The sequence below is a fragment of the Lacerta agilis genome, chromosome 1, assembly GCF_009819535.1.
Source record: "Lacerta agilis isolate rLacAgi1 chromosome 1, rLacAgi1.pri, whole genome shotgun sequence".
Taxonomy (NCBI): Eukaryota; Metazoa; Chordata; class Lepidosauria; order Squamata; family Lacertidae; genus Lacerta; species Lacerta agilis.
Window position 1 is genome coordinate 47364291 of NC_046312.1, and position 144179 is coordinate 47508469.

General features: G+C 41.3%; 1 protein-coding gene and 1 long non-coding RNA gene across 2 annotated transcripts; one reads left to right on the top strand and one right to left on the bottom strand.

Annotated features, from left to right (window-relative positions):
• Positions 1-4146: 4146 nt before the first annotated feature.
• Positions 4147-90612, bottom strand: FUT8 (fucosyltransferase 8). Its single transcript, XM_033147816.1, has 10 exons — positions 90190-90612; positions 56119-56532; positions 48965-49080; positions 48705-48870; positions 42351-42465; positions 33520-33757; positions 16239-16485; positions 13229-13405; positions 12472-12622; positions 4147-5194 (listed from the first exon to the last, which is right to left on the bottom strand). The coding sequence occupies exons 2-10, from the start codon at positions 56319-56321 to the stop codon at positions 4877-4879; spliced, it is 1731 nt and encodes a 576-aa protein (XP_033003707.1). The 5' UTR covers positions 56322-56532; positions 90190-90612; the 3' UTR covers positions 4147-4876.
• A 14639-nt stretch (positions 90613-105251) lies between these two features.
• On the top strand, positions 105252-108032 carry LOC117060712. Its single transcript, XR_004428022.1, has 3 exons — positions 105252-105378; positions 107466-107555; positions 107988-108032. It is a non-coding gene; the product is annotated as an uncharacterized LOC117060712 (long non-coding RNA).
• Positions 108033-144179: the final 36147 nt, after the last annotated feature.

Genomic DNA, 144179 nt, shown 5'->3' on the forward strand with positions numbered 1-144179 from the left:
GGTAGTAATGAGAATTTATGTAGCCTCTTAGCTCAGATCAAAATAGCAACTACAAACATAGACTTTATCCACCAAGGTGATCAGCGATCATTGACTCTTGCTGCATCCTTTCTAAACATTATGTTGCCACATACACTATACAGAATTGAATAAATTCAAACTCACACAATTCTATATTTCCCTATTTGAGAGAACCTTATAAAACAGATACAAAGTATATAAAACTTATATGTAATTACAAAGTCACAGGGTTTGGCTTTATGATATGAGCCTTCTACCTTGCTGAAGCTAAGCAGGTCTGGATGGTCCATGCCTAGCTGGATATGCACAGCACTTTGGGTTTAATAGAAGAGGAAAAGCAGGATATAAATGTTACAACGGGGGGAGCGGACTAGTTTCCCCAATCTCCTTTATCTGAGTAATTTAACTGTGGAAGCAAAATGAAAGCCCAAGATCACCTTTACGAGTATGTTTTTCATTTAAGATTTTAGTGGTACGCCTGATTACATTTAGAAACATGTATACCTTTTATCACAATTTTTCAAGACGTTTAAATGGAAGAGCTTAATGAAATGGACTATAAGACAGAAGAGAGAAGCTTCTCTGCGTTCCCTACCAGCTAATTATTATTTGAGCAGAATCCATTTTCTGCCAGCTTTTGAGAGAGATGTTGTTTTTCAGTAGAGTGGAGCTAAATAATTCATATATAAAAATGTTGCCACTTTATCCAAGTAGGAGAGTAGCAATAAGGTCCAAAGCATGTATTATGGGGAGCCAAGAAATATTTCTCACTACTATTGAATAACCAAAGACTGTCTTATTTTTCTTCTTGTTGGCCTGGTGAATAGATAATATTTCTTCCTTTTGAGTAGGAAAATGGGTTACATTTGACCGTCTGCCAAGATATGCTAATGGAGAAAGCTATGCAAATAAAATAAAATAAAATAAAATAAAATAAAAATTAAAGTAGAGGAATAGAGCAAAGTGAACATGATGTGACTGGAGGACACCTGAAGTTGAAACTTGTGCATTAAGAGAGACTGCACCAGCTGAAGAAAATAAAGTGTCAACCACTTTTCTTTTTCAGTGACCCCACAATGCTGAAGTGCTGAGATTGCTGGGGAACAATAGCAGAAAGGGTTTTACACTCATGTCCTGCTTGTGAGCTTCCCAAAAGCATCTTGCTGGCCACTGGGGGAAACAGGATGCTAGCCTAGTTAGGCCTCTGATCAAATCCCCCAGAGCGGCTCTTATGAGATACACCATCCTAATGGGAAAGGAGTGACACAGGTTGCAATTGCATACCCATTCACCTAGAAATAAGGCACACTGGACTGTGTGTGGTTTACTTCTCAGCATGCATGCATAGGATTGCCCTGGTTGCCACCAGAACTGATCAAGAGATTTGAGGCCCTTTCACTTGTTGCAGAGATAAAGAGCACAGCAAATGTATGCTGTAATGTCCAAGGGAGATACAGTTTTCCCCACCCCACATTTTGTGATGTAACTGGCTCAGTTCCCTGGAGAGTGTATGTACTACATACCTGTCATATACTTGTGAAGTAGTCATTAAAATAAGCTACTCTCACTAAATTGCAGCACATAGAATAGGCCTAAGACTAAATAGCAAGCATTTCTGAATTCACTTTCTATTTGCTCTTAAAATATTATGTTAGAGTATCTCAGGAGTAGCCTCTATATAACACAGGATATTTGAACTGATGGTCATGTAGCAACTTCTTTGTCTTAGAAGGTAAAAGTAATTAGAAAAGCCTAACAGTTAACTCAGGGGAGAGTGTCAAATCATCCAGATAATATTCAAAATAGACTTCTACCACCATTCAGAAGAAATATTTACACAAACAAACTGATTTTACACTGATACTATATACTATATGTCACACCAAAGGACATCTCATAAATATCCTGACTGATAAGACAGGATATTTCTATAATACTCTTGGCCAAATAGTTTATATTGGAATGAAAACATTAGCTCTGCTTTTCCATTAGCTCTGCTGCTTGCACAGAAATTTCAAGTCTGGCCCAAGCTTTAACCATATGCAACAGTTGTCTTGAGTTATTTGAGTTAAGACGTGGATTCCATTGTGCCATTTCACATTATTAGGAATGAAGTTGAGCAGGTTGCTACACAGTGGCCAACTGCACAAACCAGAACCTGGAACAGAAAAGTAGCAGCTTGTGTAGCTCAGCCTAAAAGAACATAAAATATATATTCAGGTTCTGGACATCATTGTGATTTAAGGGAGAAAAGAACAAGGTTATATAGATGACACTGAACTATTACCAGCACTATAAAATTTTCAAGGTTGGTTCTATGTCAGCTTGAAAAGAAAAGAGGTATGGCTACGGATACACCATGTATCTGTCAACAGATTACTGGCCATTAACAAATAAGTATTTTTATAACAAATATGTTCATTTTAGTAGTCAAGTGTTTCAACTCCCACCATCCCATAGAAAGGAATTGCTTGCTTATGTGCTTAGGTTTTTATATTTCATTAACTGCTAGAAGCTGTTATCAGTTCATTGGAAAAAAATTGTGTCAAGCAGCTCAGTATGACAAAAAATTGTAGCAAGAAACATTTAAAAAACAAGGCTAGTGTGATATAAACACATAACAACCCTTGAGAGAACAAATTCCTGGGCAGGAAAACTGTAGAATCAAAGAATTGAAAGGAACTTGGAGGATCATCTAGTCCAACGTCCTGCAACACAGGAAGTTTCCGTACACCAAGTCAGACCATTGGCCCACCTCATTCAGTATTGTTGGCATAGACTGGTAGCAGCTCACATTGGTTTTATGCAGGAGTCTTACCTACTTGAAGGCACCAAGGATTGAACCTGAGACATTTTGTATGCAAAATGTGTTCTATACCCTAAGCAACAGCCCTTCCTTTGCAGGCTCAGATTAATACTATGTCATATTGTTTTGTGCTATCTCAAACTCAAGTGATCTATTTATCTATTTCAATACATACACACACACACACACACACACACACACACACACGCACAGTTGGAAGAGACCACAAGGGCCATCCAGTCCAACCCCCTGCCAAGCAGGAAACACCATCAAAGCATTCCTGACAGATGGCTGTCAAGCCTCTGCTTAAAGACCTCCGAAGGAGACTCCACCACACTCCTTGGTAGCAAATTCCACTGCCGAACAGCTCTCACTGTCAGGAAGTTCTTCCTAATGTTTAGGTGGAATCTTCTTTCTTGTAGTTTGAATCCATTGCTCTGTGTCCGCTTCTCATATATATGTTGTTTTTCAGTCGTTCAGTCGTGTCTGACTCTTCATGACCCCATGGACCAGAGCACGCCAGGCACCCCTATCCTCCACTGCCTCCCACAGTTTGGCCAAACTCTCTCTCTCTCTCTCTCTCTCTCTCACACACACACACACACACACACACATGTTGTTGTTCAGTCGTTCAGTCGTGTCCGACTCTTCGTGACCCCATGGACCAGAGCACGCCAGGCACGCCTATCCTTCACTGCCTCTCGCAGTTTGGCCAAACTCATGCCAGTCGCTTCGAGAACACTGTCCAACCATCTCATCCTCTGTTGTCCCCTTCTCCTTGTGCCCTCCATCTTTCCCAACATCAGGGTCTTTTCCAGGGAGTCTTCTCTTCTCATGAGGTGGCCAAAGTACTGGAGCCTCAACTTCAGGATCTGCCCTTCCCGTGAGCACTCAGGGCTGACATATATATAAACAATGACACTAGAGTTAATAAACAGCAAAAGCATTTCACAAAAATTTATACCAACAGTAGTTTCACCCATGGCTGATTTTGTGTTGTGGCCATAAAGAAAAATGGGAAAGAAATACTACAGGAGAGGTAAGAGAGAGTGTTTGTGTGCATGTGCACTCACTTAATTTTTTTAAATTTTTATTATTCAGAGGCCAACAGGCTGCAGTCTTGTCACTTGGTCAAGAAATAAATAAACAGTCTTGACTGGCAGTTTCCTGCTGATTGAGAACACCAGAAAAAAATCCGAAATGTTATCAAATTTCATCACAGATAATTTTCCAAATAAAGAGATCAAGGATCTGGAAAGATATACCCTTGTTGGTTCTTCCAAATTTTAAAATCAAATTACTTGTATAACTCCGGCTACTTCTTTTTTGAATTTATTTTTTGTTATCAAAGACAATGTCCAGAAACAGTACCAAAGAATCTGTTCATGGCATTGTTTTACAAAAGTTCCTATCAGACAATTATTTTATTGTTGGATGTACTCTTTATTAATGATGAGATGAACTAATCAATGAAATTGCTAACAAAACTCCTATAAAGAAAGGTCTAGACTGAGTTTTGAATCTGTTGGTTGGAGCATATTCAGTGGTCATAACAACACCATCAGTTAAAGGCAAGTACAACTCTTACCCATCAACAGAACTAGGCATGGCTCTTCTAAAAGGTCACTGGATCTTTCAAAGAGAGGCACCATGTTTTAAATTCTGCACATACAAAATATGCTCATGTCACTCAAATTACACAATGCAGCAGTGTTAAAAGTCTTATTATAGTCTATTAATGGCAAAGAACTGAGCCCAAGGCTCATATATGACTCATGGGAGGGACATGTCCTCAGAGAGACGAACAGTATAAAACAACAGGTTCCCTGTTGAATGTGTATCAGTGTGCATGAGTGCAAGTGCATGTAACAAAAGAAGTCCAAACCATGGCCCATTGAATTGTTCCAAGCTGTATATCCAGTCCGAATGATAAAAGGCTTTCATTTTAACTGTATGTTAAAATGCAAATTCATATCCCACAAAAGCCAACAGTATGGTTGGTTGAAATAGCTTCAAAGTGAGTGTTACTGCGAACTGTCCTGATTGTCTTTATTTGTCAGCCTCTTGATATGTGGGGTACTTGACTGTCTCAATTTTCTCTTTTACTTTGTAGGAGGGGTATAAGCCTGTTTTTCCTAATTTTCTATTGATGCCTTTGGAGTAACCATCCCAGTGGTTTCCAGCAACACCAATTATATCTCCAGGTTCCATAGGAATTTCATCAGCAGTTCGGGGATGATGAGCATAAATGGCAATCTGGTTATGAGCATTTTGTCCCCCAAAATAATAGATATCATCTAAAGAGTGAAAAAAGGCTGATGCATCTGGATGCAATGTCTGCATGATTTCATAGGCAACTCGACAAACCTAGGGAAAGTAGTAACAAAAAGCACTAATTAGCAAACAGCATGGCAGTACATCAGTTAAGTATTCCTTACAGAAGTTTATCTTATCCAACTTTCTTTCTTCTCCAATCTTTCATAAAACATATTACTTCAACATTAAGCAATTAGCAACAGAATGCAACAATGTTAATCCTTGTATAATGTTTTACAGAAGTCTTTTAAAACATTCAATTTAAAGTAATTTTAATTTGCTTACATCTGGAGAATGAGACAAAGGCATTTTGGGTTGTATCCAACGTTAATCATACTCAGACCCTCTGAAATTAGTAGACATGACTAATCTCAATGGGCCTATTCTGAGTATAACTGAATTGGAAGCACCTACTTTGTTGGCTTGAACCTGGGACTTTTTGCACGCAAAGCATGAGTTATACCACTGAGCAACTCACACTACAGCAGTTTATATTATAAGCCCCAAGCCTGACTTACTGAACCTTTAAAAAGTTTCAATTAAATAAAAAACAGTGACTCATCCTCTAAGAAACTTCAGAACCTACTAGAAGCCCAAAGGACATTTACTACATTGGGTCTTCACTGGATCAAATTCAAATTCTTAGTATTACTCTGTGGAACCTCCTTAAAATTGGCCCAAGGCATCTAGACAACCCTCTGACTATGATCTTGCTTGGCAGTGATATCCTTCAGCAACTCCAAAGCTGTCAGGCTTAAGTACAAGCCCTCTTAGAACTGGAGATAGGAATGTCTTGGCATCAGGCCCAAGGCTCTGGATAATTGGAGAATATTAGAATGACTTATAATCTCATGACCTTCAGAGCAATGTGAAACCCTCTTGGTTTTCAGAGTTGCCACTAAATCGATTAAATGGAATATGAATATCAAGTCCAAAGCAGAGTAGCAGAAGGAAAAACGAAATGAAAAATGAATAGTATACAAGTGCCAGAGAACACAGAAAGAAAAATTGGGCCAATCACCAATTTTTTATTTCCTCTGTATGCTACAGAAGGTGGTCAGGAGTGGTGATAAATGTTTTAATAAAAGAGGTAGATGGATAGTAGGTAAACAAAATAAATTCAAATCTAGAGTGATCAAACATGTATCCCTTTTAATAAACTTGAACCACAGCCATTTATCAAAATCTCAGATTTACACATTCCCTCATCATCTATTCCTAACAAAAACAGTAATAACTGTTAATATTTTATAATACTTTAGTGCATATATGAGTTACCAAACACTATTTCTGACTGCTTCACTCTGAAGCCACAGTTCTGTGTCCACAACAATTACCAAATATGCTACCACTAAGGCTGAATGCCAGTATCTCTTTTAGGTATAACAGGTGTCTCATTATAATCAAGAGAGGTTTGACACTCTAAAATTAGAAGTGGGTAACTTTCCCCCCCTTAAAAAACAAACACTGCAGCCTTATCTATTACTTAAGCCATTTCTGCTCATTTTTATTTACAAGGCAGAAGCAAACCCATTATCTTTCCTGATATTATTAGGTCTCATTGATATTAAGATGAATGGTATTTAAATTTCTGGTAGCTTTTTAAAACATCTATTTGATAAATTTAAAAAATCTTGTACACAGGAAAAGGACCTTTGAAAGCACAGTTTATTTTCAGATATATTTTAAATGGAAGAACTCATCCTCAAAGTCAAAAAATATGGGCATGATTCACTTGTGAACACAAGGCCCATTGAAAAAAACAGGAATTGCACAAGGAAGCAGGCATGCTTTTCCACACTTCAACTAATTTTTGCATAGTCTGTGACCAATTCTATACAGAATAAATAACATATTCAGTGACAAGGGACACAGACCTAGACACATTAATATAGCTTAAGTTTTGTATTATCCAATCTGGTTGGGAGTAGGGCTGTGCAATAAATTGCCATATTGTTGAATACCGGTATTGAAATAACATTGTGATAAGTTTTTCAACAAGACAATATACTGGTGAACAAAAGGTGGAGACTTAACAGCTTTCCAGGGACAAAACAAAATTAAAAGATACCTTCCAGTAGCACCTTAGAGACCAACTAAGTTTGTTATTGGTATGAGCTTTCGTGTGCATGCACACTTCTTCTGATACACGAAAGCTCATACCAATAACAAACTTAGTTGGTCTCTAAGGTGCTACTGGAAGACTTTTTAAATTTTGTTTCGACTATGGCAGACCAACACGGCAACCTACCTCTATTAGCTTTCTAGGGAGTAGCTCAGCTGCCCAATACAGTACAGTAGAACCCCGGGTTACACACACCCTGGGTTGCGGACAAGAATGCCCGCAACCCGGAAGCGTTTCCAGAGCGCGTGTGGCCTGCGCCCCCCCCAGATGCACAGAACGCTTCTGCGCACTTCGTGCATGCACAGAAGTGCTCAAATCACGCTACTTCCGGTTTTTCGGGTTTTTTAATGCGTTCAGGATACGCACGCCCACGTTACGCACGCCAACCTGGAATGGATTGCGTGCGTAACCCGGGGTTCCACTGTACTTTGCAGATGACTTGTAGCCACATGTCTTCAGCTTTGTTTGCTCTCTCCCTCCTCCCTCCTAACAATAATGAAGATAAGCCCTCACATAAACCAGCAAACTCTTTCAGCTTCACCTGTATCTTTCTACTTAGAGCTCAGCTCTAACAATCTAGGAGAGACCCCCATGCCTAGACAAAGAGGCAAAGTAAACAAAGAACTGGAAAGCACTTATTTCTTCCCTCACCAGTGAAAAAAAGAGGGGGAAGAGTTTTAATTTTTTATTTTCTGGGGTGTTTATGTTGTTGGTTCCCCCTAAATAGCTTTCCTCCATATTAAAAAGGGAGGGTGTTTTTTAATTTAAAGAAGACTATCTTTCTGCTTGCTTGCCCTCCCTTTGATAAAAAGGAAGAGTTTGGTGGGATGAGGGCTTGAAGGTGGGGGCTTCTGTGGGGGGAGAATGGAGGGAAGAAGATTTAGCTGGCTGCCTTATGCTGAAATGGGAGGTTGGGTACTATGAGAGAATGATGGCGAGGGTATTTTTTTGGTAAGCAGTGAAATCAAATGTGTGTCTATTCATAAGCAAGCCCTACTGAATTCAATGGGACTTACTCCCAGAAAGGTAGAAGTAAGGTTAGTTGAACTCATTGGGGCTTATGCATGCACAGATTCCACATAGACCTCTGAGTGGGGAAGCAGATGCAACTTGACTAGTAATCACTTAAACCACTCATAAATCAGTTGAAAATATGTTAAATATAATATATGGAAGCTTATTTAATATTTTTTATTAAATGTACTACATTTTAAGGCAGGGAGCCTAATCAAAGTCCTCGGCTGCTGCAGGGAAGCTCAGTGCACCACCACCATGGGGAGGTACGGCTGGATGGACCTTCTGCTGCTGTGGGGAGGCATGACAAAGCCTCTGCCCCCACAGGGAGGCCCAACAAAGCCCCCCACCACCGCAGATTGATATTGTGATGCTGAAAACCAGATATCGCCCAGCCCAAGTTGGGAGGCACTGTCATACTCTAGGAAGAATGGCTGACTTGTCCATAATTTGACCTTCTACACCTCTAACCCAATCACAAAGTATCTGGGAATGAATTATTAGATAACAGTCTGAAACTCTAATGACTGGGGAAAGGGCTGTAGCCACACTCTAAGTTTCCTGAGTCACATGTTATGCTGCTGCTAAAGTGACATGTGGAAAACAGCCTTAAGACTCACATATATGCAGATTTCTATGATGTTCAACTATATTTTTTGCATGCAATTACAGAATGGTATTGCTGGCTGACTTTCTCGACCACTACAACTTTCATTGATGATTCCAATTCTACGATTCTATAACATACTATTCTCTTTTTAATCAAGTTTATTTCAAATCCATAAACATTAAAAAGCCTTGCCGCATTAGCAAATCTGGTCAATCATGAACTGAAGAAACAATACAATTGGTACTAAAGTAAGCAACAAAACCGAAATTGGAATGGTTTAATTATTAACAAAATTGAGTGTTCGCCCAGCTATGAATAAATGTAGGTGTTTCTTCACCAATATAGAGTCACTACAGTTCACAACAACTGGTGCCACCTCATATTTGATTATCTGTTCTCATACTAAGTTGCTATTTGAGTTGAAAAGCAAGGCAACACTGAGGTGGAAAGTAGAAGTATCAAGTATAATCTTCATTTGTTTATTTCACTTCTGGAAATTCCTTGATCATAAGGAAATTTATATATATATCTCCTATTATATTATGAAGCACAGTGTTAAGTGAGGTTCAAGATTTTTAGACACATGTTCTAAACTGGTAAAATTGTTGCACTTCACCAAATGCTGGTCTGCTATCCCCACCTATCCCCACACCACTGGCATTTGCAGACCTCAGCTTATGTATGGAAAAACTTTGCAGCAATAAAGGCAACTGGAGATAGTTTTTAAAAACCACCTATTTCTACTTTCCAAAATCTAATATTTTAATTTAAATTACATCCCAACTTCTGACCTCCAAGGTAGTACATAATACAAGACAATGAAAAATATAAAAAGTTAAAGCATTTAAGAGGATTTCTGAATACCGTAAGAATTGATCAGATACTTTTTTCTCTTAATGGAAATGTTATAAAATATACAAATGAAAGATATGAATGGTAAAGTAACAGTACTTTATAGTTCCAAACCTGAAGAAATGAATACTGTAGCAAAGATGATTTATGTGCAACAGAATACTTACTGAGTTCATGATTAAAAGGCTAACCATGAAATGTTCACAGTGAAGGAAGCATTTCTTACATTTTTGCCTTGAATGAAGTTAAGAAATGGTTTGTCAAAATGTCAGTCTTTAAAAACAATTTAATGCTTTGTAGTGCATATTGTTTACTTCTTGATTATAAAAAGTACAACTCTTCAGCATATACTTGAACAGCATACCTGAAAAGGTTTGTAATCTTTTATAATCCTATAATCTCTTCCATCATGCTTAACCATCAAGGCAAATTCTCTGCAGAAAAGGGCAATTTAAAAACCATCAATGCAGGTAGCTAATCCACATTGTGCCAGGTACTGCAGTAGATGGGAAACACCATAAAACTACTAAGGAAGTTTAAAATATACATTGCATTGCTGTCATGGGAATTAATCCTCTGATACTAAAATGGTGAAAAAGAATATTCTGTTGCATGGAAAAAATCAAATAGTCTGCAGTCCACCTTCTGATAGAAAGGGAAACTGTCATTTTTGAAGAGAGTAAAAACCTAACATGGGGCGGCCACAGGAAAGAGGCTGAAGGGAGGATATAGAATTGGCAACGGAGTGAGGAAGAATCTGAAAGAAAGTAAAAGGGAAACAAAGCTTAAGGAAAGAATATAAATCTATATAGATCTAATAAATAAATAAATAAAAAGTGGCCCTGGAAACAAGGAACTAAGGAAATGGGAAAAGCTGGGGAATAAAACTCAAAAAGCGCTTAAGATAGCAAGGACCGCTATGAAAATATTTTTATTGGCAATAATGCTCCTGTTGATGGAGCAATCCTAATTAAAGAAACTCTCAAATTTGGGTCAATAATATTATACAAATAATACTAATACCGGTAGTGATAGGCCATTATTATTTATCATTATTTTTCTCTTCTCTTTTCTTCATTTTGTTCTTTAATTTTATTTCATCTCTTTCTCTTCCCCCCTTGTTATATGTGCAAATAAAAAAATAATTAAAATATAAACTCTTAAATATTGAAGGGAGACTTTGTAAACTGTTTTAAAACAATCTATCGTTGGTATTTAACAGCTCAAGATAAGAGCACAATACTTGGTTTGATGTTCACTCTTCAAGGTAGACTTCTTAGAAGAATACAGGAAAAGAACTGCTAGATTGATTCATTTAGGCTAGTTAGTGGTCTCCATTAGTGACATTAAGATGTCACTAGCAAGTTCTCAAACACTATGTGACTGAGAGAGACATCTCCTAATGGCTATATACCTCTGAAGACAGATGATCCACAAATAATAATCAACAGTATCCTCTTCATGAATGTGATTAACCCTTTAAGGTTATTTAGCAGCCATCACCACATCTGGCAATTACAGGTGGGTAGCCGTGTTGGTCTGCCATAGTTGAAACAAAATAGGAAATTCTTTCCAGTAGCACCTTAGAGACCAACTGAGTTTGTTCTTGGTATGAGCTTTCGTGTGCATGCACACTTCTTCAGATACACTGCAATGTAGTCTTGCAGTTAGTAACCAAGTTGTTTGAAAAAAGTACCGTATTTTCCGGTGTATAAGACGACTGGGAGTATAAGACGACTCCCAACTTTTCTAGTTAAAATATATAGTTTGAGATATACTCGACCACAGATTCTCCACCTGGCATATAAAACGACCCCCGACTTTTGAGAAGATTTTCCTGGATTAAAAAGTAGTCTTATACGCCAGAATATACAGTATTCCCTTTTGTTTGTCCTAAACCAATAGAAAATCAATTGCAGAGAGATCCACTGAGTTCCAATGTTCTGACATAATGCTTTTTTCTACCAACTTTTCACATTGTTTATCATTAAAATTTCTTTTGATGTATGTCCCATATGGGTCTCTACAGCCACAGCAGATGCTGCAACCTTTCAACAATTTGATTTCACCCCCCCCCCAAAAAAACACTCCTCCGTTGTCTCTCAAGGCAGACAGATGCCAACTAATCTCTCTACCATTGCTCCCCATGTTCATCTTTTTCAAAGGGGCAGAGTTTTAACTTCCAATCACTTCTTTTAAACTTGCTATATTTTCATGAGACATACCATGGATTGGATCCAGAGTCATTATGCAAAATAGTTCCACTAATGTAACACATTTACAGGAAGAGGGGGGAAATTATTTTTTGCTGACTCTTCCTCCAGTTCTCGCAAGCTGCTCTGGAAGGGTGGGGACTTTCCAGAACATTGTGGGAGGCGACTTGGGGATCAGGTAAATTTGCTTCCTCTTCCTCCTTCTGTATGTCAAAGGGCATGTCTGAATGCAGCTCATTATTTCTGAGATGTAACAAGCAGAGCTACACGTTGCTGTTGTTTCCTTTTTTTTAAATAGTAGTTTTGCTCGTTTTTAGGGATGTTAGTTTTGCATTGATTTTCTGCATGTTATGGAAGAGAATAATTTTTAAAGGAATTATTAATGCTTGTATATTTCAAGTATTTCATAGTACTACTATTGGTTATAGGAAACCACTGATACTATAGCCATTCAGGTTTATATTGTGCTACTGGAGTACTTATATACAGAACTTTATAATGTGCACCACCTTACCTGTGAAGAAAATGTGCAGACAAGGAAGTCTGCCTGAGACAAAAAGTGTATATCCAGAATAACACCCCGTAGAGAGTTTTCTGTGTACCGATTATGGAGACCCGCTGACCACGAAATGGAGTTGTCACTAATAAACTCATAATTTGGATACCTGCAGGGGGGAAATGCATCACAAATATCAGCATTCAGTTTTGGAGGTTGCATCCAAAGTAGTACATCCCATCAGTGCAAGGATTTTTGCTTGTGCAATGGAACTTCTGCCTCCCCTCAAGTACCTTCTAAATCTGTTCTAGGGGTGGGTGCAGGGGAGGGGGAGGGAGAGCCTTGCTGCACAAGTGGAAATTCTTGCACTGACAGGACTTGTTAACTGGATACCACACTTTTAAATTAAACAGGTTTTTTCACCTCTTAGCAGTTTGCTATGCCTTCATAGCTTGTAGCCCTAATGGGAAATTAAATTTTCCAGGATTTTTATCCACTTTTCGTAAACAGAAACCCATGACTCATGTGTGTCATAATGGACCTGCAAATTCAAGAACAAATTGGAAGCTTTCAGCTTTATCTCATAAGAATTAATATTAGTGGAGCCTTCTTCTACCATACCAGTTTTGGAAGTATGTATATAAAGCTCAGAAGTTATAGTTATTTGCAAACAGTTTCAAAGAGAGGTATTCATATAGACATCAAAAGTAAATATGCTGTTTGTTTAAATAGCCACACTTCATGTAAAATCACTTATGTACAAAGATGGTCTTACTTGGATTTTGCCTCTTGCAATAATGAAGGATCATCTGTAGCCAAATAGACTCGTTTTTTGTCAATATGCATTCTGCGGGAGAGAAGCTGGAAACGTTCTTCAACATGTACCATATATTCTTCAATGGGATGAAATGCTGCTTCAGTTCCCACTTTGTCTGTTCTTCGCACATGAATACTGCAATGAAAAGCAAACACACATTTCTCTTGATCAGGATTTGTTTGTTTTTTGTTTGTTTGTCCTTTACTTTCATTAGAACGGACTGTAAAATAAATTGGCATTAGAGTATGTATTATTTTCGGAATAAATTTGTCAAAAACCACAGAGGAAGGGCTTGGATTAGTTACATGGCTGAGGGTGGGTGGAGAGAAGTAAAGATTACTATTCAGTCCTTGAAAACCAAATAAGATGGTTGGAGGCCAAATGCCAATATATTTTACACATGTCACAGTAGAATCACAGCATTATGATTTTGCAAATACCTTCAAGGTACTAATGCTCCACACGGTCAGCATGGCCTCCTTTTACACATAAAACTAGTAGGTTTAAATATAGTCACCAGCTCACAGAATTTAACCTTGTGTGAAAAGACATTGCATGTATCGTAAATGTGTATTTGTCAGGAGGGTTCTTAAGGGATTTTTATCACTTCTCTACAGTTTCATCCATACTAAAACATGCCTGCTGAACTAAAACACTGGAGTAAAATTAATTTTCTCCAGGGTTTCCAGAAAGGAAGCTGTATTTTATTGGGGTAGTACTAAAGTTACTTATTGCTGCTGATTTGATTGTGATTCTGTGGTTTCAATGGCGGCTTTAAATCTGCCCTATCTTGTTTTAACTAGCTCAGTCATGTCGAAAGTCTGTTTAAGGGGCCTAATTTGGCTTGCCGGTCAGTTTAATCTGGCCCCTGTGGTAAAATCCTTAAAAAACCCTCAACAACTCCAACTCTTAAAAAAACCTCAACACTTTTGGTTGGCTCTTTGGTTAGCACCCACGGCCCTTCACTTTATCAAACCTGGCCCTCTTTGAAAAAAGTTTGGACACCACTGAACTAGCTGATGCTGTCATCCACCTCAAGATTGAAGGGTGGGATATACCGGTAAAAACAAACAAGAAGAAACGTTTACTGAAAGGTCCCCTATTAAACTTCAATTTTCTTTAACATCTTGTTCATTTCCCCACAAAACTGATGAATGAATGATAGGAATAGATTCAAACTAGAAGTGTCTTATTTTTAGTATATTAATAAGTTATTTTCAAATATATAACCTTTCAGCTCAAGCACAGCTTTACCTGCCCTGCCCAAAATGTCAGGGGTAGGGTAGATGACCATGACTTGGCAAAAACAGTCAAATCAGGAGGACTGGTGGGCCTAATTAGGCCTGCAGGCCAGAAGATCTCCACCACTGTTATAAATGGTGAGGAAAAAAAGTTCTCTCTCTTAGGAAGTTCTTTAAAAGGATTAGACAAACTCATGAAGGACAGGACTATCAATGGGCAAACAGAGCACCCACATTCAGAGGCAGTTTATCTAGGTTCTGATGACCAACACAGGAGGGCTGCTGCCTTCATGCATTAAAATAATAAAGTAGCAAAATAGGTTTAGGACAGCATCCTTTATTCTCAATGCATTTTGAGTTATGACTTTCCAAGAAGTGTTTCACAGCCTTCTGTGTGAAAAAGAATGCTAAAGAAGGTGAAATGTTCTTGTTTACTCAGAAGTCCTACTAATTTCGATATAGGAGTAAGCATGAATAGGGTAAGGTTACCAGATGTCCCTATTTCCCGGGGACAGTCCCCGGATTTACAAATCAGTCCCCATACAAAATCCATTGAAGTTGAAAAGTGTCCCTGGATTCATTGAAAAAAATCTGGTAACCTTAGAATAAGGATATGGCTAGAGATGTAAAATTTCTGGAAATTTTGAAACTTGGAAAACCCCCCGGTTTTTTCCGGGGTTTTTCGGGGGGAAACTGAAATTTTGGGGGAAATTGAAAAAAATGCTACATTAGCACTTCTTTTTTCTTTTCCAGATTGAAAGTCATTCTGTTACTTTAGATACATAAAATATAACTATGGACAATTTTAATGGGCATAAAATTATCCCAACTAGCATATTAAAAATATAGTGTATCCAAACAATTATTACAAACAGAATTTACTTTTAAAATAATATTTATTTGTATTTGTAACAAATGGAGCAACAATCTCCTGAATTGTTTACTAGTTTATGTGGAACAGAAAAAACTCCACAAAACAATTTTTAAAAATCCAGAAGTAACAATTATATTTCCTCTCCACAGTATTTTTTAAAAAAACATTCTCATTAAAAGAACTGAAGAAGGAAGTGGGACTAAGTATCAATGAATGGGCATGAAATTTAATCAGAATCATTTTCTGAGCTGTAATTAAGTATATACTTTCAGGCCCTTTTTGTTGCTCTATATTTTCTTTCAGTGCTTTAAGGCCTAGTGAAGCATAGCTGTCAACTTTTTCCCTTTTTTAAGGGAAATTCCCTTATTCCGAATAGGATTCCTCGCAAGAAAAGGGAAAAGTTGAAAGCTATGTAGTGAAGAGGAACAGAACCAATGCATACCACACGCATGCAAAAACAAAACTGAAACCTTTTTCTTTTCTGGTGACAACACCACCTCCTAAAGGAAGAAATGTACCGTATCTTGTTCTTGCATTGGAGAGTTCAGTTTGTAACCTAGGACTTGCTTGTCCTCACAGAAATTAGAATAATCTGATACCATACACATTTTTTTTAGAAATGATTTATAAAATATTTGAACCCCTTATCTTAAAATGTTTTATTCATCATGTTAAAATAAAAATTCCATAATCTATTTTTTAGTCTTTCAATTTTTCGGAAAAAAACAAAAAAGGCTTCAGGGAAAAAACTGTTTTTTTCTGAATTTTTCCGGGGGGGGGGGGGGGGTTCCGGGCCTTCACATCTCTAGATATGGCTAAGATTGTAGTCGTAGCACATAATAAAATACCTTACCCAATAACTGGATGTTTAAAGCCAAGTTTCCTTGTAGCTTCTTCTATTTCCTTTTCTAACCAAGGCTGTGGACGGATCAGGTATTTGACAAACTGTGAGACCCACCATACGGCAGGATCCCCATGGACACGAATCAACCTGTCAGCCAAGTCTTCTGGGATAGCCAATGGCAAATATGGAGGCCGTGGATGTAGACTGTCAACTATGGGTAGCTCTATTACTTGAACCTCTTTATCATTTGCCTCACCTATAAAAGATACAGTATGAGTTAATACTTCAAAAACAGATACATAGCTTTCCATACAACAAAATAGGAGATCGTTTATACCTAACATACAATGTTTTCTTGTTTAATAAATCACCAGATTAAGAATCAAAGAAATAAAAAAGTATGTAAGAATATATACGCACAAAAATAAGGTGACAGAAAAGCACTACCAATATTATTTTGCAGAACAAAATCAGACTCATCCCTGGTAGAAGTTCATTGTAGTTTAGACAACTTTCATAAGCCTGTCAGAAGTGCCAAAGAAATAGCAGGTTCCATAAGTCAATTTACAGTATCTGAACAAGTCTGAGGTTTATGACCACATGGAATGTTGGTATGGGCATACTAAAATGAAGATGACAAAACAGAAGATTTCCAAGTGACTTGCCTGACCACACTATCAAATATTACTGAAGAAAGGCTGGAACACAAAATTTAGAACTTATTGTTGCCCTCAGAGTTCCCATCTGAAAACCCACTCCCAAGCACCCATTCTAATTAATATCTTGCAATATTTCAGAGTTCTGGCAAATGATTCAGCAGCAACATCAGATATATTTTAGAACACAATAAATATTCTGGTTGCAAACTAAATGACCAGTTCATCTGTGCCCATTGTTCAAGAACTTATGTAAAATGTTGTATATATCTGGCAATGGTGGTTAGCAGATTCATTTAAAGCTTGCTGATCAACATGATAATATCTAATGGGAGCTGGGATACAGATAAACCCCACAAGTCTAAAACTTAGAACTTTTAATAGATAGCATTATATATGGTGCATGTTTAGCCTGGATAAGAGGAGACTGAAAGGAGATATAATAGCCATCTTTAAATATCTAAAGGGTGTCACATGGAAAGCTTGCTTTCTCCTACTCTGGAGGGTAGGACCAAAATCAATGGCTTCAAACTACAAGAAAGGAGATCCCAACTAAAAATTGGGGGGGGGGATTCTGATTGTAAGAGCTGTTCAACAGCAGAACAAACTCCCTCCTTCATTGGACTGTCCTTCATTGGAGGTTTTTAAGCAGAGGTTGGACGACCATCTGTCATGGAAGCTTTAGTTGGGATTTCTGCACTGCAAGAACTAGATGACCCTTTGAATCCTTTCCAACTCTACAATTTTATGATTCTGTTATGTGTCAAAGTTTTCTCCCCCTAAAACATACCCCCAGCAGTTTTCTTCTCTGCAAGAGTTACTTTGGGTCCACAAAAGAGAAGCAAGTGGGAGGTAAGTGGAGACAAAGCACAGGCAGGAAAGGTTTGGGCATTTCTCCAGCTCACCCCAATATGTTTTGAACTCCCCCCCCCAACACACACTTTATAGACATTTTGATGGTGGATCTGATTCCGACACATGTATATTTGGTAGTTTGTAGACACAATTTAAAACTGAATATTGCACCTAACACACACACAAACACACAATTAAATTTAATGAAGAATAATTAGATTTGGAATTCTCACATGAAAAGAAGAATGGAAATAATTACATGAGAGAAGTGACGCTAATAGTAGTGTGCAAGAAGAAATTTTAAAGAATGAACTGAACATTCCCTAACCACAAAATTCAATGCATTAACACTCCATTTGATTGATTATTCTCTCTCTCTCTCACTCACTCTCTCTCTCTGTGTGTAAAAAATCTAATTCTAAAAGATCAGTTATTTCAGTAGATTAAGGTTATTTAACTCTGGTCTCAACAACTGATTTCCAAGGAAGGTTCTCTTAAAGTAAAATAAAACTGGTAATTCAAAAAAAAAAATGTTACCACTCTCTGAATGTAAGATAAACTTGCTTATTCTGCAAAAAAAAAAAAAACCAAAAAAGCCCACCATGGATGAAGGCTATATCTACCCAATTAAGGTTTCCTCTCAAGCCTTCTTTTGATGTAATCAAAACAAAAACCTTCCACATTTTGCATACAGTAGGATAACTGCTACACACTGCAATCCTCCAAAGGGTTTCTGAATCACTGTAAAGTCAGAGCACTCCTCGGTCTTCATCTGTCTCTTTGGACTTTGGTCTGAAGTATGGAAATAATTGGCTTCATGGGTCCTTAAGTGCTATTTAGGGACTTAACGTCGAGGCAGCCAAACAATATTGATTCAATTTCTCACAGTATGAGAACTTCATGGATGCGCAAGTGTCTTGAGGACAAAAACACAAGACATACCAGCAGCAGAGGACGCTTGACAGCAGGCAGAGCTGGGGACATCATGCCATATTTTCAGCAACAGTATAAAGCTAAGTTTGGTGTACAAGCAGAGATGTATGAACATGCCTCAATCCATTCCAACGTTCATTCACACTTTGATCTGGTATTTTCCATTCCATGGCAATTGGTTTATTTTGCACAAGTCTTTCTTCTGTTTTGTCATCCTCTGGTGTAGAAATATACATATTTTTTCATATATATCATAGCACACAGGAAACACGCAACTCTCAGCAGTCAAAATATATTTACAAATCAATTACTTTCCCTGTGTGTTATCTTTCAAAGTTAGTGACTTTCCAGAGGGGGTAGCCCTCCTTTGTAGCAAAATCAGTTATTCTTGTGGCTAAAGAGCCACAAAAATAATGGATTTTGCCAGAAAGGAGGCAAAGTTAATGAACTGGCTAATGACAAATCACCAGGCCACCTATGGCTGCAATTCTATCCAAGTATATTAAGAAGGAAGTACCATTCAGTTCAATGGGGCTTACTCCCAGGTAAGTGGAGTTAGAGTTGCAGTCTCTTTTGTACATACAAGTTCTATTTATTGCAACATTTTATTTCATAAATTTGTATTTTATACAGAAAGCAGTCCTATACAGTGGAACCTTGGTTTTCAAACGCCTTGGTACTCAAACAACTTGGAACCCAAACACTGCAAACCTGGAACTAAGTGTTCCAGTTTGCGAACTTTTTCCAGAAGCCGTGCTCCATTTTTGAGTGTTACACTTCCAATTTGAGTATCACACTTCCATTTTGAGTGTTACACTGAAGTCTGTCTGTTTTTGCCATTTCTTTTGCGTTTTTGTGGCTCTTGTTTTTGTGACTGTGTGGAACCCAGTTTAGCTACTGATGGTTTGATTGTGTGACTGCAGTACATTATTTATTGCTTTCATTTTATTGATCAATGGTCTTGTTAGATAGTAAAATTCATGTTAAATTGCTGCTTTAGGGGTTGTTTTTTAAAGTCAGGAAAGGATTACTCCATTTTGCATTACTTTCTATGAGAAAGTGTGCCTGGGAACGTTTTGGTTTTGGAACAGACTTCCGGAACGGATTAAGTTTGAGAACCAAGATACCACTGTATGGGTAAGCAGAAGCATAATGCTCGAGCTAATTCACGTTTGGCAGCTTTCAATCCTTTTTAGTGCCAATGTATTCTTGCCATGTGAAAAAGAACAACAATGAATTATGTGTTCCATTAGTTTGGATGCTATTAAATGAAAAAATAAAATAAAACAAATGTTTAAAGGGCAGGTGGGTGGTCAAAATGAGCAGTCAAATCTTGGTGGTTCCACTCACTTTGACAAAGAGGCTTGGACTTTTAACTGAGGAACACAGATAAAGTCTACAGGTAACAAAAAAGGTAACTTCTTTCCATATGAAAACAATAATGAACAATGCATTCCACTGGTTTTTAAAATTCACAGTAGGAAGCAGATTAATGCTGCAATCCTAACCCCAAAGAAACAAGTCCAACTGAGTTCTGATTAGACATGGTTAGGATTTCAGCCTTAGTGCATATACCAGTAGGTAGTATCTAGGAACAAACAACTTACACAATTAAATACTTCAGAAAAAAGAAAAACAATGAGGCACCCATTGGGACAGTGGCTATTATGCATCAGTGGGCATCTAAATGTACATGACAAATCAATATGCATACACATAATGTGTGCATATTTTTTTTAAAAAAATATTTTTGTTGTAGACAACTAAGGTTAAAAGCACCCCTAAGAAGAATCCATACCATGATGGGCATCAGCTGGGGGGGGGGGGGAGAAGGAAATCCATTTGAAAGGCTGTTTTCAACTGATCTGTCCAACATCCTTATGGATGCTGAAGGCCAGAGCTGCTTCACTGTTACTCTATATCAGGGGTAGGCAACCTAAGGCCCATGGGCCAGATGCAGCCCAATCGCCTTCTCAATCTGGCCGGCAGACGGTCCGGGAATCAGCATGTTTTTATATGAGTAGAATGTGTCCTTTTATTTAAAATGCATCTATGGGTTATTTGTGGGGCCTGCCTGGTGTTTTTACATTAGTAGAATGTGTGCTTTTATTTAAAATGTACTGTATCTCTGGGTTATTTGTGGGGCATAGGAATTTGTTCATTTCCCCCCCCCAAAATATAGTCCGGCCCACCACATAGTCTGAGGGACGGTGGACCGGCCCACAGCTGAAAAAGGTTGCTGACCCCTGCTCTATATGGAGATGAAGTACAATATACTTAACTAGGAGCCCCAAAGAGCTGCATGTGAAACTTCTGCTAGCACCAAAATAATAACTGACTACTACACAAAGGAAACACATAAAATTACCACATCCTAAAAAATGCCAATATAAAAGTACTCATTTGAAGGGGTGATTTACTGCCTGACAACTATTACTAAGATTTCTTAGCAGACACTGTAAATGATTATCTGAAAAATAGCATACTCCCAGAATCATTTATTCTTGGGCAGATAATGAAAAATGAAAATGAAAAAACACTGGCCTTCAGAAATAACACATATTCATTATACCACATTAACATGAAAAGGAAAATTAAATCTTAAAAAGAAGATGCTAGAAATAATTTATCATACTTTGTAAATATCAAAATAATTGATATAATACAGAGATGCAATGGTCTAATGAGACACATTCCCAATTGGATGTTGTGAAAGAAACAATTTAACTTTAGTATATTTCTCACCATGCCTACTGTTGGAAATAATTAAGATAGAAACAGAAAACTCAAAAAGTATTTGCAAATAATTGCTCCACAACATTAAGCAGGGTGGAATGGAAGAGAAATAATTATATCAAGACAGAAAATTGGTTAAAACAGCTACAACTTTATTGGTTACAACTTACATAGTTTGACATGGCATAGGGCAAGGATCACTGACAGCCAATCTGCTTACTGACAAAAACACCAATTCACTTGCTGGGGAAAACATAAATGGGTGGAATGCAAGTCCAGGTCTGCAATAGGGCATATGATGCCATCACTAAGAACATGGATGTGGTAGGCATGCTAGTCCCTCTGAGACGGCTCTTGAACTGACACCCAATATCCCATAAGGTAGTACCTTAATAATAAAATCATCATCATCATCATCAACATCAACATCAACATGGAGTATAAAGCTTGCTAAATTATAAGACAACATAACCAAATAACCAAGAAAGACACTGCTATAGGACAGGCAAAAATTCTGCAGCACCAACTGTATTGGTTGTCAGGAATGCTTTGATGGTGTTTCCTGCTTGGCAGGGGGTTGGACTGGATGGCCCTTGTGGTCTCTTCCAACTCCATGATTCTATGATTCTAACTGTGTGAATGCAGAGTGAAATTCCTTCCCAGCCCTATCAACTCCAAGACAAGATGAGAGAAAACATGGGAACCACACTGCAAAGGCATGGGCTAGACCTCAATCTATAGCCCAGCAGTAGACCAAAGTAAAATCCATTCATTCTGAAATACATTAGATGTACTTGCTTGCTCTAAAAATAAAATAAATAAAACCCTAGCTCCAGTGCAACACTTTGTCAGTGCAAAATGGCTCAAGGGGACAGTGTTATTGAAAAAAAGAAGGACAGCTGAGTGGCAGCTGCCCTTCTTTTTTTCAATAACACTGTCCCCCTGAGCCATTTTGCACTGACAAAGTTGTTTTTCAAACAACTGCAAAATGGTTCTAGGTATGTGGGTATGGGTTGATGCGGGAGAATAGAGATGTACTGCTTGGCACAAGTGATGCCACTGAGAATGGCAAATAGACAGCTGCAGCAGCCACACACCCACACCCACACACACACACACACACACACATTTTTAGAACCAGTGTTCATCTTCCTCCAGGGAGGACAAATTAGTTTTCCTAAATGCAGACTTAACCAGAAGCTACAGTGGGATAGCAAAAGTGTATGCACATACACTATGGACAACAAGGAATCCACAATGTTCTCCCACTTTGAAAAGTGTTAAATGTGAAATTCCTCACATTTTTTAAACTTCTTTGGACTAGGAGCTAAATAGCATCTGCTATCACAGAAATGAATTCCAGAATGAAGTTATCCAGGTAATTGATCTTATTTGTCCATCACACTAAACCACAACTTCTATCAACCTCAGCCAACCTATCCATCAGTCAGGGGATGATGGGAGTTGAGAACAAGTGAGATGCTCCTCTTTTCCTCTTTGACTCTTATAAGTATTCTGGTTTAATTAAACTGCAGCTTGCCATTAAATCCAAATTTGGTTTGAGATCCTGATTAGTAAACTGACATTAAGCTACAGCAGGGGTGGCCAACTTCTAAGAGACTGTGATCTACTCACAGAATTAAAAACTGGCAGTGATCTACCCCCTTTTTGGGGGGTTCATGCAAAAGTTGTTGAGCTTCTTTGGGGAAGAGGAAAGCGACATTGAGCTTTTCTTTTTAGGAGGGAAAGCCCTATTTTTGGTGGTTCAGGTCATTTTAGGGGTGCAGGACAAAGATGTTGAGCTTTTTTTAGGGGGCCCAAAGTATTTTTAGCTTCTTTGGGGGCAGCCACTGATCTACCGGTGATCTACCACAGACGTCCAGTGATCTACTGGTAGATCACGATCTACCTGTTGGACATGCCTGAGCTACAGTATTTAAACTTCCAAATCAAACTAACCTAACATTAACACCTGGGCTGGCAGAGCGCTACAGGAAGCCAGGAAAATTTAGAACTGCCCAGTGAATGCAATTACAATTTGTGTGCAAAGCACATACCACTTCAGCACCTGTCCTTATATACACATAAAGTTTTTCTTGCTCAGGGGCACATTCCATGACATTTAATAGCCTACACACAGTGGGAGAAAATCCTCAGAACTTGGAATGTGTGTGGTGGTGGTGGTGGTGGTGGTGGTTGTGTTAAGACACGGCTGATGCTCGACTGGTAAGAAGAGCTTGTTTCCATTTAGAGTGAAGAGGGATATTCAGAGAGTGGAGAACTCATATTTCCCAAGTGCCTCTCTGGGGTGAAAATGTGGTTGGCTCTCATTATAGTGATAAATCTAGATAGATTTCTTTCTTTCTGAAGCTCAAATTCAGCAATTTGTGCTATGATGATATCAGACACAGACATTTCATGTAGCTTTCCCCTAATAAGGTCCCTGTTAAGAATGTCATATTAGATATTTCTGGCCTCACTATCCTTATTATGACATTGACAACTTCATGTGACTTGTCAGGAAAGGTGTCTCCATGTTCTAGAATTATCCTTCATATTATAAATATTGGTGAATACCCTGTGGAGAGTAGCAGTGGAGTCTGCACAGAGTATTTGGGAGAAAGAGGAGAAATAAATTTGTTTGGTCAGGGTCTGGGGTTCATTTACTTTTCATACTGACAGTCACTTTTACATCACCTAACAAAGTGTAAGTACACAAATCTTTTAGAACTGTCCAATTTCCCCCTCTGCCTGTTTTGGGCCTGGCTGCCCATTAAATAAAGTGCAGCTGGAGGCCTTGAGCTAGGAGCCTTCTCTCAGCTCATGCTGCAGTGCAAGGACCTATGAGCTGGTGGCGAAACTATTACACAGGGTTGGCTTTGGGCTTGGCAGTAGCTGAAGCCCCACATAGTCCTGATAAAACATGCATGCAATTGCATTCAGGTAAACAAACAAACAAACAAACAAACAAACAAAATTTAGGATATTTTAAGAAATCTGGATTTTAAGAAATCCTTTGAGGGTTCAGATAATCAGGTTGGGAGTACATGCTTCTGCAGTAAAAAAATTTTTTTAAAAAAGTTACATGCATCCTGAGCAGTAGCTGAAAAATACAATCTAGTCAATTATCCACTGAATTAATATCCATTAATTGTCATGGAACAAGTTTTAGTTTTTCCATGGAACAATTAGACCACTATTATTGAGCACTAATGGAAAAGTGTTTCATTCCTCTTCAAACTTAATTGTAATTATCACATCTTACTATTGCTGTAAATTCTCTTTGGAATATTTTAACAAGAACATTAATGCACTTCCTACTGCTAGGAGTATGAAGCTTAAATCTTCTTTCTTAATGCTATTCAGTCATGATGTATACTTCTTCTCATGAATTTTTAGTATATACAAGCCTATTGGAGATTTAATCAAATCGTGACTGTATGCTTACAGGTTCACAGCACAATCCTATATATGTTGACTCAGAAGCAAGCTTCATAATGGTTACTGGAGCTTGCTCCCAGGAAATCTGTGTATAGGATTATGATTTAAAGTGTTCCAATGCTGATTTTCTGATTGATCTTTAAAACAATGGCAGCATTGCAAGTGTGTGCTGCTGTCTATCTGCACAAGATCTTTATACATACTATACCTGATTTATACTTTATGTAGGACAGTGAGAACTCTTCTACTGCTTGCCACACTTACATAAGAAGAACAGGAATTGCAGACACAACCTTCATGCTAAGAATTATCACTGCAGAGCACAGAACTTCAGTCAAATTATGAGATGCTTCCCTCTTGTTAACCTATTCAATTGGAGAGTCCCATTATGTGAATAGCATGATTCACATAATGAAAAGCTGGGGGGGGGGGGAGAATCATAGAATCATAGAGTTGGAAGAGACCACAAGGGCCATCCAGTCCAACCCCCTGCCAAGCAGGAAACACCATCAAAGCATTCCTGACAGATGGCTGTCAAGCCTCTGCTTAAAGACCTCCAAAGAAGGAGACTCCACCACACTCCTTGGTAGCAAATTCCACTGCCGAACAGCTCTCACTGTCAGGAAGTTCTTCCTAATGTTTAGGTGGAATCTTCTTTCTTGTAGTTTGAATCCATTGCCCCATGTCCGCTTTTCTGGAGCAGCAGAAAACAACCTTTCACCCTCCTCTATATGACATCCTTTGATATATTTGAACATGGCTATCATATCACCCCTTAACCTTCTCTTCTCCAGGCTAAACATACCTAGCTCCCTAAGCCGTTCCTCATAAGGCATCGTTTCCAGGCCTTTGACCATTTTGGTTGCCCTCTTCTGGACACGTTCCAGCTTGTCAGTATCCATCTTGAACTGTGGTGCCCAGAACTGGACACAGTATTCCAGGTGAGGTCTGACCAGAAAGCATAGGAGCTCCAAAACCAACACTGCAAGTCCCCCCTTCTCCATTGCTATTAGAATGTCAAAAGAAAATAATCCAAAGTGTACCACTGTATCAACACACATAAGGGGAAGATCCATGGGCAACTTTGACAGATGAGTCAATCACCTGATGCCATTCATACTATGTCAGGTGCTTCAAAGTTCAAACTGCAGCTTGAACTCAAGCCAGGAATACAAAGAATGAATTTCTTTTTATTGTCAAAAAACAGGCAGCATTTCTGTTATATCTGCTTTTAGCACTATGGGACCACAGAGCTAAGATCTGAGAAAAGTCTGTGCCTGCTGCCTTTTAAAGAGGAGACAGAGCCTTCTCTCCAATTTTAGAACTAATCACATAGCATTAAGATTAGAGATAATCAATTATTTGCCCCTGATCATAATGCTTAGATTGGCGATAACAGATCTGATATCATGTCACAAGAGAACTGAGGGCTGTAAGATGTGGATTGTCCAAAATGACCTAGCAGGACACATTAAGAGGCTTGGTGGGCCCAATTAGACTTGTTGGCTATATTCCCTACAATTGATCTACATGAAACACTTCAAGAGCTTTGATATTCATGAAGTGTTTCCTGTAATTATTATCAATGTAAAGAGTACTTGACATCTAGTACCAGATACAGTTAAGTCTACCTGACATTTCATGTCCAAAAAGTTCAGTCCAACACATAATGACATCAGTGAAAAGATCAGAGATAAAGCCGTAAGTCATTTTGGTTTGTTTCTAGCATACAGGTTGGGAAAATTGGAGGGTTGTGGGTGATCACAGCATGTATTACTTCACATTGTAGGTTAACAGGCATTCCATATTAGAATAAGACCTTTATTTCTGTGACAAGAGCTTGGAAGGTCAACATTCTGAAATTAGCTTTTAAATTAGCTTTTCAAATCACCTAGATCATGTGACTTAATATATCTTGTACATCACTATTCAAAATTAGCTGACCCTATAGACAACTGGAACCTTTACCCCTTTTACTTGAATGGGTAAGTTCAAAATCCCTGAACTTTCTTGCTGCATTTCATCATAAACCTTTACAGCATATTTTTTTAAATAAGATGTGCCATGCCCATCTGGACCCCACCACAGTTAGGGGTGAAGATGCATTAATTTGTATAGGAATATTCTTATATTTTTCTGTTTTCTGCTCCATGGGGCTGATAACATCTGTTCCTCCTTCATGTCTCATTCTATTAGCAGACAGTCAAGATTTTACTCTATACATTCCCTTTTATTTACAATATTTTAACCACTATTTATAAAAAGATTCCTGTGTGATGTGAACAAAACTCATTTGCACAACCCAAGCAACATTTAAAACCAGCAAATGTAAGACAAAAGGAAAATCTGAAATCTGAAAAACTAAAGCAGAAGAGGGCAAAATTCCCAAAATCTCTGAATTGAGCTAATATCCAGTAATGTATTTGAATTCAGATGCAGAGGAACAGAATGTGGGAAGAGTCTGCTGGGAGGTAAGCTGCAGGTATAAGGAGGGTTCAGCACCTCCATCTATACAATCCTTTTACTCTAGCAATCAGATTCTAACCTACCAGTTTGATTATTTCAAATAATTTACAATATATCCTGTTCTTCCTCCCCAAGGATATCAGTGCAGCATGCCACACAAATTGAAAAACAAAGTACCACCAAACTCACAGCACACTACAATAGCTTAGAGACCTTAAAGACTTAGAATTGTTGATGGACTCCCATATAAATATACTTGTCTTTCTGGCTGTTTTATCACTTAAAGTTGATCAACAGACTCATCTAACCATAACTGTTGTCTTTTCAACTCTCTAGAAATACCCAGCTTGAACTTCATAGGAAAAATCCCAAGATTCTTTGCCAGAAGAATACAAAGTGGGGTGGGGGTGCTACCTCATTAAATGCTGAAGGATTACTGTCAAATACCCTATTAGAATTCATGCTATTTCCCTTAATACTAGAAGTGATTTAATTAGCCTCTGAAATACACACAATGACTAGTGTACATAAATAGAAAAGACATCAACAATGGCACTTAAAAATAAAAATCCTCTTAATACACAGATAAACCGCTTAATTATTTTCACACTAGGTAACTATATGAATTGTTTCATCCATTCCAGGCTTTGAAGATATTTAAATAATTACTAATCAAAATTAATTAAAAATTTCCAACAGGGACAGTTCAGTTCATTAGTATGAAGATAAATGCACTACACTCTGCTTGATAGGAACAAACAATTTAGTAACTGCTATTTAATGTCACTGACTGCAAGTTATCACAATGAAAGAGCACTGCATAAGGAATATAAATACTAAAACGTATTTTAAAGGAGTTCTGAATTTTTCTACTTTGCATACTTAGTAGAAGGACCACTTAATACCATATCATCAATGGCAGTGATTGAAGCCTGGCACAGACTCAGGGGAGCTGGGTGTCCTTACCCATGCGACCGCCAGCACCGTTAACAATCTCAGCCAATTGCATAGTGCTCTGGGACGTTCCACCAAAACTTAAATTCAAATTGGCCAATTGTGGTTAGTCTAGGGGGAATGGGTTTGGAGGAAGACCTGGGGGAGCCTGCTGTACTGTGAGTGGGCAATATACTCTGCAACAGACCATGGGAAAAGTTTTGTCCGGAGGCCCAGACATGGACTAACAGGCCATAAAACTTCCCAAATGGCAGCCTAGCAGGTCTTCCCCATTTGATCTGCATCATGGGGGGATCCTTTAACCCAGGATCGACCATAATGGGCAATCAGTAAGCAATCAGGTTAGGCTGATTCAGGATACATATCAAGTGCCTATTGCCAAAAGCCTTCTTACATCTTGTAATCAATAAGGTTGTGGCCATTTTAATCCCAAACTGTTACCAACTGTTGGTAATTGCACATTGTTGGCCCCCAGTGAAGCCGGGCTCACTGCCTCTGAACTCACAATGCACTTGTCTACATAGAAACAGCAAAAGGAAAACTAATGGAATGTGCATTGGCATAGAACGTTATAGCTATTTATTATGTGCACAAATTAAGTTGAAAAGTTTTATTACTTCAAAGAAACAGGAAGAAAGAAGTTAATATATTTGAATATGAACACTTTGCTTTCAGAGAGCAGCAAAACGCAATCCCACCCACCCCCACATTTTGAGGTTTTCCTTGCAGAATAGATTTTGGGCGACAAGAGCTGACGGGAGGAAAATATCTCCCACTCAATTCAATGGAGATGAAAAACACACTTTAAAAATGCCCCCTGCACTGCCGGGCACATTGTAGAATAAGAGATTGGGGGTGACCCTAACGTTACACCTAAACTCAATCACATCAACTCCAGACAGGAAATTTCAAATGACAGTGCACACAGCAGAAGACTATCACTTTCTGGATTCAAGTTGGGTATACTTGAAGCTCTGGTGGTGGAAGCTTTGGCATTTCCCACAAAAGTCTTGCCTCAGAACACAGAGGAACTTGAGCACACTGAAAACATTTCTCATACTAAAACGTTTCAAGGTACCCTGCTTCAGAACTCCAAACACAAGTACTCAACATAACTGGGGCATCTTCCTGTCACCATTAATTCATGCTAGACTTTCTTAGTTGTGCAAAGTAAGATCTTCAACTATGTGTCCTTATAAGGTTAGGTTACTGCAGTGTTTTTCAACCTTTTTGGGGCAAAGGCACACTTGTTTCATGGAAAAAATCACGAGGCACACCACCATTAGAAAATGTTAAAAAATTTAACTCTGTGCCTATATTGACTATATATATAGTAATTCTCTTGAATAGGAATCAAATAAACACAAATCTACCTCACATAGGAGGCAGCATGTTGGGAGCACATGCCCTGCTTTCAAGCTTATTTCCATTGGGCTACTGTGAGAACAGGATGCAGGAGGGGGGCAGACCTTTGGTCTGATCCAGCAGCCCAGTTTTCTTATGGAATTAAACAAGAGGAAATGAAAGAGTCGAATATTTGCTACGAAAGAATGCCAATGAGTTTTATGCTGGCCACACACAGCACTGATGCTGAGAGATCTTTATCAGCCCTAAGTGCTGCGTGTCATACCTTGCATAGCTTCAACAAGGTCTCCAGTTATAGCAGCAATTCACCAAAATCAGAGCTAGGAGGACAGCCATAAATAGATAAGTAGAAAAGAAAGCTGAGTTTGGCAGGCTCTTCAAATACATATTGCCCTGCCCCAAGCCATCATTTTAATAGACGACAAATAGGAAGGCAACAACGGGTTAATAGTGCTTGGAGGGGCATGTTTTGCCCTTTATCTGCCGCCTTTCTTCTACTCTGGGACCCCGGCAGCTCTCCTTGGGGTCCCTCAGCAATCCCCACCCCCCCCCCGCATTTGACGGTCTACTTCGGGCAGGAGCAGCGCAGCGAGCGAGATGTTGGGGGGGGGGGTGTCCGCAGCCCCGGGAGAGACAGGCCTTCTCCCTGCGCTCAGGTTGCAACAGGCCGCTGGCTCTTGGGGGATCTTGTTCCCTTATTGCACGGGCTGCGAGGCGCTTCGCCATGGCTGGCGGGAAGCCCCTCCGCCCAGCTGCTCCTGGCGCTGGAAGCTCTTCTATGCATCCCTGTCGGGCCGGGCAGCGCTGCACAGAATCCTCAGGGCGAGAAGCCCGTTCAGGAGGGCGCGCATCAAGGAGCGCTGCCTGTTCCCACCGGGCCCCCGTCCTCCCCACAGCCACGCCGGTGTAGAGGCAGCGAGGTGATCCCCCGGGAGAACCCGCCGGCTGCCTCCTCCCCCGCGCCCCCTCCTCCTCCTCCTCCTCTCAGGCGGGCGCTTGGCGAGGCTGACCTCAGGTGCTTGCGCGGGAGAGGGGACGGAGGGCTGGCTCCTCCCGCCGCCCGGGTCCAGCCAAAGGCCAATGAAGAGGCACCGAAAGTAGGACCGGGTAGCCCCTCGCGCCCCCGCCTCCTCCCCCTCGCCTGTCCTGCCGGACCCTGGCCGCAGCTGCAGCCCCCTCCTCCCTTTTGTGTGTCTTTGCACACTGTGTCCCTGCGCAGCCCGAAGCGGGGAGGGGGGTGAAGAAGAAAGAGTCTCCCGGCGGGCGGGCGCGCTGGCCGGCGAGGCAGAGAGAAGCCATTCGGCCCTCTGGACGGACGGGCGCGCTGCTGGCCGGAGGAGGGCGATGCCCCAGAGAGGCTAAATGGCGCCCCGACGGAACCCGCTCGCCGTGGAAATTTGACATAAAAAAAAAAAATCTTTCGAATTTTTTCAATTTTTCCCACGGAACACCAGGCAACATCTCGCGGCACACTAGTGTGCCGCGGAACAGTGGTTGAAAAACACTGGGTTACTGTTAGGCCATTTTTGGTGCAAAAAATAAAATGTTGCTCAGGTTGCATCACAGGGATTGAAGAATACAAAACTGAACTACGGTAACTGCTAAGTTCTACTCTTGTCAGAGGGAGAACACCTAAGCTTCTCTGTCCCTGATGTTTTTGGTGCCAACACAAGCTCAAGCCACCATTTGCTCTCCATTAGCCCTGGTGAGAACAGAAGCCTCTTTCCAACAGGCACTAACCCAAATCACTAACAAGCAAATCACAAACAAGAGCGAAATGTTATCAGTCTGAAATTATGAATTCAATACAAGTTGCATGTTGATCACTCACTCCAAATCATCTTTAAAATGAATCTCATTCTCTCTCTCTCTCTCTCTCTCTCTCACACACACACACACACACACACGTGTTTATAACCTTACATGTACTGATGTTTCGCAGTTGGAGGATCCTGCAGTCTAATTCAGAGAGTCGGATCGAACCTGAAACCAAACCTGGAAACCGGTTCAGAGAGCGTTGTTTCAGAGAAGCAGCTAAATCCAACTCAAAAGTATCTCAGATTCCTTGACTCATATTGAACTTCTCGAAACAAACCAGTAAATGGCTCAAAGTAAGTAGTTCCTTATCAAGTACTCAAGTAGTGTAAAAAGGTGTTTCTGAGAGACTTCCTGCAACTTTGGGCCAAATTACACGCAATGTTCAGGCTCATCCACACTTCCTTTTGTGCCGTGTGTCTAGGCAAAAGGTTCCAAGTCTGTCTGATTTATTTATTTTTTGTCCCAGCACTTTCCCCAGGAAACCCCACATTTTACCACTGAATTGGAGCAAACAGCAAATGACTTTTTCCTCAGATTGCTATTTGTACCAATTCAGTAGTAAAATGCAGGTTTCCCCAGGTTTCCCAATTTGATTTAAGCCTCCACTCTGGCTACTGGTCAAAACAAAAACAAAAAGACTCCCTTCAATTATGGATGGAACTATGTAGCTAATATCACTTTGAAGTGTGGCCCTAAATAAGAAAGAAGGAACAAGTCAGGATTCTAGGACTGCAACATTTGTTAAGGAGAAACGAAAAGCTACAAGTCATCTACCGGGTAACTAAAACATAGATCAAATTGGAACTCTTATATACGCCAGATAAAGTATTCAGTGTAACTGATTTTCAGCCAAACACCTGGTAGTTCAGATGATAACCCAGAGCTACTTTTTGAACAAAAATTCCAAGAGGAGGAGAAATTTCATCACAGCTTTTTATCAACAAGATCAATCTCTGCAGAAGTAAAACTATAAAGTATGGAGAAAGCACAATAAAATCAGATCCAAACAAAGATCAGACAACCAAGATGTTTATGCCTGGTATATCTAATATGCTTATAAATATTTACTATGCCATACCAGGCTGAGATTCCTACCCATACCTCTTAAACTGTTTATATATAAACAGCTCTCAGCAATGTATTTCTTTGGTGCAATAAGTGACCCTTGTTTTGATACAAATGAATACAGAAAGGCTCTCGCCATTGCCTTTTGGATTCCAGCCAACATGCCTAATATAGCTATTCAGTTAGAAAGAGAATAAGGGTTGAAGGCTAGCCTAGATACTGTTGATAACATGACTGGCTACCAGCCAAAGTTATTTTTATTTTTATTTTTAAAAACCCAATGACACAACATTCACTGATGGTACACATCTTCTTTTCAAATGATGTGACCAAAACAAGGGATATCTCTTATATGCTCATCTGTGAGCTTCCCAAGTTTATCTGATGAACCTGAGTTAGAGCATTGGACTTCAGTCTTATCTTACCAGGGTTAGCTTCATGAAACAGTACCTTAGATCATTAAAAAAAATCTCTCCATTCTCTACCCTTTTGACCAGTAGATTATCTGAATTGCTATGAGAAGAATGATACTACCCAGAGTAGAAGGTCAAATGCTAAATAAGCAGACTTTTGCTTGTTAAATGGAACATCCCCCTTCCTCTCCTCCTCTGTGCCCTCCAAATCTGACTGAAGGGACTCCTCAAACCTCTGAAACAGATTTGGGGTGTGTAGGGAGAAGAAAAGAAGATTTGTTTCGCAGGCAGAGAAGTCCATTCACACACTGTTGAATACAACTTTCTGTGTCTGAGCAATTGATAAAAACATTGGAACAGCCAATTAAGCCTGGGGCGGCGATCTGAAGAAATTCTTGAACCACCTGATAATATTCATTTTTCTTCCCTCCATTGTTTTTCTTTATTTCCTAACATAAATTATCTTTCCTCTACAATGGAAAGGCAGACTGGGTCCCAAATGATAATTGGGACTGAAATGTTATCAGATTTCTCTTAACATGCCCCTTATGCAAGAAAGAAAAATAGCTGCAATGAAATGGGACTTACCTGACCAGTGCCCAGTAGTACTTCCTGATCTGTCTGTGCATGTCTCACTCACTGGCCTAAAAACAGTCTCCCAGCCTCCAGTAGCATATCGCCAGTTCTGAGACTCCAAAATTAGTGTCCTTTGAGTACCATATGCAATCATGAAGCAGTAGACTACATGATGAAGTTGGCAACCATAACCACAGCCTTTGTTGATATTACAAACTAGTTTCTTGGCTTTGCTACAATCCTTAGGGTTCTACAAATGAGAAAGTAGACATGAAGACATTATAGACACAAAAGAAATATTTTTTTCAGAGCCAATGAGAACTATCATAAATTATATAGCAATTATCATAATTCATATGCAGATACAGGAATAGACTTCTGCTCTGTCAAAATTTTATGCACATTCTTCACTAAGCTAATATAAAATAAAATGAATTTATGATTTTAAATTACTGTTTTATTTCTGAATTCATCAGAATTATAACTTTTGGTCTCAATGCTCACGTGCCACCAGTATTGCTTTCACAGTGGAATGTTCTCCATTGCAGATGGCTACTTTCCAAATTTCTTAGCTTGCTTCAGTGAACATGCATAACCACCCACCCATCCTACTGCAATTCTGCCTGTATTGTTAACACTAAACAAATGTTAATTGTTTGTATGTTAATTTTTGTATATCAAGGACAAAGAAACAGATGTATGAATAAAAAGACAAGTCCAGGAGAACAAAGAGCTTTGTGGCTTAAAGACTAACACATTTATTGTGGCATAAGCTTGAAATTTGTTAGTCCTTAAGGAGTCTCAAGAATCTGTTCAACAGATACAGACCTGGATAATACCCTCTCTGGAGACTATTACAATGGAAAGTCCAGGAGAGTAGTAAAACATACATGCACATACTAACATTCTCTCTCACACATGCACAAATGCAGATGCGCACATGTGCATGCGCTCACACACACACACACACACACACAGGCACATCACAGTTTTCAAAAGGGATTTTAAGAATCTGTTGTATATTGGAGGGGATTGCTTGAGTTTGTGGTACAACATGAAGTGAGAATTGGTTTAATCAAAGATGAAGTTTGATCAAGGAGACCGATGCTCAAAATCCCAATCCAACAATGCTGAGATCAAAGTTCTCTGAAAAGAACTTTTGACTTAAACTTGACAGTGCAAAACTCCTGAACTGAGGTCATTTTGTTATCTCTCCCTTCCCCCATTATTTTAGTGCTGTTATTTATGGAAACATAGATCTTCTCAGCAGCCACTGGTGCCATTATTTTACCCAGAATGCTTGGAAACTGCATCATTTGAAAGCATCGGGGAGTGGGGAGTTAAGTGACCACCAGCGAAAATGAGGGGAAGTACCACTCTTGCCACAAGTTATGTGCTCCCTGAAATTTTGAAGACACCCCCCCTGCAATTGCCCAAATCCACCATTTGTGAATGGGTTGGCATTACCATGCAAATATAAGGCTCACTGCTTGACCTTGAGCACATTACCATCTTTCAGCCTAACCTAGTCTAAAACACTGCTATGAGAATAAAATTGAATAACAGTTTTCTGGGGAAGGGCAATAGAAAAGTTTTGCTTAAACTTCAGCTAAAAGTTTTGCAGCTTTTTTTGCAAAGGGAAAAGCCCTGGGTTTTGGGGGGTTGTTTTTTTTTTGAGGATCAGCTAAAGGTTTTGCAGCTTTTTTTGCAAAGGGGGAAAAGCAAAGCTCCTTTTGCAAAGGGGGAAAAGCAAAGAGGAAAAGCCCCATTTTTATGGGGTTTAACTCACATTTCTGAAAAATCTTAAGGAAAGAGAGCCCTTTCTACAGTTTCCAGACAGATAATCTAATCAGCCAGTCACATGTCCTGGGAAACAAACAACATCCTTCTGCAGCACATTCAACAAAGGAGGGCGGGGCTGAAAGGGAGCCGGGACTCTTATCTCTCTCCCGATCTCTTGCTGATCAGCTGCTGAGCGGGGTCCTTTCAACACTCCCTTTTCTCTTTGTAAAATAAAAAGCATAATCTGCTTTTGGCCCCTGGGCAATTCAGCTCCAGGGACCACCATTTGCTCCATAGGATGCACAGGTATTTCCCCTTACTTTTTAGGAGGAAAAAAGTGTGTCTTATGGAGCGAAAAATAGTAATAGTTCTGTCTGGTTTGGTTTCCCAATGCAAGTGAACTGGAGTACAATATTTGGATTACTAGATCACTCCAAAGCAAATCAGGACCAGATTTAGATCAGGCTTTGAATGGGGGGGGGGGCACTGCAAAGCCCAGCTCCCTATGCCTTCATAAGGCTTGACTACCAGGTGCTGAGCTATGTCCAGAAGTCATATCCCAGGAAATAGTGTTCACTACTGACCTTGATGTTACCCTGTAGGTGGTCTTGTAGTTCAGTGAAGTATGAGGTTGGTGTTGGTCATCAACACTATGGGCTCTGCCAGTAATTAGCATGTATTCAATAGCTATGTTTTAGCTGCTGCTGCTTGTCTATGGTTTGCATCCAAACTGAGTTCCACTTTGACAATAGGACTTCCACTTCCTGTCCTCCTCCCTGCAGCCTCCCACATATTTTAGAGGGTGGGGGACCCTCCACAGCAATTCTGGGGAAGCACGTGGTGCTGTAGGGGGAGAGGAGAGGAAGAAGTCCCATTATCCAAGCAGATCTCCATTTGTGCGATGCTGGATTCAACTTTTTTATTATTATTTCTAAAATTTTATTCTATTTCTTACTGATTTTAAATGTCACTAGCTGCCCTGAGTGGTGAATAAATGAGATATGATTACTGTATAATAAAATTAAATACCAACTGCATCACTTCAAAGTTAACTTCTTTTTCAGGTTAACTTCTTTTTTCAGGTATCAGATATCTAACACTACTCATTGAAATGCTAAGTTTATACAGAATGCTTTCTCCCCCTTTAAACAATTTAAGAGAAATGCATGTTTTTGAATGATCATGTATTACAACAGCAACAGGAAAGCTCTGGCCTACAGACCTAATTAAGCCTGGCAAAGATGCCAATTTTGTTCACAAGGCTGTTTCCCTCAATGCATGTCTACCTGTTCCACACCTGACATCAGATGTGATATGAGGTGGGGGGCGCAGGTGAAGACACAGCTGCCAATGCACAATCAGGAGCATTAAAAAACATTCCAAACTGTGCATTTGCAAGGCAGGCTTGCTGTCAGCGCTGATGAGCTGATCAGCAGATCAGCAGTGAGAGAAAGCCTGTTGGGATCAGCTTCGCTACCAAGTTCCCCATGGTTACTTCAAGCCTTGGCTTTTCTTTTGCTGCATAATTTGCTGTGCTACAAAGGAAAACTGGGTTGCCTTTTGTCATAGTAACATCAGGTGACTGACAGCTGGGCAGGCTCTGGCCAGCTGCTGAAGTAGTACACCAGGATTGGGGGAACCCATGATCCAGCTCACTGACTGTATCTAGTTTTCAACGTGTTTTAAGGTATTCTAATAAAAAAAACCTCAAGTAAAGCTTTTAGATTATATGAAAGCAGTTCAAGTAAGCAGACTTGAACATTTTTCTAATATTTTCTAATCAAAATTTTCTGCTCAAATGCTACTTTTCAGATCTTTATACAACACAGAAATTAACATGTATAGGTTCAATTTTATTTACTGAATACAAATGAAACAAACACACTCTGATAACCATTTGTTTAAGGCACTGGAAACTTTACAAATTCAAAATTCTGCAGAGAATGTACATTACGGTACTTCAGTTTTGCAGGAACTCAGCTTAATGAAGAGAAAAAGAAGACTTTTAAATTGTATCTGACACTGCTCGTGCCATACAAACAATATAAGTGAACCAGGGGTGGCATCTGCTAATGGAAGGGAAGAGGAGGAAATTCCATGCCTCCCTGTACTCTGTTCAAGAAGGTCCCCTGACTCTCTGGAGCTGATTTTCAGGGGCACTGGAGAGAGACAGCAGAAGGAAATGGCAAAAAAAAAAAATCCTCTTCCATTACCTGATGCCTCAGATGGAGCACTTGCATTGTTTGATTGCTTTGGTCCGAGCCCTTCCATGTGCACAAGGATACCAAATGGATTCTATCCATAATGAATTGATATTGAAGTAAAATTGAGCAACTGGAATGGTCACAATCTTAGCAAAATATGAAATCAAGTTGTAATTAACTTTTATGCCAGCTCAGGCTGGCAATATATTTAACCAAAAAACAAGTCAGGAAAACAAGCCTCTGAAGACAGCAAGTCAGACCCAACCAGCAGTGGCAACAGACAGAATCGCTCTGGTGAGTGGGATTGTTATTGATTAATTTTTTATATTGTCCTTCATTCATAGATCTCAGGGCGGTTCACAGGAATGACCCCACACCCTGGAGAGGAAGCAGTAGACTTTCTTGGATACCACCACCAGGAGATGTCACCCCTAACAGAGGAATGTCCTTTAGCCCAATCCAGAAACAAGAATTCACAGTATGATTTCCATTTTTTTTTCAAGCGATCATCCCTAGAAAGCACTGCTCTATTAAAACTGGAATGTTAGCATTTTTCAATTGCTTTTATCTTATCTAAGTACTTTAAGGAAAATGTATTACATGAGTTGTCTAGTGTCTTTTGAAAACTAATGCACTTCAATTTTTTACATGGTCACAATTCAATAGAACTGACTGCTTTGATTAGAATCATGAGGCAGAATTTTAGAGATAAAATTTAAATTACCACAGATGTGGCAAAACCAAGTTCAAATTGCTTGCATATTATACAGCTTAACTGTCTGCTGATTTGTAAACATTTCTATCAAGATGCAAACTGAAATGGTACTACAACTTCCAACAAACTGCCTTAAGAAATATGCAAAATATTCCCAAGAATGTGATAAAGTTCTCTTTTTTCAATTGTTTACTTTAAATTTTAAAATGAGGTGCCAAATGTACAACATGTTAATATAAAGCAGCTACAAGTCTATTAAAGCATACATTTACTAATGATTTATGGACAATTATTTGGCAAATTTAACTTATATGCAGAATTCATCATGCGAAAGGCAGGACTGGATGCATCCCAAACCGGAATTAAGATTGCCGGAAGAAATATCAACAACCTCAGATATGCTGATGACACAACCTTGATGGCAGAAAGTGAGGAGGAATTAAAGAACCTTTTAATGAGGGTGAAAGAGGAGAGCACAAAATATGGTCTGATGCTCAACATCAAAAAAACTAAGATCACGGCCACTGGTCCCATCACCTCCTGGCAAATAGAAGGGGAAGAAATGGAGGCAGTGAGAGATTTTACTTTTTGGGTTCCATGATTACTGCAGATGGTGACAGCAGTCACGAAATTAAAAGATGCCTGCTTCTTGGGAGAAAAGCGATGACAAACCTAGAGAGCATCTTAAAAAGCAGAGACATCACCTTGCCGACAAAGGTCCGTATAGTTAAAGCCATGGTTTTCCCAGTAGTGATGTATGGAAGTGAAAGCTGGACCATGCTTTTGAATTATGGTGCTGGAGGAGACTCTTGAGAGTCCCATGGACTGCAAGAAGATCAAACCTATCCATTCTTACGGAAATCAGCCCTGAGTGCTCACTGGAAGGACTGATCCTGAAGCTGAGGCTCCAATACTTTGGCCACCTCATGAGAAGAGAAGACTCCCTGGAAAAGACCCTGATGTTGGGAAAGATTGAAGGCACAAGGAGAAGGGGACGACAGAGGTTGAGATGGTTGGACAGTGTTCTCGAAGCTACCAACATGAGTCTGACCAAACTGCAGGAGGCAGTGGAAGACAGGAGTGCCTGGCGTGCTCTGGTCCATGGGGTCACAAAGATTTGGACATGACTAAACGACTAAACAACAACAATTTGGCAAATTCTTAGCATTACTGATTTTTTATGACTTAAGCATTAACAACAGACAGTCTCTCACGTTGACAAGTCCTGTGTAAAGACCTCCACACCCCAGCCTACCTCACTGGACCCACAGCTTCTCAGTCCTCTGGACCGTGGCTGCTCCCACTTTAGTCCTAAAGCAAGTTTCCTAAAAATGCAATTACTCAGAAGATCCATTAAGTTCACTCTGAGGTTAGTGGATATAAGTTTGCCACTTTAGCTATATCATTCCAGAATTGTTTAAATATGCACATGTAAAGATCAGCCTCATTTGGAAAGTCATGCTCCCCCAGGAGATCATTTTGCCCATTGTTTTAGTCTTGAACAGGGGTCAGCAAACTTTTTCAGCAGGGGGCCGGTCCACTGTCCCTCAGACCTTGTGGAGGGACAGACTATATTTTGAAAAAAAAAATTAAAAATGAACAAATTCCTATGCGCCACAGATAACCCAGAGATGCATTTTAAATAAAAGGACACATTCTACTCATGTAAAAACACACTGATTCCCAGACCGTCTGCGGACCAGATTTAGAAGGCGATTGGGCCGGATCTGGCCCCTGGGCCTTAGTTTGCCTATCCATGGTCTTGAACCTAAAAGCCTTCCTTAAAACGTTCTTCTACATGAAAAAACTAACAATTCCTTGGGGACATATTATTACTCCAAACCAAATTCCAGTGTATCTTGGGGCAGACTCCCCCAGAAAGAATCAATAGACTTCTGGGATTTTCCTCCCCTGGACACTTTATGTGTACAGATGAAAGGTTGTTAAGTGGTTAAATGTAGTGACACCATTTACTACTGTGTTGACAATAGCCTAGCCCAAGGACTATGCCGTGGGTCTACTTCTATGTAAATTCTGCAATAAAAAGTGCAGCTAGGGTTCATTTTACCCCATTTCATTGGAAGAACACTCTAACCAATAAGATTTTGTTGTCTTTGTTGCAACAGACAAATACTGTTACCCTTCTGGAAACTGTGGGTACAGTTTTTCATTAAACACACTATGGATGAGAAGACCCATCAGAAACTGCAGTAAGTTGTTTCTAGTTATATTAAATCAATACAAAAGGCACTATACATATGCCACACATCCTTTTTATGAGCACAACCATCTAATCTGCTGAATGTAACATCTTGTTTCTTTTCTGCCATTTATTCTAACTCTTGTTTTCTTATTACTCAGTAAGGCAGAATGGGGAAGATACGGTAGTGCCTTGGAGTTTCTATCTACTCCCTGAAATAAGGCAGTGCAAAATTTACACAATGCAAAAGAATGTGAAAGCATTCTGATCCCACAAAAATGTCAGTATTTACCATATATACTTGAGTATAAGCCTAGTTTTTCAGCACATTTTTTGTGCTGAAAAAGCTGCCCTCGGCTTATACTCAAGTGAGGCAGGCGGTCCCAGCCTCCTCTGTATAACACAAGGGAACATTGCGCTGTGGGTTAAACCACAGAGTCCTAGGGCTTGCTGATCAGAAGAATGGCGGTTCGAAACCCTGCGACGGGGTGAGCTCCACAGCAGCAAAGGAGGAAGAGGAAGGAGCAGCCTAAAGGGCTGCTTTCGGGCTGCTCGTTCCTCCTCCTCTACCACAGCGGCAAAGGTGAACCGGCTTATACTTGAGTCAATAAGCTTTCCCAGGTTTTTGTAGGGAAATTAGGTGCCTCGGCTTATATTTGGGTCGACTTATACTCGGGTATATACGGTACATTATATTAATACCAATATACTTCAAAAATACCAGTCTGCAGACATGGCTGCCACCTATATGTTCCTATTTTGTTTTCAGGTCATCTTCCTTAAAATTGTACGGTCTTAAAACAATCTCTACCTGCAATAATGTATTATGGCCTATTTAAAAGGGTCTCTAAAACCAAGCACTGATCTAGGAGCTATGAAGGCAGATGGGGTAACATGCTTAACTACCACAATATCCCACTGAAGACTAATAGCTGCTTCCTACATTATTTTCAGAAATGAGTTTTCAATATTGCATAGTAAGTAAAGGATTGTTCAACCTTTCATTTTGCTTTCAAACGCCATTGCATTAATTCAGCAGTAGAGAACCTAAGGTCCTCCAGATGTTGCTGGAGTACAACTCCCATCATACCTGGCCATTGGCTATGATGGCTGGTGCTGGTGGGGATTTGGGAGTCCAACTACATCTAGAAGGCCATGGGTTCTGCACCTCTACATTAATTTGCTTCTCAATATGTGTACCAAGGCACACATACATACACACAAATATACCTCTTTTTAAAATAATTATACATACTTTTTCTGATTAGAACTAATCTCTATGTCAGAAAAAGCACTACATGAAGTGTCTCTAAGGTCGTGTTTGAATGGGCACTTCCTTCTCTCTGGCAGTAGTATCATGATTTTTAAAGATGTCACCAGAAAAGTATTTGCCATGGGACAACCAAGCATAACATCCTGGATACTATGGTCACTATGTCCTTTACCCATAAAGATAGTGGCTGATGGGCCATGGACTTATGGAATTTGCATATGTGATTCAATCCAAAAGAACATACCTTACAAATTTCCCTCAAAGCCTGAGAAAAAAATGTTATCTAGATAAAATACTGAACAGCCAAAGAGATTTTCTTTTTTAAATTAATTTAATAAAACAATGATAAAACCAGAAAGTATATTGATGAAAGCAATTTTTCATAGCTAAGTGACTGAAAATGCACTTCGACAGAAATTGAACACAAACAGCAAATAAATTTGATCTATAAAACTTACCAAATACTCTCTTATTTAATGTCGAAACACTTATTAAATAAACTAATTTCATTATTTTAATCACTGGTTGCTTTAACCCTGATAAATACACATATTTTTCTGGTGCCTTATGTACTCCCAACTGCTCTATATTAGCGTGAATTAACCGTTCTTTCAGTAAATCCTACTTTAATTTCTTTCTATTCAAGGACACTTTCTCCATAATTCTTACCTGAAGATAAGTTATTCTCCTCTGTACCAGCTCTGTCAAATCTTTGGCTTCTTTTTCTCGCCAATCACCTGCTCCATCTATTTGACTGAGGTAGTACAAATCTGTCATTATTGACCTGTTTTTTTAAAAAGGAAACAAACAACCTTAGTGGCTAACTTAACTAATCAGAAGAATCACTGACAAAATGAAGACTAAATGCTGATTATAAGATCTTAAAATAGGAATTTTAAAAAATTGATTTCCCTCCACTTCCAGGGCCAAATATCTGTATGTGCACATGCCATTCACCTTCAATAAATTTAGCAATCTCAAACTGATTTAAGCAAAATATTTGAACAGTTTAGGGATGAGAAAACCAAGCTCACACTGCACAGACAGAATTGGAATTGATTTCCCCATAGCACCAAAAACAATATTCATAATACAACAAATCTTCTGGTGCAGGAAGAGCAACATAATAATCTCTCTTGAAAGCCAAAATGAGTTGCTACCATCAAACATTAAGAAAATATGCATATAGGTTTAATACACAATCTCCCTGCTGTTCAAAGTATTGTGAAAAGTTTTCAGTTTACAGATAGCAGGCAGAGAGGTGGACTAAAAACTGGTACCCTGATCCATTGAGAATATCAAGGAGAGGTGTTGGCAAAAGAGAAGGGTTCATGGTGGAAATTATAGGCAGTTAGGTAATCAGCAGGCTAACTTAATATTGTTGAAAAAGACACAAACCATCAGTACATACTAATAAATTTAGTTCTGAGCAATAACAAACTCAAACCACTCCATTTTGGGGGAGAGGTGACAGACCAAAAACTATGAATGTGTATAATTATACCCAGAGTTCACAGCATAGTTAAAAACTACATATATAGCTTGAATGTCACAGAAGAAATCACACCCTGACTAGTATCCATACATTTGTTTCAAGAACAACCAAAAAAACATTGCAGATGCATACAATCTGTATGACAAATGAACAGTTAGAATGGCTGCTCCACAGTTATGAAAGTTCCTTCTCAGCAGGCTTACAAATTCTGAACACATTTTAGAAGTGCTGAAAGTTCTTACTATTGGGGCTAAGATGGGACTGGGAACCTTTGGCCCTCCAGATGTTGAAGTACAACTCCATTCTGCCCTAGCAAGCAAGGCCAATTGTTAGGGAGTATAGGAAGTGTAGTTCAGCAACACCTAAAAGGCCACATGTTCCTCACACCTGTGCTAGACCTTAGCCAACCAGTAATGCCTGATGTGAACTTCACCTGAGCTAAGCCCAGGACAAACACTCTCAATGGGTTATGGCATGATTCAACTAGGCTTGCATGATAACTCAGCAGGGCAGCTGCCTGGGATTCAATAGATATCTGTGAATTATCAACAGACTAATACAGTGGATGCTCGGGTTGCAAACGCAATCCGTGCGGGAGGCGTGTTTGCAACCCACAGCATCCATAACCCACAGCACCGTGTCTGCGCATGCGCAGGTTGTGATTCAAGCACCGAAACCCGTTCCGGTACTTCCAGGTTCGGTGCGGTGCGCAACCTGAAGCGGCTGTAACCTGAGGTATGACTGTATTGCCAAATTCCAGAATGCAAAGAATACATCCTGAAGGAAAATGGCAGAGGAAGGAAAAACAGAATCAAAGCTTAAAGTGACACACAAAGGTCCTATGGGGATGGCAGCAACAATGCTCTCTAAAATTTCCTGGCCAACAATATCCAGAATTACTCAAGAGGACTCCCACAAATCTTTGCCATATCCTGCAACTGCATTCCCAACATCTCATAGTATATTGTATCAAATCCAAAATAAGAACAGGGCACAATGTTCCCTATCACTCTTTAAGTGGAGGATCAATAATTGCCCAATAAATACAGTTCTAAGGTAAAATCAGCATGTCAAAGGCTCAATAAACCATAAGACCCTGAGTGCAACTGAATAGGCATCCATGGAGTTACATAATCTGCTCAAGCAGCTGCATAATCTTCATTATTGGGTAGTGCTACCTTTAAAACAAGTATTTTTAAAATCACATTAGGTAAACAAATTAGATGCAATTGGTCTGTTCAATTATTAGAAAATCTCTGGTTATTTTAGGACTAAATAGTACCTGCACCCCCAAAATTTGTCTGCTATAATCTTAATGCATGATCCATCTCAGGTTCATCAAGCCTTTTGCATGCAAAGAGAATGGCACTGGGCTTAGGGCTCTGGTTGCCTTAGTAAATGCAGACCTCAGGAGATGGAACGTTCAATGGTAGCACACATACTTTGTATTCAAAAGGTCTCATATTCAATGCCTGGCACCACCAATTAAAAGAATCAGATAGTAAGTCAGGCATCCCCAAACTCGGCCCTCCAGATGTTTTGGGACTACAATTCCCATCATCCCTGACCACTGGTCATGTTAGCTAGGGATGATGGGAGTTGTAGTCCCAAAACATCTGGAGGGCCAAGTTTGGGGGTGCTTGTAGTAAGTGATGGGTAGGAGTGATGGGAATGTACTCTGCCAGAAATACTGGGCAACGACCAGAAGTTAAGATAAAACTGGGATAGATGGACATGGTCTGACATGGTATGAGACAGTTTTCAATGCTCTCAATGTGCCAGGGCATTATTTAGATATGCCCAGGGGGTGTTAAATATGTGTTAGTGTGTAAGTGGAAGTAAGTGGGTATAAATTGCACCTTAGTCTACAAAACTTAGAACAGGTTTGCCATCTAAACATTTGCACTGCAGATAAGCTTTCAGCTGTACTTGCTTTCAATTTATGCTGAATGAAACAAATAAATCTTTAGTAAAAACAGGAATTATTGTGTTTAATATATAACATTAAGGTCATCAACATTGGTAGCAAGTATTTTCACCAACTCAAAAATCCAATCTGCATCTGGAGCCAATCACATACATCTGCAAAACATCATACAAGTATGAGCTTTACAGAAATGACCAGGGTTATAAATAATGATCCACATGCTATTAACTTTAATGCCAGATCTAGATCAGGCAAATTTAATATGTTCTTGTTGTCAAGGTAAGTGTACAGTTACTGAACATTGAGGCAAACAAATTAATCCAGTTAGAACGCAAGACTGGCAAAAAATATATCATTCAGTATTACAGCCGACTTAGATTTGGTTTTATAGCTTATGAGATTTTTGCACCTTGGCAGTTATTCTCATGATGAAATATACACCCAGACAGACCACCTCTTTAGCAGTAAACATATCCAAAGAAATCAATTTAGTATAAGGCAACAAATTATATAGCTTCATTTTGTATAACTTTTAACAGGCCAAAGAGGAAATTCCTTAGTGTAGTCTCATGAGGCCACCAAACTTTTTGTTATGTGGAATTAAGTTCTCAAGTTTGATTGCAAATATCATTTTCTATTATTCTCTCTATGTTCCAAAACAAGTTGTATATATAAAGAGTGCTAAATGAAAATACAGGTGCGCAAGCCACCAATATTAGAGGAAACATACAAAGTTGAGGAACATGTGGTTCCAAAAAAAGTGTATGACCTTCAGAGTCATGGCTGATTAAGACATCTATAATATGCAAGATTCTAAGCAAAACCCATACATTCAAAAAATAAAAGCATCCCTACAGTAACCCCTTCACAACAGCAACAAAACAGGTCTGTTGGACATTGCCTCAGTCGAGGAGCTCACAATGAAAACGTATCTCCCCATTGTCTATGGAGGCACACTGCTTGGAGGGGTGACAATGGTCCTCAATAGACCTTTACTGAACTTTGCAGTAGCCTACAAAATGGTTTGCTAAAACACAATCTTAAAACACCCAATATAGTAAGCCTGTAACTTATGTGGCAGTTACATCCCATGGATCGCACCTAAAGACAAAATCACATATTTGCAAGACTTGCACTGGCAAGGGCAGAAGGTGGAAGAGTATCTATTTTCTCCTCCATTTTGCTTTTAAATTTTTCTACCTCCCATTGCAAAACTATACCAGCTCCAGGGCTGTGAGGTTTTCCTTGCTTGTCAGGGGTATGCTGAGGGAATAAGAGGACTTTAGATCCCAAGGATCCAGTGTCCCCCGTAACAGCCTTCCAATATGCCACTTTTCTTGTCCTACCTGGAAACACCAACAGTGAAGGAGCAATGGCAACAGAGCTTTTCATCACCACACAGGGGTCGGGGGGGGGGGCATCCCTCCCACAGGCTGAGAGAGAAAGTCACAAATGACCAACAATGCCCCAGATGCCCTCTCAAACAGTTTAGAATTGCTCCCTTAATTCAGAGTTTAGCTCTATTTAATCCCATACCTTGGTTCTTAAAATCAGCTAATGGAATGGTTTGGACGCTTCTGATTACAAACATTTGCCCTAGGGCTTACTGGTGAAGGGCGGGTAATAATAAGTAAGGAAGACACTACATGGGGCAATACTTTTAAAAATAGATGCTGAAACAAAGAAGAAACACAATCACAACTTTATGCTCTAGTTTCTCTCTATTTTTTACATTCAGAGTTTCTGCATTCATGGCTGGCAATATGGTGTTTATAGTATGACTTTTGAGGAAAGGGTTTGAGAAAGTTTTGTGTCACACATACAGAAAAACCTGGGTGCTGTCAACAAAAGGTCTGAAACAATCACTTGAATCCTAACAGCAAGCAGTGTCCTGCTTGCAGAGGACACTTAATAATAATAATTAATAATAATATTATTATTTGTACCCCACCCATATGACTGGGTTGCCCTAGCCACTCTGGGCAACTTCCAGCATATATAAAAATGCAATAAAACATTTTTTTAAAAACTTTCCTATACAGGGCTGCCTTCAGGTGTCTCCTAAAGGTTGTATAGTTACTTATCTCATTGATATCTGAGGTGGGCACCGCTATCAAGAAGGCCCTCTGCCTGGTTCTCTGTAACCTCACTTCTCGCAGTGAAGGCCATTGGTGCTGGATCTCAGTGTCTGAGCTGAATGATGGGGGTGGACATGCTCCTTCAGGTATACAGGGCCAAGGCTATATAGGTCTTTAAAGGTCAGCACCAACACTTTGTATTGTGCTCTTCATGGGAGCCAATGTAGGTATTTCAGGACTGATTTTATATGGTCCTGGCGGCTGCTCCCAGTCACCAGTCTTGTTGATTAGCTGTAGTTTCCAAGTCACCATCAAAGGTAGCCCCACACTGAGCACATTGCAGTAGTCCAAGCAAGACATAACTAGGGCATGTACCACTCTGGGAAGACTGAGCAGGCTGGTAGGGTCTCAGCTGGCGTACCAGATGGAGCTGGTACACAGTCACCCTGGACACAGAATTAACCTGCACCTTTATGGACAGCTGTGAATCCAAGATGACTCCCCAGGCTATGCACCTAGTCCTTCAGGGGCACAGTTACTTCATTCAGGACCCGGTATTCCCCCACACCAGCCCACTCTCAGAAACAGTACTTCTGTTTTGTGAGTATTCAACCTCAGTTAGCTGCCATCCATCCTCCAACTGCCTCCAGACAATCACACAGGACACTTGCCTTCTCCTTCCCACTGAAGCTCCCTGTACCTCCCAAAAATCTGATTTCATCGTTCAAGGACCCATCTACATCCCTGGGGTATAATTCACAGCTAGTACCCTTGAGCCAACCTGCTTCTACGATGAAACCAACTGAGTGTCTACAGTCAATTTCCATGTTGCCTGTGAAGGACAATGTTAGCCACTATGGCTGGGCGATATGTGATTTTCAACATCGTGATATATCACCAGCTAAACATTGCAATATAGTGATATATCATGATGTCTAAAACATGAAGGGTGGACATTAAGATTGCCCGTGGAGGGAGAGAAGAACAGCCATGGAAATCCGCAGGTCCAGGGTAGAGATGGGGCAAATGAGAGAAGGAGCAGGCAGCCTTGGAGATCTTGGGGGTGGTGCGGTGGAGATGGGCTTGTGGGCAAAGGAGCAGGCAGCCTTGGAGATCTCACGGATAGGGGTGCAGATGGGCATACCGTCAAAGGAGTAGGGGCAGCCAAGGTGAAAAAGCAGCTGGTCAACTAAGCAAGGAAAGTGGGGCACAAGGAGGTAAAGAAGGTGCCGGGCAGTTAAGTGCCTGACAGCTGCCTGAGGTGAATCATGCAAAGCAGCCAGAACAGAGAGAGAGGGTACATCACAGTTATTGCAAGGCGCAAAGGCCATCAGCAGGAATGAAGAGAAAAAAGGGAGCCAAAAGGGAAGACAGACAGCCAACCAGAGGGAACCAGCTCCAAGGGAGACCAGTCGGTCTGGCACCTCCTGCTCTCTTCAGATTCCTGAGATTTATGGATGAAGGTGGTATACAAATTAAAAATAACAGCACAGCAAATACTCAGCAATAGGTGTTATTAGTACCTTTCATGATTACCCAAGTCAGATACAAGTTCATCAATATGCCTTTGGAGTTCACTTCCTTCTAATATTTTAAGTTTCTTCAATTCGCTCTGGAGAAAAAACCAAAGCTCCTTGGCTCCATTTTCAATCCGCCTCCTCAATATTTCATGATCTTTTCCTAAGCCCACTAAAAAAAAAGGAAAAGGTGTAAAATTATCAACGTTAGTTTTCCTCTAGACAGAAAATGCATCTGTAGAAGAACAAAATTGTCATATACAAACCATCTCCTGTTTGTTGCTTATAATTTTCTATCTGTTCTTTGGCCTTTATTAGCTGTTCTTCTAAAGCATGAACTCTTCCTGCAGCAGGGCCCTGATCAATAGGACCTTCTGGTATCCTATAGCAAAATTGAAAGAATGCATCAAATAAGTTTGATTAGTATTACATGCTTTTTGAAAGGATATCCTTGATAATGGACTAGAAAAAATGTGTAGTTTTGTGTTGTGAGTGGCTTTGTCTTTTGTTATAAACTTAAACAAAAATATAAAAAACTATGTTATACTCAGAATAAACCCACTGAAATTAATGGGTCTAACTTAGTCATGTTTATTAATTTCAGTCAGTCTACTCTGAGTGAAACTTAGTTGAGTAACAATCTCTGTTTCACCTTAGCTTATGAGAATTTGGCTCATGAAGGAAGAGATGGACTATTCTGCTCTCAATCATAGGTGTAGAGATTATTCTGTTGGGAAAGTTGGCTGTTAAATAAATCATGACACAGTATAGTATGTCATGTGTTGTTGTTCATCTGAGGTTGTATTTACCTAATTTTAAGACCTGCTAAGGAACAGGTGATTGCTATTATGTCTTCATATGTGAAACCACCGAATTCAAAGAGGATGCACTTTCTTTTTCCCAGACAAAATAAAATAAAAAATCCTTCCAGTAGCACCTTAGAGACCAACTAAGTTTGTTATTGGTATGAGCTTTCGTGTGCATGCACACTTCTTTTTCCCATGACTGTAGATCCGTTGCCTGGTATAAATTAACCTTATAGTACCATAGTTAACTGCAGTAACTTGGAATTGCCTGGGTACACCAAGCAAAAGAAGAATATTGGTACAGTCTGCTTTAAAGCGAGATACCCCAGACCTTGTTGTTGTTTTTTTTACAAGTTATTCATTTTTTAAAAAAAGAAATACAATACTGTACTGATGTATAATCTTTCCTCAAAAGTAGAGGTGGACATTGTACATTTCACAAGGTACAATTGTACCTTGTGTTGCATTCGCTGCGGGTTGCAAACGGCATGGGTTACGAATGCGCCGAACCCGGAAGTACTGGAGCGGGTTACTTCCAGGTTCGGCGGTTGTTCGCACATGCAGAGAACAGATCCGGAACGGATTCCGTTCGCATCCAGAGGTACCACAGTACTTCCAAAAGTAGGGGGTCAGCAATCTGGATTTCTCCCATACTTGATTTTCAATTAAAAGATATACTAAGTGACCCTAATGGAAGATTTATCTTCCTCAAAGGTCTGTTAACTAACTCTTGGTTGACATTATGCTTTATTTATGTGCCTAATACCCAACAAGAACAATTTCTGGATGAAACATATTACATTACTGCACTCATTTACACAAGGTGAGGTGGTGGTAGTTGGTGACTTAAATCTTGTACTCAATGATTATTTTGATAAAAGCAGAACATCTCACCTGTAACAAAACACATGTAAACAGTCTTTTTTAAAAAAATATCCTACATATTACATAAACATAATTCCTTTGATGCTTTGCACATAGCCAATCCAGAACTAAGAAACTATACACATATGTCAGCAAGATACAAAAATTATGCCAGATTGGATTATTTATTAATCACAGAAGGCCTTGTCTCTCAGGTTCATAACTCAAGAGATTGGTCTTCTTAATATCTCGGACCATACCCCTGTTATCACCAGAATTCAATGGGGAGTGCACAGACATAAAACTTTCTGTCATAAATTAGACCCCTGGATATTATTATTATTATTATTATTATTATTATTATTATTATTATTATTATTATTTACTAGAGAGAAGCAGAGATTATCAACCAGTGTGCCGTGGCACCCTGGGGTGCCTTGAATAATTGTCAAGGCTGCTGCAAGCAAAACTGGCCTCCATCCCTCTTTCCTTCCTTCCTTCCCTCCTCTGATGCCCTCCCAAAGGCTTGCATGGTTGTTTGTTGCAGCAGCTCTGGCTACAAACTCCCCAGGTGAATGGTGCCTCTGGGGCTGAACAGGAGGTGCTGGTTGCCAGGATGCAGCCTCAGAGTAAGCATGCAGGTTGTGAGGGAGCCTAGTCAGCCAGTCCATCAGCCCTTGCTGTTCAGAATGGATGGACAAGTGAGAGGCCGAGCGGGCAGGCAGGCAGGTGCCACACTGGCCTTTCTTGTGCTTGCTGTGTGCAATGCCACCCTGGGAGCTAAGTGACCAATGCTGAAAGGGAGCTTTTCTGCCATGCAGGCCTGACAGCACCCACTGCTGCCACACGTTCACCCTTGGCCATTCTCCATTGGGCCACTAAGGCTGGGGGTATGCTGTTCCCAGGCCCCTGTGGAGCAGTGTAAGAAGGCACCTCTCTTTGGGGAGGGAGGTGCAGCTGCTGTCCGGAGGAGAGAAGAAAGGAAACACTTCACAAGGGAGGGGTGTTTGAAAGGGGTTGAGGGGTTGCTGGCTCTGCAGGCAAGGAGTGACATAGAATCATAGAGTTGGAATAGACCACAAGGGCTATTGGCAGTCTAACCCCCTGCCAAGCAGGAAACACCATCAAAGCATTCCTATAGAATCATAGAGTTGGAAGAGACCACAAGGGCCATCCAGTCCATCTGTGGACTCAAAAAAGGTTGAAAACATCTGCCTTAAAGAGATTCCTGAATTTTTAAAGTTTAATGGTATAGGAGAATGGACAACTTCCATGGTTTGGGACATATTTAAAGCTGGGATCTGTGGCATACTTGTTAAGTGAAAAAAAACAGAATTTTAAAACATAAACAAAAGGCAATTATCAATATAATTCAGAAAATACAAGGTATTATAACTAGACATAACCACACACAAACCGAAGAGTGTACAGAAAACTTTTTTAAAAAAGAGCAGAACCTAGATCTCTAGAAATCCCACAGGTACTTATTCACTTCAGAAGATAAAGCAATATTATTATGAATTCAGCAACAAAAATTCTGCCCTCCTAGTGAAACAAGTACATATAGCAAGTAAAATTATTTAAAATGCAAAAGGTGAAAAAACCTATAGACCAAAATAAATTTTGGAGGAATTTTAAATATATATATACAAAACTCTATGACACTGAACCATTGGACTCCCAAATCTTCACAAAACTCCTAGGAAAAAAATATAATTCCAAGATTTAACCAGACTCAGCAGGAATCATTAGATCAATCTTTTACTCTAGCAGAAATCAAAAATGGGATCAAAAATATGAAGCTCCACAATGCTTCTGGTACCAGCAGATTCATTAGCCTTCTCTTCTGAAATTGTTTATTGACATACAAAATAGAGGCCAAATTCCTTAAACTATTTCATTGATTAATGTGGGTGCTTAATTATTTACAGGCATATTGGCCAGTAGGCTTTCAAATATTTTACCCAACTATGTCTACCATGATCAAGTTGGATTCATAAGGCAAAGATCCACAGCCTTCCCTATTATAGAAGGGTTCTCAATACAATTTTTGGAGTCAATCACATCCAGAACCTACTGTTCTCCTGATGCTGAACACAGTCAAAGCATTTGAATGTATAAACAGGCAATATCTCTACGTTCCTTTGGTATTAGTGCGTCTTGGGTTGATATGCTTGATGCTCAGGAAAACCAGCTCATAGTATTGTTTAAAGATAAACTGAAGGAGGGGAAGAATACTGCTCTGAACTCCTTGGAGAAAGGACAGGATAAAATGCAATAAAATGAAGCCACAAGTGTCAGGGTAGAGTTAGAAAAAGAGACCAGCCTTGACAACAAGCATTAAAATCAAGAGAATACTTATTTTATTTAAAAGCATGGTCTTTTCGATCATATTGTAAAAATATCTAAACGAAACACTAGATATAACATATAATGGGCACAATGCAGAAAGCTAAATGGCAGAGGAAAAAATACTGCTTGTGCATGCTAGTCATGTAAAAGCTATATGCCAAATTAGTGGCATGAAACATTTGCATGCAGAACTTTCTCTATAATTATCCTGATTTTCTAAAATCTTGTACAGATTATATGTGTTATGCAGAACGCTACTCTTGAATTAAAGAGTGTTTCTTCATGTGGAAAAGTATCACTGGGTAGTGGCCAGTACAGAAATGTTAAAGTAATTTGTGTCTTTTGTAAGCACTTGAAGAAAAACTTTATTCCCTCTGCATAGAGATACAAGATTTCCAGAAATTTTAAAGCCATGAAAATACAGTAGTAACCCGGGTTACGTACGCGATCCATTCCGGGTACGCAACGTGGGCGGGTGTATCACGAACGCACAAGGAAAAAAACAAATAAAACCCGGAAGAAGCGTGATTTGGGCGCTTCTGCGCATGCACGAAGTGCGCAGAATGCTTCTGTGCATCCAGGGGTCGCACGCGCTCTGGAAACACTTCCGGGTTGCGAGCGTTCACAACTCGAACGTCCGCAACATGGGGGGTGCGTAACCTGGGGTACCACTGTATATCATTTTTCACTTTTTATGGGGGGGGGGAAACATTTTAGATTTGAATTTCTTATCAAAGCTAAACTAACATTATTGCTTTAGATTCATAAAAGCATCATTTATAACCATATAAAACTAATATTTTACATATTTATAAAATGTACAGAGCTACTTCCTTTTAAGCAGTTCCAAATTAAATCAAATGTTGCCCTAACCCCAAGCAATGAACACCTAGTTTGGCACTCTCATGAAGATAGCAGTACCCTCTGCAGAAATGAATCTTAGATCTGAGTGGTGCATTATGTCTATATACAGAGGAACCGTCATTCTCTAATGCTATATGGCATTGTCTTACATAAAGTATTTGCACCACATATGGAGTGAAGAATAGCTTTCCTTTTTAAAAAAAAAACAACCCACTAATTACAAAACATTTTTCAAATTTCCTTCAGTGATGCTCCAAATTAAAAGCATTATTGGGGGGAAACAGAAACTACAAACACACACACACACACACACACACACACTACATCTCTATTCCTGTCCCCCATCACATGTAAGATATTAAGGCTGAGATACATGTTACATACAGCTCTATGGCTTTTCCGTTATCAGTGGAGGCAGCTGCAGACAAACAGGGAAGGACTTTGAACAGACTAATGGATGGAAAAGATGGCATGGAGTAGCCCCTCCTCCCCTCCCCATTCCTCTGCTCATTTAAGACACCTGCAGCTATTTTCCCCAAGACACTGCCCTTGGGGACAAGAACCATGAACTACAAATCTAGTCCTGCTCTTACTCAGACTCATAGTACTGTAGTTATAAACCATCAGGGCTGACGGGGTGTGTGGCAATATATTTTAAGCAGTGCTATCCCCAAAACCACCTCTTCTGTTGGGAAATTCATGTTTTAAACCCTGCTTTGGGCAGTGAGGTATGTCATATGTGACATCAAGTAACAAAAAATTGTCTCATGGAAACTGAATACTGAATATTGCCAGCTGAGTTTGTGGCTGAACTGAACAGTAGTAAGTGGCAGTGCCTGGATAGCTACCGGTAAATGCAAGAGTTGAGTAGTTTTGACCAACGAGGTGCTCTAATCTCTAAGATGCCTGTGTGAGGGGCAGAGTACCCAGAAGCAGCAGGAAAGCAGCATATAGTAGAATCATAGCCACTTGGAGACTACTGCTGCAACTCCTAGTCATTTCATTTTAAAGGTGATCCAATCCAACTCCTGCATAGCAGGGTCCTGAGGACAGCTGTGCTGCTTTAAAAAAATGCAGTCCCCTCTCCCCAACACTTTTTTTTTAAATCTAAAGCAAGCCACCACTCACTGAAAATTCTAGGGAAAATTTTCTCCTTTCCACAGATACACTCTGAAACTCAGTCCACAGCTGGGTTCAGCTGAAGATGAGCCCTACCCTCAAAACTGAGCTAAAAATATAATATTTAACTAGAAAGTGAGAGAAGTATCAGACTGTTCAGTCTTCTTTTGCAACACAATTCAGCCCCCAGCAGAATACTATCATCTGTGTGCAACCTTCAACTGACAGGAATCATCCTCATTTGAGAAAAGCAATAATGCAACACTTTCATGCCGCAGGGTTGTTTTTCTTGCCAGGACACTAAATGTCTTTGGGGACCCTCAGAAAACCTACCATTCCCTTTTTACTTATAAAACCCAAGTGTCTACACATTTACAAATCCTTACAATAGATCCCATTTCTATGGATATCCATTTTGGAGTGGACATTTGAAGTTCTTCACAACCTGCTGAGTATTTTACAAAACATGAAAAAATCATTGTTTATTGCATGTTGGGCTACCTCACTATATATATTTCAATTCCATTTATTAACATGTTCAGATTCTTTTACAGGTCCTGATGGACCAAGTAGGCAGAGTAAAAAAGTTATTTATTACTACTACCCTTTCTGTTCCATACGTTAGCCAGGTATATGACCATGAGACAATGACTATCAAACATGGCATTTCCCACTTCTAAAGAGCTCAACATTTGTATCTAGCAGGTATGGGGAATAAAACCAGGTGTCTCTTATATCCCAGTCTCTTACCCTCCTGTACTGGCTTAAGGAAAGGGCCTTGGTACTGAAAAATCAGTTTCGCTCAGGATGATTCAGACGCTAAACTGGGGTGGGGGCAAAAACCTGTACTGAGTCTCCAAGCCATGGAAACTTGAAGATAATCTAACAGAACTATTTCTTCAAGTGAAAGGAAGGTAAGCAAGTATGCTGGGGAAAACAGACTGTCTATCATAAATTGTTGATTAGAGGGAGATAAAGCCCCAAGGAGGCCTATGCAGAGCTTATCTGAGGCCCAGGGCAGGAGTCTTGTTAGAATGAAGTTATAAACTCAAGCAAAAAAGCAGCCAGTGCCTGGCAGGCTTAGCCCTCCAAGGCCCAGGACAAGTGCCCCTCCTCTCCACGGGCCTGGCCCTAAATACTGGTGAAAGTTAGAATTATGGATTACAGTTTTTACCTGAGATTACTGGATCTTAAAAGGAACATTAAATTTGCACTATCCCCCAAACTTTCACCATCAGCTTCCACAAATATAGTACAAATAGCCAACTACTATACCACCACACATAGCACCCATATGTCTCCTTCAAACTCAGAAAAGACACATGCCAGGAAAAAAAAGTATTTTGTCCTTTACATTAACACAGATAATATGCAATTTCAGTATACCCGCACTGAGAAAGTTTTTATCAACTTACCTGAGAGACTCTGCCATTCGTCGTAAGTCTTCATTTTGCTGTTTTAACCTTTCAAGTTTTGCTAATATCTTTGATAGTTCACGACTAGAATGGTCTGGGTGTTCATTGTCTCGTACTAAGTGTCCACCTATGTAAAACAGCAAGGTCCCCCAAGCAAAAAGGATGAGCATAATCCAACGCCAGGAGCCAGTCCATGGCCGCATTTTCAGAAGTTCTATCCACTACCAAATAGTTTTTGTTCACAAAGCAAACATTGTAACTCCTCAATCAGTACAAAGATTCCAAGGTTTCTGTGTCTTTGATTCACCACATTGTGCTTCTCACAGCATTTCTCCAACAGTAAAACTTTAAAACAATTATCACTGAAGATGCGCAATCCAAGTTCTAATGTCACAGATGTTTTGGTTTTATAGTCTGTGGGGAAAGAAACAAAATGAAGTTACATTTTGTGATTTAAAGCTAGTAACATATATTGATGTAAAGCTTAAATGAGTTGGTGTTGAATTTCAAGTCAGTTAATAGCATTATAGCATTTCAGCAACTTGCAAAGGAATAACAAGTGTCTCAGCAACTGCGCGTATAGAAATGACAAAAAAAACCTAAAAAGTGGCACATTTGTTTACACAGTGCTGTTTTGAACTTTAGAAAACTGCAACTAAATCATAAGAGACCTTATGCAGCAGATTTGGATTTATTCTTTCTTGCAAGACAATAAACTTGTAAGTGGAATGGATACTACTTATAACACATAATGTATTTTCTTCTCTTTGAGCAAACTTACGAGCAACTTCAGAAGTTTTAGTTCTCTTATACTGGTCTTGATGCCTTGCTTCTGCCATGCTGCTAACAAAAGAAGCCACGCCTTGGCTTTTTGAGGCATTTGAACTGAGGCTAGTGGCTTGCTTCACTCCAAATCATTCATAAACAGAAGCCACAGCTTGTCCTCATTCACATTAAACCATAGTTTATTTTAACAATAAACCAAGTCAATATCATCATCTTATTGCAGAAGAGCCCTTGTAAAAATCAGGGTAGAGCACAAGATAAAGGTGACATCAAATCCAAAGATTTTCTTCCACTTCCACAAGAGCTGTGATTCACAAAGGCGTAATGTCAGATCCACGTAGCGGTTGCTCACGAGTAATGACAAAGTCAGTCTTGTCTACAAACTAATTTATTGTGCCAAGCTATGTAGAAGTGGAGCTATGTAGAAGTGGAGCCTAGTCGCTTGAAGAATCCGGAAGTGCCTTTTTCCGGCTGTGACCCCAACATAGGAATTGCGGCGTCCTGAGATGCCGCTTCCCGGTGTTCCCACCCCTCTGTGCAGCTCAGGCGATGGAAGTGGCATCTCCCCATCAGATCTGCTTTGCCAAGTTTGATTTTGCGAACGGAGGCGGCGGGGAGGAACGAGCAGCATCTCCTCTGCTGCCCCCCGCCTCTCGCTTGACAGGGAGCCTTTGCTCCATAAGACGCACCAACATTTCCCCTTACTTTTCAGGTGGGAAAAAGTGTGTCTTGTGCAGCGAAAAATACGGTACCCACCCCCCTGCAAAAAACAAAACCAAGGATAATCAATTAACAGGGCCTGAAAAAGAAGGACCCTCTAGACGCAGTATCATGCAACTTTGAACCAGTATGCACAATCATTTGCAGGAGTTCTCTGTTAAAAGCCCTGCATTCAAAGGCCTAGCGCTGTGGCATTACAGCAGTAGTCTGTGTTCTAATTCTGATTAACTATCCTTCATTGTTTTTCTGCAGCACTATCCATATATAATTCACATGCAGGACAATAATGGCCTCTATGTTCCATTACATCCTCTGTTGAGAGGCCACTGCATCAGCCAGAATCTTAAAATAGACAATCTGCACTATGTACTTCGCAGCCTCACTCTAGTCATACACCCATACACAATGTTTGATGAGTCTAGATGTGTTAAGAATGTAGTAACTTCCAACTTATTTGTCTACCTTATATTTCACCTTCTGTAGTTTAACTCCCAATATTTTGTGGCATTGTGTGCGTTTTCACTAGCCCCTTACACAGACAATCATGGAATGGCAGCAGCTATTTTTCCTTCTACAGTGGTACCTCGACTTATGAATTACTAGACATACGAATTTTTCGACTTACGAATGGACATCCGTTGGCGATTTTAGATGGGGTTTTCTCGACTTACGAATTTTTCCGAATTTTTCATTTCCAATGCATTCGACCTATGAATGTGCATTCGGAACAGATTAAATTCATAAGTCGAGGTACCACTGTACTTACCATTTTTGGAATGTAAGTCTAAATAAATAAAGGAAGATGGTTAATACTTAGCAAGACGTACTTAGGTCACTAAACTGGCTATAATCCCAGAAAACAGATGTAAGCAACAGATCACACTAAAAAGGAGAAAGCCATTTTTTCTTGATACAATAAAATGTTAATCGACTAAAAACACAGCATTTCAGAATTACAGTTAATCTTTCTTTAGTTCTGAAAGCCCACCACTACTGTTATTATCTCACATTTTTATGCTATCAACTGCCTTGAAATCTACAGATGAAGGACAGATACAAATTTAATTTGATAAATAATAATTATAATAATTAACAACATTAATAATAAGTTTAAAAGTACAGTAAATGAAAGCATTATACTTGTTTTCAGTAACAACTTTGCAAAATTTTAAAAAAGATGTAGCCAGAACTAATCCATGTGTCAAGCAACTACAGCCAAAACATTTGCTGCCTCCAAAGTGGCCATCACAGTGCAATTTTTTATGACTTGGGGCTCAGAACACACACCAAGTAAGTCAAAACTCCTGTGTTTTTTATTTTGAGATCTATTTTCTTACTAAAAGCACAAGTTCTTATTAGGACATAAATATATAGTTGCTTTGGAAAACAGTTGGTGAATGTTCTCTTAGAATTCAAAATTCTATGATAAAAAATTAATATTGTATCCATGATATCCTATTGCAAAATTATTTGTTGCTTTAAAATTGAAGCAAAGCATAAAACTTTCCACTTCCAATTTGTAGTAATTTAAACAAGGAAAAATCTAGAACATAAAATGTATTCATTCCAGCAGTAAGCATTAAGTATCGTGTTACAATTTTATAATTAAAATTTTTAATTTTATAATTAAAAAGATATTACACACACTTGTATAAAATCATAAAAATAGTTGACAGAAAACCCTTACAATAGTGATGACATACTGGACAAAGCAACAATAGCTACTACCTATATCAGTATGTCAAACCAACCTACAATGTCAGATTCAGTTTGCAGTTTTCCTGCTTGGCCACTTGGGGACACTGTGATACCACACATTCAGCTGGGTGCCTCCCCCATCACCACCCATCCTAGCATAAGATGCAGCAACTGAATGATGTCACGTACTTATTTATTCAAAGCTTTCATGCCAGTGTTTTACTTCATCATCCAGCCAAAGCCTGTAACCAGACTCCCTACTCCCTACAAGGCAATTCATTAATTTCTGTAGTTACTATTCCTGAGATGGCAACCTACCCACCCTTTTACTTCTTAGGCACAATACAAGCTAAATAATTTGGGCTCTTAGGAGACCAACTCTTCATACATATCAGCATTATCTCTACAGGCAACCAAGCAAAGCCCTAACATGCTCCTTCAAGGCAGAATTAACAGAGTGGTGTTATCTGCCTCTATACCTTTGTTTTGTAATCCCTTCCACAGAGGTCCGCCCAGACACAAATGGAATATTTTATAAAGTTCTCACGTGTCTCACAACCTGCTCTGAGCTCCTTGGAGGGGGGAGAAAAGTTCTTGTTAATAAATGCAAGGAGGAGTAAAAGCTAATACAGATCAAGCAGTGTGGATTTTCTTGGATTATGCCACTTGGACTAGTCTGAATGTCTGAATGCTTATAGGAGGCAAGGGGGAGAGAAACTACTCCCTGCATGCATATACAACTAAGAAAGCTAGCCTATAACCCTTATCTCAAACTTGCGGGCTTTCTATATGCAAAAAATACTTTCCTCAGAGAGCATGTATACATATGGCTTTATTATTTATTTATTTATTTAATTTAATTTATATATTTCCATTGTATCCCATGGGCTCAGAGGGGTTATGTCAATTTTTCTAATTGCTAACCCCTCTCCACAGCGGCTCACAATCAAGGATTCTCTTTGTCTATGTTCATCTATATAACTGTTAAGAAAGCAATTGATTGCAATATCCAAGGTACTGACAGAAATACTCAAAAATGATCCACTTCATTTGCTTTCATATTATTGTTATTGTTTTTGTTAGTTATTTATTACATTTATATACCACCGTATACCCACAGGTCTCATCTATAATCCTGCGTGCTCCTACTACAGGTGGCGGGGGCAAGAAGAATATGAAAATGCAGCATTTTAACCATTCACTTAAAACTTACAGGTGAAACTCGAAAAATTATAATATTGTGGAAAGGTTCGTTTCTTTCAGTAATTCAACTTAAAAGATGAAACTAATTTATGAGATAGACTCATGACATGCAAAGCGAGATATGTCACGCCTTTATTTGTTATAATTGTGATGATTATGACGTACAGCTGATGAGAACCCCAAATTAACAATTTCAACTTTGGGGTTTTCATCAGCTGTGCGCCATAATCATCACAATTATAACAAGCAAAGGCTTGACATATCTCACTTTGCATCTCATGAGTCTATCTCATATATTAAACTCCAGTAGCTAATGAAAACAATTGCTTACATAAATGGACTGTTCCACGATATTCTAATTTTTCAAGTTTCACCTGTATGTCCATGAAGTTTACTTAATAGCCAGCACCGAACAATTCAAGCCATGCAAAGAACAGAACAATGGCCTGCTAAAGTTTTCTTGTTCTCTCTGAACTAGGCAAACTTTCCAGAGCAACATTTAGTACTGTTGAAATCCAAGACATGGATTCAAGACGCCATGAAAGTAATTACAAAAAAGCCCAAGAAAACCATTTTATCATATTTCCACTACTGAGAAGGCCTTCTGCCTGGTTCCCTATAACCTCACTTCTCACAATGAGGGAACTGCCAGAAGACCCTCGTGATAGACCTCAGTGTCTGGGCTAAAAGATGTGGGTGGAGGTGCTCCTTCAGGTATACAGGGCAGGAGATAGAAATAACAAGAAAAAGGGTACAGCCAAGCATAGCCTAGTACAAATAATATTTACTCTGCAAAAATTTTAGATGACCAGGTGAGCAATATTCTAAACTTCATAAATATAGAAAGTCTTGTCAATCATTACTCATTAGGTTTTTTGTTTTTGTTTTAAAACTTTATTTAGATTTAGATTTAACAATTTCACAACAAATTTAAAAACATTTCGCAGAAACAAATACAAAGGAATAACCACAACCACAAAAGGTTAAAAAAAACCACAAAAAAAGAAAAAAAGGGTAGGACTAAGTGTATACTCGCATAACTTCTTCCAATGCAAAGGAGATACAAACAAAAGAAACAAAAAGCAATAATTAATTCTAGTTACCTATTATTCAACTTATTTATCTTTCCTATATTCCTCCTTTCATTGCTACAGTTCCATACAAATAGTCTATACAGTGACTTCCACCTTCCAGACAGTACTCCACTTCAAACTCATCCTTCCGTCTGTTTTATATCATTTTCCTGTCCTTTATCTTTCTTAATTTTAATTCAATATAAATCCTCTTACTTTCTTTCCCGTCTTCACAAATTTCTTTCACTCTAAACTTAACCAGATTATCAATTTTGGACCTTGTTTTTTAAAATATTCATTCAGACATTCCCACAGTGGTTAAGAGTGGTAGACTCATAATCTGGGGAACCGGGTTCGCGTCTCCACTCCTCCACATGCAGCTGCTGGGTGACCTTGGGCTAGTCACACTTCTCTGAAGTCTCTCAGCCCCACTCACCTCACAGAGTGTTTGTTGTGGGGGAGGAAGGGAAAGGAGAATGTTAGCCGCTTTGAGACTCCTTCAGGTAGTGAAAAGCGGGATATCAATTCCAAACTCCTCTTCTTCTTCTTCTTCTTCTGGATTTACTTCTTATTATATCTGTTAATTTTGCTAATTCTAAATATTCACATACCTTGCAGAGCCATTCTTCTCAGGAGGGTACATGTTTCTCTTTCCAGTATCTTGCCAGCACTATTTTTGCAACGGCCGTGGCGTATAAATAAACTGTGGTTTTATCTTTTGGTATCTCCTCGTTTAAGATCCCTAATAAATATGCCTCTGGGGTCTTACTAATGTTAATCTTAAATATTTTTTTCAATTCTTTGTGCACCATGTTCCAATATTTTACGATTTCTGGGCATACCCACCACATATGATAGAAGGATCCGTCAATCATTAGATTTAATAAGCATTTTGTACAGGTAATAATCACAAGGTTATAATTAATTCTGCTGAAATTAAAACTAAATCAGTGCACTTTAAAATTCTCTCACTTACTTCTTGAAAACAGGAAACTGAAACTATGTGTGGGGCAAGGACCCGGTACTTCTCTTTGATGCAGCTGTGAATTTAACAGCTTAAAAATGTGATAATTTGAGTCAATTCTGTGAACAGCAACAACTAAACCCTTTCCTAGTGGAACCCATATATTGAATCGGCACAAATTTGGTGGAAATTTAATATTTCATGGGTTAAGGGATACATTTTCCAAAAAAACATTACTTAAGCATTTATTTCATGTCCATCTTCTATGCAAATAAGAGTAATCTGCTTTGGACAATTTAAGTTTGCATCAGAAATTTAACTGATGTCCAATAAAATGTCCCAGGGAATGATTTGATTTAACATCTTTATTCTTGTGTCCCGTCATCTAGTTTAGAGAGATTCTTTCAGAGCAATTCACTAACACTTTTTGTTTTAACCACTCAAAATCACTCTGAGATCAGCAAATCTGGCCACCTCATTGCTTACCCCTTACTCTAGACCATTTATGCTAGTTAAAAAGAATTGGCTCTAATACAAGCCCTAGGAAAATCCCACATGTTACGCAGTGTTCAAAATTCCCCATACGCCAAGCACATTCTGCTATTGGTGTGGGTCCAATTGCGACTATACGGTTTCTGGGCGCCAGATTGGCGACTGACATCTCCATCAAGCCAGCTGACTCGCATGCAATGCTCCATCATCACATCATGGAAAGTAAGCACATATAGTTGACTGTGCTGCAGCCTTTCCACATGCCACCCAAATGGAACTCATAAAGCACAGTTTAAAAACCTCTGTCTTAGTCCATAGTTAATACCATTTCTACTTTGTATACTTCTCCTTCTTGCATATTGGGACAAATGAACTGTTGTTAGAGCAAGATACAGTCAAGTAATGTAGTTGAGCTAATAGAATCATAGGATTGTAACATTGGAAGGAACCCTGGGGATCATTTAGCCCAAATCCCTGACAAGTGTCTAGACATTCTGTTGTGGTGACCGTAACCTAGGTTTAAGGAGCCATTTGATGCCTGGCTTATATATTTGAGTTTCTGACACTGGTTACATTCCTCCATTAGAAAAACTGTCTGTTTATTCCTCCTTACACCTTCTTGTTTGTTCTTTACCAACTCATAAAAGGAAGTCTCATCTTATTCCATGACTGCTAAGTTTGCTCAGCAACCTTTGTTGAAAAGTTGTAAGAACTTTTTGAAACTCCAGATAAATATACATGTGCTTGTTCACACCCTCAAAAAAAACAAGCTTAGTGAGACAGAATTTAACTTTGCCCTGTTAATTCTTTCCCAGCAAGACTTGTTCTTCTATATACTCATCAATTTTATCTTTTTATAATGTGTCCCACCAAGTTACCAGGAACAGAGGCTCACATAATTGGCTTTTAAAGGGGGGAGGCGATAAAGAATTGTAAAATAGGAAGGGACCACAAGGGTCATGCAGTCCAAACCCCTGCAATGCAATAATCTTTTTGCCCAACATGGGGATCTGGGACCTTTTAAAAAAATGGTGGCATATTAGCTGCAGTTCTCTGGAAAGGAGACCATTCTCAATGGCATGTTATGCATTTTTGTTAGAAGATCAGCAATTTCACATTTGATTTCTTTAAGAATTGTCAGATGGGCACCATCTGGACTTGGTGATTTGTCATTTTCAATTTGTCAATAAAGTCTAGAACTTACTCCCTAGTTTGTTCTTGGCTTACCACTCATAATTTGTTTGGGAGAAGCAAGTCATGAACTCAGATTTAAACATGACAAGTCAGACTCTGGCATGAGGCATTTGCAGCACAGCAGCAGCAGGAATAAAATAGGAGTGCCACAGGAACGTCTGTGTGTACGAAATTGTCTTAAGTTATTGTTTAATGTTGAATGTTCTCCCCAGGTGCCATCTGGTGATATCTCTATCAAGTTTTAGGTACCAGGAAAATAACTTTCTCTTTACCTGGTATTCTGGCCCTTATGAAGGTGGTACTGTGGCCTCTTTTAGTGGGGCTGGACTTTTTGCCCTGCCTTTTGTTTAGCTGTATTTTTAGCCTCTTAATTTGTATTGTTGTATTTTACTTTTGTTCTCAATGGTTTTAAGTTGAGTCACTTTGGATTACTTTTTATGAAAAGTGACTAACTAATAATGATGGTACCATGATTTGCAACTTGGGCCATTATGTGGGCACACTGTGACCAGTTTTCCATCACCCAAGCCGCAGTGCTGGCTCAAAATAGCTCTGAATCAAGTCTACAATATCAGGTATTTAAAAAATGTCCAGGCCAACACTACTGTGTGTGAAATATTCAGCAAACACTTCTAGCTTCAGCATTTTACTGTATAGGATCTAGTATGCATATCCATGGGAAAATGTGATATATGAACATACATATAAGCTCTATTGAATGGCTCTATTAAAAACAGGCTTCAATGTAAGCACAGCATATCAAACCTATAATACAACTTCTTCTTCTTTTGTAGTTCTTGCCCAATATTCAAATAGCATTTGAAAATCCTTTTAATGAAAAGAAATCAAATTCATTTTCTTATGGAAAAATAGAATTTTAATAACCAATGCTATCAGTGGCTATGAGTCATGATAGCATATATATTTTCTTCAATATCAGCATCAGTATAACACTGATTACCAGTTGTTATGGGGATATACTACTTGCTGGGTTAATGTGCTCTTGTGGGCTTCCCAGTGGCAACTGGTTGGCTGCTGTGGTGACTGAATGTTGGACTGGATGGGCCTTTGGGCTGATCTAATAGTGTTTTTCTTGTTTTCTTCTACTTAACCTTTGACAGTTCTGTACAAATCAGTCAACAAGTGAAGGATGGGTAGCAGCTTTCCCAGGGACAATATGTACCAAAACAGAAACTCAGTCAAGTAAAGTGGTAACCACCATTATTTAAAGGAAATCTGTATTGATTCAAAGTCTATGTTGGAGCTCTGAACAAGACTGCCAAGCTTTCTACTCTAATGCACAAAGGACCCTGGAATATAAGAATCTTAATGCAAGGACACCCCCATAGTGGCAGAGTCCAAGAGTGTTGAAGCAACATATGTGAAGCCTGACTGCCACACTGCAGAGTTCAGTCCTTAGAGCAGCTGCTGTCCACAGCTGGAACAATCTCTCTTCTGCTGAATATAAAGACAATGTGCAAATCTAAATTGTAAAGGTTATCTCTGGGAACCAAGTGACTAGCAAATCTAATAAACAATAACAACAATGCATTCCAGCAGTTCAATACCCAAAAGCCTTTTATATACACTATCACCAGTTGGGTAGAGGGGCCTGCTAATATATACTGCCTTAGATTTTCACCAGGCAGCCAGTGCAACTATACTCAATAGAATTTTAAGAATGGCCCTCATTTTACCTACCAAGGAAGACAACAACCCTAGTTAGGTCCTCTCTCTCCAGGTGTTGGTTTTTGTTTTGTTTGTTCTCACAAAAAAGTACTTCCCCCCCCACTTGTATAATTGGATGATTCTGCAAGTATTCAGTTTGAAATTTCACCCTGTTTGTAGTATTGTATTATGTTCAAGATAATGCTTCATATTAGTTTAATCATTTCAGATACAGTCATACCTCATGTTGCGTCCACTTCAGGTTACGTATTTTCGTGTCGCGTCCTGCGGCAACCTGGAAGTACCGGAACGGGTTACTTCCGGGTTTCACTGCTCGCGGATGCGCAGAAGCGCTAAATCGTGCCGCGTGTGTGCACAGACATGGCGCTTCGGAACGAATCCCATCCGTAACACAAGGTTCCACTGTATTTGACACACTTAACTGTTATCAGGAACAGTTACTTTGCTCTCAACATAATGTTCTCTTTTAGAGGGTCAGTTTATAATTCCCTTTGCAAAACAGAGGCAAAATTGATGAAGACACAGGAAACACAAGTGCTTGTAGGCTTTCCCCACTGAGGTAAATAGCAATCTCTGGGAGAGACTTAGAAATTGTTAACTCCACCTCTCACAATATTGCAGCCATAATCTAATAGGGGTGTGGGATGCAACAGCTACTCTTAGCAAAAAATAGAAACATTAAGGGATCCCTTCACGGATCTCTCATCCATTTTGGCCCACATAGAGGCTGTTGCATAAACTCAGTATCACATCCCCACCACCAGCAAGATCATGCACACTTTGTTTTACAAAGCCAAAGTGTGTACAGCCTTTCAAAGAGCAAATCCCTCCAGGGGAAAGCAAACAATCCAAACCAGCTATATGTTTAGAGCAAAAGCAGGTTGCTTCTTTAATCCAATGCATACATCCTTGTTCACTATCATATAAAGAAGTTGTGACAGAACATAATCCAGAGCAATTTCTACAAACAAAAATTGGCTAATAAATACAACCTATCCCATAAGTTTTATATATTTTTAACTAATCTGTTAAGAGTTTGAGTTTCAGAAGGCAATGCCAACAAAGGATATGTTTACTTGATCAAGTTTATGCTCTACTTAAAACTAGTGTTTAGTAAATTGCTTGGGGGGGGACCCCTGAAAATGGTTCTAATGGATACTATAGTTATTAACTTAGCATTGTTACAGAAAGGCACTTCAGATTTCTTTTAAGAAAATAGCAAACTGCAAAATGAGCTCATGTCAGCAGCCAGAAAGCAGCACAGCACTGCGTGTGCTATTACAGTTCATATAAACTGTGCATATGCTGAATTACACCATCAAGCTTTTTTTAAAAGAAAAAAAAAACCTAGCTGCTGATAAGGCAAAATGAAACAAACAAAAGCTTCTGGTTATAACAAGATGATGGCACTGAGTGCAAAATGAAATTCACTGCATTAGAATTCATCTTTAAAAGCAGTTTACACATTTTTTTCCCCAAGAGTTAAAATCAGTTTGAAACCTTAACTGGACATTAAAGGTACCCCTGACCATTAGGTCCAGTCGCGGATGATTCTGGGGTTGCAGCGCTCATCTCGCTCTATAGGCCAAGGGAGCCGGCGTTTGTCCACAGACAGCTTTCGGGTCATGTGGCCAGCATGACTAAGCCGCTTCTTGTGAACCAGAGCAGCGCACGGAAACACCGTTTACCTTCCCGCCAGTGCGGTCCCTATTTATCTACTTGCACTTGACGTGCTTTTGAACTGCTAGGTGGACAGGAGATGGGACCGAACAATGGGAGCTCACCCCATTGCGGGGATTCAAACTGCCGACCTTCTGATCAGCAAGCCCTAGGCTTAGTGGTTTAGACCACAGCGCCACCCGCATCTCCTAATTGCACATTAAGCATTTTCTTTTCTTTTTTAAGAAGAATTTATTGGCATTTTCATAACACAACACACACCCAAACCCACACCTACAAATATAAAACAAATACAAATACATATATTGCCAGGATTCTTCTTCTTGTTTATATACATTAAAAAAAATTTCTATTTCCGAATCTTGACGGTTGACTTCCCCTGCCTTTTCACCTTCGGTTTTAAATCCATAATCTACTTTCTTAACAACTTTTCTCTGAAAAAAGAATTTAACTTCAATTAAAGATAACACAATTATCTTAATCATCATATTCAATCATAAATCTTAACAAAATATTCTTATAAAATCTAAACTTATTTCTTCTGTCCTTTATCATGCTGCTATTAACATAAAATCTCAATATCTCCTTACTTATTCAAGATAAACTTACAATTAACAACCTTCACCCTCCGATTTCAGGTACCATAACAGACCATTTAAATTTTACATTAAATACTTCACCCCACACCCCCTCTGTCCATTGTCTTTCTCTGTCTTTCGCTGGGACCAATCTTCCAGTTATCTTCTTTTCCCAGATGTCCACAGATCCAGGCAGCATTCACAACAAACTTTGCATCGAGCTTCAGGATACACATCATCTCTTTTCTGGGCTCCTCCGCTTCTTTGTACCATACTTCTTCTTCTTGTAAATATCTTAATTCCTTGTCCCTTGCCCCCGAGCTCCCACCTCGGGGTCTGGATATTGTAAATTTTGCCGTTCCGGGACTGCCACCCCCAAAGAACGCACATTAAGCATTTTCAATTTGTGAACTAAATGTCATACAGATCTCATTCTCCAAGGGAGTTATCATATTACAAAATAAATAGAATGCCATATAAGAATGTCAAAAAGGCAAGTGTAACCAAAGGCCTTGCTTTGCTCAGCCAGGCATGTATGGTCCACTTGAACCTAGCAGCAGCATCCGGCATAATCAGGAAAATAATAATAATAAATAATAATTTTTTATTTATACCCCGCCCTTCCCAGTTCAGAAACCCGGGCTCAGGGCGGCTAACAACAAATTGAAACCACTTAATTGTAATACAACATAAAAGCAGCATAAAATACAGTATAAAAGCATGAACAACAATAAAATTCAAAATTCAAAAAAATAACAAGGCTCCAATAAGGAGCACACTGAATTTGCAGTCAACAAGTGATGATCCCACCCAAACTGACACATTCTTTTTTCCTTCTAATAGTCAGTATTAAAAGAAGCATCAAACAGCAATGGTCTAGTTTTCCTGCCTGCAATTCCTGGTAACAGGTTATTCGTGTTGCCATTGTGAAATAAAATAAAAATCTGTGCTTTCAATATTCAGTCAGATTGTGCTATTTTCATGCACTAAGCAGAAGTCAAAAATTCTGGTCACCCTCCATTTTTGCATACATTTAAAAAAGATTTCTTCAGTTTGTATCAGTTACAATTTAAAACCAAATCATGGATAAGTATTTCATGCTCAAACACTCCAGTCTCTACACATTTATTTCATCCTTCCACTCCTTCCTCCCCTCACATGCTCTGAATATGTCCTAGTTTGTGGTAACCCATAGTTTGCAATCACATCCAGAACTAAACTAGTTGTGCCCATCTTGCCAACCAAGTTAGGCAGAGCACATATTCCCGAGGTGCAAAAAAATAAAATCAGAGTAGATACAAAGAGTGCACATACATACATACATCACTACTTTCCTCTCTAAAGTACTGATAAACATCAAAATTCTGGGTTTTCCTACTGGTTTCCCTGAGTAAAAACAGTCAAAATTTGTGCCAACGACCTGGCGGACATCCACTGATCCCACCCTTCTGAGAGCTTTTACTATGGCCCTGTTTCAAACATTACCTACTGCATACCTGACTGGCAGATTTGCAAGAAGCCCAGTAGAGCACTGCTTGTGCCCTTGCCCCATGAGAACTAAAGAGGATCTCATACATTATCTTTTTCATTGTCCCATTTACTTTAGAGGTGCGATTTTGCAAATCATACCCAACTCAATAAATAATCCTGAAGATCGAGTAAAATTTTTGTTAGTTGATGCTAACCCACGGATTTCCCATGTGGTAGCAGTCTTTGTGATGAAGGCCATGAAAGCCAGGGAAAGATTTCTGGATGACAAAGAAAAGACCCCTTTATCGTCTTCTTAACTCATTCTTGTTGTACTTGTTCTTGTTGAATTTTAACATTGTTGTGTAGATATTTGTGTAAAGGCATGGTCCTCACAATAAACTGATATGTTGTTGTTGTAATGATAAACATCAACTGTAACAAGATTAGGCCTGTGCACCGATTTGTCTAAATTCTGAACCAAATCAGGCCTGTCCAAGCAGATTTATATCCTGTTTGGATTGGGTAAAAGCAGGTAAAATTAGAGTGTGGATCCAGTTTTTCCCAAACAGGTTCATACAGATTTGTATGGATTTATAGCTCAAAGGAATATTTCAGAAAGCCTGACAGTTTCTCTCCAACACCATACAAGGAGAATGCTAGAGTGAGGAGAGGAGTAAGGGGTAGGGGAGCAATTGCTAAGCAGCTTGGGTGGTGTAACTTAGTGGGTTTACACAAAACTTTTGTATTATTAACCAGTCAGCCAAAATTAATGTGCATGTTAGCCAGCATTCTGACTTCAGAATAACTACTACTATTCCAATTGCTAACCACAGTGAATATTATTATTAAATAGTATTTTGATTTTCCCTTCACTCATAGCTACTGCTTGCAATCTGCCCTCAATATGGCAGGATCTTTTTTAAGAAAAGGCAGTGGTGATAAACTGTAAAGACGGCAAACATGAAGATCCCTGGAACTACCCACCTGCAATTGAACATGTTAATCATTTCTATAGGGGCTATGATATCTTCAAATTCCATGTCCCTATGTATATTATTATTTCTATGCTGCTGCTTGCTTATGATAGTCAGATCCTTACACCCGTGCCTCGTATCTCAAACCTATTTTAAAACAAAAACCTCAGAGCTCTGCAATGGGACAAATACACATCCACGGGAAATGATGTGACTGAGCACTCGTAGTGCATTCTTTTTAAAAATATTTTTAGGAAAAAGCAAAATTTTAAGGGGGCTCTGATAAAATCCTAGCGCGATTGATCCAAAATTTTGACAGGGTTAATCTCCTCTATAAGAGCTACCATGTCCCCAAATTTCATGCCCCTATGTCAAAAACAAAGGTATGGTTATTTTCCTTTCACAATACAGGTCAATGAGATTTATGGCAATTTACAAAATTCAGATTCAGAATGGTCCTAGAATGATTAAAACCAGATTGCCCAATCTAGATTCACAAATTGGAGCTGCAAATTGTAACAGGGTGTCCATCCACAGCCCTAAAAAAGATCTGGCTCCTGCTTGCTTTCATTTGAAAATGAAACAAAGTGTCCATGCACACGAAAGCTCGTACAAAGAACAAACTTAGTTGGTCTCTAAGGTGCTACTGGAAGGAATTTTTTGTTTTATTTTGTTTTAATTTATACATGTGTTCATTCATATCCAATGTGATACACATTTATGTGTACTATGGCACTGACACTTGAGTACAAGTAACTACATAAGCCCCTAGACTCTAGCTCTACATGCATGGCTGGCTGATAGTTTTTTTTAGTGTGCTACACAGGACAGGCAAGGATATTGCATTAAGGTTAACATTTAGTAACAGTCCCCCACATCATTGCAGAGAACTCTAGGTGTATTATTAGTTTACACAAAGAAACAATCTCACTGGAAACGATGTGCAATTCAAGACACGCACAATTGAAAGTGGATGCCCTCAAGTTGTTCTACCTCTGCTGACTACTTATTTCCATCAATATGAAGACTTAAAGTTTACCCATGAATAGAGTCAAAAGAGTTCTTCCAGTTCTACTCATGATGAAAATGAAATTTTGATTTGCTTATGCAGAACAATCTTCTTAAGGAGGGGAAGTGGCCAAAAACAACGATCACTTTTTTAAATGCCAGAAATCAGAGACTGATAAACACAATAGTGAATTATAATCATGTTTTCATGCTGAATATCCCCTGCACTTGTGCTCAAATACTGCTGAAGAAGGTCATACCATCTCTAACTTTGCAATTCTTTAACATTGGGGTAGAAAACTGCCAAGCACTCAATAGGTGACTTTTTGCTCCCCATCACTGTACATACTTATATAATGGATTCTAAACGGCAGGATTTGATATTTTCTGTACTGATTACTACACTAGCACTTGATCATTCTAATTTTGCCCTTAGGAAATAATTTTGTAAAATACTTATTCCTGAGGGACACACATACAAAGTCTAATGAAAGGATGAATTAAAAAAAAATGTTGAAATTCGATTTCTCAAGTCATGAAATTCAAATATCTTAAAAAAACTGAGATTGGAGACTTCCAGTTGGGCGCCATAGCGATCAGTCGGGGGAGGGGAACCCGCAACTGCGCTGCGGACCCCAGAGAACACCAGGTATAGCGTCCTGGGGGCATGGTGATCCCGCGGGTGCTTTTTACGCCCCCCCTGCTCCCCGGTAAGCCCTAATAAGGGCTGCCGAGCGCGAGTGGATGAGGAGACGGAGTACTGTGGATCGAATGCAACCCTTGCTGCTGGAAGCTGTGACTGCTGGCTGCGACTGCTGGCTGCACCCAATTCCTTCTTTAAATATGGACTGAATTTGGACTGGATTCCTTGGAATCGTGAGTAAAAAAAGGCAATTGGAACTAATTAGTGAAAGTAAGGGATTTAAAATCACGGAGGTCGGTCCCTTACCGTTGAAGTAGAAGGAACAGTGTAATAATGTATCCAAGGCTGCTGTCAAACTGATGGGGGGGGGAGAAAAACTTCTGCAACTGTTTCCTCAATAAAGGGGGGGGGATAAATTTTGGATTTATTTGGAGTGAATTTTGAATTGGAAAAGGAATTACCCTTTTTTCCAGAGGTCTTGAAAGGTTTAGCAAGGAACAAAGGCAATATGGCTGCTGGTGTCGCAGCATAACGAATCTATTTTGATAATGAATGTCGCAGCATAACGAATCTATTTTAAAATTTAATCATGTATTGTAATTTGGATTTAATTGGAAAAACTCTTAATAAATATTATTTTTTAAAAAAAAGAAAGAAAGTAAATATAATAAGAATGGGAATGATAGTACCGGTTCCAGTGGAAATTCAGGAGGAAAAAGTGGAAGAGATAAATTCAGCCAAAGACTTGTTGTTAAATAGAAAAGGAACGAGCAGTGTGGGATTTAATATAAAAGGACTGTATTGTAAAGATGAAGATATAGATGTTGGGATCTACAAAGGAGAGCACAAGAAAAACTTTATATTGCAAAAGAAGAGAAGAGAGGTCCAACCAGTTTGGCTTGCACATTGATATGATATGATATGATAAGGGAACATGGATCAGTACATTGCAAAAGAAGAGAAAAGAGCGGAAGACAGATTGGACTGGCTTTTGGGCTCGGGAATTTGTGAGGGTTGGAGTGGGTTTAAAAGGATATGTTTTTGTTATTTTTCTCTCTATATTGGTTAAGACGGATGGATCTGGATACTGGCGTAATCGTGAAAATGTTAAGAATTATTAGCTAAAAATTTTGAGACCGGAGGGAGGGAAGGGTGCAGAAATTTAGATGTATAATTTTAGCCTGAGTAGGGGAAAATTGATAAGGCCTTAGGAAAGTTTCAGAAGTATATAGGAGCCGAGGTTTTGTAAAATATAAGGAGTTAAGTTTGATATTATACGATTTTGTGTAAAAGGATAAGGAAAAATATATAACAGGTGTGTAAAATAGACTTGTTTATGAATTTGGAAAACTAGAAAGAGGATAGACAATGAATTCAATAGGGGGGGGGGACTTGAGGAAGTCAATTGATAATGAAATTAAGGAAAGGATGAATGTTTGGCCTATGGAAATGGGCCGGACCTAAGCAGTGTTTTTTAGGGGAGGGAAAAAACAGCAGAAAAGCCCCACAAACATGCTCCTGCTGGTCTACAAAAAAGGCTGAGCCGCTTGGGCGTTCAGCCGGCGGGGAGGGGAAAAAACGCAACTCACACCAACACACAGGGAGGCTCTCACCCGGCTCTTCTTGCACCTCAGCCGCCCTGCAGCCCAGGGTGGGCGTGGGCGGCGAGCGCAACGGGCTCCTGTGCGGCGAGAGGGGCGGCTCTCCCCGCCGCTCCAGCCGCCACTGCCACCTCAGCCACCATGGAGCCCGGGCTGGATGAGTATACCCCAAACTCTGTTTTTTAACATGAAAAGTTGGGGGTGGTCTTATACGCCCAGTCTACCCCAAACTCTGTTTTTTAACATGAAAAGTTGGGGGTCGTCTTATACACCCAGTCGCCTTGTACGCCAGAATATACGGTATCTACAGTGGCACCTCAGCTTAAGTACTTAATTGGTTCCGGAGGTCCGTTCTTAACCTGAAGCGTACTTAGCCTGAAGCAAACTTTCCCATTGAAAGTAATGGAAAGTGGATTGATCCCTTCCAGACAATGAAAAACACCCCCTAAAACAGCAATTTAACAAGAATTTTACTGTCTAAAGAGACAATTGATGCATAAAATGAAGGCAATAATCAATGTACTGTATATCAGAATAATATTTCAACAATGTAAAGTGAACAGCAGTCAATGGTGGCATTAAGAACCACCATCACTGTCATTAACAAATGAGGAGAGACTTTATCCCCTAGTAAGGGAGGCAGGCAAAGGAAATATATGAGCTTCCCCCATTGAGTCCCTTAGATCTAAGGACTATGGTTTGGACCTACACAATTATTTTAATAAAGCCAAAAAAGTGGGGCTTTCTTCTTTTTTTGCTCATTGAGAGCTCTGGGGGCTTTCATATGAGGGAAGAATGAGGGAGAAATCTGGTTCAATTCCCATTTAAAGTCAAACCTATACAACACAAGGATCAAACCACAGCTGCTCTTCAAATTTCACACTTCTGCAAAGGAAGGCACTACTGTCCCAGCAAGATCAGTGGTGAAGGGAGGGTCTTGTGTGGGGCGCCCCCAAATGTTCATCTAGTTGCTGTCACCTCCTCCTCCCGAGTAGTAATAAATGCTTCTGTACTTTCACGGAGGAAAGACTGGGGTGTGGGGTCAGGGAGGGAGATTGCTGCCTCCACGGAGGGAAGACTAGGTGTGGGGTCAGGGAGGGAGAGGCTGGGAGAGGGGCACACGCCGAAGGAGCAGGGTGAGCAAGCACAGGCCCGGCGTGCATTGTGGGGGGAAGCTGTGAGCAAAGCAAGAGCTGCGCACAGCATTTTACCGGCTCTCCCTGCGAACGCTCTACACAGAGCCGAGAAGGAGGGGTCTGCCCCTGCTTCCCGGCTCCATGTAGATCGATCGCAGGGAGAGCCTGACATTGTGCGCAGCTCTCGCTCAAGCAAAGCAAGAGCTGCGCACAGCGTTTTACCGGCTCTCCCTGCGATCACTCCACACTCTACCCCTCCTTCCCGTGTACTGTAGAGCGATTGCAGAGGCCTCCGCAGACCAAGTGGATGGCCGGGCTTTGCCCCAGGCAGCGGTGAGGCCTCCGAGAGCTCAGTGAACTCACTTCCGGGTTAAAGTGGGTCATAACCCAAACATATGTAACATGAAGCATTTGTAACCCGGGGTACCACTGTATCTATCTAAGTGTCAAAAAGAAAAAGAGAATCCAACTTCAGTCTGTGAAGGAAGTATTCCCTGGCTGGTGGTGGGAAAAACTGCAAAGGGGCCAAGAATTAGCTTGATACCAGCTCTCTAAGTCCTCTCCCATCCCTTGGGAAAGGAACTTGTAGCTACCTGATAAGTTATAAGCTTTTCAAAGCTACCATCTATTCAGAATTCCCTATGGAGGCATGTAGAAGAAAAACAGAGTTGTTTACTTCTTGGTGTTCTTCCAGTGTTTCTTTCTGCAGTCACACATATCAAAGCAAGAAATGGAGAAGAATCTTCTGAAAAGCATTAAAGAAGATACAACAGTCTATTATATTGGCCTACAGAGACCAATAGGAGGATTCTCAAACTAGCACTTCAATATAGCTCTCCCTATAACGCATAAACACCAGCAAATTTTGCTAATCTGTTTTTGTTTTTTAAGTTGAGTCCTGAGTGAAGGGCAGCAAGATGCAGTCTTACTCCCAAGTCTACATTATGCTTTCAACAGATCTTGCATCACTGGAAAAGAAATTAGTACAGGGGTGTCCACAGCCAATATTCAGGAAGTCGAAACTTTAATCTACTTTCAAAGCTCTTTCCATAACTAACCATTACCATTTGGGAAATATGTTTTCATCTACTAACACTTCACCCAGTTATCAGCCCAAAGTCATTTTCTAAAGCAGAGCTTTCCAAACTTTTCATGTTGGTGACACACATTTTAAGACATGCATTATTTTGCGACATATTAATTCAGTCTTACTAGCAAACTAACAGCTTTCCAGACCTGGAAGGAGCATGGATGATGTTTGTGAGACACACCTACCCACTGCAGCTGACCTACTAACGTGTCGCAACACACAGTCTGCTTTAAAGAGTACAATTCAGTTTCTCCTGATTGATTGTAAAGTTATGTTGTGACATGTTCTGTGCAATGTTCCATAAATGATATACTGGATCATGGTCCTGATCCTGAATCAGCAATAGCCTACAACAGGATCACCAACAGATATGCACATATGCACCTGAAGAAGAAGCCTCCCCTGGAATCTGCCTCCCCTCACCATGCTACCTGCTGAAATTAAGCTTTGAAAGAAGGGTTGCAGATAGGCAGTATGGCTGGGCGATAACAAGTTTTCAATATTGCGATATATCACCAGCTAAATATAGCGATATATTGTTATATCACAGTATCTTAAATAAGGAAGGAAATACACAGAGGCAAACAAGACAATGCTACTACTTAAGGGTCTAAAACTGATAAATGATGATATTACCAATCACCTCATGGTCAGTTTCAGCAAGCCAAAACGCATCCAAATTAGACTTATGGTTCTACCATATGGTGGTATTCGGGACAATCCAAAGTACGGTGATGGGTCATTTTTAAAGTTCTGTATAGAGAGATGGCATATGTGAATGATAGGAGGATACAAATTCATGTACAGTGGTACCTAGGTTTTCAGACAACTTAGTTCCCTAACAACTAGGAACCCGAATGCTGCAAACCCAGAAGTAGGTGTTTCAGTTTTCAAACTTTGCCCCGGAAGCTGAACGTGCTCCTGAGCTTCCGTTTTTACTGTTGCACAGCAAATTTCAGGCCCCCCAATCGTAATTAAGCCTATTTTCTTCCCGCTTCTGCCCTTGCACCACTCATCTGAGGTCCCCCCCCCCATTGTAATTAAAACCTTCTGTTTCTGGTTGCAGTGTTCTGAGGTGATATTTGGTGCTTTTGTTTTTGCTATTTTTTGCATTTTTGTTTTTGTGGCTTTTGCATTTTTGTGACTGTGGCTTGTATTTCATTTTATGATTGACTGATTTTGTGACTGCAGAAATGGATAAAAGCCCCCCATTGAAACAATGACTATCATCAGTATGGGTAAGAGGAAAAATTTTTATCATCTACAATACTGTCTTATTTATTTTATAGTACAGAAAATTGATTATTGCTTTCATTTTATGGATCAATGGTCTTTTTAGATAGCAAAATTCATGTTAAATTGCTGTTTTAGGTGTTGTTTTTAAAAGTCTGGAACGGATTAATCCGTTTTGCATTACTTTCTATGGGAAAGTGCGTCCTGGTTTTGGAACACTTTGGTTTTGGAATAGACTTCCGGAACGGATTAAATTTGAGAACCAAAGTATCACTGTATCAGAGATTAGGAGAGAAAGACATCCCAATTGCAAAAGAAATTCCTTACTCTCAGATGAGAGAAGCAGGATTTTCTAGATCCACTTCCATCAGAGTTTAGGCCTAGTTTTGGCACAAGAGCTGCTTTGGTCACCCTGCACAATGACCTGTGTTGGGAGAGAGACAGGGAGTATGTGTTCCTGTTAATTGTCCTTGAACTCTCAGTCAACCAGGATAACATTCTGTAGTGGCTGTCTGAGGCTTTTTGGGGGGTGGCACTGCTTTGTGGTGGTTCCAGTCCTACTTGGATGGTCGTTTTCAGAGAGTGATGCTTGGAGAGTGTTGCTCAGTTCCATGGAGCCTTCAATGCAGGGTTTCTCGCGGTTCGATTTTAACCCACATGCTGTTTAATATCTACATGAAACGTTGAGTGGGATCCTCCAGAGTTTGGGGGGGGTACATTGTCAGCAATATGCTGATGACACACAGCTCTACTTCTCCATTACATCTGCAGGTGTGGCAGTTTCTGTGCTGGATCATTGTTTTGCCTCAGTAATGGACTGGATAAAAGCTAACAATCTGAAGCTCAATCCAGATAAGATTGAGGCACTGTTAGTGGGTGGTTCCCTATATCAGATGGCTGGGAGATAGCCTGCTTTTGATGCGGTTACACTCCCTCTAAAGCAGGCATAGGCAAACTCGGCCCTTCAGATGTTTTGAGACTACAACTCCCATCACCAGTCACAAAACATCTGGAGGGCTGAGTTTGCCTAAAGGAACGAAGGCTGCTCTAAAGGAACAGGTTTGCAGCTAAGGGGTACAGTGGTACCTCAGGTTACATACGCTTCAGGTTACATACTCCGCTAACCCAGAAATAACGCTTAAAGTTAAGAACTTTGCTTCAGGATAAGAACAGAAATCATGCTCTGGCGGCACAGCGGCAGCGGGAGGTCCCATTAGCTAAAGTGGTGCTTCAGGTTAAGAACAGTTTCAGGTTAAGAACGGACCTCCGGAACAAATTAAGTACGTAACCAGAGGTACCACTGTACTTCTATATCCTTTGCTGTTGTCTTAAGGCTCAGATGGACTCAGTGGCATGAAGCGCCTTCCATCAGCTTTGGCTGGTGGCCCAGCTGCACCCCTAGCTGGACAGGGATAGCCTAACTACTGTTGTCTATGCTCTGGTAACTTCTAGGGTAGATTACTGCAACATGTTATACATAGGGCTCCCTCTGAAGATGATTTTTGTGTTTTATGTTGCAAACCTTCCTGAGGGTAGAGTTCAGACTGAAATCATGCTTCCATCACCTACAGTCATGTATGACAGCATCAGTCTGATATCCTGCAAAAAGTGTCATGTTAAAATGCTAATCCAGAAGAGCAGAGCTTGAAAAACAGTATCACTACTAAAGATAAATTCAAATCTATGGTGACCTAAAAGCACTTGCTCCCTTGATTGCTTTACATATTTGTTTGGTTTGCACATATGGAGAGCATTTTTTATATTATCATCTTTATAATATACTGACTAGAGGAGACAGCATTTGGTCCACACAATGGTGAATGATTGGAAGTAATAAGAATCTTTTTATTATTATTATTATTTTACAAAAATTTATTGGTTTTCCAGAACAAACATAAACAAATATACCACATCATAAAAAAGAAAAACAAATACAAAGACTAAAGCAAAACAAAAATAAAAGAAAAAAATACATACCTACATACATACCTAACACCTACACTGGAACACACCAATACTTCTTTAATTTAGTTATAATCTTGTTTCAATCTAATTAGGGGGACTTCCCCCGTTCTCTCCTCTGCTTTCAATTCTAATCTACTTTAGTAACTTTCTATCTGTCTTAAATTCCCTCACTTAAATTCTTAATTTCCATAAAATCTTATTTCATTTAACATCAAAATAACAAAATTATTTTACTTCTTCATACAAAACTTTTTACTTCATAATACCAACCTTAACTTCTTATAGTCTTATAACTCTTGTTCAACATCAAAGTATCAAAATACCAAAATAATTTCAAAATATAACTTCTTAATACAAATCTTAACTTCTCATGCCCTTATCTATCTCTTATTACACTAAAACTGCTGCTAGTGTTTCTAAATTACATCTTATATAATATAAAACTATTCTTCTTTTAAAAAACAATCCAAGCATCTCTTCTCTATACCAAATCCAATTTTCTTTTTAACACTCTAACTTCGGGGCACCATGGAAAGCCTTCCTAATTACACATCTTAAATCTTTCACCCCACCCCTCTTCTTACCATTTTTTCTCCCCACCTCGGAATCGCCCACCAGACCTCTCCCCATCCCTTTCCAAAACCAATATCCAGAATGTCAAGAGTAAATCTAATGACCAAAACCTTGTCCAAAAACATCCTTGCCAAGCTCTTCAGGAAATATAATGCGTCACCATCCAGCATCTCCATTTCGAACTTCCATTCAACTTTTAATTGTAATTCCCAAGATTGTCCCTTCATTTCTGGGCTCCCACCCAAAAATCGGATATAATATGTCTGTATTCAACCCTAGGCTTCTCACACCAGCCGGGTTTTCCTTCTTCTTGGAGTTGCGTAGTCTCAGTGTCTTGTTCTTCCAAAATTTCCTCAAGTTCTTTAGCAAGGTTCTCCTCAGGTTCATTAGCAAAGTTCTCAGAAGTCTTAATTCCAAAAAACTTTTCATCAACATCTCGATTCAGCCGTTCTAATTTTCGATTCAAGAGTTCTAGTTTCAAAAGGATTATCCTTTGTCCTTGGGTCATTCCCGGATCTAAAGTCATTTTAAAAGCGAAACCAAAAATGGCAGAAGCAGGCAGGAAATAACAAAGTTCAGTACTTTTCCATCTTTAAGCTCAAATTTCAGCCGCCATTTTTCCCCTGGTCAGAGTGTAAAAATTATATTCCACCAACTTTAAGAAGAAATGCTTTAAAAGTCTCAGTTCTCCCCTACTTGTCAGCAGTACTCCAATAGATACATTGTAACAGCCAATTGCAGCAGCAGCAGCAGCAAGAAACATTGTTACTTCTTGATTCGGCAGGGAGAGGAACGGACTTCCTTTTAACATTCCTTCCCCAAAGCCAGATTAAAAAGATTTAGGGTCCAATTGAACTCCGTACTTATAGCTTACGGGTTTTCCCCCCCCCCTTCAAATCAGGTAAGAACGATGCGTTCCTCGCCAGCGGCAGCCGCCACTTAACTTTCCCGGTTGGGGCATAGTCTCCACAGCCCCACGCCGTTGCCCTTTCACTCCAGCGCCCCTTTTACAAGGGGAACGGGAGAAAGGGTCTGCGCAAAGGGGCCAGCTGGAGAGCCCACACAGCGAGACGCTCTTCCCGCTGCTTAACGGAGCCCGCTGCACGGTAGCGGAGCTCCTAACCCCCGGGAAAGCCAGGGTCGCCTCGCTGCCGAAGCAACCCTCGACCGCTGGCAATGGCGCCCTCGCCGGAAGTCCAAGAATCTTTTTTTTTTAAGTGGGAAGGGAAACTATGAAGGTTCTCCAACACTGCAAGCTACCACATTCAGTGGAGGTCATCAACCAAGCTACCCTTTAAAACTATCTCAGCCAAAAGAAGGGAATGCTCTCTAAAACTTATTTCCCACAACCCCATATTGCCAGTCTCACCCTGAATATGACTGATTTGTTTGAATGATTCTATGACTTGAAAACAGAGGCTTTGTATGTTCTATTGTTACCCAAGAAAATATCAATAAAAACACGTGTTCCTGACCTGAAGCTAGCTAATTCTCTTTCAGGAAAGTAGTTGGGGCAATAGATCACAGACATAAAGCATTAGTGACCAGGTTTCACGTGCCTTCTACCTCTAGGCCAATGTTTTTAACCCTTGAAGAAGGGTTCATCCTTCTACATCCTTGGAGGATGAAAATACAGCCATCTTCCTTCCCACTCCTTGCAGGCTAAAGTAAGGAGTTGTCCATTAGCACTACTGGTTGTGGAACTTGTTCCTTCCCCTACCTGCTCCAGTAAAGAAAGCAAGGTAAGAGTTTGGAACAGTGGCAGTTGGTGCCCACTAGACCTGGGAAGATGTCACAGGGTGTATGGCCAACTTCCAGTTTTCTCCACAACTTGCTCCCTTGCAAATAGCATTTAACTGAAAAGTATTTTACAGCTGTCACAGTTTTCTGTTATGAGAAAGGTTGCATGGCCTCCACCTGTTCTGGCTCTTTCCATATCCTCCTCTTTTAGCAAAGAAACAGTGAACACTCAAACCTTGCTGTTTTATTAATACTTAGCACCCAACAGAGTTTTAGTTGTATGCTCGCTTTCCTGAGTGTCACACAGTTAAGTCACACTTCCTCAGCAGTGAACAGGAACACTGAAAGCCAGTGTGGTGTAGTGGTTAAGAGCAGTAGACTCGTAATCTGGTGAACCGGGTTCACGTCTCCGCTCCTCCACATGCAGCTGCTGGGTGACCTTGGGCTAGTCACACTGCTTTGAAGTCTCTCAGCCCCACTCACCTCACAGTTTTTGTTGTGGGGGAAGAAGGAAAGGAGAATGTTAGCCGCTTTGAGACTCCTTTGGGGAGTGATAAAGTGGGATATCAAATCCAAACTCCTCTTCTGCTTCTCATTCAGTAATTCTCTCTCAATCTTGTTTAAACACACATAGCAAGTAAGGATCTTCATAGTCCTGTCCTAGTGTTATAAAATTTTCAATGCATTTCTGAGATACTCCTGATTAGTTTGAGTTTATTCGAAGGAAAATAAAATCAAAAGGGGGGTTCAAAAGGATCCCCTAGTCTCCCTAGACCAGTCCTATTGAAATTTATTATTTTAAAACTTTTTTTTACTGCTGGAGACATGGGTACTATAGACAGAACTATAAACAGTATTCCAAGTGTGACTGTGCCGTACATTTATATAAGGACATCACAATGCTGACAGTTTTGTTTTCAGTGCATTGCTTAATGATTCCTAGCATTGGATTTGCCCTCATCACAGCTGGCACACACCAAGGGTGGAATTGAAAGTTGTGTTAAGATGATCATTCTGTCAGTGCACAGCCAATGTAGAGGGGGCATGTGGAGTGGGGTGGGGTGGGGAGGGAAATCCTTGATGCGCTTGTGACACTCATTGACCTGGTCCCACTGGCACAACTGTTTAGTTGAATCTGACGCCGAGTTGGTGTTTTCATTCAACTATACATCACAACCCTAAGATTCCTTTCCTGTTCGGTTTCTCATTACTGTATATGTGCAGTTAGGCTTTTTCTTTTCTTTTTTCTTTTTTTGCCTCAGTGTGTATCACTTTAATCTTGCAAACAATGAACACACTGCCCACTTTAATGCCATTCAGCTAGTCTGGAAATACCCCACTTCTTACTGCTTCCATCCGATAACAGTACATTTCTTCCTACCCTACTTCTTTTTCTTTAACCAGTTACGAATCAGTAAGATGAGCCATGACTGTGAAGTTTACTCTGAAGCATTATGTGATAGACTGTCAAAAGCTTTTTGAAAGGCCAAGTATACAATTCCCTACCACTTCGTTCCTATTCACATGCTTGTTGACATTCTAAGAACTCCATAAGGCTAGAGTTCAATTCAGCTATGGTGAATTTCAAAACTGAGAAAGGGGCCATCAAAATAAGGTCAAGAAGATCAATTCAGCAAGCAGGTATAACTGTGTGGACAGCTAGGTTATTTAACACATATCAACTTGTTTAAAATTTTAGATTATTTAGTAACACTGTATTAAATTACTTATTAACAATGTAACAGTCTTACTTATTAACACTGTAACAGTCAAAGAATATCAACAAACCTAATCTGAATATTACTCTAAAGACTTATCATCCATATCACTCTATATTCACTATATCTGTGGTGGGAATGTAGAGAAGTTAAAAAATATTGGGAAATGATTTATAATGAATTGGAAAAAAACGTTTAAAATGACTTTTGTTAAAAAAAAGCTTTTCCACATCAGGATGCAAGAGAGAACTAAACATCATAGCATAAAAAAGTTCTATTCTGTCTAAAATATATTGTCAAGTGATTCACTTCCCCTCTGAAGTAAACATTTCAAAAGGGGTGAAGAAAGTAGCATTTCCCCTTCTGATGCTAAAGGAAATTGATTCAGATGATCTTTCAGCCAACTATGGATGGTCAGAAGAAGAAACAGGAACATGAAGAACAGGAATTGAATAAATTTATTTTATTACATTTTAACCGTCCCCATCCCAAGGGCTCAGGATACATACCACTGCAAGATAAGATGAAGTAATACCAGAATAAGATACTTCCGTACTACTGTACTCACCCTTTGGTGCTATCAGCAAATCCAGTGGCAAAGGAAAAGATAAACCCTTCCTTTGAAGCTGAAACTCATCTTCACTGTCCTATCACAACTACCTTCCTTTATTATTTGGAATAAATTAACTTGATAGGGGAGATAGGAGTTGTAGTCCAACAACAGCTGGGGGCCCAAATTTGAGAAACACTGACTTAGATGCTGATTATAACAATTTAAAACAACGATGGGAAACTTGCAGCCTTTGTTGAATCACCAATTACATCATCCCAAACCACATTAGTTGAAACTGATGGGAGTTAAGTGCCACAGGTTCATAATCCCTGACTGGTTCCACATAACACTAAGGCACCCAAAATTTTGAAAACTAAGTTACAACAGAACTTGGAAGACTGCTTACAATTTTGGTACATTCTTATTTATTTTTAAAACTTATACCCTAATTTTCCCCTCCAAAGGCACTGCTCAAAGCAAAGCAGATCTGCATCTCAAACCCTGCTGAAATGCCTGCCAGCAAAATAAGTTAAGCTGGCAGACATGCAGGTGAGGGGTTTTTCAGCAGTGGTCTCACAATTCTCAAATAGAAGTCCACCTGAATGATATTAGGAAGGCCCTGTCACTGGATCTTTTATCTTCGCTTAATGTAACAAATTATGGTTTGGAATCTGATATTGGTGACTGAACTATGTTGCATTTTTACCACTGAACAGATGTTAGTCAATACTTTAAACAATATACGGCAGGATTATGTTATACTGTATTAAAATGACAAGACACTTTTAAATTATGTTTACTGTATTTTACTGTTGTACAGCTTCTGGGTCATGTGGCGAACCAGAGCAGCGCACGGAAATGCTGTTTACCTTCCCGCCGGAGCGATACCTATTTATCTACCGTACTTGCACTTTGACGCGCTTTCGAACTGGTAGGTTGGCAGGAGCAGGGACCGAGCAACGGGAGGCCACCCTGTCGCGGGGATTGAAACCGCCGACCTTCCGATTGGCAAGCCCTAGGCTCTGTCCATTGTACAGTACTTTGATACATTATCTGAACCACCTTGGGAAGAATTTTATTCTTAAAAAGCAGTATAGAAATGTATTTGCTAAGCCTTTTAATATAGAAATAATAATCCAACAATGAAAATACAAATAAAGGCATTTCCTGAAACTGGACTTTGCTTTCCCCCCTACTGGACCTAAAGGGCTTCTGCCGGTTGTTGTTTTTAAACAACAACAACAGTAATTATATTACTGTTCTCTGCATGGACATTAAAAACCCCTAGAAGTGTTGTTAGTACAGTCAAACTTTTTTTAAAAAAGAATTATTCCTAAATGCTGTTCCTAATTATTACCAACTGTGAAGGGGCTCTAAATATTCAAAGGGGCAACATATTGCATGGCTATTCATTGAGTGCAGACTCTTCTTAGGTGAAACTCATGTGCATAGGCTTTCCCAGAAGTTGTATCTAATTGCACAGCACTCCAGCTCATGTGGAAGAATTCATACATAGGCTTCATCTGTGCAGACATCCATGCATTGGGGTAGGGCCAAAGAGTTATGCATCTTCAGTGGCATGCATCCACTGCCCCTTTTTACACACCTTCATGTTATACGCACATGGAGTGCTACCATATCAGACATATCAATCAATATATGCACACATGAGAGGAATGTTCTCTGTTGAGCAGGCATCCCAGGGCAAAGAGGAGTACAGAACCTAACCTTGTCTTAAAAGGTTAGGTTCTGTACTCCTCTTTGCCCTGGGATGCCTGCTCAACAGAGAGCATTCCTCTTGTGTGTGCATATATTGTGCAGGCAGCATCTTCCACCTGGAAACACATTTGCATCTTCAGTGGCATGCATCCACTGCCCCTTTTACACACCTTCATGTTATACGCACATGGAGTGCTACCATATCAGATATATCAATCAATATATGCACACATGAGAGGAATGCTCTCTGTTGAGGAGGCATCCCAGGGCAAAGAGGAGTACAGAACCTAACCTTTTAAGACAACTGTGCAGGCAGCATCTTCTACCTGGAAACACATTTTAAAGCCATGAGGGAATGTGTTACAAAAACTATTGTTTTAACTATTGTTATCACAGGCAATGGGAGAGGGGAGCTTGGAGAGAAGGTGGCTAGAAAAGTGGTTGAAAGTCAATCTAATCAACCCAGGAACAAGGATCCATAATGTGTCATTTGCTTTCCTTAACAAGAAGTTGTATTTCAGTAATTTCTACTACACTTCTGTAACACTTCCGTTTGGTAAGTGGCTCATTGTCATGCAAAGCTGCATACAGGTTAACAAAATATAAACAAGTCCCTACCTGCAAGTCAATCACAAGAATTACATCATAAGTGAAGAATCATTCTTTTAAAGCAAAAATATGCAATACCACCACTCAGCCTGCTAAAGCTTTTTCCACAGAAGAACCTGACAATGGACAAATTTGTACACAGCACCATGAGAAAATGCCTTGACAAGCCAGCTACAACCCACACTTTACACTATTTAACCCTGTTCCAAGATTTCTACAAAGAGCAAAGTGCAGAACAGTTATCTTAATTACAGGACCTTATCTGAGATACAGATATGATTTTTGAACTTAGGCATGATGAACATAGAAGTCAACTGAAACACATGAAAGCCAGAGCTGCCACCAGTGTAGCAATTATACCACTACTTAACAAGAGATGCTGATGTTACTGAGCACTGCAACAATATCATACAGAGCAAGACAGCAAATCACACAAATCACCAATATTGATCAATACAAAGACATAATTTTGATACCACATTTTTTCAATGTTTGCCCCCAACAGAACAAGAAGCCTATCTATGAGAAAACAACGCAAATGAACTGAGAGGAATTTTGGCTCAGGCCTAAATGTTACCTTCTCCAAGTCTATGCATATTTACTCAAAAGTAAGTCCCACTATATTCACTGGGGCTTACTCCTAAGTAAGTGCATAAAGGACTAATCTTGGGTTTATTTAAAAGCTTTTAATATTTCAAAAATATATAAACAGTTAAGAAGGTTAAGAAGTTACTATACTGTAAGACCAGTCAGCAAGTACTTTGAATTAAGCAGTTTTGTTCCATTGAGTTCAATGACACTAAAAAGCGTGGTTTCACTGGGTTCAAAGGGGCTTATTTCTTAGAAAGTATGTTTAGGATTGCAGTCCAACTCAGCTTAAACCAAAGTACTATAATTTAGTTGGTTATGAACCAGGTTGCAAAAGAAATACAAGAAGAGTACATCTATGCTAAAAACTATTTTTACACAGAAACAGAGTCATAACTTTCAGAACAAAATAATTGATTTAAGATATGTCTGCAAACATATGTTCCAAGCCAACATTTTATGCACTGTTTGTGAGAAACACTATTATATGAACTTCTTGAACATATTTGGATTAATAGGCATTAGAGTACAGCATAATAAAAATAGCTTTCTTTTCCCTTGAAGCATTTAAAGCAATTATAACCATAATAAGAACATACCACAATCAAACAGGAAACAGTCCTGTAAGGTCTGCAGGATTCTAACATAAATTTAAATGTTGTTTTGCTTTAGCACTAGCTCCCCCTCCAGACCAACTTAACACTGTAATTACTTTTTTCATTATGGAATACACAGCTACTAAAGCCAGATTGAAACTGTCTCTCAAAACTTCAAATAATATGCAGCAAGTCTCTAAAAATGACAAGAACTACTTTTTAAATGAAGGTGTCTGTATTGTCCATATTGCCAAGATAGTACTATTTGGAACAGTACTGACACCCATTACAGTTTGTTTTAACAGTAAACATTCCGCTTTCACATGGAAGAAACACTCAGTTTTATTGTACCTATACTAACCTGTTTGTTGGTAGACTTAGATGCAAACATAACCTATTTAGAATAAAATTATATAATCAAGGAATTCTCCACACAATTTATTATTATTGAACTACTGTTATTAAATAGCCTACTTGGCTGCTGAGTAGCATGAAGTAGCCTGCCATATAACCTTTCTGTATTTCCCTTCACTCCTCTGAATAGTATAAGCAAATTAAAACAAAAACTCTAAGAGAATTCTTACCAAAAATTAAGCCTCTGCTTTTATCAACTATTAGTACCTCTTAGTTCTAGCAACTTACATTTCTGAAATAAGCACTGTTTTAACACAACTTAAGCACCCAGCTCAACTTTTTGGACATTCTAAGTAGCTGCACTATATGAAGCATGAAACAAGTCAGTGCAGTTAACTATAACAAAGTTATCAGAAGATACAATCTAAGGTTGCAATCCTATACACTTACCTGGGAATAAATCCCACTGGATTTATTTCTAAGCAGACAGACCTACGATTGTGCTGCAAGTAGGCTTTCCTTCTGCTTTTTATTACAAAAAAAAATGAACATCTGCAGGCAAGTGCGTATCAAATTAGTGCATATCTAAAGGATGCATGATCAACAAGGCAACTCAAAGCAAAATTGCATTAATTAAGAAATGGCATACTGTACCAGGTATCTTTCTACTAAACCCCTTACCAGCAACTGATTTTAAATATCTACCGGTACTTCATAGACTTTAAAGTGTAACTTCCTTACTTTTTAATCCTTTAAAACAGGGCAGTTTTGGGAAACTATGAAGGAAACACTTGAAGGCATAAGTCTGATGAATGGTTTGTTATAGTTCTTTCAGCTTTTAGAATTTTTTAAAAGATGAGGACTGTCCAAATATGTATTAACATGATTGGAAATTTGAGACATTGGTACTGGAAACAATATTGGCATTAACACTAACACTCCTTGTTGAGAAAAAATTTAAATCAACATTGCAAGCTCAAGCCATATGGAAGCAAATAAATTTTGAACCATTAAACTACTTTAAAACGCTATGTTCTGATCGTCAAACACATACCATTATTTTTATTGGTGTCAACAGCCCCACTGAAAGGACTACTCCCAAAAGTTAAACTATCAGTAATCAAATTTAGAATGCATGTAAATATTTGCAGAGTTAAGGTCAAGAACAGGTTACGGAAGCTGTACAATACCATATGCATTTCTGAAATAAGTAGTGATGTGTCCACAGGTTATGAGGATATGAAGAGAGGAAAGATAGAGCAGCAGTTTAGAGGTCTTTATGATCTCCCTGTCTATAGTTTCTCAAGTCTTCTGAATTTTTTGCAATGGGGATCATCCATGAACATTTGGGAAGGATGTAACAGCAACTTTTATTGAAATAGTCTCTAGTTGACATGTTTGAGTCACTCACACAAGACAGCACAAGTTTTAAAAAGTCCAAAGAACTAAATGTGAAAGGTATCCAAGCGCAAACAGCACCAATTACATAAAACACAAAAACATCCTGTTTCAGTAAGCAATTTGACTAAAACAGATACATTAAAAACGATAATGCCAAGGCCACTGAACGGCAGACGGCTAAGCGCCCATGCTTGTTAATGAGGCCCATGAAAGAGCAAGATCTAAGGAAATAAAAGGAGTGTGCACCTTCGCTAGCTACCGGGTGCACTTCCTGACTCTGAAGTAAAGTTAAAAGCCACCACTTCTACACAAGGGGCGGGGGTGCAAGAAAAGCAAGACCACTCCCGCAGTTCTTCTTCAGCGCCCGCTTTCAGCACATCCTACCCCTCCTTTTCCACCCCCGCCTATTCCCCAGATGGCAACCCCACCCCCAGCTCCTTGCACACTGGCTGCTGACTGCTCGTGCTGCATTTTGTACAGCTTGCCGCGTCTCTCGCGGGCGCCTCCGCGCACGATGTTCAGGGCTTTGGATTGTGCACGTCCTTTTTTCTGGGTGTTTTTGTGTGTGTGCATCAGCATTGCTTTTGCTGCTGCTTCTGCCGCTGCCGCCGCCGCCGCCGCCGCTGCCTCTTTCCTAGCACCCACATAGCAACGCTGCTGCCCCAACAAGAGAACCATCTCCTACCTACACCCCCGGCCTGAGACACCCCCGGCCGCCTTCCCAGGGCACGCAGGCAGGCCCGGGCCAGGATGACACCTCCTCCTTCCTCCTTCCCTGAGGATTTTGTCCCGGGCGAGGCGAAGGAACCCCATGAGCCAGGCGGCCTCAGCGGAAGGTTCCCCCCCCTTGTTCGCTGAATGGAGCTTCCCAGTCAGCCACCCCTCGCCCGCCCGCCCGCCACATCCCTCCTCATCAGTAACCGCAGCTGCTGCTGCTGCGCCAGGCCCGCGAGGGAGGATGGGCTGGAGCGGGAGAAGAAGCATCCCTCAAGTTCCCGGAGCGCCCCCACGGCCTCGCCTTACCCGACTCGGTGCCCGTGTTGCCCGGCCGCCCGCCCGCAGGCTGGGTTCCTGGTCACCTCTGCTCCTCAACGCCGGCGCTCCTGAGGTAGCCGGCTGTGAAGAAGAGGCGGAGGGAGACGGCGGTGGAAACGGAGTGGCGGCGGGGGGAAGGGAGTGATGAAAAGACGGAAACAGGAACCCACCGCCGTTTAACGGAGCCTCCAACAGACTGGAGGAGCGCGAGACACTGACAGAGCGCAGGGGGGAGGGGGCGCGAGGGGTAGAAACGGCGCGCGCAAACGCGCTCCCCTCACGCGCGCACCGAAGGCAGGGAGGGAGGGAGGGGAAGAAGTAATCCGAGCTAAGGAACTACGAGCAACGAGGGCGCGCGCGGACTGGGGAGGAGGAGCGCGAGGCATTGGCCCTCGACGCCTCAAAGGGAAACTAGGGAGCCAAGTGGGTGTGGTGTAGACGCGCGTGCTGGGAGGGAGGCAGCCAATGGGAGAGGCGCTCCTGTTAAATCTTCATGCGGGCGGAACGTTAGCTTCACAGCCGGGGAGGAGGCGGCGGCGGCGGCGGCAAAAGGACTGGTAGCACGCATGCGTGATAGGGGGGGGGGTCCTCCGCTGCTCTGTTTTTGCATTCCGGCTTGCTTAGCTTTTGCGCTTGAAGGCAAAGCGGGTCTTGCCGCGCCCGGCGGAGAGCGCGCAGAACGCGCATTGGCCGGATCGGGTAGGAGTGGCGTTCTGGATAGCTAGACGTTGAGAGATCTCCGCCGAATGCGATTATCACTGCCGGGAGCCGGGGAGCGACTTGCCAGTCCGTCGGACTCGGCCCTGTTATACCTGAACGCGAAGTGGAGCCTTTCATTCCTCAGCCCGGCGGAACAGCCGCTCTTCGGCGTCTTCGTATTTTTGAAATGCTTCTCAAGCAGCCCAGAGTCGCAAGCAGGGGCAGATCTACTATGAAACTAATGAAGTTTAAGCTTTAGGGCGCCTAATCCCACAGGGGCCCAAGAAACGACTTTATTCATGTATGTATATGACATTTCCCTAATTTTCACACACACACACACACACACACACACACACAATAACTTGAAAACTATAAGGTATAGGAAATAATTATTCACACCAGTGATTTTGACATGTATCCAGTACAGCAATTTTAATCAAAATCTGAAATGTAGTAGCTATTAAAAAATAATAATAATTAAATTGTGGCAATCTGTCATGGAACAACTCCATTGAAGATCACGGTGGCTACCCAAACCTCAATGCTGGTTGCAAAGGAGCCCCCATAGCTCAAACCCCAGGACTCCCCAAATGTAGGTCCGTCCCTGGTCGCAAGAGGAGAGCTGCAGCGACAACACTGAGATACAGCCAGGTGAAGAAGAATACCCTTGAATAAAGAAACGAAGATGAGGATTTTACCATGCATACTTTTTATTATTAAACAGTCATATTGGGGGGGGGCGAAATCACACTAATACTAGTATACACTACCTTCATTCATATTTTTATCTTAACTTCCTGGAGTTGCTTGTGAAGCAGTTGCTGAACTGGTTCCTGCCTTCAATATGAAGGTGTGCCTGTATGGTGTTTCCTGAGGAGGCTGCTTCTGTATGTGCGCAGCACCATAGGCTCTCTAGATTAGAGGTGGGGAACCAGTGGCTCTTCAGATGTTTGTGGACTACAACTTGAGTCCAACAACATCTGGAGCACCACAGATTCCCCCCATCAGTGATCTAAATCTTGCCCCTGCATGTACCAAGTAGGAGGGGAAAGAATGAGGCCCAATTCGTAATTCTTATGTGATGGGTGGTGATCCACTTCCACAGACCATGATTGCATGACTCTGAAGACATCTTGCCACAAAGGAGCCATGTGAGTAAGGAAAATGACCTTATTACTTCCCCCCCAAACATTCCAAGGCTTAAGCCTTCCTGGTACCAGAATCTTAGATAGTATCTAGCCTGGGACACCTTTCATCAACGTCTCCAATTGCACCAGTTGCTGGAACAGAGAAACCTGGTTACTGTAATCCATACCTTGGTGATCTCCAGGTTGGCCTACTTTATTTCATGTGGGGCTGCCTTTGAAAATGGGTCAATAGCTTAAAATGCTACTGCTGCCTCTTTAATGTATTGTTACAAAAGCCTGGTGCCTGCTCCTCTCTGCCAAGCAGCAGCAAAAGTGCATGAGGCCACAGGGGCGTGCGCACACACATGGTCTGTGTCCCTTTGGAGAATAGAAGACACAGTGGAGACTGTCTCCATGAAAGAAGTCCAGTTGTTATGGCATTGCCCAAAGCATTGCAGGCAATATTCCCTCTTCTGGATCCCAACCTCTCTTTTTCCTCCTCCTGCCCAGACCTCCCTTTTCCTGTCCCTTCAAACACACAGTTAACTCACTCAGAACTGCAAAAAATGCTAAAGATCTCCTTTAATAAATAAATAAAAAACTAGAGGCCTATCTCCTGGGAATTACAGATTTGGATGTTCCGCAAAAAAAATGAAGGGTATCTTTTTATACGCTACGGCAGTAGCAAGAGTTCTCATCGTGGCAAAATGGAAGAGTATTGAAATTCCCCCTATACATGAATGGATCCAAAAGATGACAGAATATGCCGAATTAGATGGTCTATCAGAAAAAATAAAGAATAAACCCAGACAGGAATTTGTTTCAGAATGGGAGGTTTTCAAAGAATATTTGAAATATAATTACAGTAGTTTAAATTCTGTTGCAGCATTTGAGGAATTTCAGTAATAGTTGCAAGTTAGACATAAGAGTTAAGATATATTAAGAAAAAGTTAAATTATGATAGAAGTGTGTATTGGCAATAAGCTACTAACATGAGTTTGGCCAAACTGCGGGAGGCAGTGAAGGATAGGCGTACCTGGCGTGCTCTGGTCAATGGGGTCACGAAGAGTCGGACACGACTGAACGACTGAACAACAACAAAAAATATAAAATTGAAATAAGGAATAGATGGGAGGACAGGTCTATAATGTTAAGACCAATTTATGTTTTACTGTTTGTTAAGAAAATTTTGTGTTTATTGTTGTTCTTGTGTGTAATTTTGTATCTGTGTTTTCCTTTTTTGTTGTATCAATAAAAAAATTAAAAAAAAAAACCACACACAGTTAACACAAAGAAAGACTCTCCAGGCCAAAGAATCAACACCTTTTTGTAATGCTAACAGGTCTGCTCTTCCCCCAGCCAGCCAGGCTGGTTTGCATAAGCCAGCCCAGGAATTCATTTGCAGCTTGCATTCTCCCTTCATACCACAAATAACCAAAATCCTAGCATTTATCAGTTTTACCCACATCTACTTTATAACACCATGAAGTATCAGGTGGCAAGAACCAGACCTGCATCAAAATGACACCCAATTTACAACCCTACTCTTGTGCAGGGCATTTGGAACAAGTTTGAGGGTGGGTGGCAGCCACTAGTGGAGGGTCGCCCAAAATGTCCCGAGAAAATGTGTTCTTGCATATAAGACTACTGTGGTTGTGGACTTCCTGCGACATTGTGGGGTGAGGATGTGAATGGCAGCTTCCAGGAGGCAGCCAGGAAGATTGCATTTGCTGCTTCCCCCAGTTTTAAAACAATTTTTAAAGGGGGAGAAAGGGTTACTTTGTCCACCAGAAATTGCAGTCCATAAAAATTGGATAGACTTCATGAGGTGGGGGGTTTCTCACATCAGAACTTTTTAGTTCAGTTCTAGTGCAAACAGATATCAAACCATCTGCATTAGATACCAGTTTCCAAAGCTAATTCAAAATTCTGAAGAGATGCCTTCTCCCTTATGAGCCCAGTGGGGCTTTCGGAACTGCCAATCTAAGTGCCGCCTTCCCAGGAGTTGAGATTAGTATGTATTAGGAGAAGAGTCTTTTCAGCTGCAGCTTCAGACCTGTGGCATATACTCCTGAATATATTCTCAGGAGTCCTATTTGTGTTCTGCCTCAAATGTTCAGAAACATTTGAGATTTATTTGGGAATGTGTTTTTATGGCTGTTTTGTTTTTGAACTATTTCATTAATGTGCTTTATAATTTTTATATATACACATGCTTCTCTGATTGCTTTATTGTGTATTAACTGTCTTGGGAATACGTTTGTTATAGGGTGTTGTAGAAATGTGGTAAATATGTAAATATGTTGGTGACATGATTGCAGGGCTTTGTATTTGTGGGACTGTTCATGAATGGTTTCGCTACTTCCTGTCTGAAAGTCCTTAGCCACAGTAATGAGCAGCTGTTCACCATCTTCCCCAGACCACCTCTGTCTTCTCTCAGCGATACATCAGCTCCCCGTCTTACATTTAACATGTAGTTTTTGCAATGCTTCTATAATGGCAGTTTTGGGTATGAAGCCCAAGAAGAGGCACCACAAGATCCAAAGCAGGAATTCAAAGTAGATTTCTACTAATAATAATAATTTAATAATTGTATTATTTATACCCTACTCACCTGGCTGGGTTGCCCCAGCCACTCTGGGCAGCTGTGCTTAGACATGGTCATTCAATATGCTGGAGAGAGATTCCAACAGCTACGGCAACATAAATCCCTATTTGGCTTCCTGTATTACATATGCAGTATCAACAAAATATCTGCTGAAGATGTGCTTAAGGCCTGCAAGGATTTGGAAAAATCATTGATGCACAATAGAAACAAATATGTTGATGCTGAATATCTATGCTGTAAACTTACAGCTCAATGACTTCCAAAGTCTATCCCACCACATCTCTTCATACTACAGCAAAAACTCCTAGATAATGTGTCTAATGTTTCTGTTGCTCTAAGGATCCTTCTCACACTTCCATTGTCAGTAGCAAGTGATGAATGCAGGTTCTCAAAGCTCAAACTTATAACGCATATGCTCAACAATGTTGCAAAAGAGACTAATTGGCTTGGCAGCTATATCAATTGAACATGCCCAAGCATCAGCACTTGGCCTGAAGGAACTGGTGAAATGGCACACAAAGTGAGGTTTTGATGTACCTGAAATTGAAACTTTTAAGAGAAGAGACTTAAATTTCAACATAACAAGATTGTTCCAAATGCTCTGTGTGCTAAAATATTTTCTTATGATACTTACTTTTGCAATTTAAAATAATTTTAGCAGTTTCAAGTGTTATGCTGTTCATTTTTTTATGCAACACATCTGTTTTTGAAAATTGAAGTTAGCAACTGGGGGGCAGTGCAAGTAGTTAGCCTTGCCTATGACACAAAATAGCCAGACACCAGCATTGGTTGGACCATAACTTGGATCAAAGTTTGCCCAGAACCCTCACAATGCACCAAACAGTTTTCTTTCTTTCCAAGTGCCCGCAACATATAGGACACATCATATTTCCCACACATTAAGGAGCAGGACTGCAAAAATGCATTAAATACCATTTTAATCACTGAGTATCAATCTACTCTCAAGTCCTGTATCATAGTCTATTGGAGCATGCTCTGGCAGACTGTTCTCCCTCTCTACATAGTTACTAAACAATTAATACCGCAGATGTTTGAACAGGTGATGTCACAATCTCATTTCAGGTATCCATGATGCTGCATATTAATTTGCCCACTGAATTGTTACTCTGCCTCTCCATCATTTTACTTCTGGCTCCCATTTGTTCCGGAGGCAGCTTCTTGGAAATGATTATATTGATTAGTTTCAAGAGTGGTAGCTGTGTTAATTGTACCCCAGCAGCATTTGGGGATCCAAGGTTGAGGATGGCTGCTGTAAGCCCAAGATCTTGGAAAACATTAATTTGTTAAAGACAGATGTAGACATATGTGTCTGGGTGTATAACTCTGCTCTACCTCCACAATTGGAGACAGTAATGCTTCTGAATACTAGTGGCTGGTTGCCTTCTGGGATCCAATTGTGTAAAATAATAGATTTCATACTTCAAATTTTAAAATGTGTGTTAAAATACCACTTTTATAGTAAAACTGTTTTACAGTAAAGAACTTGGTGCAATTATTTGGAATGTGAAGTGAAGCAATATTTATAAAACATCAAAAATGTTTGGAATTTTCCAGTAGTAAGCATCAAAAAGTAAGATACAGTTCTTACAATACTGATATATGATAAAATGAAAATGGGTGATGAGAGTATAACGATCTGTGCGCTTTCATTCAGCATGAATGGAGCACCTGAGTGCTAAAAACACCAGTAAAAATCAATGTGTACCTTCCTCTGTTCTAGAAGCACTTGGTACTTCTAAGGATGTTGCTTCTGAAAGCTGAAGTTCCATTTAGCTATCATGACTAATACTGTGATGGCCTGGGAGTCAGACTCTGATGCTGAACCTGAGGGATCCCAGCCTGCACAGGATTCCCCGCCTCCAGAACCAGCTGAGCCGGGGCCAGGGCTTGAGCCTGAAGGATCCCCACCTGTGCTGGATCCCCAGGTGCAGGCATCAGCAGAGTCTGCTCTGGCTCCTGATGGGAGGGAGGACCCATTGCCTGCAGGTGCTCCACTCCCAGCCTCTTCAGAGGAAGCTGAGGCAGCCCCTGGGTCCAGTAACCCACCAGCCTCTCCTGAGCTGCAGAGGCTCAGGACAGAGAGGCGAAGAGAACTAAGTGCCTACAGGAGGAGTGCTCGCCTCCAGGCCCGGAGGAGAGGCGAGTCTCCGGAGGATCGGGGCCGCCCTAAGCATAGGGCCAGATAAAAGCCAGCCAGACCCAGCCCAAGTTGCGTGAGCAACTTAGTTGCAAGCGTATGCTCAACCTGCAACCTTGTGCCTGAACCTGCCTTGGACCTTGACCTGCTTCCTGCCTTGCTCCCCGCCGGACTGACCTCCTTTGGACCCCTAGACCCAGGACTGGACTTGGACCTCGCTTCACAGACAAACCCTTGGGGCCAGCACAAATACATTGTCTATGAAGAGCATTATTGAATGCCGTCTACACTTCTGGCCATCAGCAAACCTTGTTGCAGTGAATTCCACTAGCTAATTATCCACTGTAGGAAGAGGTAAAGTTGGCAGCATTGCTTTCTGAGGGTGCCTGAATTTGTTTTTCTGAAGTGAAGGCCACGCTTCAGAGTTGATGGTGCAGGTGAGCTGTGCATAAGCAAGCTGATTGCTAGCTTGGCAGAGGCTCCTCTTATGAGCAAGAACATGCACACGTTTAGGAACAGTCTGACCTTTAGCACTTTTACATCGTGAGCTGTACATGTTTCCACTGATATTTGCGAGACCTGCTCCACCACATCATGTTCCTACCAAGTGGAAAGTGAGCCATGCCTCTGCAAAGGAGGTAATACAGGTCAGAGACAAGAGTGTGACGTACTGGACAGCTGTGGCCAGTCCAGGTCAGGTGAGGTGTGCCTCAGCCCTGTGAACGTCATTCCTACATTTTTCCTTTGACATCTGTAAACATGGGAAATCATGGAGTTGGGGAGGAAGAGCACTGCAGGTCATGAAATACCATTGCACTGCAGAAAAGGGGTCAAAAGCAGAAATTACGTCCAGTGCAGAGCTAGCCTGTAATTTCTTAAGATATACTGTACTGCTGTTTGATGTATTTTTACACAAAACTGCTTCCAAAACCAAAACTTAAGCCACATTCACTTTGCACTTCAGCTGAGGTGTATATTTGAGACAACCATTGCACGGATGACAGTTTTAGACGCAGACCACAGCTTCATGCATAAGGGTTGGAGGGGTGGAATTTGTTACAATTTCCTAAGCACTGCCTTTGGGGGGGGGGGTGGAATAAGAGTGGAAGGAAGCAACAAAAATGGACATACTCAGACTTCCATTTATTAAATACAAGGGGCTGTACATCCATATCACAAACATTTAGCAGTCAGCCTAAATCTGTTTCTTGTTGAGAAAAACTTTTCAGACGAGTAATGCTAAGGGTTGTGTATATACCGGTATTCAGTCCCATTGAATGAAACAGCACACGGCAGCTTTTCTTAAACCGGTTTTTAGCTGAAACTAAGGTAAAGGTAAAAGGTAAAGGACCCTTGAATGTTTAAGTCCAAAAGCAACTATGGGGTTGCAGCGCCCATCTTGCTTTCAGGCCAAGAGAGCCACCTTCTGTCCACAGACAGCTTTCCAGGTCATGACGAAACCGCTTCTGGCACAACGGAACACCATGACATAAGCCAAAGCACACGGAAATGCTGAAACTACAGGTAAAGCAATATAAACAAGTTTCTTAAACAGGTTTTTTAGCTGCAACTACAGGTGAGGCCTCTGTCTTCTGTCCTCGAGGCCTCACCTGTAGTTGCAGGTGATCACTGCAGATGGTAACAGCAGCCACGAAATTAAAAGACTCCTGCTTCTTGGGAGGAAAGCAATGACAAACCTAGACAGCATCTTAAAAAGCAGAGACATCACCTTGCCGACAAAGGTCCGTATAGTTAAAGCTATGGTTTTCCCAGTAGTGATGTATGGAAGTGAGAGCTGGACCATAAAGAGGGCTGATCGCCGAAGAATTGATGCTTTTGAATTGTGGTGCTGGAGGAGACTCTTGAGAGTCCCATGGACTGCAAAAAGATCAAACTTATCCATCCTTAAAGAAATCAGCCCTGAGTGCTCAGTGGAAGGACAGATCCTGAAGTTGAGGCTCCAGTACTTTGGCCACCTCATGAGAAGAGAAGACTCCCTAGAAAAGATCCTGATGTTGGGAAAGATGGAGGGCACAAGGAGAAGGGGACGACAGAGGAGGCGATGGTTGGATAGTGTTCTCGAAGTGACTAGCATGAGTTTGGCCAAATTGCAGGAGGCAGAGGAGGATAGGGGTGCCTGGCATGCTCTGGTCCATGGGGTCACGAAGAGTCGGACACGACTGAACAACAACAACAGGTGAGGCAATATAAAACAGGAGGGGGACACCTCTCACCTCTCCTGCTCTATGCCCTTCTTTTGCCTGGTTGGAATGTGTCCTTGAATCCTCTTCCTTACCTGGATGGAGGTGTGTAAACCTCTGTTTTTTGCCTGGCTATAATGTAGCCTATTTACAAAAGGAAGATTCATATCCATTCGCCCACCCACTTTTTGCCCCTGGCCCCTTCTACCACTGGCATGTGGCCCTTGGGGTGAAAAAGTTTTCCTACCCCTGATATAAAACATAAGGACCTAACCACAGTGCAGTAATAACTCCTGTAAGTAAACTTCTTTTACTGTAATTAACTGTGTAAAGCACCCTTGGAACCTCTTGAAACAAATTCGCTCCTTCACTTACTCCAAGAGATGGGAGAGAGATGAGACAGCAGGACTGGGGAACAAGGCAAAAGTCATGACTAGATAGCAACTTCAACTGGAATGCAAACCAAAAGACAGGACCAGAGAACAAGGAATCCAAGGCACCTTAGAGCTCAAGGAGTCCTTGTTGACCAAAGCACCACCTAAACAGGAAGTCCTCATATTCCTTCCTGCCCAGAAGGTATCTATGGTCAGCTCTGCACACAGGGCTTTGCTCGATACCTAGCAACAGAAGGGCTGTAGCACAACTTGGCATAAAATTTGTGTATGCTAATTTAAATATATAGATGCAAATTTAGCCCAACCTTCAGCGGGAGGCAGGGGCAAGCAAACTCAACAACAACAACAACAACAACAACAACAACAACAACAGTTTATTATTATTTATACCCCACCCATCTGGCTGGGTTTCCCCAGCCACTCTGAGCGGCTCCCAACAGAACACCAATAACAATAATAAAAAAGCAACAACATCAAACATTAAAAACTTCCCTAGTTCTTCCGTTTAGGACTTAGTCTGAAATGCATGGTGTTTTACTGCCTCTGCGGCTTTTTTTATATCCTTTGGCTTTGTCATTTATAACATTGTTTAAAATATGGTTTCATTGTTATTTTGATATTATTGTTTTAAAAAAAAATTGAAAGGAGAAAATTTGAATGTGTAAGAATATCTATTTGAGACCATGTATGGATAATGCTGTTTTTCTTTTTTATTGTGCTGTATGGTATATAATGCACGCACCATTTAAAAATGAAAATCAAATTAAAAAGTCATATATGAAAGGCCGAGTCCATCTTTTAAGCAAACAATCACACAATGTAGCTGCTGTATATATTGTGAGAGAAAGTGGGGATTTGGGAGGGGGAAGCAAGTAAGTTATTTAAGTAGCAACATATGCTAGATTTAAAGCTTAGAATCTTGCCTCCTACATTTGTGACAACATATTTGCCTGTGTTTCTGGCATACATATACTGTCTATTTCTGCAGTGTGCCATTACATGTTTTGTGACATTTGGCATGCTGCCTGGCGCATCCCATTATAAGCTCTTAAGTGGTAGCAGAGCGAGTCTTGGGATCAGTCCCAAGAAGGGTAGAGCAAAGCAGGTGTTCAGTATAAATCCCTTATAGGAGTCAAGCAGCATGGGAGCCAAGTGCTCAGCCATACTTCCGCTTGTCCTGTGCCTAGAAAGCACAGGTGCAAGAGGTTTCTGTTTGTCCCATGCTTTCTAGACGTGGGTCAGAGCAGTTTTCCATTTGCCCTGCTGTTTTCCCCAGGAAAACCCACTCTCTATTGCCTGATCAGAGCAAATGTCAGTCAGTGGAAAACCTGATTGATGTTTGCTCTGATTCAGAAGTAAAGAGCAAGTTTTCCCCGGGGGGGGGGGGGGACAGCAGGGCAAACAGAAGTTGCCAAGTTACAGGGAACCAGGCAGAGGGTCTTCTTGGTAGTGGCACCCGCCCTGTGGAACGCCCTCCCACCAGATGTCAAAGAGAAAAACAACTACCAGACTTTTAGAAGACATCTGAAGGCAGCCCTGTTTAGGGAAGCTTTTAATGTTTAATAGACTATTGTATTTTAATACTCTGCTGGAAGCCACCCAGAGTGGCTGGGTATAAATAAATTATTATTATTATTATTATTATTATTATTATTATTATTATTATTATGGACAAGCCCAAACAATGCAGCCTCTTGTCCAGGAAGGAGGTAAGGGGAATGGGTTCTTGGTTCCAATCCTGCTGCGGGGGCTGGGGTCTGAATAATTAGTCCTAAGCTTTTTACTGGAAGTTTTTCACAGGGTATATATGAGCATAAGTACTGTATATCCGAGGGACTAAGCATCACAAATCTTTATACCTTATGGTTTTAAGCATGTGAAAATCAGGACTAGCCAGTTTTCCCAAAGCAGCAGTTACAAGTTAAATTAAATGCTTGGGGGGGGGGGGTTAAGTCTTCAGTTTAGACAAACTTACAAAGCAGCAGCTCCTGCATGCTTTAACTCTTGTTACCATGCAAGAAAGAACCTGTTTCTGTTTAACAACGCTCTCTCCTATTTCAGATCGTCCTGCAAAATCCACATTAAATGTTGTGCCTACAGAAGAAGGAAATAGTCAAGACCTCATACCTAGGATGGATGCCAAGGGGAATCACTTTTATCTATAATATCAGAGTCTTGTTTATATACCTTTTGTGAAAGCCTGTGCATTCAGGACAGAGCTAGTCTTTGTAAACATCTCTTTAACTGGAGGAACAGTTGTCCTGAGTGTTCCGCCCCGATCTTTGTTTTCTTAAGTCAATTTTACTGTGTTTGGGGTCAAATCAGTACAGTACATTCAACCTTTTTGGCAAGTAAGTCACAACTGAAGGTCTGATGTATGATATGATACATGATGATACATGATGTATGATACAGGGCCACCCTAAGCATTCTTCTGGTGCCATCACATGAACAGGGAACATGGATAGAACAGGGATAAACCTTTAGCCCCACTCCCTCCAACCCCTTCATATGTTTACTTTTTGCGGTGGTGATCCATGAGACTCCTCACATTAAGTAGAAGTGCCGGAGGATCAAGGGTCCCACCTGTGTGAGAAGCCTCCCCACAGCAAAATTTGGGGTCTGAGGAGTTGCACAGTTGTGGGGACAGGGCCCCTCCATCTGGGTTTCAAAGCAAGTAGAGACTGTGTGATAATCACTCTGTCACTTGGGGCGGGGAGTGGTGAAGAAAGCCAGCAGAGGAAGCGTTGAAATGCCGTCCTACACAAAACAGAAGCAGGAAGCAGGTGTTGCTTTTAGCCAAGAAGTATTTATTGAATTGTTGAAAGCACACAGTGCAAGTAGATAAATAGATTCCACTCTGGCGGGAAGGTAAACGGTGTTTCAGTGTGCTGTTCTGGTTCACCAGAAGTGGCTTAGTCATGCTGGCCACATGACCCAGAAGCTGTCTGCAGACAAACGCCGGCTCCCTCGGCCTATAGAGTGAGATGAGCGCGCAACCCCAGAGTTGTCCACGACTGGAGCCAATGGTCAGGGGTACCTTTACCTTTACCTTTAGCCCTATGATGCCCATCTTTCTGGAATTCACCATGAATTTACATATGTGTCCAGGTTCTCAGTGTCCTCCAACCTGCCAGTTTGGCCCTGCCTGTTAATTCTGTTCTTCTCGTAAGTAGCAGAAAACAGCAGGTAGTAAGGATGAGTCAGTTCACAGGAGGAGGCTGGTGGAATCATTGGAACTACAAACTTTTTTTAAAAAAATATTAATGCAGGTCAGTATCACTTATAAAGAGAAAATGAACTTGTGCACGTGTACAAATGAGCATCAAAGAGTATCAAAGTTTCTAAAAGTATATCGAAGTACAGAAAAAATAAAAGTATTACAATTCAAAAACCTATTATGATTCTTCTTCAAACAAACACTTAATAAATATATTGTTCATACAAACAAGTTGGTTCAATTTGAACATTTCTGGTTTAATCATTTTCCAAATTATCATATCAAAAGCTGAAAGGAACATGAAATTAATACCTGTCCCTGAAATTCCTGTCTGTTTAATATAGTTCAGAAACAGAGACCCTGTTGGGGGAACCCTGCCATGTACTCCCATATCCAGTCAACAGCTGAAACAAAAAGTTCATTTTCTCTTTACAGGTGATATTGACCTACATTAATATGTGTTTTTTTTTAATCCATTGGAAACTTTACAACATCAGTGTCCATGCATCAAATGTTGCATGCAGCCTTTTAGTAATTTTTTTAAAAAAGAGAAGTAATAAATAAACTCATTACATAAATTTAAATACAGCCCTGTTGCCAGCCATCTTGCTAGATAGAGACCTTACCTACTGCCTCTTGCAACAGAAGGACGAGGATGGCGAGAAGTGTTCCATCTGTAGTTTGAATTAGATATCAGATCCACTTCTGAGCAAGGCAATAGTTTCTGGAATTGACACCCAAAGTCTGACATCTTAACCCTTGCATTTTAGAAGGGTTACACTGCATTAATCCCTGTCACTATTCAGTGAATAGCAATTATTGAATATTATCTTATTCAAACGTTAGACCAGGCTTTGGAAAAGCCATTCTACATGGCTACATTACCAAGCAGCAAAGTAGTACAGAAATTTTATGAAATAAATAAATACATGTACATCTTGTTTCATGGTCATATATGTTGTCAGAAGTCCACATATATTGACTATAAGTTGCATTCCCGCTTCTGGTAACTTCTAGTGTTGTTTCTGGGAATGAATGTCTCACCCCAACACTGTCAGCCTCTGTCTTTTCAGTGCTATCTGACCTAACCCAACAGGCATGTGCATACAGGTGAAACTCGAAAAATTAGGATATTGTGGAAAAGTCCATTTATGTAAGCAATTGTTTTCATTAGCTACTGGAGTTTAATATATCAGATAGACTCATGACATGCAAAGTGAGATATGTCAAGCCTTTGCTTGTTATAATTGTGATGATTATGGCGCACAGTTGATGAAAACCCCAAAGTTGAAATTGTTAATTTGGGGTTCCCATCTGCTGTACGCCATAATCATCACAATTATAACAAATAAAGGCATGACATATCTCGCTTTGCATGTCATGAGTCTATCTCATAAATTAGTTTCATCTTTTAAGTTGAATTACTGAAAGAAATGAACCTTTCCACGATATTCTAATTTTTCGAGTTTCACCTGTATTTTGCAAATTCATACTGAAAGCATCATAATTCACTGAAGTTCCCCATTTTGTGTGTGTGTGTGAGTGAGAGAGAGAGACAGAGAGACAGAGAGAGTTGTATTTCTGTCAAGAGAAGAGTTTTAATAATCTCCACATGTTAAGCAACTACAAACTACCACCTTTCTATTTATATCTCTTATTTTCTTCAGTTTGAGAACAAGGTTTCCGTATGTATTATTATCCTGGCTGAGTCATAAGCCTTGATTAGAGCTGATGAATATGAAGCTAATCAGTTTCTTGGTTCTGGGAGTGACATTTCCAGGCAATAAGGGAGTAGTACAATCAAGCAAACCAACTTAATACATAGACTTGTTGGATGAGTCTGGGATCGTTGCAGCACTATAGTGGCACTTTTCCCACATTGCCCTTGTTAGCATGTAGTACTAACTAAAGTCAATGTAACTGACAACAGGAGGGGAGCCACTTTCCACGTTTGTCTGGTTTTCTGGCTGGACTTTTAAAATTATACTCTAGGCTCATTGTGATTTAAATGAGAAAAGTTGTATTGATTTTCTTAAAACTGTCTGAGAAGAAAAAGAGCATCCCCGTGTCTCATACAGCTTCCTATCAACGATACCTGGAAATGCAGACTGCATTCGGTGAACGTTCTCCATGAAAAGTGCCAATGTTCAATTTGCAGCATGGCACCAAACCTGTTTGAAGATCATTGAAAGGGGAAGGAGAGCGCATGCAAGTTAACGACGTATTTTAAACTTAAATTGCAAGCTTTCAAAGGTTTTAGTGTTTAAATTGAGAATAGAAAGTATTAATAAAATGATGAGCAAGTTTACAGCTAGAAAAAAGAAGAAGAAGCTGAGGCTGCTGAGGAGGCCAGATACTATCTCAGATGTCTGACAGGCCTCTTCCACCTGGCCTAGTAGGGCGGGGCCCTGACTAACTGCAGCTATGAAAGTTGCTGCAGCTGAACACACATTTGAATTGCAGTATTGTTTAGCTGGTTTTGGTTTCGTTATGATTGACCCATTGTCTGAAATGCTTTAAATTGTTGTAAACTGTTTTTAAATTCAGGGTTTTATGGGATATGCCTGGGAAGAGAGGGGCTGGGGAGAGTAGGAGGGCCCAGTCACAATGGTTCAGGGTAGGGGGCGGTGGGACAGGCTGGGTAAGGGGCACACAGAGCAGGCCGTGAGTGACTGTGCCATGTGCTAGACCCTCCTCCAACCTGGGGAACTGTGGTTGTCATATCAGTCAGCCTTCGGGTTTGCAGCTGCTGTTGTTGAATGCCAGGTCTGCTCTGAGTAATACCGTATTGGCCTGAATATAACCCGCACCTGCAAATAAGCCGCACCTTTAAAATTCGGGGGGGGGGGGAGAGAAAACACAATCATCATCATCATTTTATTTGTATGCCGCCTTTCCATAGTTGAAACTATGCTCAAGGCGGCTTACAACATGACAAGACTGACATAATTACAAACACAACAGAAGTCATAAAGAATAAATAAAACACATCAAAAAGTACACATCCAAATGGAAACAATTTCCATGTAAATCGTAAGATCTAAAACTAGAGATACAACAATAATATCAATAACAGCAACAAACTCTCTCACCCCCCCCCCCCATAAAAATACTCCAGTCCAAGAATTTTTTTCAACAGTCTCAGTTTTTGTAGCTGGAGTCAGTCAGCACTCCACTCTCCCGGGCCAGATGGGAAAGGGCCAGCAAGGCAGGGTGCAGGTCTTCTAGGGCTCACAGCCAACACTGTCTCATTTAAAACACCACACATAAAAATTAAAAACAATTTAAAAGAGGAGCCCTCTCTGCTGAGCAGCAGCCGCAGTCCTTGTGAAGCCTGTCAGGCCCTGCCCCAAGCCAGGTGGAAAGAGGCATGGGCAGGGCCCTTCAGGCCTCCAGCAGGCAGCCCTCAGCAGGCAATACCCGAATATAAGTCACTCCCTTAAAATTCTGCAGGCACTCACACCCATAAATGGCAAACGTAGAAGAAAATCCTACGGGTCCTAGAGAGGACCCGCAAGTGGGTTAAACACTTGTTCGTAGCACCGTAAATGCAAATAAAAAATCAATACTGAACTGTAAAATATGGGGAAAGAGACGAATGAAATTAGGATTAATTGCACAACAGTCTCAAGATCTCAAATTGACAATAAAACAATATTTTTGTTCCGTTTTACCGTATGTCTGTTTCAGCAGCGATATCGTAAAAGCCAGTTTTTGTAAGGTCACGAATTTAAGCCGCACTTTAACTTCTCACAGTTAATTTTGACAAAAAGAAGTGCGGCTTATATTCAGGCCAATACGGTAGTTGTTGCCTCCATTGCATCCTCACTTTGCTGACCATAGAATCATAGAATCATAGAGTTGGAAGAGACCACAAGGGCCATCCAGTCCAACCCCCTGCCAAGCAGGAAACACCATCAAAGCATTCCTGACAGACGGCTGTCAAGCCTCTGCTTAAAGACCTCCAAAGAAGGAGACTCCACCACACTCCTTGGCAGCAAATTCCACTGTCGGACAGCTCTTACTGTCAGGAAGTTCTTCCTAATGTTTAGGTGGAATCTTCTTTCTTGTAGTTTGAATCCATTGCCCCGTGTCCGCTTCTCTGGAGCAGCAGAAAACAACCTTTCACCCTCCTCTATATGACATCCTTTGATATATTTGAACATGGCTATCATATCACCCCTTAACCTTCTCTTCTCCAGGCTAAACATACCCAGCTCCCTAAGCCGTTCCTCGTAAGGCTCCCTAAGCCGTTCCTCATAAGGCCAGTCGGAGCTCTTCTGGGTAGTGTGGGGCCTCTTACAGTCCAGTCCAAAGGAGGTGGTAGAACTGATGGTAGCTCGCTGTACACTTTTTTGCAAAGCATTTTGAGGAAATAATCACTTGCCTCCACCGGGATCATGACTCCGCTATGATAGCAGATGAATCTCAAGGGGGTCCAGAGCACCATCTAGTCCTGTTGTGCTGGATGAGTTTCAGTTAGTAAAGCTTGAGGGTGTGAACAAGGCAGTATCCAAATTTAATAAATAAAATATATGAACAAATTAATTCTTCAAGCAATAACAGTAAATGTGAGCCCCCAGTTCCAATCTTTAGCTGGTTTTGATATATACAATTTTTTTGAATGCAAGTGTGCCTGGCATGTTTATGTGGGCTAGCTTTCAAATAAAATGCTTTTATAATGAAGGAATTAAAATGGTTGTGCTATTTTGTTGAAAATGTTTGCTTTTTTCTTTTTGTCTGACCAGACTAAAGTTGCTCATTATTTTCATGCTGAGTCAACAATATATGGCAGTTAAAGGAATTCTGGAGCAGGGCATGGGAGTAATGACAAAATCTTCTTATTTTCTCAGGTGATTCTGTCATATAATAGTGAATTCTGTCCTTCTTGGTATAATGAAGACACCATTGATGATGTGCTCATTTCTATCAATATGACACAAGTAAGCTGAGATCCTGTAATTGTCAGGAATGTGTCTGCTTACAACAAACCCTTTTAACTGTTGATTAAATCTATGATCGTGTAAGCAACTCAGAGATTGAAGAGCTTTTTTATAATAAAAAAAGAGGGAGAGAAAAGCTGTGTAGAAACAAACAAAAAGTGGAAAAACTATTTGTAATGGGTCTCTGGTTGTTTACCCACTTTGTTCAGAATATTTTTTAAAAACTAAACTACTCCCTACACTTTGCAGTGCTTTGTGCACAAATGAGTTTTCAGTTCACTGCTTGCCTTGCTATTTTGAAATCAGTTCAAATCTGAAATACAGGCTTTTGCAAAATGGTAATGGAGTGCAATTTCCATCTGAAACTTGTTTTTTGCATCATTTTAATTTTTGCCATTTGTGTTTTTCCCCCTTGTCTTTTTCAACCAACAGTCAACAAGAGAACACTAAAACACAAACAACTTCTTTTTGCAGAATCCTGGTATGTATCTAAGATAAAAGGCTCTTGCTTGAAGGTTAATTAATTGTGGCCATTAAACGTAAGTGGAAACATTCTAATGAGATAAAAGCAGGCTGCAGCATTGTTTTCCTACCTCACATTGCAGAATTGAAAGGAAATTGCCCAGCTAAATGATCTCATTTTCAACTCTGTTTGTTCTGATAATTTATTGAATATTTTGCCTAGCTACAGGGAAAATGTAGGAAATTATGGGAATCAATAGACATTACAGATGAAATTAAAAGGCCATATCTGGAAGATCATTTCTGGTATACTTGAGGATGGGGACCATGGCACATGGGGGAACCCTTCCATCCCCTGTCATGGTCTAGAGGAAGTTATTCCCTCCTGCCCACCCACCCCCCACCTGCCCATCTTAGCCCTAGAAGGGAAGCGAGCAATGAACTCTTTCCTTTTGGGGCCAATAGGCATCTCAGGAAGCAGGGTTTTCATAAGGGATGTGCTGGGCACAAAAAAGAGTTAACCCCACCCCTTTCTTGCATGCCACTGTCCCAATCCTGATTTGCACCGGCATCTGCCATTTATAGTTGGGGTAGGGGGAAAAGAATACTGAAACTTGGAAAGGATAGGTTCAGCGTCACATGCCATTTGGCACAAGGTCATTCTTGCTTCCCAGCAACTCCAGATACCAGTTACATCATTGCCAGGAAACAATGTTTTACTAATATTTGGAGTGTGTGGTAGGACCACACTGTCCAAGCAGTTTAGCGGTGGCTGGGCAGGCTGCCTGAGGAAAAGACAAGGCCCAGAGAGCAAGAGCAGAGAATACCACTTAATAATGACATCCACAAGAATCTCTGGATATTTTCCAGTAAACCCCCCCCCCCCCCGCAATGTCAATGCTATACTGAGGATTATCACATTGTGGAGTTTCATGTTTCTCTTCTGAAGTACAGAGTGTGCCTACATTACCAGCTATTTTATTTGCATTTGGAAGAAATTGTTGATACATATGTGTAGCTTGTAAGGGCCATTTCAAACTATGTACTACCCCGGGTGTTTTCACCCATGTTTATAGTAGCATTCTGGTAGAATGTGAGGAAGAGACCCCAAATCTGGAGTCAGTATGCTTCTGAATACCAGTTGCTATAAGACGCGGGAGAAAAGAGTGCTGTTGTGCTCAGTTCCTGCTTGCAGGCTTCCCATAGGCATTGGCTGGCCACTATGAGAATAGGATGCTGGAATAAATGGGCCATTGGCTTGATCCAGCAAGCTCTTATGTTCTTATGTGTATAGTAACACAACATGGAGTCATAGCAAATCATTATTCCCCAGCTTGGTGCATGTGCCCAAATTCTTGCGACATGAATATCCACTTAATGTTCATGGCAAGTTCCACTGGATCTCTGCTGTAGAAACTATGGGCCGACCTATAAACTATGAAGCAAATAGCTTCTTCTTATTTTCTCCCTCCTCATGTAGGGATGGACATAGCCACTGAAGTCCATTGCATCTCACTTCTCGGAGATCTGTCCCATCCTGTTTCCAGGCAGATTTTAAAGGGCAAATTCATAAAAATCCATCCACAAACACTAATTATAAAGGTAAATTTTAAACAACTTACAAGGTGATCCAAAGGTTGCACACTTTATCCATTCTGCCCACCCCCCAATAAAAATAATTTCCTTTTAAACCTTCTGAAATGATGTATCCAACCACGGCCAACATGAGTAGCTAGGATACAAGGCCTTTTGCTTGAATGAGCACACCTTGACTGAACATAGAGCAAGTTACCTTGGGAGCAACAGGGCTTGATGACATTCCATCACTCCCAGGAAAACATGGCTGTCCCCAGGAATCCAAATAGCCTGGCCAGGGATCTTTCTTGATCCCTCTTCTGATCACTAAAATGATAAGGATCCCCAAAAAATCAAGTTGATATTTTTGCTTGTCTTCATTTGTATCCTTCCCCTCCATGAACTAAAAAGGTAGCTTATAAATGCTAGCAAGTTTCTTCCACTCTCTGTCCACTTGGACCCAAACAGACAGAAGGGAACGCTTGGCTTCCAGCAAAGATGGGGAAAATTGACTCCTGTGAGGATAATTCCTCTTCACTGAAACTGTTCAAATGTTCTAACTTCTAATTGCTTTCTTGAATGTAAATGGGTTGATTTCTCTACACTTGGGTACTATAAACTTAATGATGATGGACAAGTGAAGCTCATGAAACCACACATTAAACAGCATTCCGTGGTTTTTCCCTTTCCATTTATTTGAACTCAAAAAAGTCAGGCTGTGAATGAGCATGAGGAGTGAGCGTGGGTAGAAGTTGCTTAAACCTTTACCCTCCTGTCATTTTTCTAGCTCAAAACCACCCTCCCAAAGCTGGTTTATCAATCACAGCTGGAAAGAGCCAAGAAAATGACATGGATCCCACATCTTTAATTCACCTTGTTAATTCACCAAGCACCTGCATTCAGGTGCCAGGTTAAAAAAAATTGTCCAAGCATTTAACAGCATTTGATTAACTTTGCACTACCTCCCGCTGTGCTGTGTTTTATGTTATTTTTTAATCATACTGTGTTTATAGGCTTCTATTTTTAGGCTGTTTTATTTTTATGACAATGTTGTTTCAAAGAACAAATTGTATGCTGCCTAGTAGACCACACCATTGGAAAGTGGGGCAAAAATATTTAAAGGCTACAATATTACATGCACACTTACCCAGAAAGGAATGTCGTTGAACTTCTGAGTAGACATGCACAGAATTACACTGGAAATAAATAATGAAATTAATACATGTGTGAACTGACTCCACCAAAAAGTGTTATGTGATGACTTGTTTGCATGTGAATAGATATGAAAGCAACCTGAAGGCTCCATCTTTGGTCTTATATCTGTGATGCCCAGATATATCTGTGACACATGAAAATCATCACTTGACCTGCAGCAATATAGACACCCAGTCAGATGAAGAGGAGCCAGTAGCACAAACTGCAATGCATTTGAGCATCCAGGTCATGCTGTTGAGAGTTAGGACCTGCAGAGATTGCAACCCCTGGGCCAGGTGCCACCAGATGGCTAACGTCCTCACCCCAAGGACCTCACAATCCGCCAAATGTGCCACACTACTGCGAGCTCCAAACAAACCACGAGCTGTAACCAAGGTTTGTCTTGGTTTACAGTTTATGGTTTGTCTGGAAGAAATAAACCATGAGTCTATGGACAGCATGCTAAGACAAACCATGGCGTAGATCACAGAAGTGCAGCAAGAGCTGACCAGAGGAGGAGGAAAGTGGCCATGATCTGTCTGGAAGCCCACATGCTCATACATTTGTACTAAACCAGGGGTCAGCAACCTTTTTCAGTCATGGGCCGGTCCACCGTGGTGGGACGGACTATATTTTGAAAAAAAATAATGAACGAATTCCTATGCCCCACAAATAACCCAGAGATGCATTTTAAATAAAAGGACACATTCAACTCATGTAAAAATACCAGTCAGGCCCCACAAATAACCCAGAGATACATTTTAAATACCGGTAAAAGGACACATTCAACTCATGTAAAAACACGCTGATTCCCAGACCGTCTGTGGGCCAGATTGAGAAGGCGATTGGGCCACATCTGGCCCCTGGGCCTTAGGTTGCATTCCCCTGTACTAAACCATGGTTTGGCTTATTGTTAGGCGTGAACTGAGTCACTGTGTTCAATGGGGTTTTCTCCCATGGAAGTATGCATGTGATTGAAGTCCTTAAGTTGTTGTGATCAATTGATCTTTGCTCACTCTATTGAATCAAATTCTATGTGGAGAAGGATTAGGAAGAAGTTTTTTCAACACTTCCTTCCATGATCAATTACTCAGTAACAAAAGGTTTCCACCCATGCATATTTTCATTCTGAAATGTAACAAGTTGTTTTAACAATCTCTCTCTCTCTCCCGTGTGTGTGTGTGTGTGTGTGTGTGTGTTATGTTAAATATGGTTATTTTCCCAGATAATCAGTTTAAATTCATCATTAATCATCCTCAAGAGTTGGGAATAAATCAATTTCTCTTTTTATTGTATTTTTCATTAATTTTAGATGATCTGTTGTGTGTATGATGTGTGAATAACAACTCTGTAAAAATCTGCTGGTCATTAAAAAAACCCAAATATTAGGGAAATGAATAACCATTCATTGCAGATAAAGTTATAAAATGAAAATTATATTTCCAGCAGATCAGAGCCCAATGTTTGCTCGAAATCCACATTCTATGGTTCAGAATTGCGTTCCAGTAGTATCAAGTCCTCTTTAGTATCCACAGCATTGCCTAATCAAATACAGTAAACTGCATTCACACAAGGGATCTCAAATGAAGATTTACCAACATGAAGCAGAGAAGAAGACAGCTGTGTTTTTATTGTGGTTATAATGATCCAATTTCATGACCACATTATAGCCTAACTTTCTATAAAGGGAACGGAAGAGTCCTTGTGTGGAGTCTGCAATCATTCAAAAAGAACATCCGCTGATTCAAGTGTGGAAGTGAGGATAATGTCAAGGGGGGAGATAAATGATGGGAGCAAACCAGAAATGGCAGGAGAGAGTAACAGTTATGGAGCAGAGTGAAGAGAATGGAACTCAGAGTAATCAACAATGCGTAGGGATTGACATGCTGGTAATGGACAGAGGTATGATTGGGGCAGATGTCCAGGGTCCCATTTTGCAGAATATGCAAGAGCTCTCTTCAGAGCAGAGGGGTTGGCTTGCCACACTGGAAGTAAGCGAAATAATGCACATTGCTATATAATAAGAAGGGAGCATAATAAGACCATGAAGTCCAATGAGAAGTAGTACAGTAGCAGGAGAGCCAGGCAGATTTCAGAGGAAGGAAACCGAAAGTCAATGGTAGGGCTTTAACATGGTAGTAAAGGATGATAAGGAAGCATTTGAATGGCTATATAAATGTAACAATCAATAAAGGAGAAGAAGGACTTGATGAAACTGAACTCAAGGGAGAAATGATTAGGGATATACACTAGGAGTCAAATAAGAGCCCTTCACTGCAGTGTAAACATGGATATTGCTGGTTGCGGCTGTGGTTGCACCCTGCCATCACCTTCGACCAGGAGGCCTTGTTTCATGGTGATGGGGTGCATCTTTCCGATGCTGGCAATGATATCTGGTTAATGACATTTCAGAATGTGTCAGGGATTGGTTGCAGGTGTGAGGGTATTGGCGGTGAGCCATTTGGGCTCGAGTGCGGTTACGCATTGGGTAAGCCTTTGTTTGGATGGAGGGGAGGTTGTAGCCTTCACCTGCGCCTCCTCAGTAAGGGTATCCTGTTAAAGGGATCCGGGGGCTCAGGCCATGTCACAACCCCAACAGTGACCCCTGGGGGGGGGGGCTCCCTATTTAATGTAAGTCATAGAGCTCCCCCTATTGGTGGTTTACTCTATCGTGTTTTTAATATTCTGTTGGGAGCTGCCCAGAGTGGCTGGCGAAACCTAGCCAGATGGGCTGGGTATTAATAATTATTATTATTATTATTATTATTATTTAAACTCCCTGCAGACAGGCGGGAGTCAAGATATAGCCTGGCTTCATCCAATGCCTAAGCCAAACCGCTCACATCCATAAACAATAAAGTTGTAGCCTATCAGAACACATAAACCAAAATAATTGTGTCCATGTAATTTATTGTCCACTAGCTGTACCCGGCCACGTGTTGCTGTGGCTTAGTGTGTGAAAGGTTCTGGACATGGCCTGTCTCGGTGTCAGAGGCAGCTTTTGGGCCTGGCCTGGGTCTCAAGGTGGCATCAGAGTTGGTGGAGGCGGCTTTTGGGCCTGGCTTGGCTTTCGAGACAGGGGCGAAGGCGTCGGAGGCAGATTTTGGGGCCGGGGTGCCTCTTGAGGCGGCGGTGGAGTTGGCGGAGGTGGCTTTTCTGGCTGGGCTTGCTCTTGAGGCATCGGTGGAGGTGGCTTTTTGGGTCAGCCTGGCTCTCGAGGCGGTGTGGGAGTCAGCGGAGGCGGGTTTTGGGGCCAGCCTGGCTCTCAAGGCAGCAGCGGAGTCGGTGGAGGTAGCCTTTGGGGCCGCCCTGGCTCTCGAGGTGGCGGTGGAGTCGACGGAGTTGGCTTTTACACCTGGCCTGGCTCTGGATAAGGTGGTGCAGGCTGGAGGCAGTGGGGGCGTCTACTACAGTGGTTTGTAGGAGGAGGAGGAGTAGGGGGAGGGTGGTGGTGATGTAGGAGGAGGAGGAGGGGGCGGGTGTGGTGTGGTGTGGTGGTGAAATGAGATCACGCCTGCGGTTTTGACATCCACTGGAGGGCGCTATATTGTTTTGCATAAAATCACATTTTTACCAGTGAAAGATGTGCTATCTGTACAATGTAAGTACACACAAACACTCCCATATGGCCATGGAACGTTGTGTCCAAATTTCAACGGAATCGGTCAAGCGGTTACGGAGAAAGGTGATCAGACACAAACATCCACCTTTTACATTTTCATATATAGAGAGAGAGATAGGGGGACTGTGGATCACGGGGCCTTGGCACGGAAGTGCACGACAGGCACACACACATTTCATTTGGTCTGTTTGCGGTAACTAGTTGTTTAATGAAAGGTCACCTTGAATATTTTCCCTTGATAAAGATTCTGTTGTAATATTTTGATCCTTGCAGGTGCCATGTGTTTGTATTTGTGTACACAGGAACACAGAATGCTGTCTGACCATTGGTCCATCTAGTTCAGTGTTGTCTACACTGATGGGCAGCAGCTGCCCAGGCTTATTGAGGTAGGGGACATTCCTAGCTCAGCTGGGGATGCCAGGGATTGAACCTGGGATCCTTACCCAAATGTAGTGTTGGATTGTCCACTTGCTGCACTAATTTGCTGGTGCGGATCAGCACCGGTGTTAGAGAGAAAGGCCCATCTCCACAGCCCGTAGAATACACGGAGTCCTTCTAGACAGGCAGCACCTAGTTATCGGGATCAGCACAAGACATAGCTAGATAGCTGTAGCTATAGTCTTGCTCCAGTTGGGAACCCAGCACCTAATCCTGTCTTTTTTTGGCTACCATGCAGTAGAACATAGGAATGGGCTATAGGCACCTACTTATTTAGCTTGTTCCATACAGATGATAAAAAGTAATTGGCCAGCATTTTTCTGTTGTTTTTAAAAATAATAATACTAACAGAGCTTTTCTTGAGAACAGAATATGAGACAAGCTAAGCTAAACTCAGTCCCTTGACTTCCATTCAACCATGGCACTGTGAATATTTCATATGAACACTGCAAGAATAGATGTGTTCCTCTTTCCTCCCCGGCGCCAGCCCATCTCTTCTTGCTTAACCACTATTTCAGCCAAGCTTGCGCTGATTCTGCTTTCCTGTCCTTCATCCAGCTCCTCCATTAGCCACAATGAGAAAGAACTGCATCCTGAGGTTATTGGCATGCTCTGTTTCTAAGACACACTGTGTGGTTAACTGCAGGAAGATGACTACAGCTGGCACAATGGAGGGGGGGGCAAAAGACTCAGATGAATGTCTATATAAAAACCACAAGCCTAGCATAGAAATCACAAAATGGTTTAAAATTACTGGGTCAGTTTCTTCTAACAGATGCGGAGGACATATATTTAAAGTCTGGCATCCTGATCCTGAACACATTAGAAGGAAAGAAGGTCCAATTTGTTCTATCAGGTCTAAATTCCACAAACACATTGCAACCCAGAAGTCCGTGTGTGCAGCTGGGAGCTATTGCTTAAGCTCAGATGACATGCAGCCCTGCCAAATCTCAACTTGCCTTTCAGACTGTGGCAGAGTGCATGCGGCAGTACTGTGGGTAGAAAAGGGTTAATGATTGTAGGAGGGGCCATAGACCTTCCAGACCACCCGTTGTTTGAAAATATTGTGGTGGTGTACAAAAAAGGAAATGGAAACAAACTACCAAGTTGAAACCGCAAAAATACATCAAATCCATTTGTAAAACTGACAAGTATAACCTGACAAGAATAATATCCAGCAGCAATGTTACCCTGAAAAAGCCGGGCTGAACAAAAGAACTCTGAAGCAGACACACAAAAGAACAATTGTTGGTGTCGTCCTAATTTCCAGGGGAGTGTTTTCCAAATTGTGGTGACATTGCACTAAAAAGCTGTGCCCCAGATATTTGTATGGCCCTCACATGACGGTCTACTTGACGATCTAAGGATTCAAGCAGGATGAGCAAAGAAAAGGTGCTATCTTAGGTAAACAGTCCTGGACTAATTAGGCCTTTATACAACAGCAGTAAAACCTTACAGTTTGCCCAGTAGTAATTGGCAGACAATGCAGATCCCTTAACAGCAGCCTCACTGTTGCTCCTAACAGCAGCCTAGCTTCCGTAAGCACAAACAAGGAGATTAAAACCCAATTTTGCTGCTCATTGGAGGTGGCTGTTGGAGTGCAGAAGATGTAACCTAGGTGTGACAATACCCAGTATCACATCCTTGTACTCTAGGTCCACATTTGTCATTGTCCAACTTGTCCCAAGTACCACCAAACAGATAACTGACAAGAGAGATTTGTGGGTGCCTGGAATGTGCTCTCTCCTTCCAGTAAGGGAGATTGAGGTGTTTCCATCAATGCAGCTGCAGACACGCAGCCAGCTCTTGAGCATTATATTACTTTATCCCAGCTATATCTGCCTTATACCAGGTCAGATGTAGCCCAGTTTTGTCCACTCTGACTAACAACAGCTCTCCAGCATCTTAGGCAGGCATAGGCAAACTCATCCCTCCAGATGTTTTGAGACTACAATTCCCATCATCCCTGACCACTGGTCCTGTTAGCAAGGGATGATGGGAGTTGTAGTCCCAAAACATCTGGAGGGCCAAGTTTGCCTATGCCTGGTCTTAGGCATAGGTCTTTCATATCACCTCCTACCTGAGTCCTTTAACTGATAAGAGGATTATCACTGCATAGCTGCTGGAGGAAGTGCTACCACTACATGTTTCCATACAATCACAGAAGTCGATCTGAAAGGGTACTCTTCCACAACCTTTTTTTTTTTTTACTATGACAGGATGAGTAAAATGGATGTTAAAGTGTAACTAATTCATATAAAGTGATCTTAACTGTATATACTTCAAAAGACCTGCCTTAGAGAACCAAATTTTAGCCAATTGGCCTGTGATAAGAATGAAGGAATGCTAGATTTTCCCCATTACTTGTCTTCACTACTAAAGTCTGCTTACATAGAAATAAATTTCATCAAAGCCAAAGAGGCTTATTTTAAAGTGAAGTTGTTTAGGACTGAGGTTTAAGGTTCATCAGCTCATCTTCTGCTACTTATCTCAAGAACCGCAGCAAATGGTGTCTCTAACCAACCATGGTTAGCCAATATGCCGGGATTGCAATGAATTGCTCTTCAGAAAATTACCTTATTTTCTCGCGATCCGGCTCTGAGATGTAATCACATCAGCCCTTATAAGTAGAAATGCAGTGGGTGGTGGTACACAGAGAGTGTTAAACTTTAAAGCAGAAAATCACAGTGGCAATTTGGGAAGTTTTCGTCCCAGTCAATACAGTCGCACGGCAATGCTGGAAAGTTTGGCGTTGGTGGGACTGCTTTGAATAAACTGTGAAAATGGGTCCTCAGCCGCCCTGATCTATTCAAGCTCCCTCCGTACAGTTTGTGGAAAACAGGAATGTTCAAACCAACATCCTGGCCAAATTCCAGCATGGGTAATTATACTCAACCCACCTACATGGATTGGCAGGAACAGAGAAATGCATTGTCTCGCTGCAACAGTTGGAAGCAAAACGAACCCCGGCAGATTAAATCAGTGCTCCTACAAAGGCTCTTGTTTTAAGCTTCATCTATGAGAAGTGAAAGATTCCACTGATCATGTGGCCATATATATATATTTTAATCTAAAGAGCAGCACAAATGAAAAGATTCTATAGCAGACCTTCACAACAGATTCCTTTAAACTATAGATGTTCTATCAGCTTTGCCGATCAAAAAAAGAAAAGAAAAGAAAAGAAAAGGTAGGTGAGAAACGAAAATCTATTAGGAAAGGTAAACAGCAACACGCCTTCGGAAAAGCAAAATAAAAATAAAGCCACCTTCAAGCAATTCAGAGGTTTTGACAAGCAGGGTTAAACTCCTTGTGGGAGATGCCATAGGCGACTGTGCTTAACTGTCCTGAAAAAATAGAGTCAAGGAGCTGGCAACCAGCACAGACTCTTTGAAAAATAACAGTAACTTTGTCTGACTAGCTTAGCTTAATTATGTTGAAGGCAGCTTGACAAGCAATTTGTGGGGAAAGAACATTATGGATACATCTAAATGAGAAATGTCTTCTACCTGCAATTGCCGGGGATGCTTTCTTCCATTTTCCAGATGACTTACGTTAGTTCGTAAGTAAACAGACGTGATTGTATGTTGAAGGCTCTTTAGCACGGTGCCATAGCAGAGAGGAAAAGGGAATAGAAGGCAGCAGCATTTTTCTACCACTACCTCTCGAGAGTTTTGTTTTTTTCCAGGCTGTGGTTATTTATTGTATTTACCTGGTTTCCTTAACACACACACACACACACACACACACACACACACACAACCCGATACCAGGTATCCAAGTTGTGAGCAAAAATCCCTGCCATAACATGTGCAAACACCATAGGCTGAGAGCCAAAGGGCCACAGAGAGAGCTCTGCACAAAATCACTCAGTGTCTACCCTGGGAGGCAGGTCAGTGGGAGAAGAAATGATTTCTGGAGGTTCCTCTCTTGTTCCTATGTGGCAGCAATGGGGAACCTCAGACCCAGGGATCAAATGTAGCTCTCAAGAACTCTCTACTTGGCCCTCCAGACTCAACCTAGGCCAAGTCCCTCCCCAGACCACCCCCTCACATTCTGCTGGGTGAAATGTGCCCTTTCACTGGGACAATACCCTTTGATTGTGTGGGTGGAAGATGGAGGAAGCTGGGCGTGTATAGAAACCTCTGTTTTTGGTGTATTTGAAATGTAGCCTACTGCAGAAAAGCTAAGAATTGCTTCCATTGCTTCCATTTGCGTTTCCCTCTGTGCCCACTCACCACTGGAATGTGCCCCCCAGAAGGTTGCTTATGAGGTTATGTGGCCCTGGGGCTGAAAAAGCCCCTGCCCCTGGTTTATGTGTTACTTACCATCCGAAAAAGGAGGGGGAAATGGTAAAATTGGGATTAGCCCAAATCCTGGAAATTTTCAGCTGCCATCAACACCCCTATTTTAAAACAGTTGAAAGGAAAGCACAACCAAAATTATAAGCCATGCACTTACAACCATTGCTTTTATTCTGGGGGGACGCAGGGGGATGCATACTCCTAAACATTTTGTGAATCTAACGGGAGAAGAAACTATTTTTTTTAAATAAATAAAAATAGTTTCTTCTCTAGCATGTTCAATCGTCAGTTCCGTTGCTAGCTCCGATGGCAGCCTCATTTCCTGTCACAGTGTTTCCTGAGTCTCAGACGGAATGAGAATACCGCTAAACATTGTTTTAGAAAAATTAAGCATGGATTAAAGTTTTTAACACTGTAACTCCTCAATCCACTCTTAAATACTATGGAGCGCGTAAACTGTGCGACACCAGCGACTTCTCTTTTTCTTAAGATTTGGAAGACATGTTGCAACTAAGCATAAATACTGGGGAAAAGCAACAGTCACATGTTCTCCTGTTTACCTCTCCTTTCATTTCCCAGCCCTTCCTCTGTGGTCTCCTTGAGTCATTATCTAGGTAACAAGGCCACTATTTTTTCTTTTTCTCAAAGCACCAGGTACATGGATGGCACTATGGATGGAATACAATTGGTATTGCTGCACCCGTGGAAAACCAGTATAGCCAGTGCTCAGGGATAATGGGAGTTAGCTGTAGTCCAAACCATCTGGAGTACATCTGACCTAATGAGTTAAATTTCCAAGATAGAAGGTTTAAACTAATCTTTTTCCAACATCAGAAGTATAACAAGATTACTGTTCTAAAAGGAAAATTTTAATAACATGTCTTATGCATATGACAGAGGCTTGAACTTCATGTATAGTTAAGATAAGAGAAGGGGTCATCGTGGTCCTAGCCAGGGTTCTTAAATGACAAATACAAGAAAAAGTTGATAATTAGTTCCTATCTCTGCAATGGCAAGTTGATTTATTCCTCTGACACCTTTTGAACTGATGAGTAAGTGAGAAACAGGCTGACTTGTTCTTTATAGCAAATAGGTCAAATGAAAATCTTAATTTCAGTAATTAAGACTTGCATAGAATAACAGTATCCTCAAATTACACAAAATTTTGAGGAGCTCAAATCATGGGAGGCAGAGGTTCAGAAGACCTCAGTTCGCCTTCCAGCCCTTGTGAGAGTGGATGTCTCACTTGGAGCTGTCTGTGGTGCTGTGAAAAGTAACCTGCCTTGCCTCTTTCTCTGTGGGCCCCTCCACAGGTGCAGAACTGGACAAGTATGTATGCAGAAGTGCTTGTGTGTACCAATTGACTTGCCTGACTCCTATTTCAATTATCCACACTGGGCACTGCTATTCATACACATGCAATAGCTGTCTGTGGTTCTCTGTACTGTATTCCACCCCCAGGGGCACGAGTGGTGCTGTGGTCTAAATCACTGAGCCTCTTGGGCTTGCAGATCAGAAGGTTGGTGGTTTGAATCCCCGTGACGGAGTGAGCTCCTGTTGTTCTGTCTCAGCTTCTGCCAACCTAGCAGTTCGAAAACACGCCAGTGCAAGTAGATAAATGGGTACCACTGCGGTGGGAAGGTAAAGGGCGTTTCTGTGTGCTCCGACACTCGTCATGGTGTTCCATTGCGCCAGAAGCTGTTTAGTCATGCAGGCCACATGAGCCGGAAACCTGTCTGTGGACAAATGCTGGCTCCTTCGGCTTGAAGTGAGATGAGCGCCACACCCCATAGTCTCCTTTGACTGGATTTAACCATCCAGAGGTCCTTTAGCTTTTCTTTTTTAATCCCACCCCCTGCCCCACCCCACCCCCCGCCCACCCAAATTGTATATTTACTGAAGTGATGCTTTTACTGTCTAGGAACATATGCATGTACAAATAACTAAAACATATGCCTTCTCTGTTAAGAAAGCTATAAACAAGCAAGAACAAAAACAATACGAGATCAGGTTCCTTGGCTAAGAGTGCAATCCTATCTCCACTTAACTGGGAGCAAGCACCATTCAACTCAGTGGGGCTTCCTTTTGAGGAGACAGGTATAGAATTGCACTGAAGTACTTTCAAGTTCTTGGTTCAATAGGATATGCTTAAGTATATTAAATCAATGGGACTTCCAGGTGTTCCACTCTAACTGGTTTTTACATATGTTCATGACAACAGATACTTTCTAGCCTGTTCTCATCCGCATCCCACACCTCCTGAAATCTGGGACGAACCAAGCATGGAAATACCCAGGCTTCTTTATGAATTGAGAATGTTTAGCTCATTTGTGATGAATATCCACCAAGAACTCCATCTCTAGATTCCTGGTTGCTTTCAGATGCAATTCAAAATATTTAATATTAAATATTTTAATATTTTATATTTTAATATTAATATTAAAAATATTGCACTCTCAATCCTATGCCTGCTAACTCAGAAGAAAGTCCAACTGATTGAAATGTGGCTTACTCTCAATGGCAAGTGAAGCCTTACTGGGTTAGGCCACTAGTACTTCCTCTTGGGAAGCACTGTGGGAAGTGAATTAAGATACAAAATGAGTCTAAGGGCTTTTGCCTGGCTGCATTTGGGGTTGGCCCCATCTACCTCTGAAACTTTAAGACATGAGGGAATGTGCCCCTCAGGCTGAAAAGGTTTCTCAGCCCTGCCTGTGGTAAAAGCCCTATGGGACCCTCCAGAAGTTCTTTATTTTGCAAGTTCATGATGGTTGTGCTCACAATGACATTGAGGTGATTCTCTGAGAGCCTGCTATCAATACTCATTATGCCTTCAGATGTTTTAGGGTAGACATACTGCTTCTTTTCAAATTAGTGCTTGTGCCATAACATCCTCCTGAAATCCTGTAATATTTTATGTCACAAATGTTCCACCTTTTAAAAAGCAAACAAAAAAACAGGCTATCATTGCCCTATAGTCCTCCAATAACAATAACATTGGGGAAACTAACTACAAAGTTGGAACGAGTTCCAGTATAAATCCACCAGTAACACACCATTATTGCTCCAATGACATGTTGCAGAATATACTTGCCGGGGGGGGGGGGGGAGCTATGACTGGTGGAGCCCTTAGCCCAAATTCAAGCACACAATATATGTCAGAAGAGAGACACAAACACTCTTACCAGAGAACAAACTAGCCTAGGATTGATACTTGCAGTTTTGTAAAGACTAATGTTCTCTCTTTCTTAATTAGACACTTGACCTTTCCAAGTAGACAGTTATGTGGTCACTGTTATTAATTCAAGTAGGAAGCATGCTAGATTTCCTGATACAGTATGCAGCACAGCTTTACAACTGGATTTATGCTGCTGTAGCAATTCTGTTGTGCCAGCAGGACATTATGTCTGTGTGACCTCTTCTAGGGGTGGGGTGGGACCCCACTGATGCACAAATGGGTGACATTTTGAGTAGGATAGAGGAGGAATAGGCTTGCATCCAAGGCCAATGCTCCTCCAGAGTTCCATCATGACCACAGTGCTAATGTCACAATATTGCAATTGTTGTTGCTACTCTGATGCATTTCTATGCAATTGCTGTGGTTCCAACTCTGCATGAGATCACAACTAGAGGTGCTTCCAAACTGCCACTGTTTGGAGGTGAGATTCAGTCACAGCCCAGCAAGTTCAAGCTGTGCAATTAAAGCTGTTTTTTAGCTCTTTTGAAACAAACCGAAAAAATATTTTTGTGATCAGGCGAGCGATGGGAAAATGCACTGGGGTAATATTTGCTTAACACAACACCCTCTAATTTCCCCACTGACAAATCAGGGTGAATCCTCATTAAATAGCCACCATTGCCTAATCTCAATGCAAACAAATGAAGCTAAATGCTCGTTTAAACAGGTTGCCTGGAAGCAATCACTGTTATGCTGGCAGAATGCTGGCATAGTGACAGCTCAGCAGAATGAGACCATGGGGCAGATTCAACTGAACAATGGTGCAGGTGGAACAACTTCCACCCGTGTGAGGGAACTTTCCCCCCTCTTCTCCCTCAGCCATTCCCAAATCTGTCCTGGAGGATTGAGGGAACCCCTATAACAGATTTAGAAGTATTGCAGAAGGAGGAGACAGAGAGAACGTTCCATTGTGCAAGGAGAAATCCTCGCTCTGTGAAACCATTTCCCTTAGCACTGCTTTGATTGCAAACCCCTCATCTCCCCTTATCCCCCTTGCAGCGAGCTGTTCACTACAAGGCAGGTGGCAGTTACAAGGTGTGCTGCAATATTTGTTTTGCACTGCACCAGGGCAGGCTTCCCCAAACTTGGCCCTCCAGATGTTTTTGGCCTACAACTCCCATGATCCCTAGCTAGCAGGACCAGTGGTTAGGGATGATGGAAATTGTAGTCTCAAAACATCAGGAGGGCTGAGTTTGAGGAAGCCTGTATTAGGGAGATGGCCCTGGCTGTAGCAGCTTCCTCTTCCGTAGTCTTAGTGTTGTCCCAGTGGAACTCAGGGCAGAGGAGAAGGATGGGGACCAAAATAGAATTAGCTAGCTCTTGCTGTCACTGGTTATGGCCCCACCTACTACAGTGGTACCTCTGGTTAAGAACTTAATTCGTTCCGGAGGTCTGTTCTTAACCTGAAACTGTTCTTAACCTGAAGCACCACTTTAGCTAATGGGGCCTCCCGCTGCCGCTGCGCCGCCAGAGCACAATTTCTGTTCTTATCCTGAAGCAAAGTTCCTAACCTGAAGCGTTATTTCTGGGTTAGCGGAATCTCCCTGCTTTCTCCCCTACCAATCCAAGTGGGCACCAGTTACCACTGCACTACACCAATCACATATTGCAGCACACCTGTGCCTGGCTTCTGTTTCAAGTTATTTTCAGATATTCAAGATATCCTGAGGAAACTATTATTGCACTGCATGTTCTGGGATGAATTAAGAAACATTGTTCATTCAGGGCTTTAGACCTTCGCTTTTTCTGCTTATCTTTTAATGGGGTGTGATTGAGTTGTGGGTCTGTTTTAATGTATATTGCTTGTGTACTTTAAATTGTTTTATCCTTGTTTTTTATGTTCCTTTTGGAAAGTTGCTTGGAGTTTCACTTTTTTTGAGGGAGGTGGGAACTGACAAATAAATATATGGAAACGCACATATCTTGACACAAGAACAGCCATTGCATCTGTCTGAGAACAATTGAACCCGCAGAGAAAACCAAACTACTTTGCAGTAAGCTCTTACCCGGTGTCATTCAGAAATCTGGATCTTCCTAGCAAGAGGTAAGGAGAATGACATCTGCTATTGTTGCTGCTGCTGAGTTGCAAAATATGTGCTACAAGGCGTAGAGAAACGGTTGTTTGTACGGGTTTATTGTTTTCCTGTCTTTCCAAAATAAATGCACTTGCATCAACTCCACTGAAAGCAGAACGGATGGCATTTAAGTGTTTCTGATATGTTTTAAACCCTGAAACCAATCCATAATACTTTTAAAGGAAAAGATGGTCCCAGAGGTGCAAGTTTGTGAATGTGGTGGTGGGGGGCATTGCCCATGTGATGCCCTGATGTTAAGCGCATGACATCAGGACATTGGGAGGAGCCGGAGGCTGTTTCTTGTCTTTGCTCTAAGTTGGCTTTGTATGGACACCAGGCAGCCATATCAGCTATGGTGGAAACAAACCATTCTGTTAGTTTCACCTCATCTGATCCACTTGGATGGTTGTACTTGCTTTTGTACCAATATTGCAGGCTCTCAGAGTCTCAGTTTCTCTGACAATGACTAGGTTTTCCTTGTCGTCTGTGATTCCTTTGGTTAAGAGGAGTAGACTCGTAATCTGGTGAACCGGGTTCGCGTCTCCGCTCCTCCACATGCAGCTGCTGGGTGACCTTGGGCTAGTCACACTTCTCTGAAGTCTCTCAGCCCCTTCATAAATGAATGTGGGTGTTTTAAAGGGGAAATCAGTGATCTATGCACTTGGATTCCCTTTTGTATCTGATGCATTACACATGCCTTTTGTACTCTGCTACTGAAACTGTAATACCAAGTGATGTGTAAGAAGCACTTCTGTGCAATGATGGCAGACCCTCCAAGAGTCCCTATTTTCCAGGGATGTCCCTGATTTAGGAAAGCAGTCCTGGTTTCTGATTTGATCCCAGAATGTCCCACTTTTCCCTAGGATTTCCCTATTTTCATTGGAGAAATGTTGGAGGGTATGGAGTTATCCAATCCCCGTGCTGCCTGTAGCTGGCCTTCTGTAGCTGGCAATCCTGTGTAGGGATGTTTTTTTTAATGTTTAATGTTTTATTATGTTTTTATATATGTTGGAAACTGCCCAGAGTGGCCGTGGCAACCCAATAAGATGTGTGGGGTATAAAGAGTAAAATTATCATTATGGAATGGGATGTCCCTATTTTCATCAGAGAAATGTTGGAGGATATGTGATAGGAGCTGCTCTGCAAGCCATGAAACTGATTTCGTTTGGAAGTAAGTTGTGTGCTGTAGGTTAGAAATGGAGAATGGAACTTCCCCCACCTCACCAAAGGAAAGATGTTGGGAGTGGGGAAATAGTCTGGATGCACCATAATAATCTGATCCTTGCATCTGTTAGCAGTTCCAGTCCTGATTACATGTGGCGTGTTGTTGCAAACACAGTCCTATCCATTGTTTCAAGCATCTCTCCCCCCGCCTCTCCCTCCCCCCCCATAGTAAAGAATGAAGAGTAGACAAAACGCCTGTAGTTCTACAGTGGTGCAGTGAGCCAAAGGCTTTCAACAGGTAAAATGCTTATTGTATCTCTGAGTGCTTTCAGGTACTGCCCAGTACACACACACCGAAAGAGAGAAGGCCAGCTAGCAAGGGATGGATTTTTTCCCAAGGTATCACATTAGCCGTTATGTTAACACTTGTGCCAAATCCTATTCTGCCAAGGCACAGGTGGGGTGGGTGGGCAGATGCGCATACTGGTGCTCTGTTAACACAACCCGATCTCATTCTCTCTATTTTTCCCCACCTTCTGCACCTACATTGTGTTTTACGACAACAGCAGAAGCTCACGTGCTGGTACAGTTCTTGTTTTGGCACTTGGTCCTCTTCTGGTTCAGTAATTCATACCTTGTTCCTTCTAAGTGTCAAAACGAGTGCCAAACACAGATGTTGCTGTCATCATTCATATTGCAAAACAAACAGGTACCCGGGTATTCAAGGTAACAAGATATTTAATATGTATTATTTAATATTACCTTGTCTGGCCAGTTTCCTCGCCTGCATAGAATATCATCTCTTCTCAGAGGTCTCTCTGAGTAAGACCTGTAGTAGCATTTTTTACTGCCAAATATGCGCAATTTGGCACCCCCACCAGCAGCAGGAGAGGAGGACGAGCCAGGACGACTTCACAGCAGGTGAAACTTTCTCCATCTTCCTGTTCTGCTTTTGCTTCCAATCTCTCTGAATAGAGAAGAGAGGTGCTGGACCATAGATAGGGAACCCCTCAACCCACCCACCACTGATTTATAGCAGCTGGCTTTGTTGCCAGACTTCTGGGTTGGGTGGGGAGATGGAGAGAAAAAATCACAGCTGATGTAAATAGCTTCTGGGCTGCAGGAGTATCAGTGCTGAGCTGTTCTGTTTATCTGCTAGTTAATGGGTGGGAGTCTTGCTTTCTTTGTTTGCGTGCTGCTAATGTCTTTTATTACAGTTATAGGTAACTGGATGAAAAAAATAAAAAAAAATAAAAGAATTCCTTCCAGTAGCACCTTAGAGACCAACTAAGTTTGTTATTGGCATGAGCTTTCGTGTGCATGCACACTTCTTCGGATGTGTAACTGGTGTTTTGATTTTGCTTCCCCAATATGTTGTATAGAATATTAATGTACTACATGATCCAATATTTTTTCTGTTGTAAGAGAGACAGACAGACAGACAGACAGACAGACAGACAGACAGACAGACAGACAGACAGACACCCTTGGCTGACAAGCAACTAATAAGCTTAATAAATAAATAAATAAATTGTGACACACACACACACAAAGCTAAAGCAGCCAATTATTACCTATACATAAGCTACCTGTTTTGGAGCTTGACAACTCTGTTTCCCTGTTTCAGCAGCCTCAACTTCAGGTTTGCTCAACCTTAGGGTGCCTGTGTGTCATACTTTACAGATGACAGCCCTCTATTTGGAGGGCTGCCTGGTCCATAGCCAGTTTAAGGATAATGAGCCATTGTAAGAAAGTGGAACAGGGTCTTTGAAGTTGCCCATCTTCAGCTAGTACCTGGCAATAGACTCAGCAGGTATGCAGTTCACCTGTTCCCCACTATGATAAGATGCCTTGTGTTTCTGTTTAAATGATACATAGTAATTAATTCTAAAATGGCTTCTATGCATTACTTTGTGTTTTTTTATATTGTAAACCACATGTGATCCTCAAATGAAGGGCAGTATATAAATTTAATAATAAATAAATAAAATGAAGTGTTATGCAAATGTGCCCTCTCTCTTTTTGGCACTGCTTTTCCTCATTTTGTAGCAATAACTAAGTGGCTCCCCAAAGTGGGGTACAGTATGTGGTCAGCAAGCTGCTGGGTGAGTCACCAGTTGCTGAAGCAACACCAGTGGCTGAATCAGGTATCTGCTGTGCCCCAACCAAAGGCCCACTGCCAGTCCCTGGTGTCTCCTGATGCTTCTCCTCCATGTGTTGGCTCCCTGTCCTCTCTGAGCAAACAAGCAAGCAATGAGAGATGAGCAAAGTAGGTAAAGGTGAAGGTAAAAAGCAACAACTCCTGGACAGTTAAGTCCAGTCAAAGGCGACTATGGGGTGTGGCGCTCATCTCACTTTTCAGGCCGTGGGAGGCGTCGTTTGTCCACAGACAGCTTTCCAGGTCATGTGACCAGCATGACTAAACCACTTCTGGTGCAATGGAACACCATGATGGAAACCAGAGTGCACAGAAACGCCGTTTACCTTCCCGCCGCAGCAGAAACTGTATGCCGGCTCCCTTGGCCACTAAAGCAAGATGAGCGCCACAACCCCAGAGTCGTCTGCAACTGGACCTAACGGTCAGGGGTCCCTTTACCTTTAGCTTTAAGGCTGGAATCAACATGGTGCCCAGGCCTGAACCCAACTCTGTGTAGGCCAGCAGTAGAGCTCCTTTTCATGGGGAAGTCTCATTAGGTATTCTGAATGATCAGTGAACGATTCTAAAAGCGACAGGTGTGTGCACTTTCCTTCTTCTCCCACAATGTATGCTTTGCATATATGCATTTATCTGCAACCTGAAACAAAACAACACATTTAGCCATTGAATACTGCTGGTGGCAGGGGCGGGGAGGAAAACACCAGAGGCATGCTGGATGCAGTAACCAAGAAGTGTGGGTGGGTAGGAGTGTTTGCATAACCGTTTCCAAACAGGAACAGTGAGAATTTGGAGTTTAATCAACAGCCACAGACCTCACATGGCCCGTGCTGTTTGTCATAAAGTTACCTTCACCAAAAAGAGGTGAAGATAATTATTGCATTATCTCTGTGTATCTCATTTTCTGTACACATGGGGAGGATGTAGGTTATAACGTGTGAAAGCATGAAATCAAAACAAATTGGTTAGATTTCAGTTACCTCTGTTAGATCAAGGAAGGCACACCTGGGCAGTCATTGGCTACAAATGAACATCAAAACGAACCATGGCATATTGTGATTAGAACAAGCATAGCATAGCCTTCCCCTCTCTTCTTGTTTTCACTTCTGCCTCAGTTTAGAGGAAGAGTTAAGAAGCTTTCGCTTTTGATCTCAATTCACCATAGTTAAGATTAAACAGTGATTAGTGAAAGCAACCCACCTTGAAGTTGGCTTGTCTTAAACAATCCATAGTTGAGATTAACCATAGCTAATTGGGTTCAGACAACATAGCAAGCCACAGTTAATCATAAATTGCAGCACAAGATTTGAAACTCCTCCTCTTGGCCATACTTCAGGTGGAAGGGAGAGTGTACCAGCCCAACTGCAAGTTTGGCTCATCCCTGTCTCAATAAACCATGGTTTATCATGTCCAAATGTTGCCATTGTATAGTGCAGGGGTGAGGAACCTGTGGCTTACCAGATGTTGCTGGATCTAATTGGGATTGGTGGGAAATAGAATTCAACCATATTGGAGGACCACACAGTTTGCATACAGTTAGTCTTTTCTGATCATCAGTATTTTTAAAAATCATGTTCAACAATGTAAATGCATCCCTGCCAGTATAGTGGCAGTACAGACAACTCTCAACTTACACAGGGGTTACATTCTGGGGATAGTGCATAATGCCAACATTGTGTACAGTTGGAAGATGGTTCAACAGTGGATAGGACTGCCCAAGTCATTCTTCTCGGAAGCCCCATTCATTCATTCATTCATTCATTTATTATTTTTAAATTGCCAAGCTGAATATGTGCAAGTTAGATGCCTGTAAGTTGCGAGTTACCTGCACTTACAATTTTAATTTATTATTTGCTTTATGTAATATGTAGAGTAAATGAATTAAAAGAATTCACTACAGTGAGATGTGATCAGAGTGTCTAGCATAGATCACAAAACCCTTACCAAAAAGGGTTAAACAAATTCATGGAGGAGAGGTTTCTTCATAAATATTAGCCAGTGTACAGAAACCAAATCTGTGACTCTCTCTTTCTGTTCATTTAGAGTACCCAGGACATTCATTTTGCTAATGGAGACCAGGCTGATGCTACAGTTTATTTGCAGAATTAAGCAGGCTAGAGCAGACAATGATAATTAAATGACAAACAGGCTCAGATTACTCTAGCTCTTCAGAAACACAGCAGCAAACAGGAGATATGCAATAACAGAAAGACACAATTGTTACCTGTACCGAACTGACCCACCTGTATCAATGTATGTGGAACTAAGTAAGATGATACACAACCTCACAGAACCATGGTAAGGGCCAAACTGGGAATGGCATTATTGGTGCTATTAGCAATTCTGCAACTTATTGTTTTGTTTTTCAAAAAGGGAGAGGGAACAGGGTTCCAGACAGGAGCTGTGGGTGGGGGTAGAGAACTTTAGTCCTTTGCCTATCTGATGGGTCCAATCAGAATCAGCCCAACCCTCCTTCCCACAACTTCTCTTTGCACCAGGAGGACAACTTTCCATTGGCACTAATGGGATTTTCCTGTCAGAGGCCAATAGCAGCATATGTAAAGGCAGAGAGGCCATTATTCTAAAGCTGGAAATGGATTTAATTTAGAAAGTACACAGAATGGAGTGTCAATTTAGTGAATACTGGATGGTATTACCTAGCAGTTGGAGGTTACGGTGTTATATCATTTCAGAATGCTCTACGCAAAGCTGCCCAAGGTTTTGATGATGCTCATTTCTTGCTGGATTCCTATCAGCATTGGAGATCTCCCATTGTGAATGGCAAAACTCAGTAGATTCAAAGAAAAGAGGCAAAGGGCACCCCAGTCCCCATTAACACATTGCAGGTCAGGACCAGACATCTCCACCTCTCTATCCAGTTCAACCCACACAATCAGCTTTAACGGGTCACAAAGCACAACACACTGCTTAGAAGGCAAGTAGCCTCCACGGAATTATCCTCCAGAGAAAAATATATTTTAACAATGACATTAGTGCCATAAAGGAGAAAAGACACTCATGTCTTATGTTGATATTTATAAGCAAGGCCGGATTTAAGTTTGATGAGGCCCTAAGCTACTGAAGGTAATGTGGCCCTTTATATGTCCAGCTGCCCTTTGTCAACAACAAATTGTCACTGTTTTTGTGTTGAATATATGCTATATGGTAATTGATGGACCTAACAGGCATCTAAAGCCATTTGTCTCTGTTACTGTATGTAGGTTTTATTTTTTTATTTTTTTATCTTACATTTTTGAAATGTACATCCAGTTTTTTCCCCTTTAATTTTTTTTTGGGGGGGGGGCAAGAGAGTGGGGCCCTAAGCTATAGCTTGTTTAGCTTATACGTAAATCCGGCACTGTTAATTAAGACAGGTGGAAAGGGGACTTCCACGTGGCAGTTTATTGTGCTCATGTACACAAACTTTGCACAGTGTCCACACAGTGCTGTCCTCAACAATATGCCATCCTATATTTCATTTCCCCATTTTCCCTCTATGCTCTATTTGTACTACTCCATCATCATGCTGGCAACAGACTGCATACGCTCCAGGAGAAGGAAAACATCAGAGGCAGACGGGTGGCAGAGGGAGGGAGTGGAGTAGCAGCGCAAGCAAGAGGGGCAGCAGGCCAGTGAGCCAGGCTTGAGGCTCAGCTGGGCTTGTGGTGGTGGTGAGCTGAGTGAGAGAGTTGGCGTAGCAGCATGGCAGGGCTGGAGTGGGCAAGGGCTTGCAGAGGCAAGTCAAGCAGGAGAGTTGGGGCAGTGGGCAGGAGAGCTGAAGAGGTTTGGCATGGCTTAAGGGAGGGGGTTAGGCGTGGAGGCTTTGTTGAAGGGGGTCAGTGAGCAAAGTAAGTGGGGATATCAGCCTCTTTTAATCCAGGTTTACTATTTCTGTGGAAAATCAAGTAAGTAAAAATATCCATGGAAAGAGTAAACCCAGAATAAAGGGGGAGGGATATGGTATGGCATTTTGACGAGGACATTGTGTGGATGCTTAAAAAAAAAAATTGAATGCATGAGCAGTACCAGGTCCACAATAAAGTACTGTATGCAAGTGCCCCAATGTCACCTCTCCACAAATAAATCCAAATGAATGCTCAGTAAACATGTCATCTGGAAGCAACCAGGGACACCATAGAACACTGGGTCACTATGACCTGTAGTTCTTGGAGCTGCACCTGTATGGTTAAGATACACGTGGCTGCCTGCTTTATCTTTTCTGCCTTCAGTTTAGAAAAGGAAAATGAATCAGAGAGCGTTCCGTCTGCCAAACAGCACAAAAGGAGTGTGGTGCCTTGAAAATCTCCCTTACTGGGCATCACAGACACATTATTTGCCCGTGCCAATTATGCAGAACTGGTGGGGTATAATTTTAAAAGACATCACCTGGCCGACAAAGGTCCATATAGTTAAAGCTATGGTTTTCCCAGTAGTAATGTACGGAAGTGAGAGCTGGACCATAAAGAAGGCTGATCGCCGAATAATTGATGCTTTTGAACTATGGTGCTGGAGGAGACTCTTGAGAGTCCCATGGACTGCAAGAAGATCAAACCTATCCATTCTTAAGGAAATCAGGCCTGAGTGCTCACTGGAAGGACAGATCCTGAAGCTGAGGCTCCAATATTTTGGCCGCCTCATGAGAAGAGAAGACTCCCTGGAAAAGACCCTGATGTTGGGAAAGATTGAGGGCACAAGGAGAAGGGGACGACAGAGGACGAGATGGTTGGACAGTGTTCTCGAAGCTACCAACATGAGTCTGACCAAACTGCGGGAGGCAGTGGAAGGCAGGAGTGCCTGGCATGCTCTGGTCCAAGGGGTCACGAAGAGTCGGACACGACTAAATGACTAAACAATAACAATTTTAAAAGAGCCATCTATTTCTATCCCAGGAAGAGAGTTAGGACTGCAGCCAGGGAGCAAGCAGGTAAAGGAAGTGTAGGAAGGCAACCAGGTTGCGGGTAGTCATCAAGCCTGGTCACTCCTGGAAGCACTTGTTCATTCAAGGTGTATGACAGCAAGAAGCCCCAAGCACTGTGATCTTAGGAAGTTTAAAGGAAAAACTGAGGAGCAGAACAAGGTAGCACACAATCATTGGGCCACCTCATAAGTTGTTTATTTTATCTAGTTTGCACAACAAATTGCATCAGTTTGTCTGTAGTGGACAACAGGTATGGTGGAACCCCAACCTTTAAAGAGGTGTTCTGATAAGAAATGATGCCAGAAAAACCTGCCCCACTCTTTCCAGCATGGTATTTTTTTGCCTCAAGCTTTCACCACAAAAACCTACTCTTTGAAGTTCAGTCAGAATGAATGTTGATTTGGGCTTTGCATGGATTGACATTTGCTGCTATTGAGCTTTAAAGAGTAGCTTTTCATAGGGAAAGCTCAGGGGCTATCTGTATCTGTATCTGTATCTGTATCTGTATCTGTATCTGTATCTGTATCTGTATCTGTATCTGTATCTGTATCTATTTATCTCGGACATGGAACTTTTAAGTGCCTGGAAAGAGCAGAGGAAAGGTAAGTGTGAATAAGCCCTTTATCCCTTTCTGAACAGAATCACGTCCAAGTAGGAGCCAAGAAGGACCTCATCTGGCAGAATTAGGTCTGGATGCATTGTCCAACTGAACGCATGGTGTAATGGTACACTGAAGTAGCCTGGAGTGCTTATGGTCCCCACTGCTATAGCTTTATACCAGCGATGAGGAACCTGTAGCCCTTCATCCATATATTGTTGGACTCCACTTCCCATCAATCCCAGCTAGTGATCAGGGATTATGGAAGTTGTAGTTCAGCAGCATCTGGAGAACCAGTGTTTCTCCATCCCTGCTTTATCTTCAGTAGCTGTTAAATAGATGCATTCTAGAGGAACAGTCATGTTCATAGCCTGAAGCAGCAGAAAATCAAATAACTTTTCTGTCATTTTAAAGGCAAATATATTATGGCATAAGCTTTTGTGGGCTAGGTGTCACCTAGTCACAGATGTAAAAGAAAAGGTGGCCTCCAGCCTATGAAACTTTATGCCACCATATATTTACTGGTCTTGAAGATGACACAAAACCTTTGTTATAATGAGCGAACAAATAATGCATTGTAAAAGTGCTGGAATACTAGCTAGGAGGCAATAGCTCTTCCACCTTCCCACAAAACAGGTTGCCATTGTACTTCTGCCAGCTCCAAAGGAAAACAAAAGCAAAAAAGATTGGACACTCCAATATTATTGTGGAACAATCCATTTAGTACCTTTCCAAAGCACATTGTGGTACAAGCACATTTAAAGCAAGCAGATAACCCGTTGCATCGCAGGCGGAACATGTTTCAGCAGCCTCACTTTTAAAGCAATTTGTGGTCAAACAAAGCAAAAGCAAAAATCCTTAAGAGGAGGAATGAATCAGTTGAATGCTTTTGACTGGGGGGCGGGGGAAGGAGGGGGGATAGTTTTCCTAAAAGCTTGCAGAGAGCTGGACTTAAGGACATGGGGGGGTCATTTTAAAATTCATTTTTCCTCCTTGCAAATGGGCACAAATACAGAAAGGCTGAGGGGTGGGGTGGGGGGAAACAACAACCTTGCACTCCCTTGGGAAAGCTGACGGCCATCATCCAATGATGTATGACCTGGACATAGCAAAAGTGCAATGGGGAGCACTAGTTCTTTTAACACATCTTCAGAGGTGGCCCTGGAGGAACAGGAGACACCCAGATAGATGTGGAGGGTGAGATAGTTTTGGTTTGTATTTTAAGGGAGAAGCAGGGGTGCCAGCTTAACAATGATAAATGTTCTCCCGCCCCCCTCAAGAAGGCTTAGATGTTCCCTCTCTGAGCTGTACCTCATATTGTTTTCAATGCCTCTACGATCCAAGCAAAGTGCTTTCATTCTTTCTTCAAAGAAACTGTCAGTTGCCTGAGGGGTAGTGTGAAAAGCGTGACACACTCTTTGTTTCCTTTTGTGATTTGGGCCAAATCTCAAAAACATTCCTCTCGACACCCAGTGTTCAACCTACCAGACAGTCATCAGTGGCATTTGTGCCTCTGGACCTCTGTTCCTCTCTAATAAAAGAGAAGAGACAATGAAAATACATTTGGGGCAAAGTAAAACAAAACAAAAATTAAGCCCACGTAAATAGTTTTTTTAAACCTACATTCTGAGTCTCCTAATTAAGTATAAATTATGTGGTTTGTCAAGGCACCAAGGAGCCTAATTAAGGCTTTTGGAGACGGGGGTTGAGCACCCAGTTCTTATTTTGATGATGATGATGATGATTGGTTTGCTGTGGGCTTCTTCCTGGCTCTCAGATATTAATTTACCAGCACACCTCCTGCATTATTAGCCAAATAATGCAAATATCACCTAGGGCTTAGGCCCTTTCCTTCTTCCTACAGAATAATCACCCATCTAGACAGTGGCGTCGCTAGCCTCTGCGCTGCTGGGGGCGGCGGCAGCGCAGAGGCACCCCCTGGGGGAGGGGCACGACGCGCGCACCGTGACATCATCATGACGTCACGACGCACGTGTATACAGAAAGGGGGGATTTCCCCCTTTCCGAGGCTTTTTTTCGGCGGGGGGGTGGTGACCAGCGAGGAGGGGGTGACAAGCGTGACCCCCACCTCGCTGGTCGGGCCCCCCCCCGCCGAAAAAAGCAGCGGAAAGCAAAAAAAAGAAGCAGAGCGGCGCTTAAACGCGCCTGCTCTGCTTCCTTTCCAGGCTTTCCCCGCCCCCCCCCCCGCGGTTTTTTCGGCGGGGGGTGGTGACCAGCGAGGAGGGGGTGACAAGCGTGACAACCCCCCTTGCTGGTCGCCCCCCCGCCGAAAAAAAGCGGCAGAAGCACCCCATCCGTGTGCTGCTGCTCCCGGGGTGACGGAGTGAGCGGCGGCGAGTGGGAGTGGCGGGAGGGGCCGCCGCTTGTCACCCCCACCCGCCGCTGCTCACCCTGTCACTGGGGGCGTACCGCCCCCACCGCCCCTCCCCAGCGACGCCCCTGCATCTAGAAGGAACCTCTAGTTCTCCAGATGTTGTTGGACTGCAACTCACATAATCTCTCATCATTGGTCTAATAATATCTCCAGCTCCAAGGGCCTTCTGGCAGTTCCCTCATAAGCAAGACGTGAAGTTACAGGTAACCGGGCAGAGGGCAGGGGAGTGACAAAAAGGCACCCTACGGGGGCTCGCCCCTCCTCCCCTGGGCACAGTGGTGTGAGCCGCCGCCATTGTGCCACCACAGCTGGGTGCAGAGGATCACGCTGCTGCCACCGTGAGCAAAAGATTGCGCCACCACGGTGAGTGGAGGATTGAGCCGCCCCCATTGCAGCCGTGAGCGGAGGATCCCGGCGTTACCGTGCATGCGGAGGATCGTCCCACCCCCTGCGTGGCAGATTGCCCCACCCCCTGCATGACAGATCGCCCCTCCAGGTGCCCATGTGGCTTACTCTGCAACTGCCTTGGTCCACTGATATGCACACCACAGCTCATGTGAGTGGCCTACTCATGTAAGACAGGAGATGGGAACTTGTAGCTCCACGTGTCATTGAACTCCACCTCCCATCCAACTCAGCCAGCAGGACCATTGGTCAAGGAAGGTGAGTGTTGTGGTCCAGCAACATCTAGAGGGGTCTCAGGTTCCTTACCTCTAATACGAAAAGGGCAAAAGATACATAAAGACTTGGAGATATTCCACACTCAATTACCTGAGAGGGAAATGCCTTTGTTAGAGCACACCCTGTTGGTCTCAGAAACTGATCTACAGTACAGAGGGTTGCCAATGTCTTACTCAGAAGTGTGGTGTGTTTGTGAGCCTCGTCACCTGAGACACTGAGAAAGGATATAGCCATTGCCACTGCCACTATGGTCGTCTTCTGATTTTGTTGCCCCTCTTCCCCCTCTGAATGCTACTGGCCATCATTCGAGTCCCACATGTTGTCGCTGGTGGAAGAGAAGGGGAGGTGAATGAATACTTGGAGAGGAAGGCCAGGAGAAACAGCGATTGCACTGTCTCTTAGAATCATAGAGTTGGAAGAGACCACAAGGGCCATCCATCAGCTGCAGCTTCCGGACCACCTTCAATGGCAGTCCCAAACAGAGAACATTGCAAAGCATGAGGCCACCAGAGAATGTACTGCTGCTGCTAGGTTCTCCTGGTCGAGGAAGTGTCGCCGCTGACAAAGCAATTGGAGCTGATAATAAATACTGCTTGCTGCTGAGGCTACTGAGGCATCGGCTGACAATGATGGCTCTAGGGCACCCGCAAGCCACAAACCTGTTCCTCCAGGGGAATTGCAGCACCATCCAAAACTGGTCATCCCAGACCCAGGAACTGTCTACTGCTAGGCTGCACTTAGTTCCTTCCCACTGAAATTAATGAGCTTAAGTCATGGCTAACTTCTACTATTTATCACTCACTTAATATAATTAAGCATATTTGATGCATTTGACAAAGCTAGTCAACCTATTAATTGATATAAGCACCTACGTCAAGCCTTCACAAATTATTTCTCATCATTGCTATCTCTGAAACCTTTACTAATTTTTAAATGATCCTGTCAAATCCAATGATGTCAAAAGAATTTCATTCACACCCTATTCCTTCCATATCAATGAAGTCACCAATAATTAATTTTGTAGATTTTCGGCTGTAATGGATCATTCTGTTCCCAATCTTGATTGGCACAATATGCCATCGTAGAGACTATCTGATAGATTTTTATTTTAAAACAGCCTTGTGCCCTGTCCCCAGTGAGGACACACCCAAGGGCAACCCTCTGGCACACCCCCTGAGGCACAGCATTTGTAACAGCTGTACTTCAATAGCCAGGCCCTGTCAAAGAGCCCTGATCTAGCTCTGTCTGGTCCTATCACTATCACTCACCCAGGAACTGCAGCTGATACCTGGTAGGACAATGGAGAAGCAGCAGGTTGTCCCAACAATTGGGAAATGCTCTTCAGAGTCCCCTTCTGGCAGTGGGTGGTTATCTCCATCTTGTGGAGATTAATACTGACTTATGTTTGCAGATGAAATTGCTGTCAACAGTCACAAGACGATGCTGGGCTAGTTTTGCCAGTCAACTGCTAAGCCTAGTTACAAATATAATTTGGGCAGCTGATGACAATGAGTAATTCATGCATTTTTATGTCTTTTCCATACGCACCCTTGCCCCCCCAAAAAACCAATTAGAAATAATTAAATGGCACCAATTAAAAAAAAAAAGTTGTATTTATCATTACATCAGGTTGTATTTTTAGTGCTGTTTCCTAGGAGCCTTCTGTTTCTCCCCTGGGTGTGTTTCTGCTCCCAAATTACAGTCTTCTACGTGTCTACTCAGAACATTCTGTTTGACAATCCCTGAATTGTAGAATTCCCTTCTTCACTATACAGTTTTTGGCAAAGGCTGTACTAGACGCACCTCTTTACTCTTGCCTTTGATACCTGAGATGCACAGTTTTGAAGCCCCCCATATTCCTCTGACTGTACACTGTTTTTAATTCTGAACCCACCTGGGACCTGCTGATGAAGGGTGAGTAGTAACAACAACAACAACAAGTCCTATTGAATTCAGTGGTGCTTTCTCCCAAGTAAATGGGTATAGGATTTCAGCCTTAGCCTACTCCAAAGATGGGGTTACTGCCAAGCATAGGACTTAGGGTTCAGTGGAATGTGAAGGGCATATTTCATATCCCACTGGGCCCATTACAGAGTTTAAATCCAAATAAATATTCCACTGAATAATAAGTCTCTGCCACTTTCCAATACTAAAGAGGTACACAAGACGGATTGATGTCATTTTACTTTGCACTGTAATGCGAACGCCACTTGGAAAACTTTGATAAACACTCAAATCAAAAGCAGCTCTGCCCCTCTTGCAGATATTTCATCTTTATGACTTGTTATTTGCATAAGAATGGAATCTTAATTTCTGATGCATATGGGCCTACATCATAATTTCCTGTTTGCGACTTTATCATGCTTTGTTGTGAAGTTGTGAGGGGAGGGGGAGAGAAGAGAAACATCTGATGTAAGATGAAACTGATACTGAAAGGACAGAAAAGCAAGCGGCAAAACTAAATGAAAATGGAGGCTTATAAAACTTGTAATCTTCTACCAAGCACAGACCCTCCAAGTGTCCCTATTTTCCAGGGACAGTGCTGGATTTACAGAAGCTGTTCCAGTTTCCAATTTGATCCCAGAATGTCCCACTTTTCCTTAGAACGTCCCTATTTTCATCAGAGAAATGTTGGAGAGTATGCAAGAGTTACACGTGTCTCTGGGAACTTGCATTTATCATACTTCACATACAATTTTTAAACATGCGTGAAAAAGGGGGTTGTTTTATGTGGGTTAGCCATGTGCCACCATGGGCATATGTCTGACAGAGTTCAAGATCTCCTGTTGAATGCTAAAGCACCATATTTATTAAAATGGAGTGGGAAAGAGAAATTTGATTACACACTAAACAATTCAGTGCAGTATATATAATATTTCCAGTTGTCCCTCTTAACTATTCCCTTTTTCATTCACAATGGATAGAGAAAGAGAGAGAGAGAGAACACTAAACTTAAAAGAGCAGAGGAAAAGAGATGCTATGATCATAGATTTGTAGAGTTGGAAGGGACCCTGAGGGTCATTGAGTCCAATCCCCTGCAATGCAAGAATCCCAACCAAAGCATCCATGACAGATGGCCATCCAACCTCTGCTTTAAAATCCCCAAGGAAGGAGAGTCCACCACCTTCCAAGGAAGTCTGTTCTAATATCGAACAGCTCTTACCGCCAGAAAAACTCTGTACCCTCAGGTTCCAGCAACAGCCAAAATTCACAAACACAGAATTCACTTATTCTTCTCCATCCTAGGATGCTGTGGCATCCAGCCAGGTGAGGTGAGGAAAGGCCCACCCATTTGTCTCTATGGCAACAGAGTCCCTCTTTAAGATGATGGTGGTGGGTACTTAGCTGAGTGGCTAAGGCCATTACCTTAACAAAGGGACTGGCCCAAGCGGTTCAGCAGGTTTACTCTTACAGACCCCTCAAGTGCCCCATTTTATTCAGGACATCACGGATTGGCAGAAGCCGCCCCAGCTTCTGTTCCCAACCCTGAATGTCCCAGTTTTGGTTTCCTGCTCTGGTTGTACCAAAGCGAGGGAACAAAAGGCAGAATTCTGGCTGTGTTGGCCCGACACAATCTGCCAGAAGGTCAGCCTGTGCCACTTCTCCTGACATGGTGCAGGGTGGGTGCTGCGGAGGAAGACAACTGAAGAAAGGTAGATGGGGGGAGGGATGGAGTGAGGGGATGAGTGGGTGAGCAAGGAAGGGGGCAGTGACAGGGAGGGGGCAAGGGACAGGGTCAGCAGGGTGGTGGTGGCGGGATGCCCCAAGTTGCCCTCCCAAAATGTTGGGGGGGGGTACCCACTTATAGAGTCAAACCCCATATATACACAAAACCACAGGTCTGGAAAGTACCCACAGATATCATTCAAACTGACACACACACCACCCAGCCCTATAACAATTACAGTGTTACCTCCGGTTAAGTACTTAATTTGTTCCGGAGGTCCGTTCTTAACCTGAAACTGTTCTTAACCTGAAGCACCACTTTAGCTAATGGGGCCTCCCGCTGCCGCTGCGCCACCAGAGCACGATTTCTGTTCTTATCCTGAAGCAAAGTTCTTAACCTGAAGCGTTATTTCAGGGTTAGCGGAGTTTGTAACCTGAAGCAAATGTAACCCGAAGCGTATGTAACCCAAGGTACCACTGTATTTATCTATCCAGTGCTCTCTTGCAGCTTTCAATGGATGCAACTCTCTCTCTCTCTCTCTCTCTCTCTCTCTCTCTCTCGTGTGTGTGTGTGTGTGTGTGTGTGTGTGTGTGTGTGTGTGTTAGTTAATGCCAGCACCAGGTGCCCAGGCCAGGAGTTCTATGCATCTGATGTACATGTCAGAAGAATCTGGCTGTGTTGCATATGTGGGAAGAGTCCAGGGTCATGTGCCCCTTTACTAGGATTTTCGTCTCACAGGAATGCATGGGAGGGGGAAGGGGGATGGGCTTACTCCACCCTGATCAGTTAAGAATCCCTTTTAGGAGTGGGTTTGAGATTACCAGCGGGTGTTTGTATGCTGGTCCCAAGAGGTGTGGTGTATAATATGTTGTCTTATTTGCCCAAGTATGTCTTAACCCAAGCCTTGATTGTGTTGCAGATACAAGCAGTCTTCCCACTAACCTATAGTGCCTTGCCAGCTGTTTGGAAACTTTCCCATTTTTGCAGGTTTCCTCTAGGCTGTCAACATTTTGCGGGAGGGATGCATACCAGAAATTTAGCTTTGTGCAATTGAAGTGGATTAAAGCGTTTTGTCATCCTAGCACAACAAATGCCCTTAAAAACACAGAGACCTTTCAAGTCAGAAAAGTGTCAGGGAAATGCACTAAACAGTGTGAGGTGAATGAATGATTAACAGAACGGCATATAAACACTCTGCAAGCAAATCAGGATGAATGCACATGGTTGTATAGCCACCTCACACACGAATCAGGATGAATGCCCAGTGACGATGAAATATACTCGGAGTCAAGTGTGAATTTCATGCTCTTTATTCAGCTCACGACTAGACAGGGCCCAACCTCCACATAAGCTTTGTGCATGCTCGGTGAAGAGGTCATCTGAGGAAACCAGGGGGGGTCTCAGTTAAGCAGCAAAAATAGAGGTTGTTGAACCCTGTTGCCATGTTGTTCGAAGGGCTGTGTTCTGTTAGGTGAGTCACAGATTACAAAGGCCTACTTAAAACCATTTCTTTCCATAATGGTGCCTTGCCATTAAAAAAAAATACTGGCAAATGCCTCCCTTGTGTTTCAAGTGGTGCTAGTTATATTAATAATCACAGAGAAATAATATAAAACAAATAACTTTCTTCAAACAAGCTTGCATTCAGCTTCTAACTCTCTCTGTCCCTCCTGTCTCTCTACTGACTGTGCTGAGTCACTTCCTGGTAGCTGCTCCCTTAATTTGTGTCTTCTCTCTTTGTCACCAAGTTTCTCTCCCTGACTGTGGCTGCTGGGCATGGGACAAGGGGCGTGTGGACAAGCCCTCACTCTCATACACATATTAAAGGCATGGGAGACTTTCCGTGATGAAAAGAAGAAAGTGGCAAGCCAATTTGGGGTTGAAATATGAGCTCCAGACTTGATCTATTCTTGACCTTACACTTGCTTGCTTAGACTTAAAAACAACAACAACAACCATGGATAGCCATATCAACATGGCAAGGAGATTACGAGTGACAGGTATGCCTGTGACAAATGTAGAAAAAGAAGTACAGTGGTACCTCGGGTTAAGTACGCTTCAGGTTAAGTATGCTTCAGGTTAAGAACTCCACTTAAGAACAGAAATCGTGCTTTGGCGGCGCAGCAGCAGCAGGAGGTCCCATTAGCTAAAGTGGTGCTTCAGGTTAAGTACGCTTCAGGTTAAGAACGGACCTCCTGAACGAATTAAGTACTTAACCCGAGGTACCACTGTAGTCAGCGGGTCTTCAGGAGGGGGGGGACACAAAAAAACTTAAGCCATTGTTAGATTGGAAACACATGGAGTTAATTGTTTTATACAACTTGCATTTGCAAGGTGACTCGGCTGATCCTTAAAGGAGCTTTGTATGGTAATGCGACATTTTTCAGCCTACGTGCAGCCAATTATCTCCCATAAGAGGAAAAAAATGACCAAGTTGGTTTGCTGGGAAAGAGCCTTGAATGTCTAGGAGAACTATACCGGTAAATCTGAGGAGATAATGCAAGGGCTGAGCATGGAAGCTGAAAATGAGTACAGCTGCCAGTGCCAGACTTTTGGCCACAAATACTCTCTCTCTCTCTCTCTCTCTCTCTCTCTCTCTCTCTCTCTCTCTCTTTTTAAAATTCCCTTTCACCCCGAGGCCTGAACTACAATCACAACCTTAAGTGATCTGATCAGAGCTCAGAATTCATTCATTCACAAAGTACACTTGCTGAAGTCCATCAAAGACATCCAGTTACAGGTGGGTAGCCGTGTTGGTCTGCCATAGTCGAAACAAAATAGAAAATTCTTTCCAGTAGCACCTTAGAGACCAACTGAGTTTGTTCTTGGTATGAGCTTTCGTGTGCATGCGAAAGCACACGAAGAAGTATCTGAAGAAGTGTGCATGCACACGAAAGCTCATACCAAGAACAAACTCAGTTGGTCTCTAAGGTGCTACTGGACAGAATTTTCTATTTTGTTTCGTCAAAGACATCCAGTGAGGGCTAGCAGCAACTTGCAAGAGGGAATGGAGGCAGCTGTGTCCTGCCAGTGGCAGTGCTGCCCTCATCAGGATGCAGAGGGGCAAGGCAAGGTGGCGGGAGCTCTGGATTGGCAGCAGTGACCCCGCATCTGCACACACATCTGCAGAGCCATCCCCATCCCATAATGTCCCAGACCTTGCCACAGCCTGGTGCTGCTCATCCATACAGGTGCAGCACCTGTCCTGGCTCCTACTGGATGAAGTACTCAGACTTGGTTTTCTGCTACAATGTCAGCGTTCAAATCAGCATGCTGCAAAGGCAAGGCAAGGATTCCCCCGCGCACAAGCGCATGGCATGGCTAAGCAAGCTACGATGTTGATCAAACAGCTGGGTCCGTGCCAGCAGATTTCACCTTGGAGGCTGGGCAGGGTCTCTTCCAAAGGAACTGTCCAATCCTGCCTCTCCCTTCCCTTCCCTGCGGAGTGTTGGGTTGGACTCTGTAATCTATTACCATGAAACCTGGAGGAGGAATGTGTGATTAATATTTTACGTTTCAAAAATACATTTTGGGGTTAATTATTTAAAAACAGAGCATTAAAACTCTCCTAGGAAGTCCAAAGTGTCAGGTCAATTAGTAGTATTAGTAGCAGGCTGGCTTGGAAACATTTGTTCAGCTGCTGTTGTGTAGGATGGTGAAACGTTGCAGGAACAGAGGACGCTGTACCGTAATGGCTACAAAAACTGATGAGGGACAGATTAGGTTGGGCAGAGAAGAAATGGGCTCCTTTAAGGGTTATCTGAGGCCAAGCGAACCTGCTATAATTAGTAGCCCAGCTGCCACTGCCGGGAAATACCCAAAGACGAGATGTAGCCCCCGTTCAATCTGTGCTGCACAGATTCTGCTACCAGACTGCTCCTCAGCTACTAAGAACACCCCAAACAGGCAGAAGTTAAGCAGGAGAGACCTTTCCAGTTTATGCCAAGGAAAGCTTCACCTGCTTAACTTCTGCATATCAGGTGGCAGTTAAAGGCCCAGAGCCTCCACTCATACATAACCTGTTATTTATGTTGTGGCTACCACCATTTTTTTGCAGCAGATTGAGTGGCATCAGCAAGGAATAATGATCATGCTATGGAGATCCTTTCGGGCTGCTGTTAAAGGCACAGTAGCTGGGGGAAAA

Coding starts and splice junctions, on each gene's coding strand:
- FUT8 (XM_033147816.1), bottom strand. CDS start 56,321: ATGCGGCCATGGACTGGCTCCTGGCGTTGGATTATGCTCATCCTTTTT. Junction 49,081..56,118: donor CGAATGGCAGAGTCTCTCAG/GTAAGTTGATAA, acceptor ATTTTGCTATAG/GATACCAGAAGGTCCTATTG. Junction 5,195..12,471: donor TCTGCACATTTTCTTCACAG/GTAAGGTGGTGC, acceptor TACTTTCCCTAG/GTTTGTCGAGTTGCCTATGA.